Source organism: Momordica charantia (assembly GCF_013281855.1).
Source record: "Momordica charantia cultivar OHB3-1 chromosome 9 unlocalized genomic scaffold, Mcharantia_2.0 BLBB01000009.1, whole genome shotgun sequence".
NCBI classification, from domain to species: Eukaryota; Viridiplantae; Streptophyta; class Magnoliopsida; order Cucurbitales; family Cucurbitaceae; genus Momordica; species Momordica charantia.
In genome coordinates this window covers 3083256-3222564 of record NW_028275167.1, presented here as the reverse complement: position 1 = coordinate 3222564, position 139309 = coordinate 3083256, and the positions used below count along the sequence as shown (strand labels likewise).

General features: G+C 33.7%; 19 protein-coding genes, 2 non-coding genes and 2 pseudogenes across 30 annotated transcripts in view; 8 read left to right on the top strand and 15 right to left on the bottom strand.

Moving 5' to 3' along the window:
* The window catches only part of LOC111018446 (receptor-like protein 56), a 5779-nt gene extending 4003 nt beyond the window's left edge, over positions 1-1776 (bottom strand). Inside the window, exons 1-5 of one of the 2 annotated variants that reach the window (XM_088117274.1) lie at positions 1227-1776; positions 993-1148; positions 747-812; positions 515-655; positions 344-421 (exon numbers count right to left, since the gene is read on the bottom strand). In XM_088117274.1, the coding sequence (XP_087973400.1) occupies positions 344-421; positions 515-655; positions 747-812; positions 993-1148; positions 1227-1614 (829 nt within the window). In that variant the 5' untranslated portion in view covers positions 1615-1776. The remainder of the gene's footprint in view (positions 1-343; positions 422-514; positions 656-746; positions 813-992; positions 1149-1226) is intronic. The other variant, XM_022294540.2, reaches the window with a different exon arrangement.
* A 4000-nt stretch (positions 1777-5776) lies between these two features.
* Positions 5777-13526, bottom strand: LOC111022070 (receptor-like protein 15). The gene is made up of 7 exons (XM_088117275.1): positions 13516-13526; positions 12212-12277; positions 11914-11979; positions 9386-9523; positions 9179-9256; positions 8508-8571; positions 5777-8104 (listed from the first exon to the last, which is right to left on the bottom strand). Exons 3-7 carry the CDS (start codon positions 11918-11920, stop codon positions 6022-6024), a joined length of 2370 nt encoding a protein of 789 aa, XP_087973401.1. The 5' UTR covers positions 11921-11979; positions 12212-12277; positions 13516-13526; the 3' UTR covers positions 5777-6021.
* Positions 13527-24023: 10497 nt separating this feature from the next.
* On the top strand, positions 24024-24839 carry LOC111019427 (VQ motif-containing protein). Its single transcript, XM_022295813.2, has one exon. It carries the CDS (start codon positions 24180-24182, stop codon positions 24612-24614), a length of 435 nt encoding a protein of 144 aa, XP_022151505.1. The 5' UTR covers positions 24024-24179; the 3' UTR covers positions 24615-24839.
* Positions 24840-25346: 507 nt separating this feature from the next.
* Positions 25347-34430, bottom strand: LOC111019886 (Tetratricopeptide repeat (TPR)-like superfamily protein). Its single transcript, XM_022296413.2, has 22 exons — positions 34058-34430; positions 33911-33972; positions 33723-33815; positions 33542-33614; positions 32658-32993; positions 32336-32403; positions 32126-32257; positions 32011-32052; positions 31397-31924; positions 31168-31322; positions 30624-31092; positions 30471-30533; positions 30282-30383; positions 29783-30187; positions 29578-29679; positions 28513-28617; positions 28291-28424; positions 28007-28190; positions 27772-27903; positions 27539-27651; positions 27372-27453; positions 25347-27256 (listed from the first exon to the last, which is right to left on the bottom strand). Exons 1-22 carry the CDS (start codon positions 34125-34127, stop codon positions 25637-25639), a joined length of 5070 nt encoding a protein of 1689 aa, XP_022152105.1. The 5' UTR covers positions 34128-34430; the 3' UTR covers positions 25347-25636.
* Positions 34431-37867: 3437 nt separating this feature from the next.
* Positions 37868-46228, bottom strand: LOC111021828 (alpha/beta-Hydrolases superfamily protein). Of its 4 annotated transcripts, none has more exons than XM_022298921.2 (12): positions 45881-46228; positions 45140-45215; positions 44984-45069; positions 44573-44666; positions 44403-44479; positions 44118-44245; positions 43688-43759; positions 42637-42707; positions 42434-42509; positions 41345-41488; positions 41181-41264; positions 37868-38158 (listed from the first exon to the last, which is right to left on the bottom strand). In XM_022298921.2, the coding sequence occupies exons 1-11, from the start codon at positions 46178-46180 to the stop codon at positions 41225-41227; spliced, it is 1164 nt and encodes a 387-aa protein (XP_022154613.2). In that variant the 5' UTR covers positions 46181-46228; the 3' UTR covers positions 37868-38158; positions 41181-41224. The 4 variants fall into 4 exon arrangements, with proteins under 4 accessions (XP_022154613.2, XP_022154621.2, XP_022154607.2 ...); XM_022298929.2 differs by lacking the exon at positions 37868-38158 and adding an exon at positions 39789-39984; XM_022298915.2 differs by lacking the exon at positions 37868-38158 and having other exon boundaries at positions 41074-41264.
* Positions 46229-47656: 1428 nt separating this feature from the next.
* On the top strand, positions 47657-50943 carry FRS6 (FAR1-related sequence 6). Of its 3 annotated transcripts, none has more exons than XM_088117986.1 (2): positions 47657-47868; positions 48700-50943. In XM_088117986.1, exon 2 carries the CDS (start codon positions 48714-48716, stop codon positions 50715-50717), a length of 2004 nt encoding a protein of 667 aa, XP_087974112.1. In that variant the 5' UTR covers positions 47657-47868; positions 48700-48713; the 3' UTR covers positions 50718-50943. The 3 variants fall into 3 exon arrangements, with proteins under 3 accessions (XP_087974112.1, XP_022149354.2, XP_022149346.2); XM_022293662.2 differs by having other exon boundaries at positions 47657-47873; XM_022293654.2 differs by having other exon boundaries at positions 47657-47873; positions 48690-50943.
* A 2763-nt stretch (positions 50944-53706) lies between these two features.
* LOC111014854 (Hus1-like protein) lies at positions 53707-55385 on the top strand. 2 transcript variants are annotated; one of them, XM_022289708.2, is made up of 2 exons: positions 53707-53866; positions 54223-55385. In XM_022289708.2, exon 2 carries the CDS (start codon positions 54254-54256, stop codon positions 55211-55213), a length of 960 nt encoding a protein of 319 aa, XP_022145400.1. In that variant the 5' UTR covers positions 53707-53866; positions 54223-54253; the 3' UTR covers positions 55214-55385. The 2 variants fall into 2 exon arrangements, with proteins under 2 accessions (XP_022145400.1, XP_022145408.1); XM_022289716.2 differs by having other exon boundaries at positions 53710-53866; positions 54227-55385.
* Positions 55386-55470: 85 nt separating this feature from the next.
* LOC111014845 (Pentatricopeptide repeat (PPR) superfamily protein) lies at positions 55471-57926 on the bottom strand. The gene has a single exon (XM_022289697.2). The coding sequence runs from the start codon at positions 57706-57708 to the stop codon at positions 55471-55473; it is 2238 nt and encodes a 745-aa protein (XP_022145389.1). The 5' UTR covers positions 57709-57926.
* Positions 57756-57828, bottom strand: TRNAF-GAA (transfer RNA phenylalanine (anticodon GAA)). Its single transcript has one exon. It is a non-coding gene; the product is annotated as a tRNA-Phe (tRNA).
* Positions 57927-63251: 5325 nt separating the features above from the next.
* LOC111014819 (receptor-like protein 1) lies at positions 63252-69413 on the top strand. The gene is given in 8 exon segments (XM_088116892.1): positions 63252-63676; positions 64423-64580; positions 65620-65739; positions 65862-65939; positions 66173-66239; positions 66932-67569; positions 67718-68544; positions 68546-69413. Coding segments are annotated over 8 exon segments (2907 nt in total). The 5' UTR covers positions 63252-63287; the 3' UTR covers positions 69176-69413.
* A 3053-nt stretch (positions 69414-72466) lies between these two features.
* On the top strand, positions 72467-78740 carry LOC111018361 (PX domain-containing protein EREX). 2 transcript variants are annotated; one of them, XM_088117908.1, is made up of 9 exons: positions 72468-72889; positions 73887-73997; positions 75022-75120; positions 75312-75398; positions 75587-75695; positions 75862-76154; positions 76944-77186; positions 77875-78096; positions 78216-78740. In XM_088117908.1, exons 1-9 carry the CDS (start codon positions 72626-72628, stop codon positions 78432-78434), a joined length of 1647 nt encoding a protein of 548 aa, XP_087974034.1. In that variant the 5' UTR covers positions 72468-72625; the 3' UTR covers positions 78435-78740. The 2 variants fall into 2 exon arrangements, with proteins under 2 accessions (XP_087974035.1, XP_087974034.1); XM_088117909.1 differs by lacking the exon at positions 73887-73997 and having other exon boundaries at positions 72467-72889.
* Positions 78741-79895: 1155 nt separating this feature from the next.
* On the top strand, positions 79896-79968 carry TRNAF-GAA (transfer RNA phenylalanine (anticodon GAA)). The gene has a single exon. It is a non-coding gene; the product is annotated as a tRNA-Phe (tRNA).
* Positions 79969-80157: 189 nt separating this feature from the next.
* LOC111016227 (pre-mRNA-processing-splicing factor 8A) lies at positions 80158-92207 on the top strand. The gene is made up of 26 exons (XM_022291541.2): positions 80158-80616; positions 81672-81795; positions 81889-81981; positions 82127-82517; positions 83157-83643; positions 83729-84519; positions 84628-84713; positions 84798-84980; positions 85151-85465; positions 85563-85867; positions 85968-86422; positions 86559-86685; positions 86976-87217; positions 87340-87463; positions 87546-87735; positions 87827-87934; positions 88116-88369; positions 88690-89306; positions 89389-89495; positions 89587-89841; positions 89917-90390; positions 90540-90701; positions 90802-90999; positions 91096-91374; positions 91482-91724; positions 91810-92207. The coding sequence occupies exons 1-26, from the start codon at positions 80375-80377 to the stop codon at positions 91999-92001; spliced, it is 7044 nt and encodes a 2347-aa protein (XP_022147233.1). The 5' UTR covers positions 80158-80374; the 3' UTR covers positions 92002-92207.
* A 394-nt stretch (positions 92208-92601) lies between these two features.
* PIFI (post-illumination chlorophyll fluorescence increase) lies at positions 92602-95291 on the bottom strand. Its single transcript, XM_022298893.2, has 8 exons — positions 95046-95291; positions 94264-94390; positions 93970-94054; positions 93798-93876; positions 93511-93624; positions 93314-93426; positions 93114-93224; positions 92602-93021 (listed from the first exon to the last, which is right to left on the bottom strand). The coding sequence occupies exons 1-8, from the start codon at positions 95149-95151 to the stop codon at positions 92902-92904; spliced, it is 855 nt and encodes a 284-aa protein (XP_022154585.1). The 5' UTR covers positions 95152-95291; the 3' UTR covers positions 92602-92901.
* Positions 95292-99695: 4404 nt separating this feature from the next.
* On the top strand, positions 99696-101132 carry LOC111014960 (protein LURP-one-related 12). Its single transcript, XM_022289844.2, has 2 exons — positions 99696-100104; positions 100570-101132. The coding sequence occupies exons 1-2, from the start codon at positions 99880-99882 to the stop codon at positions 100960-100962; spliced, it is 618 nt and encodes a 205-aa protein (XP_022145536.1). The 5' UTR covers positions 99696-99879; the 3' UTR covers positions 100963-101132.
* A 2322-nt stretch (positions 101133-103454) lies between these two features.
* LOC111019552 (cucumber peeling cupredoxin) lies at positions 103455-105222 on the bottom strand. Its single transcript, XM_022295953.2, has 2 exons — positions 104903-105222; positions 103455-104001 (listed from the first exon to the last, which is right to left on the bottom strand). The coding sequence occupies exons 1-2, from the start codon at positions 105078-105080 to the stop codon at positions 103571-103573; spliced, it is 609 nt and encodes a 202-aa protein (XP_022151645.1). The 5' UTR covers positions 105081-105222; the 3' UTR covers positions 103455-103570.
* A 2323-nt stretch (positions 105223-107545) lies between these two features.
* LOC111022076 (umecyanin pseudogene) lies at positions 107546-108920 on the bottom strand (annotated as a pseudogene).
* Positions 108921-112265: 3345 nt separating this feature from the next.
* LOC111019357 (cucumber peeling cupredoxin) lies at positions 112266-114315 on the bottom strand. Its single transcript, XM_022295731.2, has 2 exons — positions 113888-114315; positions 112266-112871 (listed from the first exon to the last, which is right to left on the bottom strand). Exons 1-2 carry the CDS (start codon positions 114066-114068, stop codon positions 112447-112449), a joined length of 606 nt encoding a protein of 201 aa, XP_022151423.1. The 5' UTR covers positions 114069-114315; the 3' UTR covers positions 112266-112446.
* A 2876-nt stretch (positions 114316-117191) lies between these two features.
* On the bottom strand, positions 117192-119168 carry LOC111014575 (uncharacterized). The gene is made up of 4 exons (XM_022289369.2): positions 118849-119168; positions 118359-118742; positions 117914-118282; positions 117192-117728 (listed from the first exon to the last, which is right to left on the bottom strand). Exons 1-4 carry the CDS (start codon positions 119033-119035, stop codon positions 117370-117372), a joined length of 1299 nt encoding a protein of 432 aa, XP_022145061.1. The 5' UTR covers positions 119036-119168; the 3' UTR covers positions 117192-117369.
* A 1706-nt stretch (positions 119169-120874) lies between these two features.
* Positions 120875-123730, bottom strand: LOC111020477 (uncharacterized). Of its 2 annotated transcripts, XM_022297164.2 has the most exons (3): positions 123575-123730; positions 123139-123438; positions 120875-122078 (listed from the first exon to the last, which is right to left on the bottom strand). In XM_022297164.2, the coding sequence occupies exons 2-3, from the start codon at positions 123256-123258 to the stop codon at positions 121170-121172; spliced, it is 1029 nt and encodes a 342-aa protein (XP_022152856.2). In that variant the 5' UTR covers positions 123259-123438; positions 123575-123730; the 3' UTR covers positions 120875-121169. The 2 variants fall into 2 exon arrangements, with proteins under 2 accessions (XP_022152856.2, XP_087974189.1); XM_088118063.1 differs by lacking the exon at positions 123575-123730 and having other exon boundaries at positions 123139-123534.
* Positions 123731-129557: 5827 nt separating this feature from the next.
* LOC111013740 (uncharacterized) lies at positions 129558-131448 on the bottom strand. Its single transcript, XM_022288266.2, has 3 exons — positions 130642-131448; positions 130397-130569; positions 129558-129894 (listed from the first exon to the last, which is right to left on the bottom strand). The coding sequence occupies exons 1-3, from the start codon at positions 131260-131262 to the stop codon at positions 129753-129755; spliced, it is 936 nt and encodes a 311-aa protein (XP_022143958.1). The 5' UTR covers positions 131263-131448; the 3' UTR covers positions 129558-129752.
* A 1249-nt stretch (positions 131449-132697) lies between these two features.
* On the bottom strand, positions 132698-134675 carry LOC111015178 (uncharacterized). Its single transcript, XM_022290129.2, has 2 exons — positions 134412-134675; positions 132698-133062 (listed from the first exon to the last, which is right to left on the bottom strand). The coding sequence occupies exons 1-2, from the start codon at positions 134641-134643 to the stop codon at positions 132923-132925; spliced, it is 372 nt and encodes a 123-aa protein (XP_022145821.1). The 5' UTR covers positions 134644-134675; the 3' UTR covers positions 132698-132922.
* Positions 134676-135640: 965 nt separating this feature from the next.
* Positions 135641-135965, bottom strand: LOC148208844 (EPIDERMAL PATTERNING FACTOR-like protein 2 pseudogene; annotated as a pseudogene).
* Positions 135966-139309: the final 3344 nt, after the last annotated feature.

The following is a 139309-nucleotide window of genomic DNA, read 5'->3' as shown; positions in this document are numbered from 1 at the left end:
TTATCATTTTTCAAAATCAATCCATTTTTTATTTCTTAATTAAAAAATAAACTCCATCTTTTCTAATGGTTTTTTTTTACTTCTACCCCATGTGAGGTGGGGATTCGACGGTCGAAAATATATGTTTGAACTAATTGAACTATGTTTAGTTTGATTTTTCTAAAAAAAAACGTTTTAAGTTCGAATTATATATTCAAATATATTCAATATTCGAGAATGTTACATGATATTTGATAAGATAAAGTTGTTATAATATATAACCAAAAAAAAAGTGAAAAATAATTTTTTTTTTTTTTTTGTTATTGAAACAGAAACTTTTCCAATTGAACCTATATATATGTACCTTGCAAGGGTATTACTCCATCATAATAATAATTGTAGGCAAGATCCAAATATTCCAAGCTTTTTAATTCTGCAATATCTGGCCAATTCAAAAACTCAAATAATTAGAAAAGAAAAAACCTTGCATAAATTACTATTATACGTTTGAATAATCTAATAATAGTAAACTAACCTTGCGTAGGAATGATGCCTCCCAATTCATAATTATTAAAAAGTATCAACGTCTTTAATGATACAAGTTCTCTCAGACATGAAAAAATACTATTGTTGAGCTGATTCGATCCCAAATTTAAAAACTCTAATCTTTCCAATCCTATACAATAAGATCAATAAGTTCACATTAATTTATTTTTTACTTTAAGATTAATAAGGAAGATTAAGTTGTTAAAGTATGGATTAATTACCTTCCATATGTAGCGTGCCGTTCAACTGATTGCCAATTAGATTTAACTCTCTCAAGTTTTTCAAACCTGTCTTTGACAAGAACACAGAGAAGATAAAAAGGAACAAGAAATTACATTATATTATAGAGTTAAAGTAATTTGATTTTGTGTATTTCAAATGGATACAAGCTTAAGATCACATTTTTCTAAGCTTATAATTCATATACTCTCATGATTTACAAGTAAAATAAAGGCTAAGCAATTTACCACGTATAGTGACAGAACCTTCCAAGCCAACGTAACTAAGCACCAACTCCTTCAATGATGTAAGCCCACTCAAAGATGAAAATATTTGATTTCCAAAAAGATTACCAGTAAGATCTAAAGTCTCTAATTTGATCAAATTTGGATATTTGTTGAATCCTGTCAATCAAGAGAAGGAAAATATTTTAATTACTTGACAATATTTAATAAGTCGTAATAGAAAATAAAGATACATACCTTGATTTCCAGTAAAACCAGAGAACATGTTGGAAGACAAGTCAAGAATTTTCAATTCTTTTAAATTTTGAAATAGAGAAACATTCAACTTCAAATCATAATCCAGCGACAACTCGTAGAGCTGGAGTTCAACTACACGGACATCGGAAGTGAGATTATTGCATTGAACTCGATCCCAATTGCAACAATTAGCTCCAACCCATGAATCAAAAGGATTGGAATTTTGGTTGATATTATGGGATAAAAAGAAGGCCTTGATTTGCAACAAACTCAATCTTTCATCTTCAAGGCACCCTCTTGATACCTGCGTATGATCAACAACAATTAATATTATTAGTAACAAAGAGCAATATTTCACCCTAAACTTGTACTCCATTTTCAAACACATCAAATGAGTTTCTTTTCTTTTTCTTTGCTAAATTATCAAATCACTCCTCCCATTTATATACAAGATTTCAAGATTTTCAACCTTCACAGATCTCCATATGAAGGTGAGATTTTTTCCTTTAAAATAATAAAAAGTATTAAAAAAAACAATAAAGAAATACTAGAATTTACAACTTGACTTAGAAAAGTGATCCAATTATCATTTTCTTTTGAGATCATTTGTTTTCAGGGAATGATGACAAAAGAGAACAGCTGTGCCTAAAAGTTTACTATTCTTTTTCCAATAATGCCACTTCATTAAATTTATTCTACAGTTATCAAACACTGCATTTTTATGATTTATGGTGTGTTTGAGAGTGACGATATAATTAGCCATTTTAAAAAAATAGATTTAAATATAATTGAATTTTCAAAATTACCACCCAAATGACACCTTAATCAATTTAAAATTCTAAAATCAATTTTTTAACTTGTCAAACATGATCAAGGAAAAATGAGGTGATTTTGACTATGACAAAAGTAATTTTGATATGACGAAAATTAGTACCAAACACGCCTTTAATATTCAATCACCATCACTCTATTTCTATATTTTATTTTATTTTATTTTATTCGAAAATCACTCATTTATCATGAAAGCGGCCGATAAGACATGCATTTATTGTCAAAAGAAATTATATATTTAAATTTCTACATGTGCATTGTTTAAAGCTTTTATTTAATACAACAACACGAGAGGGATTGTAACATGTGAACTTTTGATGGGAGATTAATATCTTAACCAATTTAAAATTTTTGTAAAACAACTTTTCTTTTGAAAAAAATCTTTATATGCATACGTACTATTTTATTATAAACGTAATAAAAAAAACTATTATATATTATAAAGGATGTGGAAAATATGCAAAGTGAAATGTTTGTTAATATTTTTGAACATTCTAAATATGTACATTTGTTTCAGTCTTGGTGAGTGTGTTCTATATTGAGCTAATAGTTGGTGATCATATTGGATATAAACTATTTAGATCAAATCTAAAAGTTTAGATGGCCTCATTCATTATCTAAAGTTTTATCAACTTATTAACTATTATGTCCCTAAAATTATCATCAATCAATTTTAAGATTCATCAACTTGTGAGAGTAGCCAAAGCGAGCATAGCTCAATGGTAATTGACATATACCTCCAACAAACAAGAGATTGTGAGTTCGGATCCCCTCTCCAACAGTACTTAAAAAAAAAAAAAAAACACTTGTGAGAGTATAATTAAAAAACCAAAAAAAAAATTTTAAAAAGCTTCAAATGTAAGAAATTATATTGAATTTTTTTAAATAAAAAGAACTAAATTAAACAAGTCAAACATTATGGACTAAAAACTTTATATTCAGCGTTAAATAGTATATTGTGGGTTGGTTGTTGGGTTGGTTCTCTTCTTGCCACCTTTTTCAAAGCATTCAAACCACTTTTTGACTTAAAACATTGGTAAAAATGTCCAAATTGGTCCTCCTAGAATTTTTTTTTTAATTTTTAAATCCCTAATGGTTGGCCATCTTCAAAATCATCAACCATGTGATTAAAATGCAAGACGGAGAAAATAAGGCATTGTTTTGGTTTATTTGTGTTGATGTTGTTTTCCATCGAGCTCTTAGGTCGGTCACATGTTAACGAGGACTAGCTAGCTGCCAAGATGCTCACAAGTGTACTTGCACAGGGAACAAACACTCCAACGCCCAAATTAGTTGCAAGCTCGAGGTGTTTAGGTCGTTCTCAAAGGAAATACATACCTAAATGATGGGGCGGAGTGTCCCTTTTATAAGCAAGCGGGGGAGACAAAGATGTTTGGTTGTTACCACCGACGGTTACGGTTGTCAGGGCCCTAAGTCGGTGGTCGGACCTGAGGTCGAATCCCTCACGTCAGTAGCTGTGTATTTCGTTTCATCTTAGCTTGGTATGGATCATGTCGTCGGGTACTAAGTCTGATCTGAAATGAAACTTGTAAACGGGTTTATGCTTACACGTGTCGAGTCTGATTTTGACCACCAACAATTTAAATAGTTTTTTTTAGTATAATATCTTGGGATGAGGATTCGAACTCAAAATCTCTTGATTTATATGTGTCAATTATTACTGAATTATGTTCGCTTTAAGATTTATTTGAATAATTGATTGATATTATTTTCTACCTTTAATTATTATTCTATCACGAACAGCCACCAAATTAGAAAAGAAAAATGAGGTTTTGAAAGACCACCAATCTCACTCAAACGAAAAGTGTTTTGAAGATAAGGACTAATAGGTGCGTTATTTTTTCTCAAGTTCAGTCTAACTACGAGATGTGGAATCCCTTTTTTTTATTAGATCAAGAATGAAGACTTTCTTTTCTATTTTAATAGTCATCCCCAAATTTTGAAGCCCATCAAGAGTTATTCAAAAGAAAAAAGCCATCAAAAGTACTTTCAACAACCAATATGAAAGTTATTCGAGGCCCTTATTTTTGTTTTTTTTTTATTAATAAAGAAAAATATAATTTTATTCCTCCAGCACCCTTAGATTCAAGAATGATTAAATAAAATCTTTATTTGTATTGGAATAAATTGGAAACGAAACCGAAACGCAAAAAACATATTTTTATATTCTCCAAAACTTTTATTTTAGAATGTTTCTAAAAAAAATAAATATGAGTAGCTCTCAAATATTTGGATTTCTTAATAGAACTAGAAACGATAAACAATAAAAATGAGAATGTTACAAAACGAGTTCTTACTCTCTGTATAAAATTCAGTGTAATCTCTATTATATTTCTTTTCTTTTTTTTTTCTTTCTTTCTCTAAGGGAAATTTTAGATCTTGTAAACACTTCACATCTTTGTAGATTTTCCCTTTTTGAGTTTCTTTTTTCTTTTGAGTACAATAATACGTGGATGTCTTGTATTTGAATCTCTGATTATTATACTAAAAAGAAATCCTTTTTGAATCTAACCTTAGAAAATGGAGTTACTATGGGGCCATCTATTTATGGTCTTTGTCAGAGAGGCACTGAAATCTCGATTCTTTTTAAAAGGTCAAACCCCACCATCACGCAATTTGTAGAACTTTAAATGACACTTTCCCACCAGACTCTCTAATATTTTAAACCACGTTAAAAAACACTTTGGATAAAATTTAGTTTCGCCAAAGTTATAATTTAGTTTGTAACTGTCTCTATTTTTTAAATTACTAATAATTTAGTCATTCTAATTCAAAGTGGGTAACAATTTAATTTTTTCTTTGAAATTTTTTTGTTAAGCTCCTTATATATAGATTGATAAATTAAATAGGGACTATATGTTTGTAAATTAGAGTTATATCATAAAATTTAACATTTAATTTTAATAAATTTTTTTATGATAGGGACTAAATCATTATAAGTTAAAATTCACTGACTAAATTGTTACTTTAGTGAAAGTACATAGACTAAATCGTCAAGGACTAACTTGTTACTTTAGTAAAAGTACAGGACCAAATGTGTTTTTAATATTAAAATTATTATTCATCCTTTTTTTTCTTTTTTTTAATTCAATATGTTGAAAGTATAAAAGACGTTTTATTCACTAAGTTATATTTGGATTAAATTAATTAATCAATTTTTAAATCAACGAAATTATGACATCTTAAATTAAGGAGGCAAAATATAAATTATTGATATAAAAGATGAAGATTTTAATGACTTATATTTTTACAACCCTAGCAGTCTAAACTATCACATTAATTAGTTGAGAAACAAAAAGTTTGGAAATGTTTGAATTTTATTTTATATTAGTTGAAGAAAAAAATCAGACACATAAATTAAAAAATAAAGAACAAACTTTTAATTATCACATTGAATTTTCCTTTCAGACATGAACTAATGAAAATTTTGACATACAATGACTAAAAACGTAATTTTAAGAGTGTCAAATTAGTATTGAATTTTCAGACTTATGTCTCCTACTTGAGTCAAAATTATAGTTTATGTTGTCACTAATTATTTTGGAAATACTTTTATAGCAAATTTAAATTTCAAATAAGAAATTTGAAAGAAAAAAAATGCCTTTGGTAAGGTAATGGGACAGAGGTGAAAATTTAGGATGATAAACTCATCCTTTGTTAAGAGTGCAACCAATTTCCATCCTATAGTAGAAGATAAGTTGAGGAAGAAAATTTAATCTAGCAGAATTTTCATATATCGATCAATCATTCATGTTCTTTTTGCATCTAATTTGTCACATTAGAAAACTAAGACAAGTGACAAAAGAAAAGAAATATTACATGAAGTATCCATCTAGCACCTTTAATTTCATCATTCTAGTCAAAATAATAATCAAACACCAACAAAAGCTAGCTTCCCAGTGAGTGATTTATCAAGTTTGACACAAGAGTGGAAGAATATATTTCATATACACTTGCAAAAATAAGAACAACAATCTTCAATGAAATAAAACCATATCTCACGCCATTGAGGGTTGATGTAAAGAACTGCTACAAATCCCAACAATATTATGATATAGGAGGCAACAAAGCTCCAACAGAATGCTTGTAAATCAATGAATGCTCCATGTTCTTCTCCCAATTTTATAGATGGGTTGTTAGGGCTTTGACATTTTTGTTCGATATATGACCCACAAAGATGAGAATTACCATAATAGCTGCTCGCAGGATAATTCGAGAACTGTGGTGCTGGAGGGATCATATCCGACAAATTATTGTATGACACATTGAATGTACCAAGAAAATTGAGTCCAGCTAGTTCCGAAGGGATATTTCCACTCAAAAAGTTATTGGAAAGATCCAAGCTCTCCAATTGCTTTAAATTGGAAATTTCCTTTGGTATATGTCCGACCAACTTATTGTGCGAAAAATTCAAGACATGAATTTGTAGCAAGTCTCCAATTTCGGGTGGAATGTCACCTGTTAGTTGATTTTGTGACAAATCAAGTCCAGACATGAATTCTAGAATATTTCCTTTGTAAGTGTCGAACCTGCTTTTCGTAGTAAAGTCCACTTCCACTTGATCAATGATATCCACGTACTTTTGTATTGAGATGTCATAGGAACGACTTTCAAAATATGTATGTTGATAAGATAAATAAAATGTGGGACTTTCTACTTTGTGAATAGTTGAATACTCACGGCCTTTTATCACCCCAAATGTGATATTATGTAAGCATGAACGTATCGATCCATTGAGTTTATTATTTGAAAAATCTATAATACTTAATTCTCCAACCTGACATAATTGTTGAGGAATTGGACCTTGTAATTGATTCATCTTCAACAAAAGAACTCTTAGGCTCATAAGTTTTTTAATCCAATTAAGAATAGGTCCTGAAAAGTTATTGTAGCTGAGATCAAGTACTTTCAACTTCGAGCAATTGGAAAATGCATGTGGTATAGGCCCTGAGAGAAAATTCTCTCGCATATATAAGTAAGTTAATGATGAAGAGTTGAGGCAGGAGGGCACACTGAGTAATTTATTTTGAGAGACATCCAAGAACGTAAGTCGATGAAGAGAGCAAATTCCAACGGGAAGTTCACCTTCAAATTGATTTTTTGATATACTGACATATTGAAGATATCTCATACTCCCAATCCAAGTTGGAACTTTTCCTGAAATCATATTGTTGGATATGTTCATCGTAACCAAGTTTGTGTTATTTTTCCACTCATAGTCAATGCTTCCACTAAAGTTGTTGTGCGCAAGTAGCAAATATTCTAGATTAGATATACGATTGAGTATAGAAATTTGTAGATTTCCACAAAACTTGTTATGTGATAGATCCAAGATGCATATGTATTTCATTTGCTCCATAGTCGAAGGAAGATTACCTTCAAAGCTATTGCGTGATAAATTGAAGAAATAAACTTCAGAGAGAGAAAACCCAACATTATCCGGTAGTCGACCAGTAAAACTGTTGCCTGAAATAAGCAAATAATTCAACTTTTGTTTCCAAATGGGGAATTGAATATTTCCAGTAAGTGAGTTGTTACTCAAGTCTAAGAAGACCAAATCAATGTTATTGTATAATAACGAAACAGGAAAGGTTCCAACCAATTGGTTATGGGAAAGGTCAATATATGTCAAGTTGTATTGTGATGATAGAAAACTAGGAATGTTGGATGTAGTTTGCTTATTAAGTTGACAATTTCTTAGACTAAGGAGCTCCAATTGAAACGTGGGTATCCAATAAGATTTTTCAGTATCCACTTGTGTTTTCGATAGTTCAAAAACCTTGAGATTCGTGAAGTTAGCTAGGCAAGATAACAAGAATGGGCCTTCGAAGTCATTTTCAACCAGAGACAAGTATTCAATTGATGTAAGGTTGACAATGGTGGTTGGAATCTTTCCAATGAACTGGTTGTAGGAGATATCAAGATATCTAAGTTTAGTAAAGTTTCCAATACACTGTGGTAAATGACCTCTAATATGATTATAACGAATATTCAATCCAACTAAACTGTTTGTTTCACATAATCCTGCACGATAAAATAGGAAAAGTTTCAAACATTTATTCGCACTCCATTAAAATACTCGAGCATAAATTAAACTGGAAATTTTATCTCCTTAATAATATCTTAAAAAATATATATCTACTTGTACTTAATGTACATAAAAAATTAAATTGCGGTGGATAACAACTTATTTAATTACCGTGCTCAAATTTCTAATTTAATAAACTATTTTTTTATATTTGAAAATATTGCATTTTAAATCACCATTAAATATGAGTTAAATCTAATAAAGAGTATTCTTTATAGATTCCACGTATTTACTTGTGATTCGTTTGTTTATAGTTTATTTTGTGGATTTTTAAGTGCAATGTTGAGAAATAAAAGCAACAATAGAAAATATGAGTTGGAATTATTCTCTCCATTCTCAATTGTATTGGCAGTGAACCATTGAATTGATTATTTGATAATTCCAATACCCTTAAATTCTTCAAATCTGTTAAACACAAAATATACAGATGATGTTATCTCCGGTGGATTCTAATATATCTCTTAAAATTTAAGTAGCTTCGAGAAGATTTAAAGAAAAAAAACAAATATACAGTCTCTGATTTTTTTTTTTTTTTTTTACAAACAATTAGATATAACAGTGGTTCAAATATCTCATTCAACTTTTTTTATAATAAATAAATAAATGAAAACATGTTACTGGTCATTAATGTTATAAAAATATAAGAATTTTAAATTTTGACCCACAAAATATTATATGAATTCAAGTTTTGTTCTATTTCATAAAACAATTATGAAATGGATCATACTTGAAAATAATAGGAAATTTTGAAATATTCATTTTTCAAAATCAATCAATTTATGTTTTGTAATTATAAATTAAATTCCGTCTTTTTTTTTTTTGTGTTATGTTCGACTGGACTGAGAATGATATGACATATATAGTCATAAAGTTAAAAATTTTAAATTTTTTATATGATATTTGATAGGATAAAGTGTTCTAATACATAACCAAAAAGAAAGTGAAAATTGATTTTTTTTTTTTTGGTCATGAAATTGAAATCGGGAGACGTACCAAATTTTGAAATATTTACCTTGTAAGGATATTAATCCATCCAAATAATGGTTGTGCGAAAGATCCAAGATCTCCAATCTTTTTAATTTTGCAATATCTGGACACAATCAAATAAATAAATTACAAAGAAAAAAGAAAACGAGAGAGTGTAGAAAATAGAACATGAAGCCGAAGGAGAAGAATTCTTAATATATTTATTACACTCTTTTAAATTTGATAAACTAACCTTGCATAGGAATGATATCTCCCAGATCATTTCTATCGAGTGTCAAAGTCTTTAATGATATAAGTCTCTTTGTAGATGAAAAAATACTATTGTTGAGTTTATTTGATCCCAGATGTAAAATCTCCAATCTTTCCAAACCTATAAGGGAAATTAAATTATTATGCACTAACTCCAAATTATAATAAATTAAACTCATCATGAAAAATTAATACTACAAACCTCTATTTCTTAGTTCTAATTAAATACTTAATATTGAGATATAAGATAAGATATTTGAATTATTTGAATCAAAGAATATTGAATAAAGAAAATAAATATTGAATAAAAGATAATGAATTTATCTAATTTAGAGACTATAAATGCCCAATAATGAAATTAAATCTGACTCGTTAAATAAAATAAAATCATAGGTGTAGTGGAAAATCTATTATTTCACACACATGTAAGAGAATTGATTTTGTATATCCTAAAGTTCGAGTTCATAATAATTTGTTTTCAAATTTAAGTTGTTCGATCTAATCTTTGTTTCAAATAATATGGAGTTGAGTGACAATTTAAATTAATCTGCATTTGTAGCATGTTATTCATTATTTTTTTTAATCTATGTTATGTGGCTTGTGGATTCTTATAATCGAGGCTCGTTGTCTTAGCTGAACAAGATTGTTATTCAATCCTTTATAACTTTGAATCTAAGTTCTTAAAGTTTTTCTTGGACTCCAATAAGAAAATGAATGGGAAATTAACAAATCTGGCCCAAAAAGTTTTGGCGTCTATTTTTACCCATGTTGAATTTTTTGGGTAAAATTTTCTCGGTGTTTTCATCAAGAAACAAGAGTTTTAGCTTCTATTTTTTGCTAGTTGTTTGTAATATATATATTATTCGTTATACCCGTAAACAAAATTCCGGCTTGAGATTACATGAATTCAAACCGAAATTTATGTCTATTTAATTTCAACAAACCCATATATATATAAAGTCGGGCCGAGCTCAGGCAAGATTTATGCCATCTCGATTGAGATTGATGCTCGACATTTATTTGTGCTCATTTAATTTCAACAAACCCATAAATAAAAAATAAGAAAAACAAAAGCTTGAGATGGCATGAATCCCTTGATATACTTCATATAAGTATATCATCGACATACCTTGTTCGAAGCAATTAGATTTCTGTTAATTTAGATTATTGATATATCATTTATTTACTCACACACTCTTGATTTGAGATATATATCAATTACTGCTGAATTATACTTACTTTGACTAATATATCTTATTGATAAACCTTTTATATATCTATGTTGATATACGTTATTGATATACTACTAATATATCTTTGATATGTCTGTGTTGATATATCATTGATATACATAATATGGAGTACATAAAGATATATTTACTAAAATGAAATAAATCAACTTACCTATTGAGATGAAGTATATCACTTAGGTATGAGGTGTATATCTAGTAGTAAAATCTAGGTCAATTATTACTGATATACTTAATATGAATATGAAGTACACATCAAGACATGTTAGTTATGTAGTATATAGCCAATATGCAATACATATGCGCATCTATCTTCGATCAAAAAACCGTGAGTTCAAATCTCCACCTCACATGTTGTATTAAAAAAAGTTTTGAAGTATATCAAGGTGTAAATCTAAGAGTAAAATTGGAATAATAAAAAATTCAAAAATAACAATTTAAATAATTTGTCAGACTTACAAAAACTAAAAAGAGTTAGAGTTATGCTTCGAAATATATGAAAATATATATATAGCTATTCATTACAAAAAAAAAAATTTAAATTGAACCCATTACAAATTATCATAAAAGATACTCTAGAAATATCTTAGCTTTTTCCTCGAGCTCGAGCTAAGATATTTAGAATATTGTACACATAGGGGTCTATAAAAATCTATTTACTTTGGCTCTACGGATTCAATGAAGAGATGTCTCACATATTTAGCAAAGTGAAGAAAGTGAGTTAGAAAGTGGGGAAGAGTTTGTCTCAAAACGTGTTCATGTTTGTTCTTTCTAATAAAAATTTCTTCATTTGAGAGATTGTCTCTTTCCTTTTTGTACTAATTTCTTCTACAAAAGTTCTCTTACGAATTTTTTGTACTTAAAAGTATGATACAAATTTTGAAATCAACGTAATTTGACAAGATTTTTTAAATTGGGAGTAGATCCAAGAATTGCCAATTATCCTGGATAGTGATACTCAACAATTGAATAAAGAAAATAGGTTCCTTAAAAATAAAAATCACTCTGAAAAATCTATTTAAAATATAGACATTAACTTGCTTCCTACCCCGTTCTTTTTTTAAAATCCAATAAAGTTAGGATTCAAAATCACGACTTTTTTATCTTTAACTAGTTAAGTTAGGTTAGTTTAACTTCTAGCGACTAGCTATTAAATATAGATGTATGGGAATATATTTTATATAATCCAATTTTAAATTGTTTCCAACTTTAAGATTAATAATAAATATAAAGTTTCTAGAATAATCAACTATTAATTTACCTTGCATTTGTAGCGTGTCATTCAATTGGTTGCCTGTAAGATATAATTCTCTCAACTCTTCCAAATCTATCATTGATAATAACAGAAAGAACACATAAATGAACAATAAAATACATAGTTAAAAATAATCACTAGATCTTACTTTCCATTAAAAATTAAAAGCAAATTAGCTTTTAATTTTTTAATTTAAAATAAGATCTAGAGATTCCAATTTTCTCGACATTACAATACGAGGAAGAGGCCTAAGACAGTGTTTTAAGCTTCTAACTATTTTTATTTTTTTGTATCAATTAATTACCTTTTATTTGTGGGAGGATATTCAATCCATTAAAACTTAGATCCAAAGCCTTCAAACTCTCCAAACCTGTCTTTGTCAAATATTAAAACAACACAAATAGAAGAAAAATAAAATATTACATTCGAGTTAATTAGTTTAGTTTGTTAAACTCAATTGATTCAAGACACCTATATGGAGGTCGTAAATTTGAATCTTTCTCTACCCATTGTACTAAAAAATTTTAGGTTTTATTTTGTGTATTAAAGTAATCATTTGGACAAAAAAAAAAAGAATAATCTTTAAAAAATTTTAACGTGAAAGTAAGAATTCCACGATAATAATTTCCAAAAAAATCTAAGTAAAACCCGTCTGAATTTTGTATGCACGGAGAAAGAGCCTAATAGTTGGCAGCTAATAAAGATACTTACACTAAATAATGCAGCGAAAATACACCATAGCAATATATCTGATAATATTCCAATTTCGTTGTGCTTCAAAAAAATTAATAATAACAATATTCCAATTTCTCAATATTAAAAATTGAATAAAAAAAAAGCAGTTACAAATATGATAAAAACATTTAGTAAAATTAGCAAAATAGCAATTACATTTAGGTTTTTCAAATATAGCACTTTTGAAAAAATTTGAAGGTCCAATTTTAAAATAACAACTTTACGCAAATAAAGATAGTATATCTGATTACTAATATATGTATGTAATATACATCTGATATATTATCTGATATACATTTGATATGAATAACTGAGATACCATTGATATAAGTAAAAAATTTTGTTATATTTGAAAATTTTAAAAACAAGTGACATATTTGGAAACACATAAAACAATTTTCTTCCCACTGCAATTTTCCTAAAAAAAGAATAGGTTCCTATATAATCCAATAATTCAAATTAATTTGTTTTCGTCCTTAAAGAAGATTAAGTTGTTAAAGTCCCGGTTAATCATAGACGTATTTTAGTTAATAATCGTAGAGTGGATATACAAGTTATCATTGTAAACTCCAACAAATTACTTGCATTGGTAATATGTCGAAGAGAATAAAGAAAACAATCAGCAACAATAAGCAACATTATAAAATTAGGTTTTGATTTTGTGTATTCGAAACTGATACATAAGTTTGAAACCATTGTTGGTCGGAAAACTAATAATCTTTTTTTAAAAAAAAATAAATTGTAAGCAAGATCCACCAATTCCAATTTTCTCAGATACTACAAAATAACTAGGCAATTCAACAAAGAATGATAGGAGGAGGTGATGAATAACTTTAAGCATCTAAATTATATAGATTCGATAGAGAAACTAACCAGTTAAAGATATAGACTCTTTCAAGTCAGTCGAACCCCTACAATATAATTTCCAAAGGTCGGCAGTAGGTAGGGTAGCCTTTTTAATTATAAATAATCATAAAAAAAAAAAAAAAAAAAAAAAGACTAGAAGATTCAACTGATAACAATCTTGCGATGTGACATTAAAATTTCATTTTCTCTTAATTGGGACTGAACTTTTAAAATTGTTATTTCTGTTTTAAAATAATTGAAATGAATAATGTTGAATTAAACATGATATTAAAATCTCAAATTTTTTTAAATGAATAAAATAGTTTTAGAAACCAATATGTTACTTTTAAAATTAACTAAGATTTTAAAAATAACTTCTAAAATAAAAACATAAAATCATTCTCTAATGAAGTCTTAAAGCGTAAGAACAGATATAGGTTTGATCTCACGACCAATTAATTTTAGCTTTTAGGATCCGATACCATATTAACATTCATGGATTCCATCTCAAAACTAATTGACAATGAGAGAAGTAATCCAAGTATATTTTAAACGTTTGTTTGGTCCTTTATCTTTTTAACGTGGGATCTTTAACAAATTAAATGACAAAAAATGGTAGGTTGATAAGTAGAAGAAATACACCTTTTAGACTTTTCAATTCTTTGGACTTTGTAAGGAAGAAAAGTTCAACAAGTAATTTGAATTCATTGCAACCTTAACTTAGCTCGATTGATGATTAAGATATGTATCTCCGAAAGACCGTACCCACCGTCATATGTTGTACTCAAAAGTAATAATAATATTAATAATAATATGAATTGAAAATAACCAAACCCCTAATCATATTCTTGCTCAAGGTACTTTTATCAGTAATTATTAAGCAGTTGATTTGATTCTATTTCTAGATTCCATTTCTTAACACGCCATTTAATTAAACTTTTTTTTTTATGTCTTACCAAATTGCAACCCATTTATATACCATCTTTCAAATTACCTCTACTTAATTTACACTCATGCCATTCAATGTTTCCAATAGTGCATACAAAAGCAATTTTGCAAGTTTTTTAAATAAAGTAATCAAGTCTTCTTTGGAATTACAATTATTTACATTGCATTGAAATAAAAACTAAAAGTTAAATGTTAGATCAGACAATCGAATTAAAATATAAAAAACACAAGATATTGGCTAAAGGATAAAAACATATCAAAAGGATAAAGACTCCAATTCTTGTGAGAAAAAAAAAATGGGAGAATAAGTAAGAAAAAGTTCTTTCTACAGTGGTAGGAAATAAAGAGTTACAAAAAATTTTAAATTCCTTCTTGATTATAATTAAAAATAAGTTATAATTTTTAAAATAAATTCATGAAAACACAGAGACAAAAATATATCTATTCTAACTTTTTATATTCTAACCTTTGATATGATCAATTTGAAAAGGGGAACTTGTCAAGTCGAAGATAAAGTATTTTGAAAGAAAATGAAAAGAAAAAATAAAGGAAGTGGCGTGGGAGTGAGAAACGAGGGATGAGAGAGAAAAATTATGTCTGAATAACAAATTTACCCCTACATAAAAATGAAAATATTTAAGTTAAAGGGATAAGATAGAGAGAAAAAACTAAATAACGTGTGTTAAGGGTTTAATAAGTTGACGGATGTAACATGATGATGAGTTGGCTTGAAAAGTGACATTATATCAATTACTTGGTATAGATGGCACTATATGTTTTTAGAAAATGTTAAAGAAATACATCGTAGCTCAACTAGTTAAAGTATTTAAAAAAAAAAAAAAAAAGAACAACTAGTTAAGGTATTTATCTCCAATCTAAACATTGTAGAGAGTTCTCATGTCCATATCTATGGGCATAAAAAAAAATCAACTAATTAAATATTAAATAATGAACACTACTTATAATGATTAGCATATTATTCAATCACATTATTCATTTCTTTTTTTTAATTCATTATTCATTTCTATTTAGTAGAGCTTGGTTTATCATGAAGTGTAACATGATGAGGTAGGTGAGACATATTCATGGTCAAAATAATCTCTTTGTTTCCTTTTTCTTTTTTTTACAACACGTCAATTGAAACTTGTCAAAAGTTCTTTTCTTTTCATGCTTACTTTATTCCATCTCATTTATTATAACTAAATAATGTAGTAATTAAAGAATCATATTCAATAAGTTTTAAAAATCATTTAAGTGTTAAATAAAATTGTTGTCGTATCTTTTTTATTTTTGGATACAATAACAGATAAGAGTAGAGATTTGAACAATGGTCTTTTGGTTCTCATGATCTTTTAGTTGGAGATAGGTATGAGTTAAGTTCACGTTAGTAATATTATCGTATCTTAGTTTGTTAAAAAGTATATAAGTTATCAGTTTAATAGATATTTCATTTATTAAAATTAAATATATATATATCTAATATATGATTTAATATTGAATATGAATGGATGAGTTTATAAAAATAAAAAATAAAAACAGACAAATTAAAGCACACTAAAAAGACTTCAAGGACTTAGATGACTTTTCCTCAAAAAAGAAAAAAAAAGATTTAGATGACTTGACTTGGAAAATAATATCAATTTTTTTTAATTTGAATATTCAAGAGGACTTGACTTTGGAAAGTGATATGAAAGTTGTGATTCAATATTCAATATAAAACAGTTGAGTAACGTGTGTTAAGGTTTGAACCCAACTATAAGTTACTTTTTGTATAATTCAATCATATAAATTTTATTTTGTTTAAATATTAAATTCATATTTATATGAGGTTGCTGAGTTAGAAAAAATAAGAAAAAGTTTTAATATAGCTAATTTAAACCTAACACAATTGGTTAAAATAATAATATTTTCTTTAAACATTGAAACTTTAAATTCACACCTTGTATTTGAATTATCATGAAAAAAGAATTTTCCAATTCAATCTCATGTAACAAAAATGTAGCCGAGTTGCATCTAGTCATGTTTTCATATTTGTAGAACATGACTTCCGTTAAAAAAAAATGATGTAATAATGCGAACATATTCAAATTATTGCCTTTAACGATATATTAAAAAAATGAAATTACCAATCCAAAACAAAAATTGTATTTTGAAAATGTCGCGTTCGTTGTACTAAAATAAATTTTAAAAAACTGTTGCCATTTAAGACAAAGGACTAGAGCGCATAAAAAGGGGCAAAATATTAATAAATAAAAAGCGCGATCAATGGAAGGTTTGGGCCTCGGCCCATGGATCCAAGGCCGCGGTACCTCTTATCACGGCCCATAAATAAACAAATAATATGTATACAAAACTAAATCAGGCTCTCTCTTGCAAAATTTGAATCTTAATATCTAGAAAATAGTCTTATTGGTATTCTTTATTACTAATTAATTACTGTTGAGCTAGACTTGTTTTGACAACAATCTTATTATTTAATATCATACAAGTCTGTACTCAAATTATATTAATAATTAATTAAATCACCAACCATCAATACTAAAACAATGTTACTACTTTTAAAAAAAATGACTGAATAATGTTTCTTCACAAATTTTAAGAGCTGCAATATAATATTAAATTCTGTTCATCAAAATACAACTTTTTCTTCCTTCGTTGAGATAAATACTAAAACAGAACTAGTACAGAGAGTTGACAGATTAAAATAAAATTTATATCATCTTTAAATTATCAATATATTATCCGTATACTTTTAATAGACAACAGTACGGCTATTCTACTTTTTAAAATAGAAATTGTTTATGTCGATCTTTGGACAGGTATCACATAAGTGTGACGAGTGTGGCAGGTATGTCTCCACCCAACTCTTTTTTTTTTTTTTTAAGAAAACTCTAAGTTATCTACACACATAAACCTAGAACAATGCACTTCAATTCTAAAGTTAGAACTCAAGTTGGGAGCAAGTAGGGTAGAATGGTAATAATCACGAGGTGATATTCTGCTTAAGAGTTGGTGTCGAATTCTCAGATCGACCTACCTTGATTAGAGTTTTCTCCTCCCTTTATATGTGGCAAGGAAAAGCGTCCAGAGAGGAGAAGCAGACACAGAGGGTGGAATGCCTCGCAAAAAGAGTCCAGGGAGACCATTGAAATTCTTTGTCCCCATGTGTACGATAAAGAGAGAGTGTAGCAGCGGCCTGGACAGTCCTCTGAAGCAGAACATTAATCGGTCATATAGTATGCCAGCGCTAGTTGCACTCGGAAACACAACTTGGTGCACTCGAAAATAGGTATGATGTGCTCGACGTTGACCAATTTGTGTTGACCTACTCTACGTGGTCCCACTAGAGCTTTGACATATATGGACTTGGTATTACCATATAATAAAAATATATTAACTACATTAATAAGTTAATGAAAATAGAAAACCATTAGGAATGGAGAATTCCAATTTATCAACTTTTCAAAATCTGTCCTCTTTTTTTCTTCTAATGTTCAACCAGAGCGTTAGAGGGAACGGGTTCTATTGCAAAGGACAGAAGCTTCATCTTCTCAAACTCCCATCCGTTGGCTTCCTCCTCCGGGGTCGGTGTTGAAGGTAAACTCAAATGCAGCTTGTCGTCCGTCATCGACGAGAATAGGCCTGTCCATCAGAGATAGTAGGGGTGATCTGAAAGTAGCAAAATCTGTCCGCGCCAATTTACCCCTCTTCTGGCAGAAATTAAAGGTATTTTAGAGGCTGTGAAGCTTGCTAGATCGAGGAATTATCTTCATCTCATTGTTGAATCGGATTCGCTAGAGGCCATCCCATTGATTCGGGGAGATTCACAGTCAAGGGGATGATTTCATCTAGATTTCAGAAATTCAAACCAAAGCCCTAGATTTCAAGTCAATTTCTTTCTCTCATGTATCCCGTAAGTGTAATTCGTGTGCCCATTTTTTAGCTAAATGAGGAATCTCAACAGAAGCTTCGCAGACATGGATATCCCATTATCCTTCTTGGTTGTTGAAAATTGTACACGGGGAATCCCTTCATCCTTAGCCGTTGTGGCTTAATTTAATGCAATCTTTTCTTTCAAAAAAAAAAAAAATACAGACATTTCCATTTTGTCAATTCTAAATTTTTTTCATCTTTTTTTTTTCCCTTTCGAAACTATCCAAATAATAGTTAAAAACCTTAAATAAAAGCAAAAGGCACCCCGTATACTAGTAGGGTCAAAATTACATTTTGTTTTTAACTTATTTTGGAAATACTTTTATAGAAAAATTTAAATTCAAAAATTGAAAAAAAAAATGTCTTTGATAAATGTAAACGGGCAAAGTGAAAATTAGGGATACACACGTCATTTCCAATCCTTCAAAATATTTTCTCTTCATTCGTGACCCATTTCTTAATTCGGAGAATTGGGATTGAAATTATAAAATTTTTTGAAGTATTCTTTTTGAGAAATTAATCAAATAGTAATAAATATATTGAAAATTACTTTTTTCTATTACAATTAGCATTCATTATTTTTTGGTTTAAATAATTCACTTCTAAAAATATTTAATGTTTTCATTAATAATCTAATTTAAAAAATTATAAATACATATATTAAGAATAAAAAAGAATATAGAATTGGAGTGGAATGACGAGCTTATCCTTACATCTTCATTATTTAAATTACTACTTAATATTAAAATATTATATTATTAGTAAAATAATATCTTGTAATTAAGGACATAACAGTAAATGTTATTTTATTTTTTTTCATTTCTCGTAAACATCCTAACAATAAATTTTAATTTCAATGGTTTAGAAATAATTTGGTTCCAAACACAATTAGAAATTTAAAATCATTTTCATTTTTTAAAATTCTATAATTTGAATCGTTTTTTACCAATTCAAAACGTCTAACCAGGCATTAATGAGTGGGCAAATTTTTAGGGAAAAAAATAGATTAAGAGAGAATTTGTAATTTCTTGTTCAAATTTCTGTCAAGTTAGGAAATGGGCTGTCAGAGAACAATTTCTTCCGCCTTGATGGGCTTTTATGGCCCCAAAGGTTAGTGGACTTCTTGCAATGTTTTCAACCTAAATTTTTTGCCAATAACACTGAAATATATAAAATATAAATTAGAATAAGATTAAATATATTTTTTAGTCTGGGATGTTTGTGTTTATTTCACCTATTTCTTTTTTATTTAAAAGGTTTCAATTTATTTTCTTAGTTTCTAACAATTTTTTTAATTATATCCCATATCAATAGTAAATATTAAAATTTGTTAAATGTTAAACAGTCAGATATTTAGATTAGAAATTAGGCCATTAAAAAATAAAAACTTCTAACTCTTCCCCCAAATTTCTAAAAGTTGGCATAAATTTTGATTTTGCCTCTTAGGTTGATTCATCATCTAAAGTGTTGTCCACTCAAGTAAATTTATCATCAACCAATTTTAATATAGGAAATTGCAGTGGGTAGTAATAATTTTTTATGTATTTCAAAATATATCACCTGTTTTTAAAATTTTTAAATATATCAAAATTATTTATTTATATGAGTAGTATATCAGCTACTCATATTAGTAGTATATCAGACACTCATAATATATTAGATGTATATCATCTACATATTGTACAGACACTCATATCAGTAGTATATCAAATGTATATCACATACATATTGCATGTATACCAGACACTCAAATCAGTAATATATGAAATGTATATAGTATATCACATACATATATTAGTCGTCAGATATATTACATATATTCTATAGGTGTATATCATTTGGGTAAAGTTGTCATTTTAGAATTGGACCTCCGTTTTCTTTTAAAAAAAATGTTTTTGTCATATTTGCAACCATCCCTTTTAATATTAAAACGTACATAGTCAAATTTTTTTTAGTACAAGTGAAAGTGAAGAATATATATGTCAATTATCGTTGAACTATGCTCTTAAAATATCATATCGTGATGGGTTCTCTTCTTCCTACCTTCATTGCTTTTCAAGGCATCCAAACACACCCCACCATGAAACCCACCACTTTTTGACTTAAAAGACAGTTCTTTGGGACTTTGAAAGAACAAAAATCCCCCTGGGTGGGCGATCTTCAATCCTCAACCATCTGATTAAGACGGTGGATGGAGAAGATGATCACCGATGTTCCTTTCGTGAGTCATGGGAAACTTGAAAGTCAATTGGGTTTCCACTTTCTTCAATGGGAAATCAGAATTTTGCGCCTCCCAATCCTTATTTTCCTCTTGTTTTCTATTGCCAAAGTAAATGCAAATAAATGGAGCATTGTATTTTAGGACGTGTTTGGAGGTGACAATAAAATGAGTGATTTTGGAAAAAAAAAGATTTAAAAATAATTGATTTTCCAAAATCGTCGTGAGATGATTATACCTCAAAAATCAATTTTAAGTTATTTTGAATATGTTTGGGAGTGATGTAGAATTAGTGATTTTGAAAAAAAGACATTTAAATATAATTGACTTTCTAACATCATTATCCAAGTAATGACTTAAAAATCAATTTTGAGTGATTTTAAGCTTTACTAAAATCAATTTTTTAATTTGTCAAACATCATTAATGAGAAGGGTAGTGTCAAAATCACTCTCAAACATACTATTTATGTTTTCCTAAAATCATTTTTTTAATTTGTCAAACATGATCAATGGAAATGAATGAAAGTGCAAAATCACTCCCAAACACAGATGTGAATCATTCAATCATTTAATTTATTTTATTTGGAGAGAGTCTCTTATCGCAGTACTAGAAATTTTCACAACGCACCATTGTATCGCTATTGAAATTGGAATGTTACAAATTATAAAGATTCATGGAATTACATCTTAAAACGAATTGTCAAGGAGAAACACAGCTCATATATCATATAAATTTTTATTAGGTCTTTTACCTTTTCAAGGTAGGACGATCCTCAACATTATGTCAAAGTTAACGACAACAACAAGAACTATTTAAAACCAATCAACATAATTTGAACTTTCTAAGATTTGGAGACCAATTAAGATAAAATAGCTTAAATTAGAGAGACTAAACTTAATAAAATACCTAAGTTGACAAGAGTGATTAGACCCTACATGAGAACACATGAAAGACAAAAAGAGAAGCTAAAAGAATAGCAATAGTAGAGAAGGGAAGTTAAAGAGAGAAGCAAAGGCGAGGCAACAGCTGGAATTGAAAAGAAAGAAGTAACAAGTTTCCATTGAAGGAAACATAAATAATGTAAAATGGTTGACAAATTTCAAAGCCAAACAAAGAAAGAGAGTGAAGAAGCAAAGTAAAAGAAAAGGTTGAAAAAGGGAGCCATAGCCATATCAATATCAATATCAATATCAATATGGCTTTTCAATTTGTCAAACCTCAAAACCCCTTCATTATTATTTCTTCACGCAACCACAAACAAAAAGGAAAACGTATTACAACTTACAATTATAGAAAATATTCTTCTTGCTTTTAAGCAAGACACCTTTTTTTTATTATTATTATTGTTAGAATACTATTTTGGTGGTTTTAGTTTTAGTTTTATTTGGGTTGGGTACTTCTACTTTATAAATATTCATTTGGATCTACCTAGTTTTAATTTTTGTCATTTTTGTCTTTACTTGCAAAATTTTAACACACAATCTACACAAACTAAAATCTTTTTAGAATGAAGCTATGGCTACATTTCACGTTGTATTGGGCAGTCCACAAGCCCTTCCACTTTAGGATACAGCAACATTAAGGGCATCTCATGTCATATTAAGCAACCTAATGTGCACAGCCACCTCCACACAATATTGAGCGACTATAGCTGGCTGCAGCCAGTCATGTTGCATAGTTTATAGGTGGACAAAGTCACTCCATGACTTTGAACGTAACCGTTCACACTGCCGTCTCCCTATGAATAGAAAGGATTCCCAACCTTTCAAGGTAAGCAATTCTATCGAGACACCACACTAGTGTTATTCTTCTTATCGCTTCCTCTCTGCAGGTCACTATTATCCTAGCTAGCTAGATCCAACCTCTTCTTGATCACTTAGCGATCAATCCATTCGAATTATATGATTCAGTTGACCTCAACTGTCGGTCCGACCCGTTCCCCAAAAATTACTTCAACAATTCAACAAATCTCTCGTGTAGACACTATTTTCGTTTAATTTCCATCAGGTCAACATCATTTAATAATAATATGAAATTTAACAACATTAAAAGAGAATTATTTAAGAAGAACATTCAGAGTATAAATGGGAAGATTGTAGTATAAATTTCTCTTGTGTCAAAAATTTCAATGCAAAGTCCACCCCAAATTAAATCTCCAAATCCACCAACGCGCAATTAATAGAATTTTTCCAATTTCACTTTCCTCATTATCTCCACTCAAAAACTTTAGAATATTTTTGTCCCCTGGCTCCTCTCTTCTTCAGAAAAATAAAATTTACTAAAAACATCATTTTCTATCCCTAAACTCAGTTGGATCAGTTTTACTGTAAACTTTTTAATTTTATCAATTTCAACCTTCAACTTAGTCTTATGTGAGTGTTATAATTTTTACCCATGTTTAATTTCTATTATTTTACGTACTAATTTTGACAAAAAAGAAAATAATGTAATGAACTAACTAATTGAATGAAAATCAAGTTTTACAGAAAATTAAGTTTGACTAATGTTCAAAATCGACCATTAATAACTCTACTAAAACTTACCAACTTCAATTCAACCAACTAAAAAAATTGATCTGGTGTCATTTTAGTAGGAATCCTATCAAGTACATGTTTTCTAATATTTGACACATTTGAGATTATTTTTCCAACAATTTTTCAAGCAAAGATCTATAAGAATAAAAATTGCAATACTTTTATGGTAAGGATCGTAACGCTTAAACAAATCTAAGATGCAATTTGATAAAATTGAAAGTTTAAAGTAAAAAGTGATATACTTTGTTCAAGTTATGCCCCAGGCTCGATATAGACTTTTGTCTTATTTCGGATTCAACAAACTTGAGAAGTATCTATAACTTTGACATGATAGTTAAAAATTATAATTCCAACTATAATATTTATTTTAGTAGAAAAATATTAACATTATTAGGGTTATATTCCTCATCACATCAAAGTTTCCCTTGGGAAAAAAAAATAATGAAAATTTTGAAAGTAAAACTATACCGAAACCTATAAAGCATTTTTTATTCTCACAAATTTTTTAGAATTGTGTTGGATAAATCCTAAACTTTAAAAAGTATTTAATAAACTTTTAAACTTTTTAAGATAGTATCTAATAAATTTTTTAACTTTAATTAATATCTAATATGTTTCTAAATTTCTAGTTCCTGAATTTTTAAAAATATCTAATAATTAGTAAACCAAACTTGTAGGTATTTTGTTGTTGAGAAAGCCAAATTTTTGTAACAATGATTTTCAATTTGCAAAAGTGCAACTTGCAAGCAAAGGGATTGACAACACAGAGAAACAAAACAACCAAATGTCAATAAGAAAACGGTTTAATTTAATTTAATTAGCTCATTGACTTGTGATAGTGGATGGAAACCTCCTCTCCATTTCCCTTTTGCTTTTTTCTTTGTCCATTTGATTCATAAATAATCACAGTGAAGAAAAAAGAAGGAAAAAAAAAGGTTCAAGATCAGCCCCACACCATCAATATGCTCTTTCTGACAAAAAAAATCAAAAAAAGAACCAATTTTTCAACCTATAAATACCCTCATTCGCCTTCCTTCCTCTCCATTCGATCTTCACCATGGCTTCCAACTCCGCCGCCGCCGCCGCCGCCGTGCAGTCCACCACCACCACGACCTTCGTCCAAGCCGACCCATCGACCTTCAGAGCAATAGTGCAGAGGCTGACCGGAGCTCCGACCGACCCACCAAGGCCGCCGTGTCGGCTCCACGAACGGCGGCGGAGCAGCAAGAAGCTGGAGCTGGAGCTGGAGCGGAAGGGCGGCGACACGGCGGCGAGGGGGATGGGAATCGGAATGGCGTCGCCGGTGTCGACGCTGGAGTTCGTGACACGTGGGAGTCCGTGTGAGGATCAAGAACTGGAAGACAGAGCGATTGCGGAAAAAGGGTTCTATTTTCGCCCGAGCCCGAGAGGATCCGACCCGCCTCAACTTTTGCCCTTATTTCCCATTTCTGTAACACCACAACACAACCATTCTTCTCCTTTTTCTTCTTAATTCAATGTTAATACTCAACAAAATGATCATACAAGAGCTTTCAGAGTAGAGAAGTTTTGGGTTATTTTAGATAGTGATATGAAAATAGAAATCTCAAAACAAGTGATTCGGAGTTGTGTTCACTTGTTTTTCGACCGCATATTTGTAAGTTGAATTTTAGTTGGAAGCAAACTCAAGATGTTTTTGTAATATATTGACAAAATACTTAGCAGCTTGAGGACCAAATCTTGCCTATTTAAATTTACGTTTTTACATTTTTTCCATTTAATAGTGGTGAGGACAAAAATTATTATTATCTTTTATGAGGATAAAATTAGTCAAATATTTTCCATATATTGGTAAGTTATCGATTACCAACTAAATATTTAATTTAATGTAAAATAATATTAATTAATTTATTAACATAACGATTATAAATTTTGTTAAAATTAGTATTTTACAATATTATATAATTTATAATATATTATATTTTACATGTTTTTAAAACGGGGTGAAATGAGTTTATATCATGAAATATGTATTTACGAAAGTGATCATTTTAAATATAACCGTAAATTTTTAAGTTTTGGATTCAAAATCTAACAATACATAAATAAAAATAAAAATTGTTTTCAAAATTTTTACTATTTTGAATTACAAAATTCGAAAACAACTATGTCAAACAAATATTATTAAATTGATTTGATTAAATGAATCTAGAAACAAAAACAGAATCTGAATTCTCCCAAACCATTCCTTTCTAACTTGTTAAGTTTGCCTTTTATTAATTCAAGAAAATTCAATGATAATGAACAAAGACAGGGAGGGAAAAAGCACTTTTACAAAGATTATTAGAGCACAGCACATCATAAGCAGAATCAAAACCCAAGAGAGAGAAAAAAACTTGCTTTTTATGTTCGTTTCTCCAGATTCCCAGTAAATTATTCCCACCCAAAATTGCATCCTTATTCCCACATTTCAACTCAGATTCAGCAACTCTGATCTCAGTGACTTTCAAGTTTCTTTGTTTCTGCCTAATAATCTCAACGAACTGAAGCACAGATTGAATGCTGATTGTACAGACCAGCCACCCCATTTGTGAACTGCTGTCTGTTCCTTCTCTTCTTAACTACTATGAATCCTTCGCTGTCCCCTGTTTTGTTCTTATTTACCTTGCCGCTCTGCTGCAGCTCATCTTCATTCCCATATAGAATTTTGATTATGGCACTGTCGTTGGCTATAGCATCTGATGAGTTTTCTGAAGCTCTGAACTTATGATCTTTAGCTGCAGCCTCATCAGCAGTTGGATCCATGTTGTTCTGAACTGATTTCACAATGAAGCTTAGGAGTATTTGTCTTGCGAGCTCGGACTTCTCGCACTCGGAGATGCTTTTCTTCAAGTTGGCGTCGATTGTAGCAGTCGATTTGTTGGCCAGCTTCTCGTGTTCGTCGACACTTGTTTTCGGCAAGGGATTTGAGTCGGTGTGGAGTTGGCTATTTGCGTCTACCGAGTTTGATTGCCAAGCTCTTTGCGGGACGAATTCGGGGGCATGTGGATTCATCATTGTTGCAGCTCCAAATCCACTTCTTCCCATGACAGGAGCTTGGTATTTCAAAAAACCATGTTTCATTCGAAACGAGCTGTTGGTTCGGTAATATAGAGGCGATCGAGGACCGCAAGGTACTCTTGTAGTTGCGGGAGGAATCAAAGGCTCTAGAGAGCCTTGGCTTGCTGTTACATCATATATGCTAGTGACTGCAGCCGAGTTTAATCCGCTAGTCATGGAAGAAGTTCCAGGATTGAACGGTTCTGCTGCAGCAGAAAGCTTACTAGCATTTGTTTCCACCGGCTTTTCCGAAGGAGATGAACAGGATATCATCTCTTCGCAATCTTGGCTTCGATTTTCGGACTCCGTCGCAGCGTTATGAATCGGTTCCGCTACTTCGTTTTGGATCACTTGATCAGAAACATTGTTGGTTTCTTCATTTTTTGATGTTTCTGAATGACCACAGTTCTGGGGTTCAGCTTCTTTCTCCTCTAACTCATTAACATTTTCCACATCAACCAATTGCCTTAGAACAGTGCCAGGAGGGGCTAAAGCTACTTCTTTGTAAGATATGGATCTTGAAACCGAAACAGGAGACGGCGAGACGACCTTGGAAACCGATATTTTCGCCTGGAGCTTGGCTGAATCATCCCCTGTACTTGACCTTTGAGTAATTGCTTGCTTTAACTGTGAAAACCCACTTTGAATGTTCTTAACAGCTGCTGCTTTCTGCACTGGAGAGACAGTTTCCTGTTTGTAGTTACTCTGTCTGATATTAGAATGTTCAGAATAATGCACATTTAGCTTTGAAAGAACTGGTCGTCTCCGGCCGACCTTCCGCCCAACAACATGCCCCGACCGCCCCTTAGAATGAGCCTCTTGCCACCCATCATCTGAATAAGTTTCTTCCACAGTTTCACTTTTAACTGCTACCTTATTCCCAGTGATGTTTTCAACTACTTCCTTCTGTTCTACTGGTAAAAAATTGCTGACTTTAGCTTCTTTTACACTGTCATCTGATGAATCAGTAACTTGTTTTGGACTATCAATGTGCAACTCATCCTCAGCCATTTCATTTTGATGCCCCTGATGAGTTTTATCACTTCCATTCACTACCTGAAAAAAAAAAACAATAAAAGACCAAAGCTTGAAGAATGAACAGAGGCATTCCGAGGAAAAAAAACGTGTTACTTATCGAAACTAAGGCGACATACGAAACATGGTCGCTTACCTTTGCACGTCTATGTTTCCTCTGCGTATCGTTTCCTTTTGGATCTTGATCGGGACTTATGAAATCCAGGAGATCTGACACACTGCAACAAAAGGTCAAGAGCTTTGGTGTGGGGAAGTTCAAAAAATGGTTTGAAAGAAAGTAATATGGGTATACCATATCAATACCTAAGGTGGCCTTTGCTCGAAATCAGCGCGTCGGGCTTCGGAGTTCCATTACGCGCTGCTTCTTGCTGCTCTAGCGCTTTCGACTCGAAATATTCCAGCCACGCAGCCGCATCCTGCTCAGGAACACATCAAGTTTGCAAATCGTTTGATACCATTCAAAATTCAAGTATAAAAGTCTCATAATCTCATACGAATATGATGATAAGTTGATTGAAGATTATGAATTCTCTCACCTGAGTTCGAAGATCTTCTTCTCCAAGTTTGGATTTGAGTATACTGAGCGTCGTTTGTTCGTGTTGCACGCTCAGCGAATACGCCTCCATCAGAGAAAGAGCTATGGCAATGGCATGGTAGCTTGCAGCAGTCTGCAGAGTGAAAATGCAGTTCATGAGAAAAAATATGAGCACTGTGTTCACATATCGATCGACCGACCGATCAATCAAGCGAGATAGAGAGCGAGAACAAGACCTGTATGTGATCAGCTCCTAATAACCTCTGGTTGCACTTAAGAGCTTCATGTAAATATCTAAGAGCAACATGAACATTCCCCACACCCTCTTCCATCATAGCAACATTAATGTAAGTTGCAGCAGTGTTGGGGTGAGACAGCCCACACGTAAAATGTAGAAGGAACAACGCTCGGTTCACATACCTAAACAAACACCAAACAAGAAACGAGAACGATAATAAAGACTCCGTGTTTATTTAACTCCTAAACTTTCGCACTAAACGAACAGCTTCGATGAACTTACTTGAGAGCCAACTCAATGTGTTGAAGACGATAGTAGAAGACGGAGAGATCCCCATAGCTCTTCATCGTGTCGGGATGATCGAGCCCGAGCTCCCGCTCGTTGATATCCAAAGCCTTCTGTTGATAGATTGTTGCCTGCAGAATCAAGAGAAAGCCATCAGTTTTCAATTGGAATTTTGTTTAGTTATAGTCAAAATATGAGGTGCGTAGAGAATTGAATCACCTGATTAAAATCACCAGTGTGGTAGAGGACTACTGCTAGAAGACTGTAAGCACTAGCAGTGGTTCGATGGTACGGACCGCATACAGCAATCATTTTAGCCAATGCCTTTAGAAAGCAACACAATATAACCTTAATCAGTTTATCTTCCAAAGCTAAACAAAAATTAATTATGTGCTTTATTGTTTGTTAAAGTGTAATTTTTTAATAAGAAATATATTTTTAAGTGAAAAATAATAATATGAAAATGTTATAAATGTATTGTTAATTCTAAATACTCAAGACTGGGTGATCGAACCAATTTGAGCATAACCAATAGTCAAGACATCTCCTACTTTCTTATTAAAAATATTAGTTCCATAAAATATAAATTTCAATTAGATTAATCTCGTCCCTGTGTCCAAAAATTAAAGTTTATTATATTTGTCAACAAAATAAGTTAAATTTAAAAATAACTAATATTAAAATGAAATATCAAAAGGACAAAAAAATAACAATAAACAATAAGTGCCTTTTCCTTGAGCCATTTTATAAATTTAAAGAATAAAAAATAAAACTTTTCAATGTTTGTCTTGCATGTTATCACATTTTTCAGAAATAAAGATACTTAATTAGATATTACGGAGGTGGATGGGGCAATCCATTCTGTCATTGGAGAGGTACTTGGCAGTCTTCCATTGGTGCCACTTCTTATACTCAACTTTCACTTTTACCACTACCCGACTAAACTCATTTGACAATCATTTTGTTTTTATATTTCCTATTTTCTAGAATTCTTCAAACATAACTCTCAAAAATAGAAAACTAAAATGTCAAACAGTTATTTCTCGATACCAAATGTTGTCGGGTTATGAGATTAGTCGAGCTGCACGTGAGAATATAAAAATAATAATAATAAAAATTCAAACGGAGACCATAACACTATTTTAAATTAAAGTTTCTTTTTTATATATAAAAAACATTTATTTAATTTGAGAAAAAAAAAATATATATATATATATATAATTATAAATAAAAATAAAAATGAAAAGAAAAAAAAGAGTGAGAAACAAAATTGAAATAGAATACCTTGGTTCCATAATTGACAGCATCGTCAAGCTTGCCTTTATCCAGAGCAACTTTCGACGATTCCAACAAATTCCGCCCATCCGCCGAACTGCATCCTACATGCTACACTCCAAATCACAATTCATAAATTCAAATTTCAGTGATCAGAGATCAGAGATCATCATTCCACAAATTCAGATTCAGAATTTTCAGATTCGATCTCCACCTTACAAACCGGGACCATGCTCACGATGTCGCTTCTCCTGAACGGATTAGGGCTCTCCAAATCGTAATCTCTCGGCGCCAATTCCAATCCCACCTTGTGGCAGATCCCTCGCAGAATCGACACCTTTCTCAGGTGCTCGAATTCGTTCCTCAATCCCCACCCGAATCTCTTCCCTATGAACGATCGTAGCCATTGCAGCCTCACGCCTCCGTCTTCGTTCTTCTCCTCGTCTTCCGATCCGTGGCTTCCGAGGAGGAAGTTCAGGGCGGCGGCTATGGCGCCGGATAAGTCTCCGGCGGCCTCGACGCCGGCCACGACGGCTTTGATCACGTGCTTCAACGCTCGGATCACCATCTCGTGGATGCATAGGGCTTGTATGTGTGGAAGCTTCTCCGCTAACTCCACCTGATATGAAATTTATTAGATTCTTTCTACGTTCTTAAACAGTGATTTTGAGAAGGATTTGAGGCGGGAGCGGTTTATAGAAGTGTTTTCTCACCACGCGGCCCAATGAGCACATTCGAAGGCCTCTCAAGTGCATGAAGTCTGTTAATGTACGCCCATCCACAGGTGAGAGTTCAAGCGATCCAAAATCTGTCACCTAATAGCAACAAATAATGATTAAATCTTCTTGTAAAACGATCCATAGAATTTCATGATCTTCTGTGACATAGAAACAACTTCTTACCAGCTTTGGCAGTGCAATTTCATCATAATATTTGTGTGCCATCACTATGAGCTCATCTGCTGACTGTTTTTGCCAACACAAGAAATTAAAAGATTAGTTTCAAAGATTAGTTCCAAATGTCCAAAAAACGCTGCGATTGAGTCTCTAGGATACCTTTAGATGGAGACCGGTTCCGCTCTCTTTGAGGCGAGACAATGCTTGTTTGGATATCAGTTTCTCTACAGTCTGTTCGCTGCTTGGCTCGCCGTTGGATTCGGTTTTTGTGTCCGGGCCATCGGGTGTACAGTGGTTTTCTTCGGTTGTCGTCGTCGTCTTCTTTTCCCGCTTCTTCAAAAGCTTGAACTGCTTCCCCAGGCCTTTGACTGCTGGTTCAATCTCCTTGACATCTTCAGAGGATTTAGGCTTTGAGTCTGGTTCATTTTCCTGCTTTTGTAGATGTTGCACCCAGCATGAACCAAGCTCCCATCTAATTGATTTCTTTGAAGCACTGGGCTCTTTCTCGAGCTTTGATAAGCTCTCTTCGAGTACTTTGCGAACCAGAAGACGGGATGATTCTAGATCGTCCGAGGTCGAGCATTCTTCGAGTGGATTAGCACTGGTTTTGTGAAGCTGAATCCTCAAACTGGAATGAGATTTTAGCTAGATTAGTACTTGGGAACTGGGCAGGAATTAAGAATCACCATAGTTAGATTAGGACCTGTTGATGTTAAGAGCATTGGCTCCTCCATCTGGTTGATCATCAATAACAACATCTTGATTCTCGTCCCAACCCGCCTTCACTTTACCGACAACCTTTACCGTTGCGGTGTATCCACAATGTTTTACAATGACAAGACTCAAGGAGGAAGTATCCTGCAAAGGTTTACTCAAAATGACAAGACGAAACCAAAGACCCATGATTTAATCATATTAGCTTGGGATCTTACCTGAACAACTACATTTTCATCTGCAGTCAACCCCTTTAGTAAGTTTCTTTGTGCAACTTCCTCATCAGACACACCGTCTAATCTGTAACCGTCGAGTTTTACGACAGGCTTTGTACTTGCATCGGTCGAATCACGTCTTATCACGATAGACAAGTCTCCAATTCGATCCTCGAAGACAATGCCAGGAGATTTAACTGTAACCTGTCTTTTTGAGTTGGAATCTGCAAGACTAGAAATTGCTGCAACAGCTTTTTGAATAGCAATGTCAACAAATTGGCTGTGGAGTAGAAATGCTTTTCGGTCTCGGACGATCCTCTCCTCCTCAGTTTTGCAAGGAAGCTTTGCAAGTACCGCAAAATCGGTCGCCCACGACCGTAGACTGTGCTTGCCGTTTCTTCCTTGCCCACTGCCGTTTCCGCCCCAATTTTCATCTTCTACTGGCAATGATGGCAAGTCTGATGGAGTCTCAATGACTGATGGAGGAACAAGCCAAGTATTCATCCGAAATCCATATGGGAGATTACCAAACTAAACCCAAAAAATTTATAAACTAATAAGAAAACACATCAATTAACCATTTAGTTCAAACTTAATCAAAAAAAGATACAACTTACCTTGTTATGTTCGAGAAACGCCTTCATCAAGGACTCGTAAGCCTGCGGTTGAGCAATTCGTTAGTTTTACAAACCGAAGCATCGAATCGAAGAGAGCTAGATTCAAAATACTAACATTGGCAAAAGCTCTGCTGAGTTGCTGCAAAAGGTCCACAAGGGAATGGCTCTGTAGAAACTGCTTTCCTGCAGTATAGAATCCCTTTGCTGAGGCAGTCACTTGTATGAGTTTCCCATTGCATATCTTAATCTGCACATTTGAAGGAAAGTTCTTCAACAAAATCATCCTTTTGGAAAATCAAAAGCAAGAATTAGAAAGACACAGCACCTGCATCCCAAAGTAATCCCCATCGTGCTTCTCTTCCGCTGCGCCTTTCGGGTCGGATCTCCTCAGTTCTGAGAAACCATCAAAAACAGAAACTTTTTTCAATAGAAAGCAACAACATATGACATTTTTTCGATCATAGTTCACATTTTGTCGATGTACTGTAATTGAAGTAACGATGGTTTCTTATGTATATCTATCACTCAATCGCTCACAAACAAATGTGTTTTTAAACTATAGGAACTAAACTATTTCATATTAAAGATGGATGCTAGGTATAGTGATTAAATTATAGAGACTAAATTGTTGTTGGAAGAGCACTCACGTAGAATAGGGGGAGGGATGTGAGCCAGCGAGAAGAACTCAAAGAAGTCGGAGAGCTTTGGCGTCGGATGAATAGCTGCCATGCCGAGATTGTCGGAAACAACCGAAACGGATGGCTCCGGATGGGGAGACGGGGACCCGCATCGAGCTTCCGACAATCCATCGGCCGGAGAAGTCGGGCCGGAGGAATTCCCGTGATTGTGGACCCTGCTATTCTTCTTGGCCCTCGACTCCGGCGTCGAGGCTCGCCTCGATTTGCAAAACCTGGTGGTGCAGGCAACAATGTCCAGCAGCCTCCGCACGTGCGCCACTGCTTCAGCTTCATCGGAGTAATCCTCTGTAAACAGTTAAAAAACAGAGAAAACAATCAATCAGATTATGCCTAAGAAACCACTGATCCAAAATCTCGAAATTTTTTCATTATTTTTGACAACCCAATTCTTCTGCACAGTGCACAGTAGATTTTAAGATTTCAAACTGTTCTTTCAGTTCGCCCCTTACATTTTGAAAATTCCAAACTCCTCCCCTGTTTTTCAGGAATTTCCATGGATGATCCTCTGCAAATTTTCTTGCTTATAACATTTACTTTATCGCTGGAGAGTACAATCTTTCCACATTTGGGCATTCACTTACAACACAGAGTTTACCAATTTGGGTAAAAAAAAAAGACAGACACCTTCTGTTTCTCCAAGAATTCAAGTAAACATTCCGACAGCTTTTCCAAAATCCTTAAATTCTGAGTTCATTTGATTCTCCTCAAACAAAATCCAACATTTTTCTTTAGTTTCAAACCCACTTTTACAGATGACCCAAATGGGCAAAAGGGTCACAATCTAAGACACAAAAGGAATGAAGAAACAACAGAGGTTAAAATCACCACCATACCTTCAACCATTTTTAACAAACAGGGTTTCAGATTAGCAATCTCCACCTTATCATTCAACCTCTGCCCCTTGACCTACAAAAGACCAACAACTTCATAAAAATCATTAACAATAATAATAAAAAAAAAAAAACCATACACATTAAACGATCATAAAAAAACAAAAGAGAAAGAAAGAGAAACCTCATGGGACAAGGAATAATTGGTTAGGTGGCATGTCTCTACATTCTGAGCCAGCAGCCTTCTCACATCCAGAATCTTATCAGTAGTGATACCCTGTAACAAAATTTCAAAACTTTAAAAAACCCCAATTCAAATTCCCAAAAACCCTTTTAAAATAAACTTCGGCAGAAGAAGAAGAGGCAGCAAACCTTGAGGACAACTTGGGATTCATAAGGAGTGACAACAGTGATGTCAACAACACTTGGAATCACTGCACATTTGGGAGTTCATGTATAAATTCATGTGGGAATTCAGTAGAGACTTAAACAAGAGAGAAAAATGGGTTAAAAATCCACCTTTTTCTTCCTTCTTCTTCTTCTCGGATTTTGCTCTGTTGGGTTTTCCTCTGGTGGACCTCGGAGCCATTTTTGCTGAGCTTGAGGGGAAGAAAATGGAGAAGTTGAAATGAATGATTAAGAAGAGAAATGACGGAGACCCAGATGAACAAAAACCATGAGCAGTGAATTCAGCAGAGATTGAGGAGAGAAAAGAGAGTGTATTATGGGAATGGAGGATTGAGTGAGAGAGAGAATAGAGAGAGAGAAGTGATTAAAAATGCAAAAGAAGAAGAAGAAGAAGATAGGATAAGGGGATCTTTAGGATTTTGAGAGGAATTGTAGCCTCTCCTTGTTGCTCATGGCCTGATTACATTACACTTCTTTTATTTCTCTCTCTCTGTGGAACACATGTGATGGAGATTTATGGAAGGGAGGGGCAAGAAAGGGAGAAGAAAAGAGACAAAAACAAAAGGGTCGAGAGAGGACCGTTGAGAGGGCGACACGTGGCGGTGGAGAGAGCTCAGCCGTTCATTTTTTGTTTTATGGGATGTTTTTTCAGAACGTCTAGATTTTCTCACCAATTGGGCGGAAGTAATTATGGGCTGCTAAAAAAACTATGCCTTGGCCAATTTTAGGAAAACACAGCAATCTCTTTCTCCTATGTCACTCTTTTATTTAATTCTTCCTAATTGAATTGCTTTTAAGTTTTAACACACTACACAACTTAGCATTTTGAGCGTGACAGAAATTCTTTGTGGGTTTTTTAAATTTTTCATTGAGGTTGTGAGTTGGTTGGTACTTGGGGTTGGTGTTGATCTTTGTTAGGAAAGACATTTAGTCGGTCGTAACGTACGTTTGCGTTTGCGTTTTTAATGTTAGAATTGAATTTTGAGAAATCTTTCGTTTTGGTTTGTATTATTGGAAGGAAGCTGAATTTCATGATAAATTGAATAACGGTATTATTTACGTGCATCATATGAAGTTTTTCTTAAAAAGTAAAGTTTGGAATCAATCCTTGCTTGGGTTGTAGTATGATAAATGGAAGAGTGCTCTTTTTCATAAGCTAATAATGAATTTAAGGAAAAAAAAAACAACTTAGGGCTGTTTAATGACTATTTGGTTTTTTGTTGGGTTTTTATGTATTTCTTTGTTTTGTTACCTACTTTTTAATAACATTATTAAAACCTAAGTCAAATTTTGAAAATTGAAAAAAAAAATCTTTTTTGTTTTTAAAATATAGCTATGAATTCAAAACTTCGAAATTGAAGTTTGAGAATCGTTCTTTTTGACTTGTAGCAATAGGAATCTAATTTCACAAGAAATTGAGTAAACATCGTGAATTGACATATATCTTACGTGTATTACATGAATTTTTTTTTGAAAAAAATGAAGTTTAGAATAAACATTTGCTCAGTCCATTGTAGCATGAGAAATGAAAGAGTAATCTTTTTTACAAGCTATAAAAGAGGAGATGAAGGAAGAGAAAACAGAAAACCCTACAGCTTAGACATGTTTAATAACCCTTTTATTTTATTTTATTTTTTTGAAAATTAAGTTCATAAACATTCCTTCAATACGGTGGTTTGTTTTGTTATCTATTTGTTAAGAATATTTTTAAAATTTAAAATAATAATATTTTTTTTAGTACATGTGGGTGGGGATCGAATTCATAACCTCTTGATTGGAGATATAGGTCTATTACTGCTGAGCTATGCTCGTTTTAGCAATAATAATTTTTTTTAAGAAAAATAATAATAATAATAATAACCTTTTTTAATTCGCCTTGAATTGAAAACTAAATTCGTATTTGAAGATTGAAGTTTGATGAATCATTCCGTTTTACTTGTACTAATTAGGAATCTAATTTCGAGAAATTTAGTAAAAGATTGTCCTCATATGGTTTGTTTTTTCTTGAGAAAAATGAAGTTTAGAATAAAATGTTTGCTTGATTTGTAGCATGAAGAAATGAAAGAGTAGTCTTTTTCACAAGCTAAAAAAAGAAAAAAGAAAAAACCTAGATAGTTAAATAACCCTTTGATTTGTTATTTTGTTTTTAAAAATTTAACTCACAACCATTATTTCCACACATGTGTTTCTTTTTAAAATGGTTTTTTAAATCTAAGTCAAATATTAGAAACAAAAATATTTTTTTTATTATTATTATTATTTTTTAAATTCGACAATAATTTAAATTTAGATGCATCAAAGTATTCTCATTTAAAAAATATATTTTCAAATTTTAGAAAATGTGTATATTAATTACATTCTCATTTCCTAGTAGCTCGATTATTCAATATTATACTTTGCTTGACAAACTAAGTCAAAATATACTTCATGTCTCTACTTAGCTATGAGAGATCTATTCTCACACATCACTTACACTACATTAATTTCATCATTCAAATCTCATCGACAAATAGCATATTAAATGTTAGTAATATATTTTTAAATTTATGTTTAAATACTATTTTGGTATCTTTACTTTCAATTTTAGTCCATTTTGGTTTATGTATTTTCAAAACGTCTATTTTTGATATGAACATCTTCCATTTTTGTTCATTTTAATCCTATGTAATTTTAGCATGACAGTTCCCTCACTAAATTTCTTGAAATGCAATTGATCAATAATTAAAAGTACAACCACCAAAACAAAAGTTGTGAAAATACAATGACTAAAATAAATAAAAATAAAAAATATGGAGATGAAAATAATATTTAAACCTTAAATATATTTGCAAGCTTTGAAAAATAATGAACTTGTGTAAAGAGCTATTTAAAAATATGAATATGGGTCATAAAATTCACACTTTAATTTATCAGCTAGCGAATAGAATAGGGTGACTAGAAATTATTCAATACAAACCTTGGAGTTAGAGTAGACAACATTAAATGCACTTAATTTATTGCCATAAATTTTGAGGCATATATTTTCGATAAAAAAATTGTACATTCGAATCTCTAAATGTGACTTTTTAGAGATTTATTAAATTTGAACTATAACGAGATATTTTTATTTATTTTATTAAAAAAAAAGGTTGTGTTCCTTCTTTTTTAGCCTCTTTGCTTCTAAGAGATGCGTTTGGTGATGTTAATTTTTTTTATTTCCTTGTGTGTGAAACCAAAAATATTGCATTTATTATGAAAATAAATTGTGCTTTTTTCCATTTGTAATCATACTCAATATCTTATAAAATTAAACATATTTCAATTTGCCCTTAAAATTTTGAAAATTTCAACGATCCCTTAATTTGTTTAAAAAATACTCTCTTAGCAATCTTCATTAAAATGTCTACCATAACTAAAATATTAGGGATAGAATTAGTACTTTTAAAATGTGAAATGGTGAGTTTGGTCTGTGACCTGAAAATAAGTGATTCAATAAAAAAAAAAATAGATAAAGATGTATTCTATGTTTTAAGAATTTTTTTTTCCAAAATGTTACGTTTTGTAATATATTTGTCAATTAATGGTAGTCATCAACTAAATATTTAATTTAATCTAAAATATTATTAACTAATTTATTAACATATGTGTTATAAATTTTGTATAATTATTATTTTACAATATTATAGAATATATAGTATATGTATTTTTACATGTTTTAATTAAAAAAAATGAAATGCATTTATAACATGAAATAGTTAAAACAAATTATCTTTTTTTAATGTAATTATTTCAAATTCAAAATCTTAAAAACATTAAATATATATATATATATATATTTAAAAAGACACTGATCTAAAAAATTTCCACTATTTAATATCCAAAAACAATTTTAAAATACAAGTCTACCAAATAGATATTCAGAGTCTGATCAAACAACAAACATAGTACAAAGACCCATAATATGGTTGATTTCAATTTGGGTACTAACATTTTTAGAAGTCTCAATTCTACCTCAATTTTTCTAAGTTTTTAATAAATAAAAAAAATGGTAACAACATGTTTCTTTTTTTCTATTTTTATCTTTAATGTTAATAGTAGAGTTGAAACTTCTGATACATTAAAAGTAAAATTAAAACTAACTAAATAATACTACTTAAGCTCAAGCGAGTATAGCTCAACAATAATTAACATATATATTTCCAATCAAGAGGATGTGAGTTCGATCCCTCGCTCCTATAGTAAAAAAAATACTACTTAAGAATAACTTGAATCAATAAATAAAAAATTGTAATATAGTTTAATAGAGTAGGAAAAAAGCAAAAGAAAATTGAACAAAATTTTCCTTTTTTTCCCTTAGTACGACAAAATTAAAGAGAACTTGTAAAACTTTGTAACAATATTATTAATTGGATGGTGGTAAGAAATTGACACGTTTAAAACCTCCTAAAAGGGTCAGCCAAACCTCTGCATTGGCAGAAGGAAAATCTGAGGAATTTCTGATGAAAAGGAAGGAGACAAGAAAATAGTTCAATCCTAATCAGTTCTTAAAAATAGATGTTCGTAAAAAAAAAATAAAAAAAATATGATGGTTGGATAAAAATGAATGTCTAGGCCACCTCTAATGACATAGGTTTGAGTTTATTTGTTTAATTATTTTGTCGAGATTAAATGAAGATTATACTACGATGCTAACATGAGTATAGCTCGAGGTCGGAGGTTCGATCTCCTATATCCTCGAGTTGTTGTACTAAAAAAATGATATTACACCAGAAGTAGATGGCGTGTTTGGAAGTGCTTATAAAATATGTGTTTTTAGAATCCCGAGAAAAAAAAAAGTTAAAATAGAAGCATTTTTACTACTGATAACAAATCACTTTGATGTTTGGTTTTACAGCATCAAAAGTACTTCCAAATCACGGTAAAATAACTATAAGTGTTTTGATTTTTTCTAGAAGTAATTTTGTGTTACTCGCAACATGACGATTTTAAAGGTAAAGTGCTTTTGAACGTTGTAAATGTGCTCAATCTCAAATAGGTGCACTTAAACTCTTATATAACCATACTCATGTTGTCACGGACAAATATTTAACTTTGTAATATTCCTCATATCTACTCAATGTTTTTCCCCCTTCAGAAAGTAGTAGTTTAGAGCATTTCTAATTTTTTGTAACTGTTAATTTATCTAACTAAACACTATATTATGAGAAAAAAAAAGTTATATATATATTGTTTATTTATTTAATACCCAACCTTAATTCTTACATTATTCAATAATTGTTGAGTTAGAAATCGAACTCAACAATTATGTTTAGATTTACCTTTACCATCTTTGCTTGTGGGTTGAATTCAAAGAAAGAGACCAATTTGCTATTGGTACGTTTCACATTTATTGGACAAAAAGGGAAAAAGTTTTCACAAGGAAAACGTGAACTTTTGATTTGTGTTTTTCTCTTCTAATTAGAGTCTTACTCGTGAGATGTGATTTTGGCCCAATCAATATAAAAATATCCTAATTTCGGTTCTTCACATTTGTTTAAGTTTTTCAAACTAAAATGAGGCAATCTCCAACTCCATAACAAAAACATGACACAACTTTTGTTATCATCAAACCAGAGCTCCCAATTACTACAACTCACATTTGTAAGTCTTCGAAGAGACAAATAGATTTTGATTCCAGTTTTATAATTATTTTATTTTTAGTTTTCTATTTTTAAAACTTATGTCGATTCTTATGATTTTTAAATATTTTTTTATATTTCTTCGACAACCATTTGAATTCTTATTCAAAATTTTAAAAACTACTTTTCCTTTTTGATATTAGTCTTAAATTCTGAAATAATGTTTAAAAAGGTAATAAAGCACATAGGTGGAAGTAGTATTTATAGATTCAATTTTCTTCTCTTAGTACAACAATTTGGGAAGGAATACATGTGAATTACAGTTGATGTTATGCATTTATAGGTTTAATTTTAAAAAACTAAAAACTAAAAATAAAATAATTACGAAATAGAGCCATTTTTTAATTTCTGCAATAATACTTTTCAAACTGATTTTTCCACCTACAAAAAAAGGGCTGCCATTAATGCACTTTCTAAAAGTAATATGCTTTAAAGGATATTGATAAATACATGGTAGTTTTGGTTAGCGTGGAAATAAATCGACACCTATCATTGAGAATTTTGTTTTCCCTAAATGGATCTTACGTATTAAACAACCAAGTGAGGAGACTTGTTCTAATCTAAAGCTACACAACACATGCGTATTGCAACAATCTTCTTCAACTAGGGAATCCAAAAGAAACTCTTTTTTCTCCCTCCATTAATTTTTTCATTTATTGATCTTGAATTGATGTATAAGAAGTACATGCACATGCATGACACCATATTTATATTGTGACATGTTATTTTACGGAAAGTATTTTAATGTTATTTGTTCTCGAAATTTATTATTTGTGTCGTATATTGCTATTTAATCTACTTATTATGCTTAATAAGTGTTTAATACATGCTTAACAAATATTCGACTCGTTTAATTTGTACAACTAGTGTCAAGCACGTGTTTATTGTGCTAACAAGCATCTGACACGTGTCCCTACAAGTGTCGGAGTGTCGAAATATCTAACATGTGTTAGAACACGAACGCATTACCTAAACTAAAGTGTCTGTTTTTCTCAGTGGCTTAACTGAAACCACGTGTAGTAGTAGTACTTGTGTTGGATTTTAAAATGTATTTGAATTTATGTTCAACGATGAATGAAAATTAATGACAAGGACTCGAAGTTTAATAGGATTTTAGGGGAAAAAATAAAATAAACATGAAAAATGAGGGATTAAGACAAAATATATAGAAGTCTAGAGAATGCAAATTTAGGAACCAAAAATGGTTTCAAACCTAAATATTTCACATAGGAGGGGTTGGTTGTAAGGGAAGAATATCCAAAGATCAAAATACCTAAGAATTTAGATGCATGAGAAAATCAAGGATATTAGTAGTTGTAGCCATGCAGGATAGTATTCAATAATTTAGACAAAATTAATTCATTGTACCAGCTAATAATTTAGGCACCTAAGAGCTAAGACTCCCTTGAAATTAACGCCCTATGCTGTATTTTTCTCCTAATATCCCTACTTTTCTGAGTATTCCAGGTGTCAATATTCAATATGCAAAGTCTTTTAATGGAGATATTATGTAAGGTTGAATGAAATATCAATGTAAATTCATACAAAATAACTATGTTTATGAACAATAAAGTTACCGGGAATCTTGAGGAGATGGCAATGCTAATTTCTCTGTAGAATTTCAGAAAAATGACCGCAGAGCTTTGATTACCTTCTCGGGCCTGTTTATGATAATATAAAAGCTTCATGCAGTGAAGAGGAGTTATATGCAAATGAGAAATGTGAAGTGAAGTAATTTTACCAGTCCTCTTGGGGCATATGGCCAGCCCCTTCAATTAACTTGAGCTTGATTGTTGTTGAGTTCTGTTTTTGAAACTCTTCTGCAATGGACTGGGGAAGATACTTATCTGAAATGCCCCAAACAACAAGACTTGGTTTGTCCCATCTGTGAGCCACAGGAAATTTTGTTATGATGAACTTTTTTCATATCAGATTAGTTCTTCAGCCTGATATTAAAGCAAAAAAGAAGTCACCAGCAAACTGTGAACCGTTTTAATTCAGCCTGACATTCATGCATTTCCGGAGATGGTTTCTGAATGTGATTTTTACAATAAATGTATAAAGATCATGTTTTCTCCTATTTCCTCAAATAAGTTCAAGGTTTAAATCCTATTTTGGTCCAATATACAAATCCATAAAATATCTGTTTAGGTATGTTAGGAGTATAATTTGAATGAATATTTGAAATACTATTAAGATACTAAGCCATTTGACAGGGGGTCAACGTTCTTCTTTTTCTCTCTGCCAAAGAACTTCACTGCCACCACTGTGATATGTATGCACCCACCAAAAAACCACCTCACAGCTAGGTTAAAAAAACTTGTATTTTATATGTTAACAGCAGACTTTGTGAAGAATAACAACAAAAAAAGGTTTTGGACCTTTTTAAGTAACTTGGCCCAACAAGCTACCTCATTCCCATTTCTTTTAGTTTTTTTTTTTTTTGGCTCCACTAAATTTCCCAACATTTGGTTAATGAAATGTGGCTATAAATAGGATGGATTACTATGAGTTAGAGGTAAGCAGTTTTCCAGAAACAGCTTGTTGGACAGTTAAGACCTTTCAAAGTGCTTATTGACTTCTTAGTTCTTAATACCAATACTACTATTTATTAATTTTCATTTAGTTTTTATCGAAAGGATTCAAAGGAATACTAAAATTTTATGCTAAAGATTAAAATGGCTTTTTATATGAAGTTCAAGGAAATAAGTATGAACGACATTATGAAAGATCTAACAAGTGGTCTTGTATCTACAGTAACAAATACGTATAAATGCATAATTACACGGAAAATAGCTAAAAACAATTAGGAAACCAGAAAAAAACTGACCTTCCAGAAGCAAAGCCAGCACTTATCCGACTTAAGATATCGTTGAAATTAGCTTTTCTTGATGCTTCAAGTAAAGCTGAAAAGAAAAAAAAAGAAAGTAGAAAAGCATAATATTGTTATTTTGTAGGATCTCTCCAAACCGATAAGGGTAATTTAGATTGATTTTATTTATCGAGTTTAAATTGATAAACTTTACTACTTACCAAAACCAGGTCCTCCACTAGACAAGTATGGAAGTCTATAAACATCGGCCTTTTCCAGCTTCAATACATATCTGAAAATACAGAAAATACGTTCGTCAACGTGCATGTAGAATTGGTTAATATTCCAAAATCAAGAGAAAAACTATTGAATGAATTGAGCATTTCTAGGAAAATAGAGATACATAACGTTATAAACATACACCTCAACTCTTTATCTCAGAAAGAGAACTTCATTGACATACCCAAATATCTATCCCTGTATCTCATAATCTGAGAGTTAAAGAATCTAAATTTTTTTTTCTTTTTTTTAATAATCGAGAGTCGGAGCTCTCCTCTATATCCAAGAGCACCCGCACCCACCCCAGGACCTGAACCCTGGAGACATAAAAGATTTTTGGTATTAAGTTCATCAGAAGGTTCGAGCTTAAGACCTTTTAAACCAGTATGGCTTAGAGACCTCGAGTTCCTTGCCAACCCTTGGGGGTAAAAAACCTAAATTTTGAAAGTGAAAAAAGGCAAAAGCTATTGGAAGTGAATTTGTATGATGGCATGCTTTGTTTAACCAAATATATGATAATTATTTGACCTTATTTTTTGCAGACAGAAGACCCCACGAATTTCTTCTTTTTGTTTTATAACCAAAGTGTCGGATGCCCCACTTATTGCATAATAATGCTCATGGCCCCCTCCCCGCTAATCTTCAGGAAGCTTCACCTACCCAAGGCCAAATCCAACGGATAACAACAAAGAGTTTTAAGTTACTAAGTTCAATCCAGAACTTCAGAAGGTATGTCAAACATCTCAAGCCATCAGGCCACCCAATGTACTTCACAAATATTTTATTATGCTACAGCAAACATATCTTAGTTGTCGCTATATCTTTTATGATCCAGAATGAACTCACAGATGGTCAAAATTTCAGTCTAATCTGTATATTCATCCTTTTTTCTGTGAACTCACAAAGTTTCTAACAACTCTAAAAGTTGGAAAAGCATCACCGGAAGGATTAACAGAAGTTCAATACAGTGTTAAGATGCTCTTAGATACATACGCGCTACCTGCTTCAATAAAACGTTCGGCCATAACTGCATTCTGGCATGTGAATTCACCAAACAGAGGGATTCTGTTTACATAGTAAACAAACTGAGACATATCATTAACAATAATTTGAAGTAAAGAAAAGGTATTCTACAAGCTTAGAAGTGAAACATAAGGTTGATTCTAGTCAGTCTATCGTGGTGTCGTTGCAAATTAAAAAGATTACTCAATTAATAAACATTTGATGGATGCTGTGCTAGTAAATCAGAGCTTGAAGGGCGGTAGAAATTTAGCTGGCTCGATTAGTTATTTCATCATAAGCCTAAATGAAGACTCTGACACTCATGGTCAAGATTTAGTCCTTAAAGTAAAGAAAAGGATCAAACATAAATAGTTGCTGACATTACAAGTTCAATGCATTAGATAGAATCATCATATTGAACCTTAGCTGTTGAAATAACCCAGGAACAGGAGAAGAAACCGTTAGTGGACTGTTTAGAATGGATATCTTTGATATTCTGCTTTGATTTTTCAAGGCCCATGTCAATCCATATGATCCGACCAAAAAACCCTTCAAGAAAAATTGTGTTCAGGTTAAGAAAGCAGTAGGATAAGAACAGATGTAGATTTTTATACAGTCAATTTTATGACACAAGCATGTCAGCTTGGCTATAAATCTAATTTTCAATGAAACACTTGTTAGCTTTCCTGCCAAGTTCAGCTCCAACCTGAATCACTAAGTTAAAGGGAGCGTTGACACCGAGCACATCAAGTAGTTTATCCAGTTCCTCATGGTACTCTTTCTCTGTGTCAATGCAAATATCACAAATTACGCTACAGAGGAGTGTATTGAAACAACCAAAGATTATAGAGCGAATGATTTAAAAATTATAAAAACCTGTATAATTAAATCCGTATCCTGGCTGTGGCTTGTCACTGAAACCGAATCCTATCCAATCAGGAGCAAAGCAGTGGAATCCAAGACCAGACATCTGGTCGATACAAAGTGAAATAAAATTAAAGAGGTAAAGTTTCACCTAGAAAAAATGCAAAGTTGTAACTTAAAAGAAATATGGTCAGATTAAGATTGAGATTCAAGGGCACATGGACGACCTAACTTTTGAAACTCAGTACATACAAGAATTAGTCGTGATAAAATAAAGTAAACAAAACGGGTTGAGGAACTGTAGAAGTCTTTCTAGCTCCACCTATGGTTGACGGGTTTAAGATTTCCATGGTTGTGAGATTTTGGAAACTCGATAGATAATAAGAAAGTTCAATGCAGTTTTAAACATGATTTTAGCAAGACCTCAGACATAACAACTCGATAGCTATAAGATTGTGTTGGAGCGCCGTGAAGGAAGACTATAGTTCCCCGCCGGCTTTTGGCAGACCCTACAAGATCAAAAGATTCTCATTGCTTATCATTGAACAAAAAAACTTGGAAGTATCTGAGGTAACATACCAGTCTCTCTAACAAACCATCTGAATTTCCCAGATTTGACGTAAGAGCCATATTCCTTTCCTTTATCTTCTATTCTCTATTGAAAGATAAACACGTTAGAGGCACTAAATTGCACGCAAATTCAGCCAGCATGAAATCCTTGAAAAAATCTGTTAAGTGAGAATCATCCACCACATGAAAATTAATATGCAACATTGCGATAGATTGTTAAAGTAAACAATTTCCCAGAATAATGACCAACAGATTTTCTCGATAGAAATTGTATACATTTTTTAAACATTATAGGACTGAATTACAGATTTTCTAATTTTTATAATCCGACTATTTCCACGATTTTAAACTCTGTCGAGCAATCAATTGAAGGTGGAAAAAATATTAGCATAACCTTCCAACATAATAAAGTGTCAACAAATGAAATTTGAAGCTCAAATCTCTTATCATATGCTACCACTAATAGTCCACTGTTGAATATAGGAAAAAAGTATCAAAGTCACACGTGAGAGATACACATATGAAATACATTGATCCGGAGAACTGGAAAAATATATCAGATAGCAATAGGTCATGAACTAGTGATGAATTCATAAGTGGCAAGCACGATCAAATCGGTTCCAGCGAAGCTTGAATCAGTAATTTCCCAGAAATTTCATCAATCAATTTACCAATTCGTACGATTACCCGCGCACCGACTTCAAATTAGTTTGCTGCCATGGAAAATGAATCACGAGGGATTGTACTTACATAGAGCATTTGGCCGACATTGCCATCCTCAGCGGGGCTCTCGGGAAGTTGAATTGCACTCCGGCTCGACGGATTGTCGGTGACGAACCCAAAGGGGTTGAAACCGGAACGATCGGCGTCGCCGTCGTCCGTTTCATCTTTGCCCTTGGCACTGGCTGTGATTCTGGCGGCGGTGGTTGATGGTCTGATTCTGGTAGCGGCGGCGGTGAAGTAGCAGTCCGATTTGGTGGAGGCGGGGAGGGAAGAGAGTGGATAAGGCGACGGCAGATTGAGAGGTTGAGAGAGCAGAGCCCTGGCCATTAGCTCTGTGACGGGTTTGAGGTTGAGAACCAACGGTTTTAACTGACTTTTTCATTATGTAATATGTATGCAACTTTATTATATTTACTTCAAAGACGCAATTTTTTTTTGTCGGTGTATTAACCATTTGACATGAAGAATCTAAACCCATAATTTAATTGATGCCATATCGACTTTGGAACTAATTTAATAATTAGTTAATATGTTGGTATTTTTCAACTATTGAGTGGTTTTAATTATGTATATGCTTTTTTGTTTAGTGTTGTGTTTTGTTGAATAAAAAACAATTTATTAATCTTATTAGATTGTCGGTATTTAGTCCAAGTTGCATATTTGAGGAATATCATAAATTGCAATTTCTTGTGGGTTGCGATCAATCTGGTTCGGTTAATTCTAATATCTTTATACATTTTTGTTTTATTTCAGGTTTGTATCAATTGTCTTGATTATTTTTTTAATTGTATGTCCTTATCTTCACGCGTTATAATTCCTTTTTAACTTTTCCGACCATCAATTTAATCTCCACCATATATTTATTGTACTTAATAAGTAAAAATAAATAAACAAATTAGAGATTTGAATCTAAACTCACAAGTGATTCGATTGATTGAGTTGATGCCTCTAGCTTATTGTTTGTTGAAGGTTTTTGGAGTTTTATGCTTTGAGCTTGATGAAGACTTCAACTATGCACGTTGATTAAGCTTGCAGCTTTGATGAAAGTCTCTAGCTTGCAGCTTAAAGAAGTTCTCAGACTATGCATCTTGACGAAGTCTTCAACTTGTTACTTGACAAAGTTTTTTGGTTCGCAGCGTGATAATGTCTTTGACTTGCAGCTTTGACGAAGTTCCATGAAATTATTCGGTTACATAGCTTTATGGAGTATTCAGCTTATTACTGAAGTTCTCTGACTCGTTTCTTTGTTGAAGAATCTTCGGTTTATTGCTTGATGAAGAAAAAATAATCAATTCTTGAAGTCTCATAGTCTTCGATTATTCAAGTCTTCAACTATGGTCGGTTCTAGATGCTCTATTGGATGCTTGTAGGTGATCCTGAATCCACTCTTGGGCAATCATTCTAAGTGAGAGGAGTCTTAGCTGGTCTTATGTAGGCCTTTTCTCCTAAGTTTACGTAGTTTGAGCACAATCTTCTTATAGGATGATTTGATTAATGTTATTGGACCGGCCATAAAAAAGATGCATAATTTAATTCGCCACTTTTTAAATTAATTCGAGGATACATTTAAATTTGTAATGGATCCCAAATATAATTTTGTCATTTTTAAAATAATAAAGTATCTCTTGATAATTTGTCAAAATTATGTCTCATTTTGCTCACATACCATATATCTTTATCTGAAGCAATAACAGCCGTTAGATTTGCTATTTGAAACGCTAAGATCAACCGAGCTTAACAAGATCAGATTAAAATTGGCCGTAGCACATCAGAGCCCTGGAACAACCGAATAAGGGGAAGGTTCCGAAGCTTCCACTGCGGTTGTTGGGCTCGGCATCGGCAAAGTTTGAGAAATCCACTGTACAGAGAAAGAGAAACTCGGATGCTCACCAGAACCCGACCCGCCCGGCCGTGAGTTCTCAGGTCGGCGGCGTAGTTTCTACTTTGAATTCTAGCTTCGGAAACATCCAACGTTTATCTGCAATTACGGCCGAGATCCCACGCACTTCATCAATGTTCTGTAATTCCTTCAATTCGCTATCTGTTCTTTCCTTGAACTGTCTTTCAGGGTTTAATTTTGTGTTGTAATTTTCTATCCGGGATATATTTTGAACTCATTTGCATGTGATTGCCTTGCGGGAAGGGGAAAGTTAATAGACGAGAGGAATAAGTTTTGTTTGCGAGTTCGAATTTGGGTAATTCGGGGATTCGAGCTGTTGGTTTGTTTTTTCTCTCAGCTGAAGTATGAGATTCATGATTGTTATTGAGTTATTGCTTTTCGGTAATCTTTAATGGTGCAGTTGTTTGGAAGTTATGTGATTAGGCAGTAGGAAGTTTAGTCATTGTGGGCAGGAAGGAAATCTCTAAATGCAATGTTTTCAGGAACTTAGGATTCACAGAAACCGATTTGTTACTTGGTGGTGCATTATAGATTCTCATATTGTCTGAATCATTTTACATCCATTCACATAAAAATGTCTTCCTAATTTTCTGGAAGTGAGTTTTTCTTGTTTATTTGATGGCATTGAGACCCGAAAGACAGTGAGGTGACGGAGGCTCGAAATTGAGGAGGGTTGAAAATAATGCTTCTTGATATATTGTCTTAAGAGATTGATTTCATTAATAGAATTGTTAGCATTTGACTCTTCTTACTTGTTCAAGTTCTGCTTGCTGTTTGCTTTTAGTTTTTAGTTTTTACTTAACAGAAAAATTAGAGCATAGTCTGATTAAGACAAGTTTTCTGCTTCGTGTCTGCTGAATCTGTTTCTGCCTAGCCTCAGAATTTTAAGTCTTCTGGTTCTGCTAATTGTTCATATGCTGATTAGGAAACGATTAGTTTGTGTTAGGGGTTGAATGAGTTATGGAAGAAACCTCTCTCACCAATGAGTATTCACCTCACGTGGAACACAGTGAAATTCATAAAGATGGAGATGGAGATGAAGATGCTCCAATTTCAGAGTTAGATGGCCATAATGGAAGAAAAGAATTTGTTCAACCTGCTGTTGGAATGGAATTCGAGTCATATGAGGATGCTTATAATTACTATAATTGCTATGCTAAGGAAGTGGGTTTTCGTGTTAGAGTGAAGAATTCATGGTTTAAGCGGAATAGTAGGGAAAAGTATGGTGCGGTGCTTTGCTGCAGCAGCCAAGGTTTCAAAAGAATTAAAGATGTTAACCGATTAAGAAAGGATACCAGAACTGGTTGTCCTGCAATGTTAAGGATGAGGCTAGTGGACTCACAAAGATGGAGGGTTCTTGAAGTTACACTTGAGCACAACCATTTATTAGGTTCTAAGATATACAAATCGATGAAGAAGGCGAATGGTCCACCTAAAAGGAAGACACAATTGAGTTCTGATGCCGGAGATCGAACTATCAAATTGTATCGAGCACTTGTGATAGATGCAGGTAGTAGTGGGACCGCAGATGTTAATGCTAAAAAAGTCCGAATTTTTCCTGATCATTCAAATCATTTGAACCTTAAAAAAGGTGATTCGCAAGCCATTTATAACTACCTATGTCGTATGCAGTTGACTAACCCAAACTTCTACTACTTGATGGATCTCAACGATGAAGGGCGCCTGCGCAATGTAATTTGGGTCGATGCTCGGTCAAGAGCTGCATGTGCTTTTTTTGGTGATGTTGTTTGCTTTGACAACTCATATTTGTCTAATAAATACGAGATTCCGCTTGTGGCCTTTGTTGGAATAAATCACCATGGTCAGTCAGTGCTGCTTGGTTGTGGCCTCTTGGCTGGTGAGACAACAGAGTCTTATACTTGGTTATTTAAAGCCTGGCTGTCATGTATGTCTGGCCGCTCTCCTCAAACAATTATTACGGATAGGTGCAATCATTTGCTAGCTGCAATTGCAGAGGTATTTCCGAAGTCTCAACATCGCTTTGGTTTGTCGTGCATCATGAAGAAAGTACCTGAAAAATTGGGAGGATTGCGCAATTATGATGCCATCAGGAAGGCATTTAATAAAGCAGTTTATGAAACTCTGAAAGTGATTGAATTTGACTCTGCTTGGGGATTCATGATTCAGCGCTTTGCAATTGGCGATCATGAATGGCTTAGATCTCTGTTTGAAGACCGAGGTCGGTGGGCTCCCGTTTATCTGAAAGACACATTTTTTGCTGGAATTTCTGCCATGCGTCAAGGGGAGAAGCAAAATCCCTTCTTTGATAGGTATGTTCACAAACAAACGCCGTTGAAAGAATTTCTTGACAAGTATGAACTGGCTTTACAAAAGAACCACAAGGAAGAAGCCTTTTCTGATATCGAATCAAGAAACTCTTTTCCCACTTTAAAAACAAAATGTTCTTTTGAGTTGCAGCTCTCCAAAGTATTCACAAGAGAAATATTCACGAGATTCCAATTCGAAGTTGAAGAAATGTATTCATGCTTCAGCACAACACAGTTGCAAGTTGACGGACCATTGATCATATTCTTGGTGAAGGAACGTGTAGTGGTCGAGGGTAACAGGAGGGAGATTCGAGAATACGAGGTCCTTTACAACAGAACAGCGGGTGAAGTTCGTTGTATATGCAGTTGCTTTAACTTCTATGGATATCTATGTCGCCACGCATTGTGTGTTCTTAACTTCAATGGGGTCGAGGAGATCCCTTCTAAGTACATTTTATCGCGATGGAAAAAGGATTATAAGCGATTGTATGTTCCAGATTACGAAACCAACCTTGCAGATGTTCCGGACCGTGTGCAATGGTTCAATCAGTTGTACAAATGTGCTTTACAAGTTGTAGAAGAAGGGGTGATTTCTCTGGACCATTACAAGGCTGCATTGCAAGCTTTTGAGGAATCGTTGAGTAGGGTTCATGAAGTAGAAGACAAGCATGAATAACTGGATAACTGAGAGCCTCGGCTCGGTCTAAATTACGTGCTCTGTTGAGATAGGAGTAGTTTTTGTTAAGCATCGATACAAAAGAATTTACTGTGAATTAGTGTAAAAAGTCTTCTTTTCTCTTTTGTGAATCTGGTGCTTGTTTTAAATCTTCTCCATGAAGTTGAAGATATTAAAAGTTGGAAGAATGGGGGAGACTTGAATAAAGGGGGCTTAATTATTGGAATTTTAGTTTTGAACTAAAAGAAAAGAGGGAACAATTGGAAAGTTCTGTGCCATATATATATATTTTACTACCATAAGTAGGGATGGGCGAATTTGAACTCGTGATCTCCCAATAAAAAATAGTCACAAATTACCGCTAAACTAAACTTATGTTGATTCTGTGGCACAGACGACATGAAAACAGTAAAAATGTATGAAGAAAACAGTAAAAATGTATGAAGATAAAAATTATGATGAAATATTTAGGGATATGTTTTATATAATATGTTTGATATATTAATCTTTTCAAATTGTTTGAGAATATTTGTTTTCTTTCACGTGTTTTATTTATCTGTTTTTATAACCTTGAAATATTAACACATTTAAATTGAATATGTTTAGAAAATAATTAACTGATAACATATAAAAGTATGAAATAACAAGATATTATTTGATTTTTTAGTTTAAATGAAAATTAGAGAATAAATTAATAATATTTTAACAAGTTAAGTTATTGTTTGCATGACAAAATCAATTTATATTTTATTTTGTTAGATGTGTTTTCTCATTTAAGGTAAAACGCAGTTATTGACCACGATTTCAGTTAAAACTTGACCAAAAATCACGTGTTAGGGATTGAAATTGGCATTGACTGCAACTTTGGTTCGATATATATCTTTCCTTCACTATTAAATACAAAACTTATGTTTTAGCATATGGCGGCTAAACCATAGTTAATTCACAATTCTATGTTATATTTCATATAACTAATTAAAAAATTATTTATACAAATATATCACTTAAAAAAAATGCCAGTGAATTATTCAAATTATAATTTTTTAAAATAATTTTCTTTTCTCCAACACAGTACAACTACCCATAACGTTTTTAACCTAAAATATATTTATTGTCTATTTGATCTAATTATTGCCATAAGTATTTTTATAAAAAATTAAAAAATAAAACCAACGGGACAATGACATTTCATTTAACAAATTATACACTATATTTTATTTTACTAATCAAGAGGTGCAGAAATCACTCTACATGGTTCAGAAATCGTCTACATTGTACACGACTTTCGAGGAAATCACATACAATGTTTGTAATTTCTCGTGCTAACTCATCTCATCTCCCAATCCACCTCATATATCACGTGTTGGCACTTAAATCGCATCCTTAATTTTTGATAACATAATTTTATAATTTTTTATTTAAATTACATTTATTTTCTCGTTACTTTTCAATGTACATTATTTTCGTAATTTGTTTTCAAAACTACATTATTCTTAAAATTAAGCATTCTCCCCCTAAAAACTGAATATTTTAGAGGCACTTGCAAATATGGCAAAAAAATTTAGTAGAATAAGTAAAATAGTAACCACATTTAGTTTTTTCAAATATAGCAATTTTTTTTAGAAAAAACGGAGGTCCAGTTGTAAAATTACAAATTCACCCTTTAATATATCTGATATATATCTGTAATATATCTGACTACTGATATATATCTCTGATATACCACTGATATAATAATGATATACAATTGATTTACTTATGATATAACCATGATATCTACTCAACTTCTATCATGTCTTACCACTGATATACGTATGCTAACCATTGATTTACCATGCTAATACAATACATATATATGTGATATATATTTGATATGTCTCTAATTTACCGTTGATATACAAATGATATACCACTGATATAACTATGGTATCAACTGATATAACTTATTATATGATTATATGATTTACCACTAATATAACACTGATATATACTTAATATGCTTCTAATTTACCACTTGTATACCTCCGATATAACCATTATATCTACTAATATAACCATTATATATATGTGTTGATATATATATATATATATATATTTTGATATTGTTGATATCATACTATTATATCCAATATCTTTTTCTTATGAAAACAATGGTGCAAAATTTTTTATTTTTTATTTTTGAAATATAAAGTTATTATATAAAAGGTTTATGTGGACCATGCAGTCCAAAAAGACAAGTTAACATTTTGCTGTACTTTATAAATTTAAACAGTTGATATCCTTTATATTTAGTATCTAATTAATATTAATATTGAATAAATAATAGTGATATAGTAATCAACATTATCGATAATATTAGTATATTAAACAACAAGTTGAAATGAAAAACTATAATTTAAACAGCCGATATACCACTCAAAATTAAACATTTGATATAGTTTATATTTAGTATATCAGTTGCAAGTATATTTAGTATATCAGTTGGAAATATATTTAGTATATCATAAATTAGAAGTACATCAGATATATATATTATATGTATAATACGTACATTTGATGTATATCAGTGGTATATTTGATAATGTATATCATGGTATATTTGATACTTTATATTAGAGGTACATCGAATGTATATCAGAAGTATATCAGAGTTACATCGGATGTACATTAGATATAGATTTGATGTATATCGTATACAAATTTACATAAGATGTATATCAGATATAGATTTGATGTATGATATATTGGATGTATATCAGATATAGATATACATCAGATATATATTAGATATCATAAGGGTAAAATTAGAATAATAAAAAATCCGAAAATAAAAATTCAAATATTTTGCTATATTTGAAATTTTGAAAAGTTGATGACATTTTTTAAAATATATAAAATATTTTTACTGCCCATTACAATTACTCAATATTTTACTTAAAAATATTTAAAAAAAAACACATTTCAAATCCGAAAATAAGAAAGTTGAAAAATTGGGTCTCACTGGGGAAAATAGAACGCGCGCCAAGCAAAGTGAAAACCCGCATTTTCAGTCGCTTTGGCGCAAATTTTCCAAAGGTCTTCCTCCTCGCGCTCGCGTCTCGATTCCTTTCCCAGAGAAGCTACTGAGCGCCATTGCTTCTGCTCTCAAGGTACGTTCTCTCCCCCCGCGTTCTTTAAATTTCTGTTTGGTTTCCAAGAAAAACGATCCATGGAAAGAAAAACACGATGCTGAGAAAAAGGTCTCAACCTCAGCTTTTAAACGAAATATATTGTTTTAATCAATCACTTTAACCGATAAACTTCGAGTATACTATGTTTGATCTTCCGTATGCGTTTAAGCCATTAATTTGTTCATAGCTATGTTCATATCTATTTTGAAATTTTCGAAAATTACGGGCGTTTTTACTACTTATTTGAAATTTGCGTAAATTGATTGATCTTTTTTCAAGCTCAATGAGTTTTGACTCTGTTTCTGGCGATCCTCTCGTTTCCGTTGTTTTTCCAGCCAGGTTGGAAGACGTAAAGTAGATTGAGAAATGAAGTTTAAGGCATTTCTCACTGATAATGGTGTAAATCTCTTGGAGAAGAGGTTTCTGCCGGCTCTAGACAAGATGGGAAAAATATGCCATCTCTACTTGACTAGAGATTATGTCATCTTCTTGCACAATCTCCTTAACGGTGATGGAATCCAATCAATTGCTCAGTTCCGGAAAGAAGCTCTCTTCGACGATTACCGAATCTCCAGCCAGAACGATGATCGCATTGCATTTACCATAGACATTTCCCTTCTTCACCGTGCTGTTCGTAGTAGTGTGAGCATTTGTTCTGAGTTTGGTAATGGTCCAACTGCAAATCGCCTCCAAATTAAATTGGTGAAGAAATTGCCTCTGAATTGCACCCAACCAATGCCTTTCCTTACATTTGAGACTAAAGGTTACAAGTCTGCTGTTATTCAGGACGTACCAATCTCAAAGCCCATGTCAAGAGCTCAAGTTCTTGAACTTCAAACTGCTCTAGATATGGCACAAGATTTGCCTCAGACACTTGTGCAGGTTCCTGATCTTAATGAGTTGCAGAACTTTGTAGATCGAATGAAGCATGTTGGTGATTTGCTGAATGTCTCCATAAGCAAGTATGGAGATTTACATGTGCAGATTTCCACAACGTTGATCACCCTTGGTGCTGAGTATCGAAAATTATTCGTCATAGGGGAACAAGCAAATGCTCCAGCTGAAGACGAAAATCTAAGTGCTCAGACTAGATCTACCAAAGCAATATCGAGGGGAGATGCTCAATCTGTACAGGTGAGTGTGAAGCACTTTGCCAAGAGTCTTCAGTATCACTTGGCTAAGCCAGATTGCACTTTCTATGGCATTGCTCCTCAGGGTGCTTGCTTGACAGTGATATTTCAGTTCTTCATCCCTGGCTCTCGACAGACTGATAAATCAATCAGTCTACATTGTCGGCTTCCCGTTCTTGACCCAGGAACGAGTTGAATTTTGATGGCCTTCTCATGTGGGCTATGGTGTTAAAGAGAAAATGTCAATGGAATTCGTCATTTGACGTTATGAATCTAGGATTGTAGTGACTGTAATACAATCTTAAATTTTCTGTGGTAGAAGATGGAAGAACATTAGTTTTTTCTTCCAACAAATGCATCTTTGTCAATTACTTGTGGATTTAAGTATTTAGGCCCTCACTAAACAGCTAGCGAGGGAGAGGTGGGATCGTTGATTTAAAGAATTCAACCATTTCACCAGTAATCTTTACACGAACATAGACCATGTTTGAAATGGTGGAATCTAGTCCTGTCCCTAACAATTACTTCTCTAGTATACACCTCTGAGACCAACTTTGCCATACTGTGACAATCCATGCACATTCTAAGGTTTTTCACAATTCTAATTGTGAACCCCGGTTGTGAATTAACGAGTCCAAAAGCAATGGCCAACTTCTCACTATGACGAAAAACTGCATTCTCTTTATCCTCTTCTGCAATGTCAAGGAACACTTCTGAGATATCAGGTGAATACCCTGCTAATTTCAGGTCTTGGGTCATTTTTTCTAGCTTAACATAAATTTCCTTTGTTTGAGGGTGTGATCTGTCCCCAGCTACGAACTCGTGAACCGTTCCATTCATCTCTATCAAACTGCAACCAGGTGTTTTCTTGATTCCTTTATCCATCATTGTCTGTCTTAACTCTCGCAAGTCATTCCATCTCTTGCAAGCTGCATATATATTACACAGGAGAACATAGGCAGCACCGTTCTCAGGCTCCAACTGGAGAATCTGGTTTGCAGCCATTTCAGCCATATCAGCTTCCTTATGAACTCTACAACCAGCTAGAAGAGCTCCCCAAACTATTGAATTGGGTTTCATTGGCATATTCTCTACAACTTGATGGGCTTCTTTTAGACGACCAGCTCGGGCAAGAAGATCAACCAGACAACCATAGTGTGCTATATTGGGTTCAATGTTATGTTGGGTTGTCATGCTACGAAAAAACTCTCGTCCTTCATCTACCATGCCGGTGTGAGTACAGGCAGAAAGAACGCCAATGTAAGTAACCTCATCTGGCCAAATTGAAGCTTTTAGCATTTTAGAAAACATATCCAGAGCTTTCTCACCATGCCCATTAACTGCAAGGCCAACTATCATGGCTGTCCATGTAAACTTGTCTCTCTGGTTCATTTCTTTGAATACCCTTTGTGCTTTGTCAACATTTCCACACTTGAAGTACATGTCTATTAAAGCATTTCTAACAAATGCATCGTTGTTGATCTTGTTTCGGTCGATATAAGTCTTTATCCATTCTCCTAACTCAAGGGCTCCCAGATGTGCACAAGCATTCAGAATACTAACCATAGTGAACTCATCAGGCTGCACATTTGTTACTTGCATATTGCGGAATAGCTCCAATGCTTCTTTGAATCTGTTCACGTGGAGGTATCCATTGATCATGGCAGTCCATGAAACGTAATCTTTCTCAGGCATCTTGTCGAAATAATTCCGAGCAACATCAATTTCTCCCAAGTTGGTAAACCCGGCTACGACGCTAGTCCAAGATATGATATCTCTATTACTCATATTCCTGAAAATCCCAAGGGCAGCATCCATTTCCCCACAAGCAGCATACATATCAATCAGAGCATTTTCAAGAATCAAACTGCACTCAACCTGGCAGTTGTTGACATATCTATGAACCAGCTTCCCAGTTTTTAAATCCTTCAATTTGGAGCAAGCTGACAGGATTAATACAAGGGTCACCGTGGTGGGCAGCACTTGCTTTTCCTGCATACCAAGAAAAAGTTTTCTTGATTCCTCAAACTTCCCATCTTTGTTGTAGGCAGAGATCATCATATTCCAAGTGATCACATCAGCTTTAGAGCAAGAATCCAGAACCCCACGAGCCATATCAACAAGGCCACACAAGAGGTACATTTGCACTAAAGCAGTCTGAACAAACACATTGGACTGAAGCCCATGCTTCAGAACGTGGCCATGAAACTCTTTTCCATATTCTAATGCAATGTCTCTTGTAAATCCCTTGAACAGGAACGGGAAGGTGTAACCATCAGGCTTAACATCCCTCCTCAACATTTCCAAATACAGAGAAACTCCGAGCTCGGGAGAATCCAGCCGGGAGTAGCCTCTGATCATGGTGTTCCAGAGAAACACATTCGGTTCAGGAATTTCATCAAACAGGTGATGTGCATATTTCAAGTCACCATGTTCATGCGTACAACAGAAGGTCATAACTCCGTTTTGGAGAACTGGGTTGGCATGGAGACCTGTTTTAATTGCTTGGCAGTGAATTTGCTGAAGCTGGTCCATGGATTTGCAGGTCTGAAGGAGATAGAGTAGACGGCGGGTGGGTGGAGAGAGGGGCATTGAAGCTGTGGAGGGTCGAATTTTGTGAGCTTCGAATTTGAAAAGCTTGCAATGGAGTGATGCAACTGAGTCAAAGGCATCGGCGCTGGCATGCGGCATAATTGGAAAACTACACCCATCACAATGGAAAAAACGAAAAAAATAATTGCGGTGAACGTGGATCGAACACGTGACCTTCAGATCTTCAGTCTGACGCTCTCCCAACTGAGCTATCCCCGCAATCACGTATACATGTAAGTCTGTTTAAATATTATAGTAATCATTTTAAACAACCCAAATTAAAATAAAAAAATATTATATCTTTGACTTTGTTTACTATAAATTCTATGGAATCATACTCATAAATTTGATGTTATCTGTTAAAATGATCAAAAATCAAAATAAAAGACAGACATATAATCGTCACTATAATACTTATTTTTTTTAGTTAATTACAAATACATTTTACCATAAATATATGGAGTAGTTTTGACTAATTTTAACTCTTAACAATTCTTTACTTTGAGTTTTCATCTCCATTTAGCCTCTCAATATGTCTCTTTTCATGATGGAGTATGAACTTTCGAGGTTGAAAGTTTGATCCTCATCCTAATATATGTTGTACTGAAAAATATATATGAATTTGAAGATGAACTTAACAAGAAAAGAGTAATAGAAAAACTAATTGAATCTTGAAAAAGTAATCGTTATAAATTTTTTTAAAATATTGTTAAAAATGAAACTAATTCCAAAAATATTACAATATTCAAACTAATTGCTTCCGTCTACACCATCGAGATCCCTACAGCGCACATCCTCCCCGGAAGTTGGTTGCGATTGATTCCACACCAATTTTATCAAATAAAAATGAAGTATACATAAAATTGACTGCAGGGAACAAATCGCCGCTGGAATTCTCCCAAACTGGAGGGAGAAGTGGGGATCATCGCGCCACTCATCATTGAAAATGAGGGGAGATTTGACGTGGGCGGAAGAGGATGTTCATGGGGCGGTTTCCCGTCCCCATCCCTACCCCACAAAATTTCTCGTGGAAAATTGGTGGGATCAGTTTCCCCGAGAATTTTTTCCCATTTATTTTTTTATTTTTGAAATTATTTTTTAATAAATAAATTTTTATTTAATGACTTAATTTCTAAGATATAATTATCCCAAATATATATTAAGTGGGTGAGTAGGAAGAATATAATTTTTTTAGTACGTGTATGTATAAGGAAGATAACATAATTATTTTAGTATGCATATATAAATATTAAAAAAAAATTACGCCAGGTGGGAAACAGGAACCTGTCCCTGTCCTCATTTAGATGGTGGGAAATTTTTTTCTCCCAATGCGGATCCATATATTATTTGATTGTATTTGAAATTATTGGGTAAAATTATACTCGAGGTGAGACTGTGAAAGCGATGTGAGTTAGGAGACAAAGATGAAAATCTCGACCAAATTCTAGATGGATCACTCGATCAGAGGAGGACTAGACTACTCGACTAGAGGAGACTCGAGTGGAGTCAAACTACCCAGACTGAGCCGATTGGACCTAGTCAAGTTGGTTCACTTGAACAACCCAAAGAAACTCCCTTTACAAAGAAGAGGAGAGACCTTGTATGCGAGATACACCTTCAAAACCCTTATCTTTACTATTCTCAATAAAACTCTCTGCTAACTTAGACTTCAAAGTGTGCTATGTTTACTACTACATCAGTGTGCAGGTGTTTGCTGGATCTATCAATGCAATCAACCAGATGACAACATTTTGACATTTTTTTAATCTATATATATATAATTTTTTTTTTTTTTGCCTTTCAACTCCCTCGTGTTTTGAAATAGTAACTCCAACAAAACTAGGAAAAATAGGGTACATATTTATTCTATTAAAAATATTAATAAAGCAACCTAATTTCCACGCCTTTCCACACCTTTACAATACATTACACTATACAATGTAAACTTTTTCTTTTATAAAAGTTTACTTTAGAAAATTAAACTATGCATTATAGAAGTTTAAATATATTATTTATTTTGTTAGCAATGTCTCAGCGTGTCTTACACTTTATGATAAATTTTAATAGTGGTTAATAGAAAACGAACGATGTTGAATATTAAATCAACAATATTTATTGACCTATGAGAATTTTTGACACCTATAAAAGGGGTACATGAGTGGACTCCCGTTTGTTTTGTGAAATTTTATAGATGGATTTGGGGAGGATATAGAATTTTATTATATATTTCATAAAAGTAAATTAATTTAATATAATAAATTAAATCGATACCTGAAATAGAAATATTAGAATGTTTATTTATTTTCAAGTTTTAAAGAATTGAAAAGAATCGATTTATCTCTTTATAACTCATTGTTTGCTTTTACGGGAAAATAATGATACACATATTTCTATTATTTATCCTTCATTAACTTATCCCTCTCTATTTAATATATTAGTTCAAATTCGATTCAATTTGATAGTTAGAATAATTATTCATTTTCATGTTAAGAAAAACTATGGTGGTTCACTTTAAAGTAGTTATAGAAGTACTCACTTTAAAAATAATTATTGAGGGTAAAAACTGACCACGAAACATGTGAGGTTCAAGTGGTGAAATTTGGCGGTGGAGGCCAAACCCCCCGGAAACGTACAACTAACAGAGGAAGCAACACTGGTTTTAGCATAAACGTACGGAGCGAACGCGACACACTTTGTTGCAGGACCTCTACAGCGGGTCAGGGTGGCAAATGACAAGGGTGCTACGCCACGTGCTATGAATGTCTCCTAACGGTCCGTCAGAACTTGTACGTAAGTAGACCCTACCACGCTGCACGCCAGGCGTCCTCCCTCATGACCACGAAATAAGTGAAAAATTTGTCACTAATATTACTAAGGTGTTTACTATTGGAAATATTATGTAGAGAAATTTAAGGAAACACAAAAATAAACAATCTGAACCCAACGTAGCTTTGTTTCCTTAAGATAATTTTGTTCACTCTATGTTGCTCAAGGTTTCATGAACAAATGTCTCTTAGGATAAGACGGATATACCAACCTGTGAATGCAGCACTTCACGCATAAAGCTCAACAAACTCAAAGTATTTAAGTATTCGTACTTAGGGAAAAAAATAGAGAAGTTTGATGGATGAGTTTTCTATCTTACAAACCTAAAAAGAGCGACATATTTATAGACTATTTATGGTTATTTTTTCATATTTATGGCTTCATTTTTAATAAAAAATAGTTTTATTCAAAAATTTCAACGCTTACCATTTCTTCTCTCTTGCAATTACTAACTTGATCGTCGGAGAACATTAGACGAGATACCGCATCATTTGTCAGGATTCGTTGTTGCACACTCGTTCGTTATTCATTCGATTTTTCATATCAACAATAATAATACCAAGCAACACAAAGAAAATAGGTCGTGCATGTTTATTCTGTTAGAACTTGGAAGATATAAAGCACTTTCCTTTTCTATATTTTTCACACCTCACGATATTATATAAAATAACTTTTTTCTTATTTAAAAATATTTAACTTTGGGAAAGCCTTAAACAATGTAGAAATTTAAAGTACAATGTTATTTCAATAAAATATATGTCCCACCCACCCTATCATGTTATACGTTATGACAAATTTAAATCATATTTAATGAAAAATTAATTATGTGATTCAATATTAGATTATAAAGTAGGTGATGTTTGTTTAGTGTGAATTCTGGAGGCTCATAAAATAGACCAGATTTCGAGTTTTATTTTGACATACTTCATTTTTAAAAATTGTTCATTTTATATAAAATATAAAAAGAAAATTATTAAAATTTTTCGAAAATAGGTGTACATTTAATTCAGATTAATTAACAAAAAATTAGGCAAGGGTCGTTAATGGAAAAAAAAATAGTTGTTCCATACACAAATTTAAATAATAATAATAATAATAATAATAATAAGGGTGTGAGTTTTATAGGATTCTCTATCATCACAATTTTATTTTTAGTTTTTTCTACATAAAAAATTATGCTGGTTTTTCACAATCTATTGTATATTTTATTCATGCCTTCAAAACACATATGAATTCTTAGCCAACTTAAATTAAAAAAAATTGGAAACTATTTTATTTGATTTGCAAATTTTAATTTTGATTTTGAAAACATTTTAAAAATTCAATAACAAGACCGAAGTATACATGCATCAAAGTAAAAGTAGTGATTATAAGTTTAATTTGGTTACAGGTGTGATTCTGGTTGTATTGACCGTATCCTTTGGTGTAATTGGTTATTCCTTACCTCGGGACCAAATTGGTTATTGAGCAGTCAAAATTGTAATAGGTGTACCGAAAGCTGTTCCAATAATAGGGTCACATTTGACAGAATTATTACACGGAAGTGCTAGTGTGAGACAATCTACCTTGACTCGTTTTTATAGTTTAAACACTTTAACTTTTAAATATCCAATCATTTAAATTCTTAGGCACAATTGTTCTTTTTGAGTCGTATCATCCTCTAACAACAAACAATCTCAAAGGAAAATGATAATTTGATTACTTTTCAAGTCAAGTCATCATATTATATATTGATGAACCTAGTAGTTAGGGGTGTTCAAAAAACCCGACAATCTGACGAACCCGATGAACCCAACCCAAACCGTAAGGGTTGAGTTGGGTTAGAGGAAGGTTTGGATTGGGTTGGGTTGAAATTTTCCCAACCCGACCGGGTTGGGTTAGATCTCGGGTTCAACCTTTAAAAATTCGGGTCAACCCAACCCAACATGAATTAATGCATATTATATATATATTTTTAATTATAAATAATATAATAATATCTTTATAAGTATATAATATTTTTTTATCTTTAATCTCAACCCTCCATTATTTTTAATCCTAACCATTCATTTTAGGTTAGAGTTTTTTTTTATCTTTTCAATCTCACTTATCCTCCTTGTTTCTCTCAAGCCTTCTCTCCTCCTCCATTTTCTTCCCTCTCTCAAGCTTCTTTCCTTCATTTTCTTATATCTCTCAAGTTTCTCTCTCCCATTTTATTCCCTTACTCAAGCTTCCCATCGCCATCGTCCTTCGCAGCTCCCGTCGCTGCCCGTCTTTGGAGCTCACGTCACCGTCTCAGCCCATCGTCATCGCCGCCGGCCTTACCCTCTCTGCCATCCGACATTATCACGAAAGGAGCCCCGGTGAATGAGGTTTTGATTCTTCTATGTGAGCCGTTTTGTACCTTTGAGGTTAGAAAAATATATGGAGAAAAAAATAACAACCTGACAACCCAACCCGACAAACCCAAAAATTTTGGGTTGAATTGGGTTGGGTTGGGTTGGCCATCAATTTTAGACCCGTCGGTTCTCATATATGGCCAACCCGAAAATTCGGGTTGGTTCCAAAAATACTCCTAACCCGACCCGACCGAACCCGTGAAGTAGTGGTTGTTAATTTCAAATTTTAGTCTTTCTTTATTATTATTTGTTTCTTTTAAATACTTTTTATTATTTTTTTCCAAAGTGAAAAAAGAAAAAGCAAAAGAAAAAGTTACCCTTTATGTCACCTTTATGTGGACATCTGCCTAAAGTTGCTAATTGCCATGGATGAGTGTTATTAAGGGCAGTTTGGAATCATGTATATAAATAGGCAAGTGAATTTGATAATTTTAGCAAAGAAAAAAAATCATTTGATGTTTCCTAATTTCTAAAATGGAGTCCAAATTTAGAGTTAAATGCTTGTTAGTAACAATAATATTTATTTTTGTGGGTGATGATATGCAGGTATCCAATGGGTGTCTTCAAGATGAAAGATTGGGTTTGTTGCAAATCAAGGCCTTCTTTTTATCGCATAATATCAACCAAAACTCCAATCCTTTTGATTCATGGGTTGGAGCTAATTGTTGCAATTGGACTCGAGTTCGTTGCAATAATCTCACTTCCGATGCCCAGGTGGTGGACCTTTTCCTCCATAACTTGTTGGATTATAACAATTATGATTTCGACCATCGTTTGTTGAATGTGTCCATATTTCAAAATTTAAAGGGATTGAAAGGTCTCGACTTGTCCTTGAATAGATTCTCTGGTTTTACTGGAAACCAAGTTACGTCAATTACTTCTTTTAATTTACCCAAGTTGATTTTATTACATGATTAACATTCCTCCTCTTCAAGATCTCACGAGCAAATTAGAGCTTTGATGATAAGTTTTTTTTTTCCTTCATCTTTGAATGGGCTTCATAGTGTTGAAGAAGTTGGTTCTACCATGATTTCAAACTTGTATCCATTCCAGATATGCAAAATCATATTATCTAAGTCCATGATGTAATTTATTGTTACGTTTTGTTTTCTTTGTGTTCTTGTCCAAGATAGATTTAAAAATTTTGAGAGAATTATATTTACGTGGCAATAAATTTAACGGCACAAAACAATTAAGATAGTAGTTTAACAACTTAATCTAAAATAAATTAAATAGATTTTCCACTTTATTTCATGTGGTTTATTTTTAAAATAACCTATCTTCTTTTTATTAAATTTTCAGGTACTGTAATACTGAGAAATTCGGATATTAGATATATGGCTATTATGTATTTTCGCTGCATTATTTAGTGTAAATAATCCGTTTGTAGCATTAAATATATCCAAACATATATGAAAGAACTCTTATAGAAAATTAGGGATTAATTTTGAAAAATGATATAGTCTATTATGTCTAGACTTTTTTTATTTTTTATTTTTATTTTTTGGGTTTGATCTGATTGTTGTAATTGAAAATGAGTTATAATAATATTAGCACAATAATTTATTTTCAAGTAATGAATTAATTTATTATTATTGTTATTTTTTTCAGGATTTAATGAATTTTCAAGTTTCAACAAATTAGAGGTATTATATCTAGGAGGAAATTGCTTTGGTAATAATATTTCCTCATCTGTAAGTAGACTTACATCTTTGAAGCAATTATCACTTTACTACACCTGTTTGGAAGGATCTATTTCTTTATCCGGTAAGTTTGGTTAATCACTCTTTTTTATTTAATTTACATTAGAAGCTTAAAATTGTTTTAGACTTTCCTAATCCTTTCTTTCAATTTAAAATTATTTCAAAATATTTTTATAATTTTCTCCCATTTGAGAGTTTTAAATCTAAGTGACTATAAATTAAATGACTTAGTAGAAATACAAGGTAATTCATAGCTAGCACTCTTATTAAAAAATAAAAACAAAAAAAAAGGTAGATGGCACTTTAAAAACTTAATATTTATTTATTAATCACATAAAGTTTGAAACAAATTAATTTGAAACAAACTTAATATTTATTCTAAATAGATTTTTTATTTTCCTAAAAAAATAAATAAATAGATTTTTCATTGTACAAGTGGGTTTTTTTAAGGAACCCAATTTCTTCATCCAAGTGTCATTGTAACATCCTAAAAAATTGGAATTCTTAGATCTGACTTTCAATTCATAAAATCATTGAAGATTACTCTTTTAGTCCAAATTGTATTAAAAGAAAAAAAAAAAGACTTCAAGTACACAACTAGTATATTATTCTTTTTCTTCTTTAATTTGAGTAAAAAAAAATGGAAAATTTGGTAGCCTTAGATTTAAGTTATTTATTTGTTATTTTTTTTAGTACAACATGTAGGGTGGAAGATCGAACTCACAATTTCTTTGAGATATATGTCAATTATCGCTGAACTTGCTCGCTTTGACAACCTTAAATTTAAATTACAGTGGATTGAATGTCATACAACAAATGTAAGATAATTTTAATTAAATTGTTACTTAATCTATGTCGTTTGAAACATAAATTAGATGGACTTAAAATTAGAAACAAATTTTGAAACTCTTTGAATTATACAAATCAATCAAATCTCTTACATATATGTGAAATTATTTTTCACTATGTCAAGATTAAGTTCTTGGTTTAACTACAAAGTAGATATTTGTAGTATTGGTTTTATCCTCATGAGTTGAGTTTATTACGATGTGAAAGTTGGTTCAATAATTTTATTGAAACAATTTATTGGACTTCTTGTACAGGATTGGAAAGATTACAGATTTTAAATCTCAAAAGCAATAATCTCAACAATAGTATATTTTCATCTTTGAGGGGACTTGTATCGTTAAAGACTTTGACTCTTCGTAGTAATAATTTGAGAGGTTAGTTTAATTAATGAAATCCTACAAATATGAATAACTTTTGCCCTTCAACTCCATGCTCTGTTTTTTACTTTTTTTTTTTTTTTTTGTTCTTTTAATAACTTGACATTTTTGTTCCCCAGATATTGCAAAATTAAAAAGCTTGGAAATATTTGATCTTTCAAACAATAATTATTACGATGGAGCAATACCCTTGCAAGGTAAGTATGTTCAAATTTGGAGAGTCTCTCAATTACAATTTCATGACAAAAGGGAAAAGAAAAACCATTTTCACTTTATTTTTTGGTTATATATTAAAACTAACTCTATCTTATCTTATCAAAGCCAATTTGAACATGCCAAACCGAATATAGCTCAAGTGGTTAAGACATCTATCTCTGAACCAGAACTAATATTGTCTATGTATTTTATCTTTTGAATTCTTGTCAAACAGATTTGAAGAATTTAAGAGCATTGGATCTATCATATAATACATTCAATGGTTCACTTCCAATACAAGGTAATCTCGCTCTTGCAATTTAGACTGATGGGATTCCAACTCTTATTTTCCGTTGTTGATTTACTTTTCAATATTGCACTTAAAATCCACAAAATAAACCATTCAAGCCCTTAAGTAATATTAATTAGGTGGAATTTATAAAAAAAAAAATCCTCATTAGAACTACAACTGTTAGATTATTTAATTCTTAAATTTTTTACATCAATTAAGCCAACATTTTTATTAAAATATTGATAACACAAAATCAGAATCGAAGGAAATTAAATTAAAAGAGAATAATAAGAACGTAAGATAACTATTTTGTTTGTTTTTTAGAAACATTAGTTCAAGTCTTCCTTTTGTTTCTTATATAGTTTTTATAAATACTTTTAAAACATCCATTTTAATTTTTGAAAGAATAGTAAAAGGTTGTTTATTTCCCTCCATTTGTGTATTGATTGGTTTCATATTTATCTTACTATAAAATTAGTTAAACGTTGCCGTGTCAATGTAAAATGGCACCTCAACTTAGATGAAGATTTTGAATTTGAACGACTAGAAATAAATTTACCGTGTCATTTGTGAGTTGATAATAAAAAGTTGTCAATCTACCACAACTTATGTACATTAGGTAGATAAATTTATTAACTTTTATGAGGTAATATTTTAATCTGTGTTATCTAAGGTGAAAAACGTTTGAATTTTTTTTTTCACTTTTATGGACAGGATTTTGCTGCTTGAGTTGGATATTAATAATAATGATATTAGAGGTAAATTTTCAGACTGTATTGGAAACTTCACTAGACTCCAATATCTTGACATCTCATCCAACCAATTCAATGGAAAAATTCCAAACACCATTGTCAACCTCACATCAATTGAGTACCTGTCTTTGGTTGAAAATAACTTTGAAGGCCCGTTCTTATTTTCCTTCCTGGCTGATCTGACCAACCTCAAGGTTTTTAAGCTATCGGATACACAAGTGGATACCGAAAAATCTTCTTGGAAACCCATGTTTCAATTGGACATCTTTACACTGCGAAACTGTGAAGTTAATAAGCAAAGCACATCAAATATTCCTAGTTTTCTATTATCACAACGCTACTTGAGTGTCATTGACCTTTCTCATAACCAATTGGTTGGAACTTTTCCAGTTTGGTTGTTGCACAATAACTCCGAATTGGTGTTCTTGGATTTGAGAAACAACTCACTTACGGGAACTCTTCAATTGCCCACTTGGAAACAAAAGTTGTCGTACCTGAAGATTTCTCACAACAATTTTAGTGGTCAACTACCCAATAATGTTGGCCTCTTTCTACCTGAAGTTGATTACTTCAATATATCAAGCAATAGCTAGCAATAGCTTCGAAGGTAATCTTCCTCCATATATGGAACAAATGGAATACATGTCCTACTTGGATCTATCAAAGAACAAATTTTCTGGAAATTTACAAATGTCTATGTTCAACAATATGTCTGATCTACAATGTTTGCTGCTTGGCTTCAAAGGTAATCTTCCTCCATATATGGAACAAATGGAATACATGTCCTACTTGGATCTATCAAAGAACAAATTTTCTGGAAATTTACAAATGTCTATGTTCAACAATATGTCTGATCTACAATGTTTGCTGCTTGGAAGCAACAGCTTTAGTGGAAGCATTGAGTATGGGTGGAACAATAGCATGGTAAATATGGTTGTGATGGATATATCAAATAATATGATTTCAGGAAAAGTTCCTAGTTGGATTGGGAGTTTGAGAAGTCTTCAATATCTCGGAATATCAAAAAATCAATTTGAAGGTGAACTTCCTGTTGGAATTTGCTCTCTTCATCAACTTAAGTTCTTGGATGTCTCTCAAAATAAATTATTTGGTATGCCCTCTTGCCTCGACTCTTCGTCATTGATTTACTTATGCATGCGGGAGAATTGCTTCTTAGGGCCTATACCACATGCAATTTCAAATGGCTCGAAGTTGGAAGTTCTTGATCTCAGCTACAACTATCTTTCAGGACCTATTCCTAATTGGATTCACAAACTTACGAGACTACGAGTTCTTTTGTTGAAGATGAATCAATTGCAAGGTTCAATTCCCCAACAATTATGCGAAGTTAGAAAATTAAATATTATAGATTTTTCAAATAATAAACTCAATGGATCAATACCTCCTTGCTTAAATACTATGACATTTGGGGCGATAAAAGGTAGTAAATATTCAACTGTTGAAAAAATGGCTGATTTCGTTCGTGGGACTGATTTTCAACCTAGATATTTTGGAAGTTATTTCGGAAATTTCCTACAACATGAGTCTGTGGAAGTCACACGGACAGATCGAAGTGGAATTTACTACGAAGAGTAGGTTCGACATTTATAAAGGGAATATTCTAGAATATATGTCTGGACTTGATCTATCACATAATCAACTAACAGGTAACATTCCACCGCAAATTGGAGACTTGCTACAAATTCATGCTTTGAATTTTTCGCACAATAAGTTGGTCGGACCTATACCAAATGAAATCTCCAATTTAAAACAATTGGAGAGTTTGGGTCTTTCCAATAACTTTTTGAGTGGAAACATCCCTTCAGAACTAGTCGGACTCAATGCGCTTGCTATCTTCAACGTGTCATTCAATAATTTGTCGGGTATGATCCCTACATCACCACACTTCTCGACATATCCTGCAAGCAGTTATTTTGGTAATTATCATCTCTGTGGATCATATATTGAAGAAAAATGCTCAAGACCTATTTTACCACCAGACAACCAATTTATAAAGTCGAGAGAAGAACATGGATCATTCATTGATTTACAAGCATTCTGGTGGAGCTTTAGTGCTTCCTATGTCACAATATTGTTGGGATTTGTAGTAGTTCTTTACATCAACCCTCAATGGCGTGAAGCATGGTTTTATTTTATTGAAGATTGTTGTTCTTACTTTTGCAAGTGTATTTGAAACATATTCTTCTCGTGTCAAACTTGAAAAATCACTCCGTCTTTGGTTCATGTAATTTCTTAGTCACTTTGTCTTCCTTTTCTGATGTAGCAATTGGATGCAAAAGTTATGTAAATGGGTGTGCTAGATTAAATGGAAAATGACCCGTTTGACCAAAAAAGTTTAAATTTTGCTCAAATGACCTAACTATAAAAAAATTCACTCTTCTAACCTAAATTCATATTTTACTCCTTTGCAAACAACGTGAAATTACAATGAAGCCCCTCAAGACCATTAGAGATCTTTGTTGCCCTATTGAGATTTTTGTTGTAAATCTTCAACATAATTTGATTTCGATTTTTGTTGTAAATCTTCCAGGTAATTTGATTTCGATTTTTGTTGTAAATCTTCAAAATAATTTGATTTCGATTTTTGATGTAAATATTCAAGATAATTTGATTTCGTTGATTCACATATTAATTAAATTATCTTAATCGTGATTTTTTATAGGTAAAAAGATTTGTTTTCTTTGATCGAGTTCGCCAATTCACGCCCGAATTTTCCGATTCACGACGCCCGTGTTCGCCCGATTCGCCCGAGTTCGTCCGATTCACGCCCAAGTTCGCTCTCTCCGATTCACGTCCGAAAAGCTCGTGGTTGGAGATATATGCTAATTACCGCTGAGCTATGCTTGCTTTGGCAGTGAGACTTAATTATTATTGAAACTTATTGCATATAATTCTTTTATACTACTAGATCATATGTATTTTCCAATTTGAACATAGTTCAACTAGTTTAGTGTTACGTACAACATGTGATTGTGGTACAAGTATAAATAAAAAAATTAGCATTCACAAGCAAAGATCCACAACCTCTTAATGTACGTAGCTACTTAATGCCATAACAAAGATGAGGGGTGAAGAAAATACAAAACTCACGGACCAAAGAATACAAAAGAAGAAAGAAAGAATCAGCAAAGTCTCTGCAATTGATGAAGAACAATGTAGGCAAACTTCATTTGGAGCTTTTATATATGTTCTTAAATTTAAGGCAACAATTTCAGGGGTAAAATGAGGCTCATAAGCAGCAATAGAACTTTTTTCGTTTTACAGTAATTTCTCAGGTAAAAGCTATCAGAGATTTTTTCATAATATTCAACAACATACAACACAAAAGAAACTCTTCATTGAATAATCATATAATAGACCTAGAACACTTGTAATTAGAGCTAACTTGTTCATTTTCTTATCTACCCAAGACATTATCCTCCTAAAATAACTCTTTGATAGAGATCTCCACCTCCACATGTTGTACTAAAACAAAAAACTACTAGATTATATATTCTAGTGGAAGCATAAAGTTGAGGCCCCCAAAGGCACGTGTCGTTGGTGAAGCCCTCGTGACGGATGAGTCTCGGGGGCCGCCTTGTAATGTAATTCCCACCGAGCGGCGGGTAGAATCCTTTGCAGACAACTTAAATATGCGACAGGGTATTGTAAGTGGCAGAGTGGCCTTGCTGCCACAATCCACTGAGATTCAGCCCTTCGTCGCTCCGATTCGTCCCTCCCCACATTTCGAGGTTCGTCGCGCACCCCGCGAAGGGTGCCGACAGAAAGGGACCGACCGACGAGACTCGACGCTTCCATCGCACGAGGTAAACAATGCAAGAACCGATGTGCCCCAGTCGGATGTGGAACGGTGACGAGCCGGTCCGCTGATCGACTTGGGGCATGGACCGATGCAGATTGAGACGGGGCAAGTGCCAGGCCCCGATGAGTAGGAGGGCGCGGCGGTCGCTGCAAAACCTTGGGCGCGAGCCCATGTGGGAGAATAAGAGAGATTTAAGAAAGTCTGAGGAGTAATACCTCATACTTTGAGTCCAATGAACTATATCTTATACCCTTACTTAGACTTTCGGTCATAAACAAAATAGAGGTCGAGATATTCATAAATGAAATGCACTCAATCCTTCTCCAACTATTGTTGAAGCATGGATTCTCGTAGTAGTATCTCACTAGCAGTAGTATAAATAAATAAGCATCCTTTATATCCAGGTGCACATTTTTTTTATTGCTCGTCCATAGAACTCATCGAATTGTACTAACTTGAGCATCAAAACTTGTTCCTTCTCTTTAATTTACGAGTCCTGCACTCACTTCAAAAACGTATTTCAACACTTTTTTGGGCGTTCGATTTTCACGCTACAACGTCTTCATTAAAAAATAATAAATTCAAATTTATACAGTTATTTCATAAAATTAAAGAACTTTTAATAATTTTATAAATGGTTAATGAAATTTTATTAGAAAACCATAAAGCATAGTTAAACCACATTGTATAAAGTAAGCATTTTTTTAGAAAGAACTTTTAACTTTTCAAAATTTTTAAATGATGTGCTGTAAAAATTAAAGACGATTATTTTGACACGGAATGTCTCACTTTACACTTTAATAAAAAATGAACGATGAAGGTACTAATGGTCAAAATTGGTATGATATTAGTTTGTTTAGTATAAATATTAAAAAAATTTATAAAACAAATACTAAAAGTTATGATTTTGTATATACTTAATTTTGGTATTAGCTTGATCAAAATACACTAATGGTCAAAATTTGTATGATATTAGTTTGTTTAGTATAAATATTAAAACAAATACTAAAAGTTATGATTTTATATATACTTAATTTTGGTATTAACTTTGATCAAAATAAAATATGATTGAATTATTTATATAAATCTAGAAAAATATAATAAAACTTGAAATATTCCTTTTAATAAATAAAATTTGTTTTGATATTAAATAGTTAAAAGAAGAAATAAAAACAAAAACTATAGGCTAAATTACAAAAAATACCCTATCCTTTAAAAAAATTTCAGGTACTATTCCACATTTCATAAATATTTAAAAAATATAGCACTCTTAATATTTTAAATGAAAAGTTGACATAGAGAACCTGATTCTTAGAGAGAATATATTTCAAGTTAGTGATATATGGCTTAATTAGTTTGTTTAATAATTTTAAATTTGTAATCATGCTGCCTTGTATGTGTGGTAAATCTTAAAATCATGAACGAAGTTGTATGTGTGGTAAATCTTAAAATCATGAACGAAGAATAAAATAAATTCTATGAAAAAAGTTAAATTCTTACAATATGTAATATTTTTGGCTATTTAAAAAAAATCCGTCATTCCTGCCCTTAGCCCAAAAATTGTTATTGGGCCTGAAAAGTGGATCGTTGAAACTCGGCCCAATCGAAGGAGCCCGGCCCAAAAACCACGCTAAGGCCGGCACGACTTAGCAATAGCTCCGGGTCGGCGGAACGATTCCGGAGGCAACCTCGTGTTTATGAAAAACTAGCGCGCATCCGGTGACCGGTTCTCACTTCACTGGAGCCCCTCTTTTGCCGGAATCCCAATTTTCTAGCTTTGGTTCTGCTGCCGAGCGATTCAGTGATTCAAAGCCATAGGAAATGAATCTCTACGCTCACGACCTCTCTGTTTTAGATTTTAATTTTGGCCTCCCCGAACCGTACGGTCAGCCCTTCTCTCGCCTTCGCGCTTCCTCCGCTATTTCTTCGACTGCCTTCCTTGATGACGACGATGACGTTTACCGCCCCAGCTGGGTTGCAAGGAATAAGCGGGAAATGCCCGGCGGCGGCCCCTCCAACCGCCGGCATGACGGTTCATCGCCTTTACCACTGGGAATGGACTGGAGTCCCCCTCCTCAGAAATGGGTATACGATCTTTTGTTGTTCTTTTCATTCTTTGGGTGTTGCATGTTCCAGTCATTGTTCCAATTCTTCTTTTCGTTTTGGCGTTAGCTTTTTGTGTCGTTTTCATATTCAATTTGAAGCATTGGTGAAGTCCTATGTTGCTATTTAGTATCTCCATTAAAATTTTGTGTTGGTTGTGATTGGTTCGATGGTAGTTGAATATTATTAGAGATGATTATGTTTTCCTTAGGGCATATGTTACATTGTGGAAGAAGTGATGAGGCATTTATTTTGTTGTTCATAAATTTTATTCTGGGTTTCCTGCAAAATATCTTCGACATCTAACCGTACTGCTGCTTGCAAGCTAGGATGGCGTTCTTAGGATGTTGATTGGCGCTTCTCTGGTTTCATGCACCATGAGATTGGAGTTGGGGGCCTTTAGGTTTTGAGTTGAGACCCTTAGGGTTTGTGTTGTGGAAGCTTCCTAAAAATGATATATCATGTACGATTCTTATGGTCAGGGCTTTGAGTTTGGTTGTTATGCTCTATTAAAGGTTTTGGGTCAATTCTTCAGATTTACCGTGGTCTTTATCCTTTTTTGAGAGACATAAGCAATAGTTGTAACCATGGAAGATGACGTTGGTTTGACATTATGGGAGTTCTGGCTCAATTGAATATCTGGCTCTCTTTCTCTCTATTGCTGTTTTTCTTCTCTCTCGTAAACGTAGTTTCTCCTGAAAGGAAATTTGTTTGCAGTTTTGTTCTATCATATCATACTATGACCTAGTTTTGGTGGTAAATGAACCAGAGAGTTTCTAATGATAGATGTAGAGATTAGGATTTAGGTTGGGCCCCTGCTAGCACTCGATCGAATTTCTTTTGGATTTACTGTCCTTTTATATTTACTGATTGGAGTGAATTTTTCTGAGCTCCTTCTCTGAGCTGTTTACTTATTATATACTCTTTAGAGTATCATTGAAAAGTTTGTTGTTCCCTTATCAAAAAAAAAAAAAAAAAGGATGGACAGGGCACAGCATGGCCTCATGATCCCCCCACTGGATGGAGTTATTGTGTTACAGTTCCTTCTTGGACTTCTCTTCCCAAATCAAATGGTTCAGATCCTGTGGTGGTAATTTCTTTGTTTATGTTATTTGTTCTTTGAGTGCACAAATAATAGCTATTGTTGATGCGTGTGCATTCATGGGACTTATGAGTGAGTTATTCTTATTTTGATTTGACCTTCGAATCCTATCCATCTATGGTCTTTTTCCTTTTCCTTTTCCTTTTCATTTTCCCTTTTTTTTTTCATAGTGTTTGATAAGATAGATATATATGTAATTTGCTTGAACAAGTTTTAGATGATTTTACTCCCAGCATTTTCTTTATGAAAAATTCATGCTAATTATATTAGGGTATGCAACTTTCTTTTTTTAATATAACAAGTCAAAATTTTGAAGATTTGTCTTTAAAATAAAGTCCTCACTATTTTCCCTTTTTTCTTGGTATCAAGTTTTCTTCCATTTTATTTTGTAGATTTTATTTTAAACATAGTGTATATAGGTTAAATTTTATAAGATATTTATCCAAATCATCGCGTTGTCCCATTTTCTCCTGCTTTTTATCTATCTCACTCTTGAATCTTGAGGATAGAATATGATCTTATTTTTTTAAGCCCACTATTTTGTTCAATAATCTGCAGTATTCTTGTTATTATAAGTTTGTTTATAGAGTGCTTATGTTCCTAGATGTACCCTTATTTGTGTTTGACATGGCTGTAGTGCTCAATATTTTTAAAGATCTTGCCTGCCACCATGCAGTCCCATTGGCTAGGGCTTGAGGTTTTTTGGTCATACAAGTTCAGAGGTCTAAAGTTCAAACCTTTAGGTGGGATTAGGTGGGATTAATACAAAAATCTTGAGGTTTTTTGGTCATACAAGTTCAGAGGTCTAAAGTTCAAACCTTTAGGTGGGATTAGGTGGGATTAATACAAAAATCTTGATGTCTCTCAGGTTTGGGCCTTGGGGTGGGTATGGACTTCCCCGGGTATAGGGGAGCAAAGTTACGACTCCCGTTACCAAAAAAAGAAAAAATATAAAAAATAATAATAAAAATCTTTGTCTTTTTATCTTCTGATTTAACAATTAAATTTACAGTTTTACACGGTTCAAGTTGGATTGCAATCACCAGAAGGTATCACCTCTACAAGAGAAATATTAAGAAGATTTAATGAGTTTCTAGATCTATTATATGAGGTAACAGTTATTCTCTTCTATTTTTTTAATAAAATCTTACCATTGTCTATTCCTCATTATGTACCATTTATATTAATTTTAGGCTTCAATGTAAAATTTCCTTTCATTTATGATCTGGTAGATTGATCTTTAAGCTTTTTTGTTTTCATGCTTTTATCATATTTGTGCTATTTTTTTTTTATCTTTTGTAGCTCAAAAGAGCATTTCCTAAGAAGCATTTGCCTCCAGCTCCTCCAAAGAAGGTTTTGAGAGTGAAAAACAGTACGTTTCACGAAGAAGTAAGTAAAACCTTGTGTTTCATTTCTGTCTTTATTTTTATATCATATCTTCGAAGGTTAAAACGTTTAATCAAGTTTGAATGATGTACAACTTATGACTGACAAACAATCGTGCTTGTTAAATATGATGACACATCAAATCTGGGAACTGAAAATAATCTAAAATGCTACAAATTTTTTCATTGCAGCGGAGGTCTTCCTTAGAGGAATGGATGGAAAAGTTGCTGTCAGACATTGATGTTTCAAGAAGTGTTTCAGTGGCAAGCTTTCTTGAGCTGGAAGCTGCTGTGAGATCTTGTAGGTGTTGATGCTGTTGACAAAATAAGAAATAAAATCAAGAAATAAAATCTTGAGCAACCAAACGTGATTTAAGTGAATATATTAGACAGATTTGGTGAATGATGATTGTCTATTAGTGTTGTATGTTGACTGGTAGCTGATTCTTTGAATTTTAATTTTTCAGTTTTCAGTGATGTTAATCACCCATCAGATGAGGTTTCTTCTAATAATATCATGGTCCAACCAGTTCTGCTGGGAAGCTCAACTGTGTCTATTGATGCTTCTTCTGTTGCCTCCAGTCCACGTGATGATACTTGCTATGGGGAACCTGGACTTGGAGATTCAAGATATAGAGATGATGAGGGTGCAAAACTGGGAGTGCATGAACCTGCATTGGAGAAAGCTGGAGTAGACATGGAAGATATTGTTGTAAGATTGAACCAAGACGTGTCTGTGGGACAATTCCTTGCAACAAAGGTATGGCCAATTTTGATTGCGGATCATTTATATGCTTCAGTTTTAGATACTTGAAATATCTTCATGATGTGTAAGATCAGATGCTTCAATGTATGGGAGTTCACGTTCTTTTTCCCTTTCCATTCTGGAGTTGTTCAATATCAGAACTTCCATTTAGATTGTTCATACAGGAGATTGGCCCAATCCTCGGCCCCGTGGTTTTGTTTCATCGCCTACATCAAACAATTTGCTAACTTTTAGTATTGCATGCTTTAATGTTTTATTTAAGCGGAGAAAACATTCTCAAGAGGGTTTCCCGTTTTCCTGACTATATATCTGTTATTTATAAATTATAAGTATACATCAACATTTTCATATTTGTAGAAGGATCTTTTATCAATTTAGGTCACTGTTTCAATGATTTTGCATTTAGAGTAGCATGTGTTATTTCATTGCCTTTAAATCCTTGTACCCTAAGGTTTTGAATTCATCATCACTTCTGTATTCCATTTCTAGGATGATATCTCAATGCAGGTCAGAGACTTGGAACTACTTGAAACCACCAGCGTGGAGGTTATAAGCAAAACATGCAGCATGCGATCTTGAATAAAAATGAAAACTTTTCCCAAATGCAAGTGGATATAATAGAGCTTAAAAGGAAATGTGTAGAGGAAACAAGAAAAGAGAAATCCCTAAAGATTGGATGTAAAATTAGAATCTGGAGGGGTTGAATTCTCTGCTTTATTACTTGTTTGTTTGATCTCACTAAACTTCAAATAGCTAATAGAATGCCTTGAAAAATTATTCCAGGATGAACAGGTGCCTGCAGAATCAACAATAACGTCAAGTTTAGAGGAGAACAAAATTTTGCTGCAAGAGTTGGATGCTTCAAGAGAGCAGCTCGAGTACCTGCAAAAACAATATGAAGAGTTTGTGGCAAAATCAAAGGCAGATGTTGAGTTGTTTGCCAAAGAAGTTAAATCTCTTCGAGGTACTCAGTTAGACTTGAAGCAGGAGTGTAACCAATTGAAGAATGAGAGATCAGAATTAGAGGTAAATTTCTCTGTTTCTCCCGTGTAGATTTCAATACAGGTTCCTGGTGATGTGCCCTCTTCATTTTGTCAGACACTTATTCGATCATTTGCCATGCTTTTAGCTGGTTAAGATTTACTTTATTGTTTTCTTCTTGGAGATTTGAAGACTCTTGCCGTTTTCAGTTTTCTTTAACTCTATAATTGGAATAACTTATCCCTGGCATTATTATAGACTTCGTATTTCTCTCATGTCCCATTCCGCATCCGTCAACCTATGTTTCTACTTCTTCGACCTTCTAGACTTGTGGTTGTTGCGGCTTAAAGCATTTTGAGCGAGAAATCATTTAAGCTAGGTGCCAGTGCCAGAGTATAATGTTGGGTAGGGCAAATAATCTGCACATCGAGTCGATAAATGACAAAAGAGATACGTTTTCCGATCAATGAAAATCGTTACTCTATAGATTTCGAGAAGGAAACAAAAATTGGTAGAGGAATGGCATGTAAGCCCGGATAAAGGATTTAACTTTTGGTATCAAATGTCAATGAAAATGGTTCTTCTACACTGACGTTGCATCTAATAATCGAGTGCAATACATCCTTTTTATGCAATTTATGCTATTTTGGTAAACTTTTTTCCTTTGTATTTAATGTTTATTGCCTCTCTAATAATCTCTATGACCATGTACTCTTTCTTCTATTTTTCTTAGAGGGTACTTCAAACTGAAAGGCAAAGAATAGAGCATGCTGATGTTGCTAATCAAAAGCTTCTGCATGATTGTGAAATTCTTCACGACCGTCTTCAAGACTCTAGTGTTGACTTTCTCATTGAGGATGAAGATAAATTAATTTTGGAAACTGCTTCAACTGCTGATGATGCTATAGATCTATTGGAATCATCTGATAATCACATTAGCATTCTTTTAGCAGAGGTATCGTGTTTGTTCCTATTAAAATATATTTGCATCTTTCTCTGTTGTTCCCTTCTATTTCTCTCCTCTCTTTATATACCTTGATCCTGAATGATACAAGTTTTCGTACACATGCTCAGGCAAAGCTTCTCGCTCGGGATGCCGAAGATGCTGATGGTGCAGCTGGATCAGCCAATTCAAATGGGGCTGGTGAAGGGGCACCTGACAAAGCATTAAGGAAGATGTTAGCTAGTGTGTTTGTCGACAATGCTCGATTAAGGATGCAGGTGAACTCTGTCATCCGTTGTGCTCTAAATTCAGACGAGACCACTAAGAAAGATGAAGACGAATCTCTCTAGGAAAAACTGTTCTAATGAAGTCTATATAAGAAGACAGTGTATGTCCTTATTCTGTTGTTACAAGAATTGGGGGAGCTGTAGGTTTTAAACAAATGCAGCAGATGTTGCCCATAATATGAAAGGCCTAAGAAAGTAGGTCTGGAAATAGGGAATAGATGTATCATTTTATTATTTGACAAATAAGAACAGTTGTAGGAGACTATAAAGAAGTTCCTATTAGCTTAGCCTTTAGGCATTTGAAGATCGGTCTCACATGTGAAGACTTTACTCTTGGCAAGGCAATAAGAGTGCAAGAGCTTGAATTTATTTTGTTTGGCTTAATTTGTGTTGGCCATTTGATGGGATTTCTCAGAAATTCAAAGATTTCTATGTCATTCTCTTATTTCATTGACACTCTTAAACTCCTCTTGCTCTTGATGCCGAATTGTTTCTAATGTTGGCTTCTACAAAGAGGAACATGTAAGGAAATAGAACGAAATAAAACTCAAAATGGGTCAAATGGGATATTTTTGGGATTCCCTTGGTGTTGGTGGTAAGCTCTGTTCTCTTCCTGTGGAATAATTATTTGAAATGGCTAGAAGAACAATGTGGCTACCGGTTGGAGAGAACCTAAAATTCATAGTTTAACAATGCATTCAAGGATTTAGGCACCTACGAGGTCAAATTGAATCGTTAGTGCAACTTTTCGGTCAAGGTCGGAACTGTTCTCGAAGTATTGGGTTGGGCTAGAGTGTTAGGGAGGAAGGACATGCACAAAAGAAGCAAGTACTCCTATGCTCAAGTCGGTAAAAGTTTGACCTTGGAGACTAGATCGAAATAGAATAGATTATTTGACATCAAAGTGAGGCCTTCTATTTATAGGGTAGTAGTCTAATAGGGCTTCTCGATTGTCCATTATACTGCGGCTTTTCTATTTATAGGTAGCAATTTAATAGGGCTTCTCGATTGTCCATTATACTTGTTGGAGAGTCCATTCCTGAAGGTCAGTGTTGGGCAACACCTTCAGTTGGGTAGAGTCTACAGTTTTATGGTTGAGTATGAAGGTCGGCCACTACCTCTAAATCTAGGGAAGATCTTTCTTACAAGCTTCCATTATTTTCCATGTGCCAAAGTTGTTCTTTGTTTCTTTTATTACTCAGAAGTTGGCGACCCTTTGGCCTTTATGCCCCTATATTTGGGGGTACCTCATACCCATACATATGCAAGGGTCATTGCTCAGTAGAGTTGCGTTCCATGTACGTTGTTTTTCACCTAACAATAATTCTCTTCCATGTGCCGAAGTTGTTTTTTGCCCAATAATAATCCTTTTCCCGTAAGAGTTTAAAATCATTTACTAGCTTGGAAAGATCTGCCGCCATAAAAGCTGTACTAGTATTACTAACGAGTAGAAACTAAAATTGAGTTTGACAAGGAAAAACGTTATTATATGAATAAATTTATATATGTTTCATTAAACAAGTTGCGGGGATAGCTCAGTTGCGACAGCGTCAGACTGAAGATCTGAAGGTCGCGTGTTCGATCCACGCTCACCGCAAAATTTTTTCTCTCATTTTTTCCCTTTTCTGGTCTGGGCTTTTTAGGACTGTAGAGGCCCAACAATGCTATAGCTCTGTAGGCCCATATTAAAAGCAAACATATTAATGGGTCGGTTAAATCACTTACCGAATATAAAGATCCGACCCGATTTCATCCTTTTTACTCGTTTCTCTTCGTCTCCTCTCCCACTACTCGCTGCCAGTGAGCGGGCGAGGGAGCAGCTTAACCCCCAAAAGCCCTAGAAACCGCCATTGAAGAAGCTCTGCTAGCTTCTTCATTTACCAGCGAACACGCTTTCTACGTCTTTTATCTCGCCGTGTAAAGACTTTTCAGCTCAGCAACCGATCGGGAGTTTGGAGATTTTACGTCTTTATTGTTAGCTTAGATTTAAACTTGCTGTCAATATGTGGAACAATGGGCAGATTGCGCCACCAGGAACTGGTGGTTCGTCTATTCCGCCGCCGCCTGCTGCACAGCCTTCGTACACGGTCTTGCCTTCTCCTGCTGAGGCTGAGGCCAAACTCGAAGAGAAAGCTAGGAAATGGCAGCAGCTGAATTCGAAGCGGTACAGTGATAAAAGGAAGTTTGGGTTTGTCGAGACCCAGAAGGAGGACATGCCCCGCGAGCATGTGAGGAAGATCATTAGGTGAGTGAGTTATGTTTATGGAGATTACAGCGAACATTTGAATTCTTATCTTCATTCTTTTATTTATTTTTCTCTTGACCTTTTCTTTTGGCGAGCTGGTGGAATGTTCAAATAAACTTGGGCTTGCCAAAAAATTTGTGAAAATTGTATAAGGCGGTTTGTAGTCTTTTAGTTTCGGCAGTTCGAGTTAATTCTTGCCGTTTTCACAATTCCAATTGTAGATTTTCTCAATTATTGTTTGGTCTTGACATCCACTTCATCGACTAAAATTTTCACATTTTCAATTCAACAAGTTTAGCTCGCACTAAGTTTCATAGTATTCGAATTCTTAAAACTTAAAGAAACTTAAAGAAATTTCAGAGTTGTTCTTTGTGCGTTATCGGCTTCAAGGGACGAACTCTTATGTCTCTAGATGATATATTCATTTCTTTATTGCTTTTTTGCTGTGGTAGTTTTAAGGAGCCGGGTACTTTTTACCATGTTGTAAATGACCTTTTATTGAACTGAATATTATTAAAAACAAGCAATTGAAAGTCTTAAATCTATCGAACTGCTTGTTAGATTAGTTTGACGAACTATAATAAAATTCAGGCCTCATGCCGTCCAACCGCCAAATGAGTCTTGATGATATATAATTCAATTTTCTTTGTTTTAGATATGGAAATATTTGGCATTGGGAGTACAGTAAATGGAAATTTTAGTTTCTTTATGTTTCTGTTGTTATCCTCTAAAGGGAAGAAAAAAAATTATCTGGTGCCGTTGTAGTGATGCTATTTTGGATGTAAGTTTGGTTGGAAGGAATCGGAGAACCCTTCCTAAGTTGAAGTCTCTTGGGGTGATTTATGGGTTTCAGTTATTTCTGTCACGTCCTATGGGGCCTCCTAGATGCTTTACTCTTTTTGTTTTGTATATCCTTCATTAATAAAAATTCCTTTGTTTTGTTTTTTAAAAAGGCTTATGTTATCATCCTGAAATAATTTATCTGTGAATCTGGTTTGGTAGTACACTGGTTAAATTATAGTTATATTGTATTAAAAAAAATTCATCTTTGGCAGAGACCATGGGGACATGTCCTCAAAAAAATACCGCCATGATAAACGTGTTTATCTTGGTGCCCTAAAGTTTGTTCCGCATGCAGTTTACAAGCTTCTTGAAAACATGCCAATGCCCTGGGAGCAGGTAACATTTGCCTTCATATTTTGTGACTGTTTTCAAACCAATACATTTCTTAATATTCTTTTGATTGTTAAACATATTACCTTGAAATTGCAGGTTCGTGATGTAAAGGTTCTATATCATATTACCGGAGCAATTACATTTGTTAACGAAATACCGTGGGTGGTTGAACCAATATATTTGGCTCAGGTACCGTCTCTTTGTTTTTTTTTCCAGATTATTACTGCAGTGGATAATGTTGTATATGAACTACTTGGATCACAATTAGAATGATTATAATTATGTTGCGCCAGTAGCAATGGTATCCTTGATTCACGTTGTGAAAATTTTTCAGTGGGGAACCATGTGGATTATGATGAGAAGAGAGAAGAGAGACCGTCGACATTTCAAGAGGATGCGTTTTCCACCATTTGATGATGAGGAACCTCCACTAGATTATGCTGATAATTTGCTGGATGTTGATCCTTTAGAACCAATTCAATTAGAGATGGATGAAGAGGAAGATTCTGCGGTTTACACCTGGTTCTATGACCATAAGCCTCTTGTTAAAACAAAACTTATTAATGGTCCAAGTTACCGAAAATGGCATCTTTCCCTTCCAATCATGGCAACTCTTCATCGGCTAGCTGGACAGTTACTCTCTGATTTAATTGATCGCAACTATTTCTACTTGTTTGATATGGAGTCATTTTTTACTGCCAAAGCATTGAACATGTGTATACCAGGTATGCCTTTTTGATCTCTGTTTCTTTCTAGTTTTATGTTTGCACATGAAAGTTATTATTATTATTTTGTTAAAAAAGATTGTCCTCACCACACTAGAATGGGCGGGCTGGAGGGGGTTTTATTGGATAACATCACATCATTCGTTGAAGTTTTTGTGGAATCAATAGCTTCGGTTTTTAGTCAGGAAGATAGGGTTCTGTTAGGCTCTTCATTAGCTTCATGTTTTTACAGCCCTTGCAAGTAGATGAGATATAATTTCTGCATAAAATGATTTGATCCTTGGAAGTACCTTCATTATAATGTGCACTGCGTAGTGTCAAATAATTTGTGTTACCTACTTCTTGTGATTTCAAAGCCATGTCAGTTCTTCAAACTACGTTCATTAAAAATGCTTACCTTCATCTTGATCCAGGATGTCCTATTTTTGTTGTCTGATCTTCCTATTTTATATTGCAACTTAGTATAGTTGAAGCCGACATGAGAGATTGCTCCTCTTTCTCTTCCAGCCCTATCATACCCATATTTATCTACTCTATGCAATCTTTAATAACGTTTGCTAGTGGCTTGAATGAGACTACAGATGTATTTGGCTGATTATTGCTAAGCTTTTGTAATTTATGTCTATCATGCTTCTTTAGGTGGCCCTAAGTTTGAGCCATTGTATCGGGACATGGAGAAGGGGGATGAAGACTGGAATGAGTTCAATGACATCAACAAACTCATAATACGGTCACCTCTCAGAACGGAGTATCGAATAGCATTTCCTCATCTTTATAACAACAGGCCAAGGAAAGTGAAGCTTGGTTTATATCACACTCCTATGGTCATGTTCATAAAGACTGAAGATCCTGATTTACCAGCATTTTACTATGATCCTTTAATACATCCAATAGCCAGCACTAACAAAGATCGTCGTGAAAAGAGAACTTACGATGATGAAGATGATGATGATTTTGAGTTGCCAGAGGGGGTTGAACCTTTTTTGAAGGATACTCAACTTTATACAGACACCACAGCTGCTGGCATCTCTCTTCTGTTTGCCCCACGCCCATTTAATATGAGATCTGGTAGGACACGGCGGGCTGAAGATATTCCCTTGGTTTCAGAGTGGTACAAGGAACACTGGTAGGAATGTACTCATTTTGTAAATTTCATTTACTTGTTTTAGTCGTTTCAAGTTTCTGATTTTTTCTCATTGCATTGTGTGCAGTCCTCCATCATATCCTGTTAAGGTAAGGGTTAGCTATCAGAAGTTGTTGAAATGTTTTGTGTTGAATGAGCTGCATCATAGGCCACCCAAAGCTCAGAAGAAGAAGCATTTATTCCGATCACTTCAAGCAACCAAGTTTTTCCAGACAACCGAACTTGATTGGGTTGAAGCAGGTCTACAAGTCTGCAAGCAGGGGTACAACATGCTGAACTTATTGATTCATCGAAAGAATTTGAACTATCTTCATCTTGATTATAACTTCAATCTGAAGCCAGTGAAGACCCTTACCACCAAAGAACGTAAGAAGTCGCGATTTGGAAATGCTTTTCACCTCTGTCGTGAAATATTGAGATTGACAAAGCTTGTTGTTGATGCTAATGTTCAGTTTCGTTTGGGCAATGTCGATGCATTTCAATTGGCTGATGGCCTGCAATATATATTTTCACATGTTGGGCAGCTCACTGGCATGTATAGATACAAGTACAGACTTATGCGTCAAATTAGAATGTGTAAAGATTTGAAGCACTTGATATACTATCGTTTCAATACTGGTCCAGTGGGAAAAGGGCCTGGTTGTGGATTTTGGGCACCAATGTGGAGAGTCTGGTTATTCTTTCTCCGCGGTATAGTCCCTCTTCTCGAACGGTGGCTAGGAAATTTGCTTGCTCGTCAATTTGAAGGAAGACACTCAAAAGGAGTGGCAAAGACAGTCACCAAACAGCGTGTTGAGAGTCATTTTGATTTGGAACTTCGGGCAGCAGTCATGCATGATGTTCTTGATGCTATGCCTGGTACCAACTTAAAATTTCCCTATTTTTGTTTTTTGAGCATGTGTTGCTCTAATATTCTCAATATTTAACTGCTGTTCGCTTTTCCTTCTCTTTATAATGTTCTTGCAGAGGGCATTAAGCAAAATAAAGCTCGAACTATCCTGCAGCACCTAAGTGAGGCATGGCGATGTTGGAAAGCAAATATTCCTTGGAAGGTACACGTCTGCTTCTGAGCTCTTCTGTTTCTTTCCCATGTTTCCCACATCTAGATATTAATTGCATTTCTGGGTTTTGTTCAGGTTCCTGGTTTGCCAGTTCCTATTGAGAATATGATTCTTCGTTATGTCAAGTCAAAAGCTGATTGGTGGACAAATGTTGCTCATTATAATCGGGAACGTATAAGAAGAGGTGCTACAGTTGATAAGACTGTTTGTAGGAAGAATCTTGGGAGGTTGACACGTCTGTGGCTAAAGGCTGAGCAGGTTTGTTTCTCTTATTTATTGTTCTTATTTGTTTCGTTCTTGTTCTATCAGTTAGAGTAGCATCTCAGCTGTGTTACTTTACTTTAACCTCTTAAGACCTTAATTATGGCGTTCTAAGATATTACATTTACCAACTTTCTCAATTCTTAGATTCCTTTCTCATCTTGTAGGAACGGCAGCATAATTATTTGAAAGATGGTCCATATGTCACACCTGAAGAAGCAGTTGCCATTTACACGACCACTGTGCATTGGTTGGAGTCAAGAAAGTTTTCTCCTATTCCTTTCCCTCCATTGTCTTACAAGCATGACACAAAATTACTCATCCTTGCCTTAGAGAGGTTAAAGGAATCCTACAGTGTGGCTGTAAGGTTAAATCAACTTCAGCGAGAAGAACTTGGTCTCATTGAACAAGCTTATGATAACCCACATGAGGCACTTTCACGTATTAAGCGTCACCTGCTCACACAACGTGCCTTCAAAGAGGTAAGTTCTTTTCTTCTCTTCTTTGGCATATACGATCAACTGATTATCAACACTGGTCACCTGCAGACGAACGTGAACTGATATTGCACTTTTGCAGGTTGGCATAGAGTTTATGGATCTGTACAGTTACCTCATACCGGTTTATGAGATTGAGCCTCTTGAAAAAATTACAGATGCATATCTTGACCAGTATCTATGGTATGAAGGTGACAAGCGCCATTTGTTTCCCAACTGGATTAAGCCTGCAGACTCTGAGCCACCACCTCTCTTGGTTTATAAGTGGTGTCAGGGTATTAACAATCTGCAAGGTATATGGGACACAAGTGAAGGGCAGTGTGTGGTGATGCTGCAGACAAAATTTGAGAAGTTCTTTGAGAAGATAGATTTAACAATGTTAAATAGGTAAGTGTTCGATAAGTTGCTGAATTGCAGACTAAACGAGTACAAAGGAAGTTGCAACTTCACGAACTGATACTCATCCTGTTTTCTTGAATATTTGCAGGCTTCTTCGATTGGTTCTGGATCATAATATTGCTGATTATGTTACTGCAAAGAACAATGTAGTCTTGTCTTACAAAGATATGAGCCACACAAATTCATATGGTCTGATACGTGGTCTTCAGTTTGCTTCTTTTGTGGTTCAGTATTATGGACTGGTGCTGGATCTGTTGCTTCTTGGATTGACTCGAGCCAGTGAAATTGCTGGCCCACCTCAGATGCCCAATGAATTCATTACTTATTGGGACACAAAGGTGGAGACACGACATCCAATTCGGTTATATTCCCGGTATATAGACAAAGTACATATTTTATTCCGCTTTACTCATGAAGAGGCTCGAGACCTTATTCAGAGATATCTCACTGAGCACCCCGATCCAAACAATGAAAATATGGTTGGATATAACAACAAGAAGTGCTGGCCAAGAGATGCAAGAATGAGGCTCATGAAGCATGATGGTACTCCCATTTCTTCATGTCTATAGTTTTATGAGGATGTTACTGGTCGTTTATCAATGAGAGACATTTTCTTCCCCCTTCAGATCTCATTTATATATACATTTTGTGATGAATTAGTTGGTTTTCTCTTTTTCAGTCAATCTTGGAAGAAGTGTTTTCTGGGATATGAAGAATCGTCTTCCTCGCAGTATCACAACTTTAGAGTGGGAGAACAGCTTTGTGTCTGTTTATAGCAAAGACAATCCTAACTTGCTTTTCAGCATGTATGCGCCTCTTAATCTATTCTCCCCTCTTTGCATTTACATATCAAAGAATTCTGCAGATTTATTATTTCTGGACTATTTGCTCATATATTTATTTAATAACTACTTGTATAATTGTATTTCAATTTTCTTTCTTTTCTGTTCCCTAATTGAGAAATATCCACCAAGATTAATAATTAAAAGCCTGCAATTTTCAGCATTTCAGATGCATCAGTGAAAATTTTGAATTGCATCTTGTGTTTGCTCCATCAGTGTTCTCTATTCAATGAGGTTTCCCTGTTTGATGGCAGGTGTGGGTTTGAAGTACGGATACTTCCTAAAATTAGAATGTCGCAAGAAGCATTCAGCAACTTGAAAGACGGAGTTTGGAATTTGCAGAATGAGCAAACAAAAGAAAGAACTGCTGTAGCCTTCTTAAGGGTTGATGATGAACACATGAAGGTGTTCGAGAATCGTGTCAGGCAAATTCTTATGTCTTCAGGGTCTACAACATTCACAAAAATTGTCAACAAATGGAATACTGCTCTGATTGGTACAACTTTGTCCATCATTTCCTTTTTGGTTTGGGGGTGGGGAGGGTGGTGGTCTGTAGGCACTTCTTAGTGTAAATTGACTTCCATAACGTTTCTCCTTTCTGGTTTCTCATTGTGATAGGTCTCATGACTTACTTCCGTGAGGCAACTGTACATACGCAAGAGCTACTAGATTTGCTGGTTAAATGTGAGAATAAAATTCAAACTCGTATTAAGATCGGGTTGAATTCAAAGATGCCCAGCAGGTAATATAATTTGCCATTAGCAGTGTTGTTTTATATTGAAGTCAAAGATGGTATCTTTTTATGAACTTTGTTCATGTTTCAGGTTTCCTCCGGTTATTTTCTATACTCCCAAGGAAATTGGAGGTCTCGGCATGTTATCCATGGGGCACATATTGATTCCACAAAGTGATCTCCGGTACAGTCAGCAGACAGATGTTGGTGTAACCCATTTTAGGAGTGGAATGAGCCATGAAGAGGATCAGCTTATTCCAAACCTTTACCGATATATACAGGTGACATTCATTTCCCATGCAACAATAGGCTGTGTTGATAATAATATGCTTCATATCTTGCTTAATGATGAGCTTTTCAATGTTTTTACAGCCTTGGGAAAGTGAGTTCATAGATTCACAACGGGTTTGGGCTGAGTATGCTCTGAAGAGGCAAGAAGCTCAGGCACAAAATAGGCGTCTGACGCTTGAAGATTTGGAAGTAATTTCTGTTTCCTTCTTTCCTTTTTCGTTATGTGTATTTTTTTATTTCTTCACTTTGGGGGGTGTTTGAAATCCTTTGAGATTGTCCGGCATGATTGGGAATGTATTCCAATTATTATTGTTACTTCTGAGGGACAATAAGCATTCTAAATTGTTGTTATGTAAACGCTGTTCTACAGGATTCTTGGGACAGGGGAATACCTCGAATCAATACTTTGTTTCAGAAAGATCGCCACACTTTGGCATATGACAAAGGGTGGAGGGTCCGCACAGATTTCAAACAATATCAGGTCTTGAAGCAAAACCCTTTCTGGTGGACGCACCAAAGACACGATGGAAAGCTGTGGAACTTGAACAACTATAGAACAGATGTCATTCAAGCACTTGGAGGTGTTGAGGGCATTCTTGAGCACACATTATTTAAGGGAACATAGTAAGTTTCATTTTGTGATTCAGAGGATAACTTAAGCTGCAAATGCCAATTTTATTTCTTCAGATTCATTTGTTAACTTGTTTAACTTACCATATATTGGTACTACAACGATATTATTGGTCTTGATGTTAAAGGCTAATGAAAGATTATGACATAAATGTTCCTCTCGACACTATTTTATTTCGTAGGCAGAAGCAAACTTTCGTATGAAGTATGTGTAGTAGTATAACACTCGGATTGTGAACCTATAACCAATGATTAATCATTGGTTTCTTCAATAGAGTTTTATGTGGCTCAGTTCGCTTGTTTTCTCATTTCAGCTTTCCAACTTGGGAGGGTCTCTTTTGGGAGAAGGCATCTGGATTTGAGGAATCTATGAAGTACAAAAAGCTGACTAATGCACAGAGATCAGGTCTTAACCAGATTCCTAACCGTAGGTTTACTCTTTGGTGGTCTCCTACCATAAACAGGGCAAATGTTTATGTGGGATTTCAAGTGCAGTTAGATCTGACTGGAATTTTCATGCATGGAAAGATCCCAACTTTGAAAATCTCTCTCATCCAGATTTTCCGAGCTCATTTGTGGCAGAAGATTCATGAGAGTGTTGTCATGGATCTCTGTCAGGTTTTGGATCAGGAGTTGGATGCTTTGGAAATTGAAACCGTGCAGAAAGAAACTATCCATCCAAGGAAAAGTTACAAAATGAACAGCTCTTGTGCCGATATTCTACTATTTGCTGCCCATAGATGGCCAATGTCAAAGCCTAGTCTTGTGGCTGAGTCAAAGGATGTTTTTGATCAAAAACCAAGTAACAAGTACTGGATTGATGTGCAGCTCCGATGGGGTGATTATGATTCTCATGATATTGAGCGTTACACTCGTGCCAAATTCATGGATTACACCACTGACAACATGTCTATATACCCATCACCCACTGGTAAAATTTATCTTTTTGCTTTGCTGGGGTTTTCGTGTTGAATATTTTATACGTAAATTAAGCATTCATGGTTTGTGTGCAGGGGTGATGATTGGGCTTGATCTTGCATATAACTTGCATTCAGCATTTGGAAACTGGTTTCCAGGGTCAAAACCGCTATTGGCTCAAGCAATGAACAAGATCATGAAGGTACACGACTCTTCTGATAGTATTCTTGGTCTTCAGTTTTCTAGTTAACTTAGGAAAATGTTGATTACTGATTGCTTGATGGGTTATACAGTCAAATCCAGCCTTGTATGTTCTAAGGGAGCGTATACGCAAAGGTCTGCAGTTGTATTCTTCTGAGCCTACAGAACCGTATTTGTCATCCCAAAACTACGGAGAGATCTTCAGCAATCAAATAATATGGTTTGTTGATGATACTAATGTTTATCGTGTCACAATTCACAAGACATTTGAAGGAAATCTTACCACCAAGCCCATCAATGGTGCCATTTTTATTTTCAATCCAAGGACAGGGCAATTGTTTTTAAAGGTTTGTCTTCTTCAGTGGGAACTTCTCTTTCTTTGATTCTAGTCATTTTCATAACTTATTACTTGCAATTTACAGGTTATCCATACAAGTGTATGGGCTGGACAGAAGCGTCTTGGTCAGTTGGCCAAGTGGAAAACTGCAGAAGAAGTTGCTGCTCTTGTACGTTCTTTACCAGTTGAAGAACAACCGAAGCAAATTATTGTGACTCGGAAAGGAATGCTTGATCCATTGGAGGTTCACTTGCTTGATTTTCCCAATATAGTTATCAAAGGAAGTGAGCTGCAACTCCCATTCCAGGCCTGCTTGAAGATTGAGAAATTTGGTGACTTGATTTTGAAGGCTACTGAACCGCAGATGGTTCTATTCAATATTTATGATGATTGGCTGAAGAGTATTTCATCATACACTGCATTCTCCCGTCTAATTCTCATCTTGCGTGCTCTTCATGTGAACAATGAAAAGGCTAAAATGTTGCTAAAGCCAGACAAAACAATTATCACTGAGCCCCACCACATCTGGCCTTCTCTCACAGATGACCAATGGATGAAGGTAATATCCATTTTTACATCCCTAATCAGTTTTGTTTGTCTCTACCTATTATAATCTTAATCGTTCAAATTATTTAATGAATTATGCTTGCATAATGTATCAGACCTTTATGAAACTTCATTGTTTCATCTCTTCTTCGCATTTTATAGGTTGAGGTTGCTTTAAGGGATCTTATATTGTCAGACTATGCTAAGAAGAATAATGTGAACACATCAGCTCTAACACAATCTGAAATTCGTGACATCATACTTGGAGCTGAGATAACTCCACCTTCTCAGCAAAGACAACAGATAGCTGAGATTGAGAAACAGGTATGTTCTATTTACGTAGTTATTGGTTAAGATGATGTATTCTTGTTCTTGCAGTTTCTTACTTCTGAATTTTGTGCCTTGTCCAATCCTTTTTTCTCAGGCCAAAGAAGCAAGTCAACTAACTGCAGTCACGACAAGAACTACGAACGTGCACGGTGATGAACTCATTGTCACAACAACGAGTCCATATGAGCAGGCTGCTTTTGGATCCAAAACTGATTGGCGTGTGAGAGCGATATCAGCCACTAATCTCTATCTTCGTGTGAATCATATTTATGTAAATTCAGAGGATATAAAGGTGAAGACTAACATTGCACTTTCTTGCCTTGTAAACCTATTTTCTTACTTTTACATTTTTGTTTTTGGCTGACTCTTGAATTGCGATGGTTGACAGGAAACTGGATACACTTACATCATGCCAAAGAATATCTTGAAGAAATTCATCTGCATTGCAGATCTACGGACCCAAATAGCTGGATATTTGTATGGAATAAGCCCCCCAGATAATCCTCAGGTTAAGGAAATTCGCTGTATTGTAATGCCACCCCAGTGGGGGACACATCAGCAAGTTAATCTTCCGACAGCTCTTCCTGAGCACGACTTTTTGAATGATTTGGAGCCATTGGGATGGATGCACACGCAGCCAAATGAGCTTCCTCAGTTGTCACCACAGGTTCCATTTTCTTTTTTTCCCTTCTAATGTTAACCAGCCTTCTTTTGGCAGGGAGAGGTAAATTTGATTATTTATTGGGTTTTTTTTTCCTTTCCATCTTCTGGTAGGATCTCACAAATCACGCTAAAGTCTTGGAGAACAACAAGCAATGGGATGGTGAAAAATGCATCATTTTGACTTGCAGTTTCACTCCTGGTTCCTGCTCGTTAACTGCATATAAGCTAACCCCATCAGGTTACGAGTGGGGACGTGTAAACAAGGACACCGGAAGCAATCCACACGGGTACCTCCCGACTCATTATGAGAAGGTGCAGATGCTCCTCAGCGACCGCTTCTTTGGCTTCTACATGGTAAATTTCATCTCCTCTCAGGATAGTTCGATTACTTCTTTCTGCATTGGAGAGCTGACATTGTTACTCGTTTGCTTTCTCTTAGATTCCTGATAATGGCCCCTGGAACTACAACTTCATGGGGGTGAAGCATACAGCAGGCATGAAGTATGGAGTAAAACTCGGAACGCCGCGCGAGTATTACCACGAGGATCATCGGCCTACCCATTTCTTAGAGTTCAGCAACTTAGAGGAGGGAGAGACGGCCGAGGGAGACCGTGAGGATACATTCACTTGAAAATTTGGCATCATCTTTGTAATCATTTAACTGGATCACTATAAAGTTAAGTTTTTTTTTTTGGAAGTTTTGAATGCAATTGCACGCATGAAATAAACCTGTGTGTATGTGGTTGCAAATTCAGGAATAGGAACGCCTGTAGTACTAATACGACTTTGTAATAGAATTGTAGCTTGAGAGGAATATAAAATTCTAGAGGTTGTAAATTCTAGTTTTGTAAATTCTTATTCATTTTTGTACTTTGGAAATGTGGTTTCTTTTAATTTCGCCCTTCCTTCCACACACAACAGAAAAAAAAATGTTACTTTTTTAGATATAAATGGTAATATTGGAAAATTTAAAGTTCCTTTCGTAACTATTTTGTTTAAAGTCTGATAATTATTTTATTTTTAGTTCTGTTCCAAAAAATTAAACTTGCTTTTTACCAATCTATTGGTAAGTTTGAATACGTAGTCAAGCTTAAAAGATATAAATAAATTTTTGAAAATTATTTAACAAAATAATGGGACTCGTGCAATCGAAGAATGTGTAATTTATTTTAAATTTTCTAATATGTATTTATAAATTAGATTTTCAGAGGGTGGGTGGTACGGACAGAACTACAAAAGCCACTAACAATTTTGTAGCTATGTATTGGCAATTTGGCAGTAATAACAATTAATTTATGTAACAATGGAGGTTTTCTTTATAACTATACATAGCTAGAGGGATATTGTATCTACCAAAAGCAGATGCAACAGTGCATCCTGCTTGATGGATGGACTAAGCTTGGCTAAAACAACATAGAAACCGCTATCCAACACGATTCCTTTCACATGCAGAGAAGCCTTTGCAATGCCTCGTATTGACTCGAATAGGACGTAGTATGAGATGCGAGAAAAATGGGCATGTGAAATAGAACTAGCTCTCTGTATCGGTATCAATTGGGCAAGATCCATCATCTACATTGGCGAGCGGGTTGAATAAATGCGAGCTAGGATCCGTGCAGCCTAGTACAAGATTGAGTTCGCAACGGTCACCCTGTTATTTATAGATCAAACTCATTAGTTGCAGCCTAAACTTCAGCAATGATGATCATAACTAAATAAAGTTACAGTAAGGATTTTCCTTACCCCTTCTACAGTAAGATTACCAATCATAGCACATCTCGTGATAACAATGTTGGTGTCTGGAAATATTGCTCTGTCGCAAGCGCCATCTTTGCTCAACTCTTCCGCTAGACCCTACGACGAGACACGAGAATGAGATTCTTAATACATTATGCTAAACATATATTGAAATATACATTACCTACTGTATAGTGTATCATTACCTGATTGAAAAAGTCAATAGGTTTGTTTTGCCAAGGCTTGGGAACCTGAAACTGAAGCCTGTAAGGACCATCCCAGTCGACTCCGTTCGTGAACGAGAAGATCAAGTTTACAGCTACGAAAGGACAGAAAAAATGATGATGTAAGGAAAATTAAATAGTGAAGAGAAAGAAAGATTAGTTCTCCCAACTCAACTGACCATGCTTCGGAACGCATATTTGGATGGTGTATATTGGTCTATCGGCTTTGCCTCGATCTTTCCTGAGCATTGCCCTCGGTTCCCCGCCGCACATTATTGGCTGATTGAAACCTCCTGCAGCACCATGTTGAACAAATCAATGAAGAATCAGCTCAGCTTACAGCTTCAAGGGAAAAAGGGAAAATTGATGCAAGTCCTCTTAGCCTGCTACATACTTCACTCAAAATCATTACAATAGGGCAAGGAGTTGAACTACGATAACATAAAGATTGCACATCAGGCATTACCGTTAAAAGCAATCCCGAAATCTTCATTCGGAACCAGATTTGTCGCAGCTGGATTATAGAAAAGCTTGAGCTTCTCACCCTATCAAAATTTGGGACCAATGTAGCTTTCTCAGATTATAACCAACAAGAACCGATGAACTCATCAAATCATAGTGTGTGCTATTATGCTTACTGAAGCAGGAGGTAGACCATTCACAGTTTTCCAGTACACCGGGGACTTTCCGAGTTCAAACAAAGCCCAAGATGGAAGCTTGATCCTGACAGAGTTTGCAGATAAACCACAGCTTGAACCGATCGGTTCTTAAACGATTGCAATAGCTAAACTAATGTATTTAGTGAAACATGATACTTCTAAACACTATATATGATCATTCTCGTCATTTTTCTCATACAGCAATTTGGGTACAGACATAGAAATCAAAATCCTAGTCTACTTGTATATCAAAGGGGAAATGGTTAGTCATACTCCTTCATTTCCTCTGTTGGAGAGGCTTCAACAGCCACAGCAGCATTCACTTTCCTCATAATCCTAAACTTAACATCCTTATCCTTCCCGAGGCATCTCGGTACCGACAAACCGAAAAAATTAGAACCTGCATCAGAAATAGTAAAGGAACTGATGTAAAATGATTGTGCCATCAGCCTTGGCTTCTTCCTTTCCATATTTGAGTTGATTGAAACCCTTTTTTGAACTTAAAAACATGATGGGCACGTTTGGTAACGTTTCCGTTTCCAAATTTTATCATGAAACTTAACCATTTTGCAACTAATTATGTTTCTTGTTTCACTTTTTTTGAAATATTACAAAAAAAACAAGTTTCTTGTTTCTTGTTTCCATTTCCAATTTTTTACCAAACATATATATAAGTGTTATTTGATCCTCCTTGAATTCTACTAGGTGTTGTGTTATAGCAATGCAATTCTATTTTTCATCGATGAAGAAACAGAAACAAGAAATAGGAACGTTACCAAACGAGCTCTACATTCTTCCTTCTTTCTTTGAATTCAAGTTTCAATGGATTGCAGGGGAAAGAACAACAAAACAAATGCTCATTCATTATTTTGCCCCATTTCCCTTAAATCGCTCATTGAGAAGTCTAACGATGGCTAATCTTTTCATTGTATAATCCAAGTGAGTACAAAGAAACACGAATAACATTCACCAAGTTAGGTTTCAATTCCCCATTTACTCTGCAGTCTATAGATCAAATCAAAGAACAGGAAGTAGCAGATTGGGAATAAAATTACCGTGAGTTCCAGCAGATTGTGGGCACGATTCTCCTCTGCGTTGGGTTCGAATGGCGAGAGAAGTCTTCAAGGAGGATGCAAAGATGGGGGCGTTCGTCGCCGCCATTAATTACAGAGAGGTGGAGAGAGACGAAACTCAATGGGTCATTTGAGGCCAGAATTGGAATTGCAGTGGATAAAAAGCGATGGGAGAGACGAAGAATTGATTTAGAAACACAAAATCAAGCTGAAAATATCTAAACCCCAAATTGGAATAATCTCGGTTCCTTTAAAAATATCTTAAATTGATCCCTTTCTTTTTCTTTGTTCTTTTGTGAAAAATGAATTGATTATCTCTTTCGTCCGATCCCTTGATTTTTGTATGAAAATTGACACGACTCGCGTGTAAAGTTTGAATTTTTACGCACATTCACATTCTTGGAGTTTATTTCTAAAATATCCAGATTTCATTACATTATCGGCCAGTGGTCTCAGATATTTTTTTTTTCCAGTGGTAGACATTGGAGGCTGTGTTTAACTCATATAAGTGCTTGAATCCTCTAAAACTTTCCGTTTCATATTTAACAGGTTTTTAAAAATTTTGAATTTTGAATTCATCGAGTGTTTTTTCCATCAAGCTATTACTTTAACATCAAGTGAATATGGTAACCATGATTTTTCCTTTTTCCAAGTCTACAATTTTTTTTTCTTTTTTTTCTTTTTTTTTTTGTACCAACTCTACCAAACTTAATTGTAGCGATATTATATTATATTACGTCCCTACTAATATGAAGCAAGAATTTGATGGGATTTTTTTTTTCATTCTAATAATGATGATAGTTTAAGATTTGTTTGGTAACCTGTTTCTTGTATTTTGTTTTTCATTTTTTTTTCTTTTTTAACAACACATTTCCTATTTCTTATTTTTTTATTTTTTTAAATTTAAAAAAACATAATTGCCTTGGATAGCAATTTCATGACAAACATGTTTGGTAATCGTTAATTTTTTTTCATTACAACCTTTAATTTAAAAAAAAAAAGTAAAAATTTCATGTGAAAATTACTATTTTTTACTTTTTAAACATTTACATTTTATTTTTTTTTAAATATTAATCATGCATTTTTAAGTAAAAAATAATAAAATAATAATTTTATTTGCATTTCAAAACAAAAAACAAAAAACTGGATTTTGTTGTTTGAAAAAAATTCTACACAAATTTGGAAACGTTCTTAAAATTGAGAAACGAGAAGCTATCACCATTATCAAACGTTTATACTAAAACGAGAAACAGAAAATAAGAAAGAGGACAAAAGTATCCAACAAAGTCAAACCTATACGTTACAAATTTAAACAAAAACGCAACAATCTCATATACAAGTTCCCCACACTCATGTGAGAAAACTAAAGAAAGCGATATGTAATTAGTTGACCTAATTTTACTTACTTTGGTTTAAGTTATTTCAGTGGGTCGTTATGCTTTTGTCAAAATTTTTCTTTCAAATCTTTACAAATATAACATTATAATCAGATATTTTAAATTTTAAAATTAGATAGACACATTATTCAAAATATATTCCCAATATTAAAAAGAGATTATTAATATTTTAACTTATTAAGCTAGGTTAGGTTGACCAAATTAATGTCAACCTAAACCTAGTTGGTTGAGACACATATTTCTGATTAAAAAGTGGCGAGTTTAAATCCTCTATTGTACTAAAAAGAAGAAAAATCGACCAAATCAATGTCAATCTATTCACTAGATAAGATACTTATTAACGTTCTTAAAATTGAATATTTACCGATTACATAATTTTATTGTCTCGTCGGTGTCTTGATCTTGGATAAAAAAAATTTCTTAAAAAATTAATTTATACCTTTAAACTTTTCAATTGATGGAATCAATTAAAACCATAAACTAATAAGTATATCAATTAAAATCTTAAAATTTTTAAAGTGAATTAATTTACATATTGTTAAAAAATCTAATTTTCACAGGTGGGTAGATTTCTCAAAAAGCAAGACTAACAAAATATCAAGAGAAAATGTTAGAATAAGTGGAGGCAGCGGCTTTTATCAATATAAGAAAGAGATTTTCATCCAATCGTCTTCCTATATTTATCTCTAATTATAATTATTTAAGGGTTTTGGTAACAATTTTTCTTACTATTTTGGTAGAATTTTGGGAGAAGAATATTATTTATAGGTAAATTTTGAGTAACGATTTTCGAAAGGAACTTTAATGGAGGGTTAATTGATTCAATCGGCAAAATTCTTACATTGTTTTTTCCCTATAAGATTCTATTGTTCATTTTAGTTATAAATTAAATATTTAAAGCTCAATTTGAAAATTGATATATTTTTTTTGTTCAATCTATCGACTAAAACTTAAATCGGAGGCATCTCTAATTTATTTAAAGGAAAATAGTGGATCCTTTGACTAATAAATATCCATTTTAAGGTTACTCTTAATTAAATAATCTAGTATAGGCTAAATTTGTCCTAATTTGTATACGTGGTAAAGAAATAATTTTCAGATTCTATTCTTTCATTGGTATTTAAATTCGATAATATAAAAACAAAATAGGTCATTCAAGCAATATAATAACTTTATTACTCCACATCTAACAAAATCTAACCGATAATCAAAAATTTCTTTCACGTAGAAGGCTCTGATTTTTTTTTTTTTAAATTGATCTTCTTTCGGGGTGACCTATATTCTACGTGATATAATTTTTTAATACAACAAATGTAGTGAGGAAAACATTTGTCGTACGAGTTGAATTTGAGATAATTTAGCGAAGTTAAACTTATGTTCAGTATGTTGGTCCGTAACTTTAGGGCGGTAAAAAATTTAATTAACTTTTATACATAACTAACAAAATCTATGACCGAGAATAATAATGATCGTTGTGGTTTCTATACTGTCATCGGTCGAAAATATATATATATATATATATATATTTAAATTATTATACTTTTTTAGTTGTTTTATTTTATTTTCTCAAAGATAAATCTTTTTATTTTAAAAATTATTTTTAAAATATAATTTGTTCTTAGAATTTAAAAAATAAAAATAAAGGGTTTTATCAAATATTTATCTTTTTATGTTAGCCTTCTTAAAAAATGATTCTTAGGTTTGTTATAAAAACCCTTAAATTCTATGTTCTATTTTCTTAAACTGCTAGACCTAGTTTTCTTTACATGAGAAAAATAAAAGAAGAAGAAGAATTTTGGTTTTTTTGTAAGATCGGTAAGTTTTTATTCTTCATTGTTTTAATTTTATTTTTCTTGATCTGTAGTTCTTTAAATTCAATTGGGAAAAGTTTTGAGGTCTTTGTTTTTTACATGAAAAATTATATATTTTACCAAGTTTTAAAGGTTTTCTATACAGCTTTTAGATATGATTTTCTATAAAAATTAGTAAATTATTAATTGTTTTATGGAAAATTCTTGGAAGTTTTATTTTATAAAACAGAAAATTTTTCAGATTTAAAATTCCAAATTTTCAATTGTTTAGAAGGTTTTTAAGCTTGTTTTGTTGAGAAATTTTTTGTAAATTTAGTCTGTATGGATTTATACCGATTCTTGTAATTTTAAAGTTGGTTATTGTTGAATTTAGAGGCTTTTTATTTAACGTTTGTCTTGATGGATAATTGGTGGTTGAGGAGTTGGACTAACGCACCCTGCTTGATCTTGTTGAACTAACCAATGCTATTTAATCTTGTTGTTTGTACTAAAAAGAGCCTATAAAAATTTAGACATCTATCGGCCATTTCAAACACAAATGGTACAAACCCAAAGCTTCCTAACCCTAAGCTATATTGCTAACGTGTACAAAGCTCAAGTTGCTAGATATTGACATATCTTTTTTCATGAGTTGTACACTCAAATTCTCCATCCATTTGTGACGACTCAAACTCTCCCACTCGTTAACAAATAAGGCCTCTCAAATCTCAAACATATTTCTCGAAATAGTAGATTTTAGTACATCAAAACCCCCCTTTTTAAAATAGGGAATCACATATTAGTACAAAAGACAATATGAAGTTATATATAACGTTAGGTTTAAAATTTTACAAAATAACATAAATTGCAAATTTATACAATCACGTGAGACCAACCAAAAGTCACATTTACGACTTTTTTGATAAAAAGCAAAAATGATTATATTTTTTATAAAATAATTATAGGTTTTCTTTCCTAAACACGGTTTGATAACCATTTTGTTTTTGTTTTTCTGAAAATTGAACTTAATTACAACCACAACTTTGACGTATATTCATTTATCTTGTTATCAACTTTTAGAAATGTTTTCAAAATTTAAGTCAATTCTTTTTCAAAACTAAAAGAGGTAGATTTGGGTAAAATATGTAAAATATATTAAAATAATTAGGAAAAAAATCAGCATAATTTTTAAATAAAAAATAAAAAACAAAATCGTTATCGGCTATATTTTTTAATTTGTTTTTACATAAATTATAATCTTAAAGTGAAAAAAATTCCCCAAAAAAACGCAATGGAGCAAATACCCTTCTTTGTTTTTTTCTTTCTTTCCGTAATTTTTGAAAATTTTCCGAGACTAATATCTTAGATTTCGTCATTTCGGTGACATTTTTTATTAAATAAAAAAATTCGGATCATACTAAAATAATATTATATGCAGAATTATATTAAATTTCACGAGGGCGAAAACTCACCGCTCAGGATATAAAGTTTTCCATCTTCGTCTCGTCATTCTCATCGATCCGCAGAGAGTCCACTCATTTTCTTCATTCAAAAACCTGCAACAAAACCAAAATCTTCCACATTCTTCTGCGTTTCGGTTGAAGAAATCTCCAAAAGTTGAAGAACAGGATGAAAGAAGGCGTAATCGTGGAAAATGATTTTGTGTATGATGAAGAGAAACATCTTACCGTCATGAAAACCTCTCTGTTCTTTGCTGGCGATGGCTACACCGTCTACGATTGCAAGGGCGAGCTCGTCTTCCGAGTCGATTCGTACGGTCCAGATCCGCGTGAGAAGGATGAAATCGTTCTCATGGACGCGCCGGGGAAGTGCCTCCTCACTGTCCGCCGAAAGGTAATGCCTCTCTGTTTTCTCTTCTATTCTCCTCTCTGTTTAGCCGATTCGAATCTGTAGTCGATTCCGGAGTTTTTCAAAACCGTTTGCTCTGTTTCGCGTTGAGATTGATGTGTTTGGATCTGATCCTCTTTTCCTCTGCGAACTCACGCTGGTAATTTTTCTGGTTTTAATTGCTCCGATTCAACTCCGCGCGTGTTCTTGTCGCTATTCTTTTCAAATTTGTTGATGAGAATATAGAATCGTGAAATCGATTTGGCTCGCAGAAGAGATTTCGGTTTTCTTTTCTGCAATAACCGAGTGTGAGTCACTGAGTCGCGACAGATCGAGTGATCTCGCTCGGGCGCGGTCTTGAATATTCGAATCGAATCGATGTTTAGTTTTTGAGTAATTACTGTACGACGCCATTGTTAAACTTGAAACAGTAGAAAAACCCAATGAATAACCGAAGAAAATGACTAACAGAGGCCGAGTCTGCACCACCGGTGGGAAGGATACCTAGGGGAGAGAACGGAGGGGCAGAAGCCAATCTTCAGCGTGAGGCGTTCGTCGATAATCGGACGGTCGAGCATGACGGTGGAGATGTTGAAGAATTCCGGCGAGGAGTACCAGATCGAGGGCAGTTTCGGTAATCGACACTGCACGATATTCAATGGAGAGAAGGAACCAATGGCTGAGATTAAACGCAAAGTAGATGCTTCCACTAACGTGGTGCTTGGGAAGGACGTCTTCTCTCTCATCCTCAGGCCTGGCTTTGATGGGGCCTTCGCCATGGGATTGGTGCTCGTCCTTGATCAGATCAACGGTGACGATTTCGATAATAACGGTACTGAAATGGAACACCCCGCAGAGGATTAGTCCTTTTTTCCTTTTGGATTTTCTCATTGTAGAAATAATACTGTCCGTTGATGGGAAAACCCACAGGGGCCATGCATATCATATTGTTTTTTCTTTTTCAGTATATCTTGTATCGTTATTATATTATGGAAATTTAGTTAGTAAAAATCCATCCAAAAATAATTTACACTTTTGGTCGAATGCTTTATATATGTTAAAAAGAATGTAGACTGTCTTAATGAGGAGTTAATATTGGTAATAACTATTTAATCTAGAGGGTCATAGGGGTTTGAAACACTTTTAAAAGGTATAAATATTTATTATTTGACTTTGACATTTCCTCGATTGTTTATTATTTAAAATAGGATCTAAGGGGCTATTGAATTATGTGCTCTTGGGAGAAATCAATATCAATGTTAGACTAATTGATTTATTTCATGAAATTAAGGTATAACAGGTTAGGGTTAAAATTCAAGTATTTTGATATGAAAAATATTTATTCTTTTCTATGTTTTTAGAAAACTGAAAGTTGTCAAATTAAGTATCGTTTTTTATATGTATTTGTATTTGTAAGTTTTTTATATTTTTACAAACTTTTCAGACCATTTCAATAGCACACGTAACAATAAAATTAAGAGAACCCAATTTAATCGCACTCTACTTCTTTTGGACCTAGAAATTTTGAGAAGAGTAAAATTTTCTTTCAAACTTTCTATATATAATTTGTTGAATTTATGTTTATATGTTTTTCGGATTTTTTTTAGTATAACATGTGGAGTTAGAAGATCGAACTTATGTCAATTATGCTAGTTTTTTTTTTTTTGCCTTTTTGAAATAAAGGAAAAACTGCCAAACCTAACCTATAATTCAATTTCGCTTATTTCTAAATCGTTAAAGAGACAAAATAATAATAATAATAATAATAAAAGGGTGCTTTCACCCATACGCATAATGAGATGCCCACTTATTTTATGGACCCACTCGTGTTTTGAAAATCACACATATATCTATGGTGGATGAAGGAGGAAAAAGTATCTACTACAATGCCAATCACAAAATGTTACCAACTATAAATGGGTTAAGATATTAACTTTAAAATTCGTAATTTTGAATATCTACTGATCCTTATTTGAATTATAATACTTTAAAAAGAAATTGAATATGTTTATATGTTGAAAATTAGAATATAGGTAATTGATTAGTTCAACCCACCTAAACATAATTTAATTGATTCAGAAGGTCCGAAAATATTGATTAATTAAGATATTAGTAACATAGTTTGAAAGATGTAAATGATTTCTTATTATTATTTTAGGAAATAAGTTTGGATCTCCATTTCTTATTTGAATGGTAGATTTAGGTACTATTTTAGTCTTTCGTACTTTATAGTCCATGTATTTGTAAAAAGTCATCATTTTGGTTATTTTATTTTTATTTTTAGTTTATTTCACTTCTTTCTACCACAATTTTAGCATGACATTTCAGTAATTAAATTTCTTAAAATCTAGCCATTATATCAAAGGTTTTCTTTAACAAAATTTGTGTATAAATTTTTTTTAGTTTAAAATCTACCGTGTATAAAATTTGTGTTAAATTTCTTTAACAAAGGCCAAATTGATCAGATTTAAAAAGAATATGAATTTGAAATGGACTGAAAATTTATAAAAGTTAAAAATAAAAGAAAAGAAATAGATATTTTAAAAAGATTAATGAAATAAATCAAACTAGAAATAAAAATAGTATTTGAACCGAAAGTCTAATGGCATGGAAAAGTATGTTTGTGACTTGTGTTTAAAAATGAACAATAAAAATTTGAGAGGTGTGGCTGAATATTGACCACAAGAAATATTATAAAAGAAAAAGGAAAATAAAAAGTCTAGAAATTGATTTGACTGGGTGTACATTACTAAAGTAAATTATTAAAAATTAATTTATTTTATTTTCCATATAAATAATAGAAATATATAATTAATTTATTTTAGTTCCTATATTTTCAAATTTCTTTAGTCTTTCAACTTTCAAGTCCTCTTAAGCGACATGAAGACATTGATAGCAATATGGGGGAGGTTCCATCAGGCAACAACGGTTCTGCCTGACCCTACTTAAGCATGGCCCGGGGGACTAGGGTAAGCTGAGGGGGGACAGCATAAGTGAGCCCCAGTCAAAGATGACTGTTTTTGGGATTCGCCTCTGACCTCTGGGTAGAACCGCATAAGTTCACAGGGGTGGAGCACGGTCCACCAAAATCGGCATGTATTTTTAAAGGTAATCAATTTGGTATATTTATTTTTATTTTGATCATAAATTTGAATCAAATGCTTTCAATTATATATAAATTTTATGTTAAAATCTTGCAAATAGGTACTAACTTAATAACTAAATTAGACCTTTTAAACAAAAGGCAACTAATCAAGATAGTGTTTAAACTTTTTTTTTTCCGTAAGAAAAAAAGAGCCCAAATTAAGAATTTAAAATACGTGTATTCAAAAGTTGTAAAAGTAACACGAAATAAATAGAAAATTTAACATTTGATTATGACATAGTTAAAAATAATGAAATAATTGTTTGGAATACAACTGATAAATCTTTCATCCATCACTCACCCTCCCTTCATAAATCCAGTTCCAAATTAAAAGAAGCTCATAACAATGGCGGACAAAGTGACAAAAATGCTTGCCATCACTGCAGAGGAGGAGGAAGCTGCTGGTGCCGGAGCCGATTGATCAGATCCGCTGGCGTTAGCTGGCGTCGACGAAGACGACGGCGATTTAGCCAGAGCTGGAGCAGCGGCGGCGCTGTCGTTGGCTGGAGAAGGAGCGATGGCATTTGGAGAAGTTTTTGAAGCACCGCCGGCGCCAACGGTGACGGATAACTTTTGGCCTGCCAGGCAGTGCTTACCGACGGTACACATGAAATAATGATCGCCAGCTTTGGTGAGCTTCACCGTCACCGGACTCGTTGTCATCACTTTGTCAAGCGCGTCGTCTTCGGAACCGCATGCCTCAAACGACTCTTTTGTTATTTCAAGTACGTCGTGCTGGTTTGCGGCAAAGTTAAATGCTGCATTAATCAACAAAAGTTTCAATTTTGTCTAATTAATTGATATGGTTAATTTTCACTAAAACTTGGCTCCTATACAATTATTTCTTCAATTAAATAAAAGAATCTTATCCCATTCGAAAGGATAATCTCATAATTATCCATGACTGTCTCTAGCACGACCACTTGATGAAATGTGGAGAGAAGTGGGACAAATGGTCGAGACTATAGGAAGGATTCCTCTTTCGATAATAGGTACTGTAACTAGTTTAAGGTTTAGTGTTTAGTAAGGGAATGAAAAACAAAGACAAAGTTGTCAAATATTGAATGGGAGTAAGATAATACCAGTTTTATCCGACTAAATTTGGTAGTAGGTTAATTTTACTTGATTTAGCCATTTTACGAGGTAAGCATAAATTGGATAGAGCCTAACATGTGAAGTATCTATCAAATAGGAAAATTAAAAAATCTATTAATCTATTTAAATAGAGATTTAAATAAATGTTGTTTGAGAATTTAATATCCTTCTTAGAAACTTTCCAAACAATTGTTAAACCAACACAATTCTAAAAAGTTGATTTCAAAAAAAAAAACACAATTCTAAAAATTAAAATAACTAAACTTATTAGGCAAATCTACAAGTCTCATTCTAATAATCACAAAAATTTCCTCTGTCATGTATTTAATAAGCACCTGAAGTTATCTCTAATTTCAAAAATGTCTCCTAAACAAGAACAAAAATATCAACATAAAATGGACAAATATGCCTGTAAACTAAAAAAATATATGTATAAAAAAAACTATTAAAATCAATAAATAAATACTTTTTTAAGTTCCTAAATAATTAATAATCTCGTTATTAGCACTCGGGTAATTTTTAAAGTCTGATGAAAATATTATAGGAGAAATAAAATTGTCATACTCAGAGAATCGCCAATGGCAAAGGTGTTCTTGGCAGCCCAGTCGGAGTAGAAAGTTGGGGCGTCCGGAACCTTCCAACCGGTGGCGTCTCCGACGACATGCACCTTCTCGGCGGCGGAATGTTGGACAAAAACCGCCGCAACGAAACACAAAACGAGAGCAACTCCGGCGCCGGCCATATTTCTGTAAATTATTATTACTATGGATAAAAAATCAAAATTTAGTTACCCTATTTATTGATTGAATTCCCCTTCTTCTCCACGCTCTCTCCTAATGTATAGAGAAGAACTTGTGGAAAAGTGAGAAGATAAGGGGGCGAGGAAGCTGCCTTAATACGAAGAATTTGGCTGTGGAAAAATTAAAAACGGTAGCAATTGAAGGGAAATGGCTAAAGATAGAAGAAAAAGAGGGTATTTTTTATTGAATGGCCTGAAAAATCTGCGTAAAAGTTGGCGTTTTTTTACTCCAAAAGTGGAACTTCCATTTTAAGAGAGACTAAATATAAACAGCCTATTAAAATAGAAAATGATAATTTTTTCTTCTTCAAAGAATTAAAATAAATACAAGGTTTGAGTTTCTTTTTCATATGTTTGTTTTATCATTTTTGGTAGGGGAAAATAAGAATCCCATAGCCCCAATAAAAGAAAAGTTTTTCTTGAATTTTTTTAATTATATATTTTCTATATTATAGAATATAGTTATAATAATTATATATAATATCTAAATATAGAAGATCAAAGAGTAAACTGAAATTCTTTATTAAAAATTTAACGTGGCATTGAAACGATGACATTAGTTTATTAAGTTAAAACCTTATTTTAAAATTATATGAACCCTTATTTCTTTTCTAAATCATTATTACTATTATATAATATATTCCCGCCAAATACATAATTAAATTGGTTTGCAAAATCCTAACACAAATTCTATATCTATCAAAAACTCTTTAATCCAAAACTATGATAATATTTCTGTTCTTTTGTTGGGGCTCTTTTGTAATTTTAATTTTGGTTCAGGTTAGTCAATCTACTTTCAAAATGTTCGTTTGAGTCTCATTTTAAAAAGTGACTATATTTTAGTACATTAATTTTATTTTTTTATCTCATTTTTTCTATCACAATTTCAACATCATATTTCAACTCAATATATTTCTTAGGATGTAACCATTACTTAGTTTTCTTTATGTGTATAATTTTGTGATAAAATTTTGCAAATAGGTATTAAAGTAATCACTTTTTAAGAGTACATGGACTAAAATGAACATTTTGAAAGTATAGAGACTAAAACGAACTAAGATCAGAAGAACATCGACCAAAATAGTATTTTAACCCTCCATTTTATTAAATCAAAACTTTAGGCTCGAATTAGATGGTGTAATTTTTCGCCCGATGTGAGATGACAAAAATTTTCAATCATAAGTATTTTTAACAGATAAAAAATTAAAACTGTTAAAGGAAAAGAATACTACCACAAATATAGCTTTGTCATAAGCATTATAAAAAAATGCTATTGTAGGCTTTCCAAACAACTATGATATGCAATCACATGACATATAGTAAAATATATATTAAAACATTCATAATTAATCATCAACCAAGCTCAAGAAATTTAAAACTATATTGTTAAATTTAATGCAATCTTTTTATTTTTTCTAAGCAAGTTTTTATCATGATATATCTTTCGCTTGATGGCTACAAACTTGCTCTTATTCTAGCATAATTTACTCAACTTTTTAAAAGGCAATGTCAAAAACTTCATGGAGGCTAAGTGAAATATGCATGGTTACCTCTAAATTGAATTCTAATGTTTGTTCCCTACTTAACAAAATTTGTGCTTAAAAAATAAGAATCTAGTATTGATTGTAAAAACCTGACTTGAGAAATTAGTTGTTGATGTCAAGATAGAGCCCCAATGGGTCTACAAACTATTAGTATTAATTGATTGATTGATATTATGTTGCATAAAAAACGTTAATGGTTCACTAATTAATCAACATTAACAAATGTGACAACCCAAGCATAATTCAATTGATTAAGACATAAATTTTCGACAAAAAAAAATTCGTGAATTCAAATCCCCACCTCCACACATGTTGTACTAAAAAACAAATGCAAGACCCGTGAAAACATCATCTTATAAATTATACTAAAAATCAATTTTTTTTCTAACAAATCAAATAAAAATCATATTTCACAATTTCAATTATTTTAGGGAAATAATTTAATCAATGTACTATATAACTAGGCTCGTTGTTTGAGTTGAACAACATTGTGATCAGTGCATAACTCGAATACATTATCTTAGGTTATACCACCATAAGACCCTATGTCTTTGTCATTGTACCATCCGGAAGACTACAAATATTTTAATATAATCTTCGAAATTGAGAGACATCAACAAAACATTGAAAATTTTAAGAAGCCGAATAAATATAACTATTGGGGATATAAAATGTTAACCCAAAACACATTAGGGACAAAAGGGAATAAATTTAGTCGGCCAATAATGGCATGTTAATTATTACAATATAGTTTCATAAAAAAAATTAAATTGTTCTACGGAAAAAAAACCATATCGAGTAGTAAACAAACTTATTCCTTCTAGTTATTGCAAATATCAAGCTAAAATTAAAAAGTTCATTGAACTAAAAATTGAGATGTATATATAATGCAAGAAGAAGTTGAGGAACAAAGCCCAAAAAGGTGGCCGGTGCTGCGCCGGAGGACTTCGCCGGCCGAGATCCTCCGGCGGCAGAGACGGTGATGGCTAGCTTTTGACCTTTTTCACAGTGGTTGCCTTTCGTGCAAATATAGTAATGCTCGCCGGCGGAGGTGATGTCAACCTTCACCGGACCCTCGGTGATTACATCTCCGATCACGTTGTCGCTGCTGCATTTCTCGAACGATTCCTTAGACACTTCCACCACTCTATGCTTCTTCTTTTCAAATTTGAAGACTACGATATATAAACGACAGCGAAGTCAGAAATTTTCACAGGGAAGGTTAAAATTTGACCATCTAACTTTTTATATACGGTTGAATTATTAAAATTTAAGAGATGGATTATAGAGAAAATTTTATAATTTATTAATCGTTAAAATTCACTAAATATACACTGTGATGTCTATCTTTTTTAGTAATTTTAATTTCATTTTTTTAATCTTTTAAAAGGTTTTAGTTTTACCTTAATGTATCCGAACTTCTTAAATTAGATCGTTTGTTAAAAATTTGTTTAAAAAAAAAAAAGAGAATATAACAATAACAATTTTGTTCTTTTATTTTTTTTAAAAATTATGTTCTTAATCTCCTCACAATTTTTTTACTTTTAAGTTTTACCTTTCTTAAACAAACATTTTGCACTCTTTAGTTAGATTTAAAAATATAAAAATACAAAATTTCAAACTCTACTAAATTTCAACATTTGGCTTAGATTTAAAAAACAAATTTAAATAGTAGATAAAAAAACGCATAGATGAAAATTTTATGTATAATTTTAATTTTCAAAAACTAAAATAGTTATCCAACCAATCATATATTATTGTTTAAACTACTCTAATAATATATCAAACCTATTATGCATGCCATCACGAAAATTTAATTTTGTCTGCTTATCAACCAAATTCATTTCTTTATAATTTACATGCCACATGTCTAAGTATTAATAAAATTTAATTTAATGACACATTAAAATTAGTTAATAACTTTTAATACATTGCCATTTAAATTGAATATTTCAAAAATAAAAAAAAATAATAATAAAGAAGAAGTTGAGAATTTTCTAAAAATTATAGACATTTATAACATATATTTATGTTGCAAAATTTCATAAGAGAAATTCTTACGGAGAGAATCGCCGACTTTGAACTGGTTTCTGGATGCCCAGTCGGAATAGAAACTTGCGCCGCCTTGTGGAACCTTCCAACCGATTAAATCTCCGACGACGTGGACTTCGTCTGCGGCGGCGTGGTGCAGAAACACCGCCAGAAGAAATCCAGTGATTAAGGCAGCTCTGCCGGCCATTGTTGGTTTCTCCGATTCGGTGCCTAAAACTTAATTTAATACTCTCATTTTTCCACATTCTCTATTTATAGTATTTTAAAATTGAAATGTTGAAGAAAAATTTGAAGATGCGAAAGCAAATGCTAATGCCTTGATGACAATGGATCTTTGTAATAAAATTAAAATATATTTTCAATAAATATTCATAATTTAGATTAAATGTGTGCGTTATTTATCTTCCTGCATGTGCTCAAAACTTTTTTTGATTCCTTATTTTCTTATCTATAACTAATACGTAATAAATGGAAGAGGGAGAAGTTTGAATCTTTGTTGAAATACTTTTCTCTTCTTGTTTAATACAGAGTCACATAATCTATGTATACAATCAAGTTCGTAACAAACTGTAACAAAGTGAACCGTTTAACTCCAACCTAGATTAATTAAACCACATATAACAAACTATAGTTAAATTTAAATCTAATACTCCCCTTCAAGATGGAGTGTAAATATTATAAACACCCATCTTAGACATTAGAAACTTGAGAGTAGGAGATCCCAAAGCCTTTGTAAACATGTCAGCCAACTGGGAGCTAGAACGAATAGGCAAGAGTTTCAAAAATCCATCAGATATCTTGTCACGTACAAAATGGCAATCGATCTCGATATGTTTGGTGCGCTCGTGAAAAGTCGGATTGGAAGCAATTGACACAGCTGCCTGGTTATCACAATAAACCACCGCGGGTGCAGAAAAGGGAACAAACAAGTTAGAAAGTAGCTGATGAATCCAGACCAACTCACTAGTGACACTGGCCAAAGCACGATATTCAGCTTCAGTAGAAGACCGAGAAACAGTTGGCTGCTTCTTACAGCGCCAAGAGATCAAGGATTCTCCAAGAAACACACAGAAACCGGTGATAGAACGACGCGTGTCTAAGCAAGAACCCCAATCAGCATCAACAAAAACTCGAAGATTAAAAGAAGTAGACTTCCGTAATAAGATACCCTGACCGGGAGAGCCTTTAAGATATCATAACAGATGACAGACAACATCTAGGTGGCCAGAACAAGGTTGGTGTAAAAATTGGCTGAGCTTATGAACGGAAAACGAAATATACGGACGAGAAATCTGCAAATAGAGCAACCGACCAAGGAGACGACGATATGAAGTAGCCTCTTTATCAGAAAGAGGTTCACCAACAGATTTGGCAAGCATAAGATTTGGATCCATAGGAGAAACAGTAGGACGAGCCCCAAAAAATCAGTGTCTTCAAGAATCTGAAGACAATATTTTCGTTGAGATAGAGAGATACCACGAGAAGAGCGAGATATTTCCAAACCAAGAAAATATCGAACAGAACCCAAATCCTTAAGCTGGAAATATGACCGCAGAACAGACTTAACAGAATCAAGTTCAACAGAAGATGGTCCAGTCAAAATAATGTCATCAACATATACTAATAAAGCAACAAAAGAAGATCCATGACCACGAGTAAACAAAGAGTAATCAGAACGAGATTGAATCAAGCCATTTGAAATTAAGGCATGAGAGAACTTGGTAAACCACTGACGAGATGCCTGTTTTAAACCATAAATAGACTTATTTAGTTTGCAAACAAGAGACTCCCCCTTACTGATAGAAGAGGGTGTGTAACCAGGAGGTAAAGACATGTACACTTCCTCAAATAAATCCCCATTGAGAAATGCATTGTTAACGTCCATTTGAGCTAAAGGCCAATCATATGAAGCTGACAAAGTTAACAGAACTTTTACCGTCACAATCTTGGCAACAGGGGAAAAGGTGTCAATAAAATCAATACCTTCTTGTTGACTATATCCCTTGGCGACAAGACGAGCCTTGTAACGATCCACGGTGTCATCAGCCTGATATTTTACACGATACACCCATTTGCAACCAATAGCATGCTGACCGTGAGGAAGGGGAACAACGGACCAAGTGTTAGTGCGTTCCATGGCAGCAAGCTCATTATCCATAGCCTTACACCATTGTGGAAACTGAACGGCCTGATAAAAATAAACGGGCTCAAACTCCGTGGAAATATTAAGAATAAATTTACGATGATCAATCGAACGGGCTCAAACTCAATTTGGTTGGTTAAAGTATGGAGATGATTCGTTGACCACTTGACAGCCTCTAATGAGATAACAACGATGACATAGCATATGAACTAATGCAGGGAAGAGATTTTTGCCTCGAGTCTCATCTTTGGGACCTGAGTCGACCTCCATCTCACCTCGACTATTTAGGATTCAAGCTGAGCTGAACCATCACCCTATTACTTCGGCAACCTAATAATCAGCTGCACCGATCAAAGGACACTTCTTCATGAATCAATCTCCGACATCTTCTACGAAAACACGCCATGATCTCCAGAACCTTAAAGAGCCGTTGGAGGCTTGTCGAACGCCCTGCCGGAAGCTCCGTCTATAAATAGATATCTCCCGCCTCATTCTCAAGGTATACGAAATTATATTCTCTCTCGGGTATAGTTCGGTGATTCACTAACTTGGACGTGAGAGTGTATTTTTTCTTTTGCAGGTCTCCTACTTGCCAACCTCTCAACTCATCAGTTGAACCAATATCTGTCCGAGTCGAGGTTCGCAAACATGGTGAAAATCTTGATCAAACACTTACTTCGTTAAGGATTGAAAGTAGAATTTTTTTAAGCCTTTCTTAGACTTTTGATGACATATTTTTCCCTTAACTTGATTGTCAATTTCCACTACATAAATATTTATTTTAATTTATACTGTAAATTAAATAAAAAAAATTTAAATTGAACGTATATTAAAGTTCAACTATATAATGTCAAAAAAACAAAATCTCAACTATATGAAAATAAACAAAATATATTTTTATAACAAAATTTCCGAAGAAAACGTGTAATAAAATTCTTGGTCTAAATCTTATTTTTCTTCAAAAATTTTATGCTTGTTTTATTATTTTGTTCACAACCTTCTGAATATTTTGGTTTTAGACTCAAGTATGGGACAAAATAGTTATTTGTTTTTTTGTCATGAATTTTTATTAAAATATTTAACAAAAGCTTGACATAAACACATCTTTTATTTATCGTTTCTGGTTTTTATTTTATTTTATTTCCGTTGTTGGTTAATAAATATACATAGGAATAACTAATGAGCATTTGAAGTCAAATAGATTTTAAATTAGATTTAGAATTTTGTTAAAATAATTCAATAATATATAATTGTTTCTAAGTTCACGGGCTGCTGCCTTGACTCCTTTAAATCATCGAGTCAATTTATTTACTCCCTTATTTTGTCTTGCGTTAATTTTTTCGCCCCAAGGAAAAGTGCAAAGAAAATTTAAAAAATATTAAAAAGTCGTAAAAATAAAGCGAAAATTAGTTATGAAAAAAACTAATAAAATTTATTGGAATACAACTGAAATCTCATCATGAATCTCAACCCTCAAAAAACTAAATAGCACTCAACAAATGAACAACCTCTCACCATTATGAATAATCTGAAAAAACGAGTCAAATCAAACGCAAAATCCAGATCTAAATTAACAGAAGCTCATAACAATGGCGGACAGAGTGACAAAAATGCTTGCCATCACTGCAGAAGAGGAGGAAGGCGGCGGAGCCGATTGAGATCCGCCGCCGTTAGGTGGTGAAGAAGACGGCGATCCAGCCGGAGCACAGGCGTCGTCGTTGGCGTGGGAAGGAGTTGTTGCCGGCGGCGGGCGAGGAGTGTTTGGAGAAGGACCGGCGCCGCCGGGAGTGGCGGAGACGGTGATGGATAACTTTTGGCCTCCAAGGCAGTGTCTACCGACGGTACAGATGTAATAATGAACGCCGGCGGCGTTGAGCTTCACCGTCGCCGGACCCGTCGTGATGACGTTTCCGATGGCGTTGTCGGAACTGCACGCGTCAAAGGACTCTTTCGTAACTTCGAGTACATCGTGCGCGTTCGTTCCGAAGGTAAACGCTGCAATAACAGAAAAACGGTTACGAAAACTAATTATTAACAAATCATCATTTTCAATTAAATTCAGCTTAATTTATAAGTTCCAAGTTTCTTTTGAAGCCTGCCTGAAAATAATTTTAGAATGAATGATTCTAGCCAACAATAGGTTTGATAATTGATTTTTGTTGAGATTGGTTTTTATATAATTATTCAAATGTTTGATTTATACATTTTTTTTAAGTGATTTTTAATATTTAAAATTTAAAGATGGAATTTGGTAAAAATTTTGAAAAGAGAAAAGTTAGAGAGTAACAAACTCCTGGAGGTGGAAATTTTAGAGGTGGAAGACAAAAAGTTTGGATATGAAATAAAGTTTTGAAAGAGATGGGAGATAAAGAATTTAGGGTGAGTTTACCACAAAGTTTTTAGAGAAAAAGATTAATTAAAATAAATAAAATTGGGGAATGACAAAAATTTTTAAAATGATAAAATGAAAAGGTGAAAATAGGTGAGATAGAAATAAAATTTTGAAATTTAAAACAATAACCCTTCCAAAAATTAATTTCCTGTCATTCATTTTTATAAAAAAAATCATATGGAAATCACGTCTGGAGTGATTGTCTGAGAATCACTTAGACAACTATCAAGAATCACTCAAATGATTTTGGATCATTCGAGAATTATGGTCAAACGTGTCATTTTAAAATAATAGTGATTTTTACCTTAATTATTTATGTATTTATATTGGCCACTAATTGATGATATTATTTTTTGAAAAATACTTACTTTTCATCTAAGGGAATAAATCTTGTCTTTACAACCCTTTCATGTTTGAAAATTAAGCGCCGCGAGGGAGGTAAAAAGAGAGATTTTTTCAAAAAAGATAATGAGTTGACAAGGTGGGGACAAAGCCAAATATTTCTTTTTGTTTAATATTCATTAAACAAGATATGGGAAATATTTATTAATCCTTGATATCATTCCCGAGGATGTATTAGACATAATTTAAGAAGAAAAAGGGTTGAGAAAGCTGTTACTGAGTGAATCGCCAGCGACAAAGTTCCTTCTAGCAGCCCAGTCGGAGTAGAAAGTAGCGCCGCCCTGCGGGACCGTCCAGCCGGTGGCGTCTCCGACAACGTGCACCGTTTGAGCGGCGGCCTGTTGAGCTAAAACCGCCGCAACAAAACCCAAAACCAAAGCAATGACTCCGCCGGCCATATCTGCAGATTTTTCTCACACTAAAATAATGGAATTAAGCTCTGAAGAACAATTAATTAGGTACTCTGTTTCCTCCTTCGGAACTTGTGTGTGATTGTTGAGTGAAATGGGATGTACAATTTATAGAGAATTTTGGCAATGGAGATTAGGAAATTGAAGAGGGCATGCAATGGAAGGTGCCATGTAGCAGACAAAATCAAAGGCAAAGCATAAAATTGCGTACAAGTTGGGGCTTTGAGACTCCAAAAGTGGAAAGAAGAGACTAAATCAACCGAGGGCGAGAGAGGGTCGTACCCAAATTAATAATTCTCACCTACTCTCTTTCAATTTTTCCAAGTCTCCTCTCAACCTTTTTTTTTCTTCATTCTTCTTTTCCCATTTGTCCGAGTGGCCTAGAAAATTTATTCTTCTGCTTCCTAGATTTTTCGAGATATTTTCTTTTTTACGATCATGAATTGATTTTTACAAAAGAAATAATTTTTAGTGAGGGTGAATTTACCAAAGCAAGCACGAACCTAAATAAGACACATTTCAAACGTGGGCAATCGAGGTAAAATTCGAGCAACAAATGACCCTTTAGGCTGTCAAAACCAGCGCTTGCCTAGTGTGCACATTGCGCGGCCAAAGACTCTGCAGCTGCACATTGAGCGGCCATGGGTGGTTCTTGTGTAACCTGCAATCCGTTTGTGGGAGTGGCTGAGAAAACTTATTCTTTTAAGTAGCTTCATAGGTTTTTCGAGATATTTTCTTGCGAACATAAATCCATTTTTACATGAATTTTAATTTTTTTTTTATCAAATTCAACTTCTATGCTCAAATAAATGTTGTAGTTTTTCCCTTTCATTACGTAAATTTTGGTTAATAAAAAATTGTCGTGTAAACAGATCAAAATTCAACAAAGTGTCCTCAAACCATAAATTAAAAGAAATTTAAAAATGGACTAATTAAGTAATGTTTTTATTTTGGCCATTTGAGTTGTAGCAATCAAAATTACGCCATGGTCATGTGACAAATCTTGGTCACATTTGACATAGGTTGGCCCAATCAATGTCATGTGTTATTGGACTTGAAATCAAATAGGTCCAAACCCACTGGAAGCCTATAAAAAATTCTACTGGTTATTCACCATTTAACTCATCCAAAAAAGGAATCAAAATGCATAGCTTGGATCAAGATCCATACAATGGATAAAAAACTGGAGAAAATTTAGAGCAGGGTTTAGAAGATCAACAAGTTAATTATAAAGTCATTCTGAAGAGTCATGAGGGCGATTATGTAACAAAAATTCTCCAGATAAATCAATTTAAACTTTTAGAAATGATTTTGTTTAATCATAAGTAAATTTTAAAGGGAAAAAAAGACATGAAAAAGTCACAAAGAGTTTGAGACAAATTTAATTGATAAAATGATGAAAAAGTTAAGAGAGAAAAAGCGGTTAAGGGTGATAAAAATGAAAGTAAAAAAAAAAAAAAAAAAAAATTAGAAAGAAAGGGGAAAATATATAGAGAAAAAAGAAAAAGTCCGAGTGAGCAAGAGGAAAAAAAAATTGAGCGGACAAAAATGGATTAAAATTATTTATGGTAAATTTAATTATTTACCTTCTAAGTTCTTTAGAGCGGATACCCGCTCTAGTACCTTTTAAAACTGATAAATTATCATTCAATCCAAAAACTTTAAGTTGATGAATTCAAATTAATTTAATCACTGGGGAGATCCTTTTTTAGTCCCTCACTCGATTGTAAAATGTTTATTCTTTTTTATCGTAGATCGATCGTAGTAGAGTTTTTGTTATTCGTATTAATAGCAACTAATAGAGGAGGACGTCTGGATATGTTGTCGAAAGGGAGGACTACTTTGAATAGCTTCCTCACACCACTCGAAAATGGACATATATTCGATCTTTATTTGATAAAATAAAATAATAATAAGGGAAAAACTTTTAACTGGTCAAAGTTAGAAAGGCAAAAGCGTACAAATTGGGCTTTTGAGACTCCAAATTAAAGTGAAAAAGTTCCATTGCTCTTGAATTTTCCCAAGTCTCCTCTCTTATATCTATATTTTTTCTTCCCGGTGTAGTAGAGGAAATTCAATTTTTACACTGAATTAATCAATCTTTTACTTTAAAACTTTCAATTTCATTCCAATTATAAGTGTTACAATTTTTTGTTTGTTTGATTTTCGTTACAATAAAGAAATCTATGAAAACCCACTATTTCAGTGAAAATCAATTCAAAATTCTATTAAGTTAGAGTAAAAGATTGATAATTAAATAAATATATGATCTCTAATTAACTATTCTCCAAGTCTCTTTAGTTTTGTACTAAACCTCTATACTTTGAGATTAATTCGATTAGTTTAGCTTCTAAATTTTCAAGATGTCTATAAATTAGAGTTTTGTTATACACTATTAGAGAATGGGCTTAATGACTTCTATGACATAACTTTGTACCATAGATAATGAAAAAAACGAGCTATAAGAAATATTTTTTTAAAGTACAACATGTAGGGATGGAAGATCGTACTCACACCTTCTCAAATGGAGGTATATGTCAATTACCGTTAAAATCACAAATATTACCATATTAAATAATTTGCAGACCTACTGAAATTATTTCAAACATTATTAATTAATTGATTATATTTTTTTTATTAAAAAAATTGGATTAATTCAATTTTTTTTAATTATTATATCAAAAAGTTATTCACTCATTAAATCATATTAATAAATGTGGGACCCACATAAAAACATCTCACAAAAGATACCCAAAAAGTCACGTACTTTTTCGTACAGTATATTTTATATAAATCTTTGAATTTCCACGACAGCCATGATTCATTGAAGATAAGAAAAATAAATTAAAACTTTTGACTTACAGAAGTCAGTCTTAAATGCTTAAAAAAAACACACACACACACGTAAAAGTCAAGTCTTAAATTAAAGCTGTCAACGTGTTGAAAGATAAAAGGATAAGAAAATGAAGACATAATTCAAAGATTATTCTACTCAAATATTCTTTTTTAATTACAAAATATTAGAAATTTTAACCCGAAATGGTAAGGTATTAACGTAATCCAATCAGATAAAAAAAAACGAGAATAAAATAATGAATAATACACAAATACTAGTAATAAGTAAAGTAATGTCATTTATTTATATATATGAAAATAATGAAATGACAAAATACAAGATGACAGGTGGACACACAACAGTGGCTGCGACAGCCAAATAATCAAAAAGCAACAAAAGAGAAAAATAAAAAATAAAAAAGAAATCAGCTACGCTACAGAAGTCGCAGTGTTTCTAGAATAGGCTCATAACGACGCCGAGCAATGTGACGGAGAGAGCGGCGGCGACGGCGTTCGCGGAGGAGCCCGGTGGAGAAGCGGTTTGTGGGCCTCCGGCGCCGGTGGACGGTGAGCCGCCGGGGGAGTTAGCGGCGGAGGTGGACCTTGTGGCGGTGACATTGATTGCTAATTTCTGGCCTCCCAGGCAGTGCCCATCCTTAGTGCAGATGAAGTAATACTCGCCGGGAGTCGAGAGGAACACCGTCGCCGGCCCGATTTCGAGGCTCTCGCCGATCTCGTTGTCATCGCTACATACATCGAAGGATGCTTTTGGTACTCTTTCCACGTCGTGCACATCGGTTCTGAAATTGAACACTGCAACAACCGAAATTGAAATCAGATTCAACTCACTCGATTCAAAAGCGTAAGTAGATGGTTTGGGTAGATCGAAAATAACTATTAATCGGACGAAATAATAAGGCAGAATTCGAACACTCGAACTCCAGCCAATGAATAACGACTAGTCAAACCCAAAATTAAAACTGGGTTCTTGTTCTTACCCAGAGAATCCCCGACGGCGAATGTCTTTCCGGCGGCCCACTTGGCGTAGAAAGCTGGATCGCCTTGTGGGACGGACCAACCTGTGGCGTCACCGACGATATGGCTCACCGGTGGTGCTGGACGAGTGGTGGTAGGGGGAGCCGCCGGCCCAGATGCGGCGGCGCCGGTGACATTGATAGCTAATTTCATCCCTTGCTGGCACTGCCCATCCTTGGAGCTGATGAAGTAATACTCGCCGGGGATGGAGAGGAGGACGGTTGCAGGGCTGATTTCAATGTCTCTGCCGATCTCGTCGTCGTCGCTACACGCATCGAACGATGCTTTTGGTACCCTCACGACATCGTGTGCGTTGGTTGCGAAGTTGAACACTGAAACAACAACAAATTCTTCAAAATTTTTGAAACAGAAATTTAAAAAAAAAATCGAATTAGAACCCATTCTTACCGAGAGAATCGCCAACGGTAAAGGTCTTTCCAGCAGCCCAGGTGGCGTAGAAAGCGGCACCGCCCTTTGGAATAGCCCAGCCTGCAGCATCTCCGACGACATGGGTCACCGGGGTTTTCCCGGGAACCGGCGTAGCAGAGGGCGGACCGGCGGGTTTAGGGGCGGCGGGTCCGGAGGCGGCGGAGACATTGATCGCCATTTTCTGGCCGAGGACGCAACGCCGATCGTTAGTACAAATAAAGTAATGCTCGCCGGGAGACTTGAGAACAATAGTTGCAGGGCTGTGGTCAAAGTCGTCCCCAATCTCATCATCATCACTACACGAATCGAACGAAACTTTCGTTACTTGCGCAACATCGTTGTCATCACCCGTAAAATTGAACACTGCAACAAACAAAAACACCAAAAGAATTAGAAAGCAGAGGAAAAACAGGGGGAGGGCAAGAACAAGAAACAGAGGAGTTCATAAAAATTGGGTTTTTTTCCGTACCAAGAGAATCACCGACAACGAACTTTTTTCCAGCGGCCCACTTGGCGTAGAAATCGGCGCCGTTTTGGGGGGCGGCCCAGCCGGTGGCGTCGCCGACGATGTGAACCGTCTGAGCGGCGGCGTTTTGAAGAAGAAACACGAAAAGGGCGAAGCCCAGAACAAGAGCGATCTTCCCGGCGGCGGCCATCCCTGTGTTTCCTCTTTTTCTTCCGCTGTAAACTGAAAGGAGTCGATGATGGGAATCGATGGGAGATCGTAGGAGAATTTATAATGCCAAAAAATGGGTAGGAAAAGTAAAGAGAAGAAAGTTCTTAATTTAGACGCGGCTTTGGGACGAAGTTTGCCCGCCTTTGATGGACGCCGGTCAAACCAGAGGCTCCAACCACAAGTACTTTTTGTTTGTCACGGATTAGAAAAATCAAAGCTTTAGAATGATCAACGATGGGGTGCTGCCAACTGGAAACATGACAAAACAAAACACACACACAGACGGATTTTCGTTTACGAGCTTCAAATTTCAAATTGAAATCGTGGAATTTGGTGCCTAATCTAAATTTAGTCTTAATTCTTGTGGATTTTTTTAATTCAGATTTTGGAGACTTGTTTTGTTTGTGGATGCTTTTTTCAAATGTGAGAGTGTTCAAACTTCAAACATTGATTTGGTTTCATTTCAGACCAAATAGTGATTGTACATTTTGCTGTGGGCAAATTAAACTAAACTAAGCTTCTTTCCAGGAAAAAAAAAAAAGTTTGAGTGTTCATATGGTTTGGTTTCAAGGGTGGTGAACAAAACTAAATTAAATGAATTTGAAATGGATTTTGAAAGGTCCGAAACGATAATTAAAAGATTACAAATTTAGTTTATAAATTTCTAATGTTGCTAATAGATGTTGAACTTTAAAAAAATACCTAATACAGCTTTCAATTTTTAGTTTCGTATTTATTAGATCTCTGAATGCTTAAAAACATGTATGTGAATCTTTTATCTTGTGTCTTACGAGTTTCTGACATATTCGATATTATTTATAAATTTATAGACACAAAATTGAAATTGTTTGACCATCGTTGAAATTTTATGAAACAAATTATATACTTTTTAAATGATTTATTAGACATGACTGAAAGTTCAATTGAACTTATAACTAATTAAAATAAAAATATTTTATAGGGAGTAAGTGCTTTTAAATTTAAATTAGGGATTCTTTGAAAAAAATATTGCATAGAAAGAAACTCTAACTATAAATTAACAATTTTTTCAAATTTTGATATGGTTTATTGAAGACCACAATTGATGTCCGACAAGATTTTTTTATAACTGAAAAATTAGGTATTTTGGATTTCGATTTCATGCACGACCCCCTATAACCAATTGTTTACAAGTCTGCACATTTATCATAAGATCTGTTATTGGCTATTTCAAAAGCAACTAATACTTTTTTTTTCATAGCATGTGAATTGTGGCATGCAAATAAGAATAAAAAATGTAGCAACTTTATCGAAGAAATTTCTGGGTCCATTACAAAAATTCTTGAGGTGTGCTTCCAAGAAACTTCCTAAACATGATTTTGGACTGCCTGTTTTCCCATTTCATCTTTGGTTTTCTTTTCCAACTTTGCTATTTTCTCTCTCTGAACTCTGTTGCTGCCCTCTTTTTCTTTGATTCTGAATGTTCCAAGTCCTTGAGATTGGCTTTTCGGGAAGTCGCTAAATTTCCAAAACCATGGCGAGGACTATCGCTTACCAACTCAAGACTTGCTGCTTTCAGACATCGCGCACGTTAGGTGAAGGAAATGAGTCTCTCGATATTTTCATAATGGTACGATATGGTCGCTCCTGATTACTTGACTGTTCCTCACAAAGAAAAATCAATTAATTCGGTGCCATGATAAGGACCACTCATTAAATTCACTGGCTAAGAATACCAAGTCAGCAGCAGCCATTCTTCCCCCATCTTGTCCAAGCCAAAGCTAGGCTTGGAGGGCAAGGCTACAAAACTTTCAACATTGAGAAATCAAGAGAGGCAGAGTATTGGGAAACTTCTTCTACTTCATTTATTATGATCTAACTGATACAAATGCCTGATGTCAGCCAAAAAAACGAAAAACAGAGAGAGAAGAAGAAAAAACTACATCTTATCTACCATTAGAATAGGTTAAATTTTCTTTTTGCAGCCAAGTCTAGCCTTAACAACATTAAAATTACAGTCATTGCAGCAATTTCAAAGTTACAAAAGGAGAAAGCCAGCAACTGACAAAAGGGTGGTGGCAAGTCCATGTGGCTGTGCAAGTTGTGATGGGGGTATTGGAGATATCTGACTTGGTTTACTTACCGTTTTCAGTCACCTCGTTTTCGTTTATATTCCCTCTGTTCTTGGCCTGTACGTCGTGTTTTCCCTCGTGCTTTTGTGCGTCTTCGTGTTCCGTGATTGCTCCCTCGGATGCTGGTGTTATTCCAGTTCCATTTTCCTTAATATTACCAACGTCTGGTTTGTCCTGTTTCATACAGCAGGAATCAATATCCTTTTCAGCTTCAGTTTGTGATATGTTTTCCCCTTTCTCTTGACCAACCTCCAATGCCACATTTTCGCAAACTGTGGCAACCTCTCGAATTTGAACATGCCCATGACTTTGATCTTCCGCTTCTTTTCCATCTTCAGCATCTAACTGACCGTTCTTGGTTTTTGTTTTGTCGCTAGGCACGTTTTCAATGCAAGTGTCCTCTTTCCTATTTTGGAAGGTTTCCACCTCTGTGGTGTTTCTCTGTTCAGTTTCTTTTGTTTCTTCATCTTCCTTCTTGGCCTCTTCATCCTTGGCAGTTTCAATTTCCTTTTCTTTTGTTTCATCTTCATTTTTAGGCTCTTCATCCTTGGAGTCTTCCTTTTCTTTCTCAGTTTCAGCATGAACCTTCTCCGACATTTCAGCATCTTTAATATCAGTTTCCTCTGCACCCTTCTCCATTTCATTGTGTTCCTTCTTCTTTGAACCTGGCGATCTTCTAGCTCGTTTCCTTGAGGGCTCTTCCTGTGGTGGAGTTGCCTTGGCCTTCTCACTAATCCTGGCAGATCTCCTAGGTGTCTCACCAGTACTCCAATCGAAATCCGATATTGCAACATGTCCAGGGTGCGATTTTAAGTACTGCTCGAGCTGTTTTCTAGTACTGATCTCCTCACCAGTTGGTGCTACAAATACGATCTCATTCTTTTTTGGTGCACCTCCCTTCCTGGGTACAAACTGCAAAAGAATGTATTTAATATAATATGAAGCATTTTGACTGTCATCTTAAAAGTGGAAAACGAGAAAGAAAAAAAAGAGAAGAAAATTATCGAAGCTCTTTACATAGATGGTTTTGTATCCCAGTTTGTAGATTAAGAACATAAGAAACAAAAATATCAAATAAGGCTCTAAAAGACAGGGCACGATTGGAGTTCAAAACAGTATCGTTATTGCTATGCACAACTGCGAAAGCTTAAAGTTTATCTCCTGATTAAAGCTTAAGTTCGAGACTACCAATTCCTCATCTTCATTGTCTAGTTCATAATCGGATTTCTTTCTCGACATACATCTGAAACTTGTACCTGAAATCACGGCTTCAAACACGATTGCCATGACTCCTCCATTGGAGGGTGCAGAGGAATGGCAGTGGAACCAGAGACATTAACAGAAAACACTCCACGGCGTCTCAGGATACCGAAGTATACTTTACAGTTTCAAGTTTACAGCATCGTTTACACAATCCTCCTCCTCCTCTCTCTCTCTCTCTCTCTCTCTCTCTCTCTCTCTCTCTCTCTCTCTCTCTCTCTCTCTCAATGACAATTGCAAAAGAAATGCATTTCTTTGGGGAACTAGCAAATCGTTCATATTTTTCACAACCCTTATTCTCAGTCAAGGGAATATGGATTTTAGGTTTAAAAAAACACCCAAATCTTTAATTTCCCGTCTCTTCCCCCTCAATTTCATCTGTCCTAAAGCAGAATAGTTCCTCAGGCCATAAATAGTATGAGAAAGGCAGAAACCATAGCTACATCTACCAAATTTCTAAACTGAATGCGTCTTAAATTGGGGAAAAACCCTAAGAGTAAGCGTAAAGGCAAAGAGCGATTAAATCGACAAACCCTAGAACTAAAACTCAGCAGCAAGCAATCCCAGAGCACAATTCACAAAGAAAGAGTGATGCAACGAGAAAAAATCTGAAAATTGAGCAAGAATTAGAGAGACCCAGAAACAAAACTAACTCAAACAAGAGAGAGAAACAATCAAAAAGAACGAGAAAGCTCAAGAGAGTGAGAAAAACCAGTTTCTTCCAAGCGGGTGGAGCTGGAAGTTCCACAGAAGCAACGGCAGCTTCATCTGGAGCTCCTTCAACTGGATTTTGAAGCGGTTCTTTGCTCTCCACCGCCACTTCGTTTTCCATCTTCGAGTGCTCTCCAAAATCGCTTGTCTTCGATACGCTTCCTTTGGGAGTACAAATTCTTCAATGAACTTTTTTTTTTTGTCTCTCTCTCTCTCTCTTCAGAGTAGACGCATTTAGTTAAATCACGAGGGACAGAAACTTCATGAAGCAAAGAGTTCCACCAATCCGTGATGGGTATCTCTGTATTCACAAGTTCCCCAGAAATTTTGTTAACAAATAAATCGTAGAAAAATAAAATAACCCGATTTCTCTCTTACAAGTTACATCCAATGAATGAAATAAATAAAAAAAGTAATCAGATAAAAGAAAATTTTACCAAAATTTCAGCCTGCAATCGTATTTTCCAATTTTCTCGGGCCTTAACCGACGAACAACGTGTTAGAAACCATTAGCCGCGTTTAGCTCTCAAAATCATCTCTTTTTGCGAATAAAATAGTTAGAACACGCGCCCGACGTTTGCCGTGGAACTCACGACCCTGTATTATTTTCTTAAGCAACAGCTAAATTTCTCTACTGGACTAAAATAAATGCTAAATATATTTTTTCATTGTTACTGCGGGTTTTGTGGCTTTTATGGTACGTTAGAGGTAAAAAAAATCTTTACCACGTGTAGAACGGAGGAAGGTCGAAAGATCGTGTCTTTCCCTGAAAAAGTTGGAGGAATTGACGGCCTTTGTATTTGGTCCTAGAATAACCATCTAGGTAAAATCTCACTCGATTGGAGAGATTTTGTTCCATCTCCAAACTTGCGCACTCGACAGGCCGACTTTCAGTAGCAAACTATCCAACAGTTGAAATTGTCTATGACACCCGACCTATAAATAAATAGCCTCGCTGTAGTATTATGTATCATATTCTAACTCGGTCTTAATATTTAAGTTGAACTTAAACTGATTTGAACATCAAAAGTGTCTATTGCTTCTTTTATACAAGTCTTCTTTATCAAGTGATACTAAAGCTGGATTAGGTACCTAATTAAGCCATGTTCTAACAGAGATCTAAAGCTGCACAAATAAGTTAGGTTAATAGAATTAATCCGTATTAAATTAAATGTGTTTAATATTTTTTAATTATACAGTTTTTGTTTGATGAACGTCGAAATTGGTTAATATTAACTTTATATTGCATGATGTTTAGTAATATTGAAAAAACATTTTAATGAGAAATTAGGCCATCTAGTAGTAGGATAATTGAGCTTTTTTTTTCATTTTTAAAAATTTAAAAGAGGTACTAATTTTTCTTTTAATAATTGTATTATTATTATTATTTTGACAATAACTTTCATCAATTAGGTTATCTAAATTTCTGTAAACTTATATAATATTCATGCGATTGAAATACATCATCAACTAATTTTAACATTCATCAATGATATAAAAAAAAATATTAAGAGGCAAGAAATTAAATTGAAAATTTTTAAAATAATAAAGAGTAAAATATATACTAAGGCTAAAATAAATGGTTTGATTTTTTTGTATTAAATATAAGATGGTAAATGGTAAATCACGCGGTGGAGGGGAGCGTGGGAGTTAAAAGTGTGGGGGCACACCGCACATGTGGAGTTAATGGGGATTTTGGATAACGTGGGTTCATCAACTGAATTGGAATCTGACTTTCACGTCCGCGCGTGATTCTCATTTCTCTTTCCTTCTCCAATGCTGGTCCACTCTTCTACCGCCACGTGTCATTCAGGTTTGCTATATTCGCGTATTATACGCAATAATTATTACTCTCTTATTATTAGTTAGTGGGTCCTATCTAAAACTTTGAGTTTCCTCATGCAAAATGTGATCATATAGATTTCTTTTTTTTTTTTGTTTTATTTATAATTGTTTTTTAATACTATTTTGGTAATGTTTTATCTGAATTTAAAGACACCCATTATAAGAAAAAAAAAATTATATTTAGTGTGTATGGTTTATTTACATCATACATATACTCACAAAACTTAATTTTTAAAGTTACATTCTAAATTTTACAAAAGAAATCAACAGACTAAAATACATATCACCTATCACCTAGACTTTTGTGACTTATTCCAAAATTTTAATCTGCAAGTGTATCATCACTATGAGCCAAACATTAAACATTTTCTCCATATATTTTATTTGTTTTATTTTAGTCTCTATCTCTAAAAATTAAATAAACATTTTTTTATTAGTACGATTACCTAAATTAATTGTAAATTTCAGGGAAGAAATTATGAATATAGACATTAGCAGGGTTTTGCTAGTTTAGCTATGTCATTAAATTGCATCTATGCTCAAATCATAGGTTAAATTATTGAAGTTTTGATATATGTCAGAGTAGACGATGTGCATATAAGCTGGTTCGAACATTCATGAATATATAAAAGAATAATTATTTAAAATTTAATCTACTAATAGAAATCGTTGACATATGAGAAGGAACCCAATGTTGCACACAATTTCGGCCTCACTAAACTTTCATTATCTAAGCCCATTTGTTAGATTACAAGACCTAGCTATAGTTACACTTATAAAAGGTCTTATCCAAATTTCCAAGGTGAAGTTGGAATTATATCAGTAGTAATTAAGATCAATAATTTTCTCTTTTATTCTCTTTTAGTGAAAACAATTTCAATTTAATATTTTCTTAACTTAGTCAAAGAAGTTCATCAATCAATTTATATTAACTACGACTTGAAAGTAATAAATTTAGTTAGATGATGATATTCTAAAGAATGAAAGTGCAGGATTAAAGAAATTGGGAAATTTTTGTAGAAATAATTAAAAACACTCTAAGCAACATATTTAACTCATTGTCAAAATCATTTTTAGAAAAATATATTTAGTTTAAGTGTGGATGTTATTATATTTCAGTGATGATTTGACTAAATGAATCAAGGAGATGTTATTTTTTCTCATTATTGTTTTAAGTTTATCGTCAATATAAACCACTACTTATAGATAGAAAAGTAAGTAGCAACTTTCTCAACATTCAAAAATAATAATAATAATAATAATAATTACATAGGTAGTAGATATGGATGAACTTTGGGAATTGATTTAGATGCAAAATTTGACTTACAACCAACCTAATTGCAATAATAGAAGAAAAACAAGTAAAAAGAATGGACCATTCAAATTAAAGAGAGGGTTTTCAATATTTACATATATATTATAATTCTATTCTAATCTAATCCTAGTTCGAATCTAATCCAATAAAAAGAATGGACCATTCAAATTTGTATGTGTGTAATGAGTCGAATATTGAATCAAGGGACAGGTGGCCTGCAATAGACTTTTATCAAGTAGGGTAGCTTCGAACCCACCTCCATAGGGCCGTTGGAGGGTTTTGCCGGAGTTCTCGACAGGTGGCTGAGAACTGGTCGGTCGAACTTGATCGATTGGGACCTGGTCATGCCCTAGATTTGGTCCTGTCCTAGATCTAATCATGTCTTAGACTTGTGATGTAAAAGCATGTGATGTTGTTGCCTGTCGGGTCTAGCTTTATACAACTTTGTCTATATATATATAGTTCGCTTAGTCTTCTATACATATATATAATTACTCTCAACTTCGTTTGTGTTTCGACTAACACATTATATTCTGATATTATTGTAAATGTTATGTTTTATTATTCCCATAAGTTTGAATTCAATCATAATTGAACTTTAAAAAAACTTCTCATCCCCCATAAAATTAAAAGGTTTCAAAAATGCCCCTCCAAAAGTTTTAAATGACAAAAGCTTTTCCTTTCCTCTGTCCTAAGTAAACCCTAGAATGGTTGAAGGCCCTGAATGTCAATTCGAATTTATCATTCTTCACTACCTAATGGGACTAATTTCTTTTCCAAAAAAAATAATAATAATAGGATTTTGTGTTTTGGAATAGTAGTCTTTCCTTTCTGGCATTAGTTTGATTTTTCAAACTAAATATCCGAATCAGCTGCTAATTTAGTGCAGTTTAATTTTTGGATTTACTTGGGATTAAAGAGAAGAAAATTAAATTGTGCACTGAATGATCGATCGTCTTTCCCTCAATTAATCAGATTGATGAGACAATTTTTTTTATACAACATGTGAGGGTGGAGGATTGAATTTATAGTCTTTTAGTTGGAGATATATGTCAATTATCACTGAGCTATACTCACTTCACCAATGAGATAGTTGATTCATCATTTAAGTTTATAATTCGTAATATATAGAAACTGAGTTTATATTTATATGCAAATTTGTTTCTCTCAAACTTAAAATTTTGCTAATCTCACACGTTAATAGCTATATCATCCCATCTTAGGTTTACATTAACTCAAATTTATGAAACCTATGTTTTTTTAACTTTAAAACCCAAATATTGGTTATATACAATCTCAAGTTTCTATAAGTTATTCCTTTGCATAATCTAAATACATATATAATGCAAATTCATATTTTTAACTATTGGCTTAATTAACTCAAACTTATTTAAGTTGTGAAGCTTAAACATCTCTAGCTAAAATTTATCAAATCAAAGGTTAATATAATAATCGTTGAGTATATTGAGATTTTTCGTGTTAGGATGTTAAAATTTTTGTTTTTTTTTTTTCACATGGTTGGAAACATATATATATTTTTAACACAATAAGAGATTTGTTTTAGCGGTAATTTTTTTAATTAAGTTACCTTAGACATAGCTTTTAATTTAAGAACAATCTCAAGTTCAAGTGTTCTTAAAAAAAAACAAAAGGTACGAAAAAGAAGAGTAGAAGCAAGAATACTAACAACTCCATGTACAATGTAGAAATTTCTAACACACGATATAGAGATGACAGACAATTTTATCTGATTTGATTAAATTTATTAGTCTTGGAATCAGTCTTTCAACTTCCATGTATTTATAATGATTCAAATAAATGGTAGATAACATAAAATAAAAAGACTTAAAAAAGAAATCTTCCTTTTGATATCACTCAAATTTATGAATCATTTAAGAGCATAGTTTACTATTGAACTTAATTAAGTAGCAAGCAAAAGTACAAAATAATTAATTAAAAAAAGAGGCCTCTGGAAAATCATTGACATTTTCCATTATTATTATTATTATTATAGACATTTTCTATGCTTGTCTGTATCGTTAAACATTTTTAAATGTCCTATTATTAACTAATCTGAGCATAATTCAACTCGCATATATTTCGATAAAAGGATCATAGACTCGAACTCTCATCTCATATTTATTGTGTGTATATATATATATATAAATAATTTTTTTTTAATTTTTGGCAGAAATAGACACCAAAGTGGGTCATATTATATTAGATAATCCACTTGCCATTTTATACATCTTAATTAACTGTCTTTTCTTATCTTTTATTATTTTTTTCCCATTTAAATTTAAAATTCTCAAGTAGGGTTAAGAATTTTGAACACACCCACCAATTAATATGTTGAAATAAGCAAGTGGAGACCAGTTTTGCAGATGCTGGAAGTGGAAGCTCCTGCTTGATTAGAAGATTACAATGGGCTAGAACCCAAAATTCTTTATTCAATTATTAAAATAATGCCTGCGGGACTACTTTTTTTAGTGATAATGTTTTATAATTTATAAATGAATTCCGCCACCTAATATCAACTCTACCACCCCACCATTTTTAGAAAGTTGGCGTAAGTAAATATATATCCTAACCAAATGAGCTATGTTCAGAGCCATTTTAATCGACCCCTCCATATATTCTACAATGATATGATATTTGTCCACTTTGAACATGTACCTGTAAAAGATCTCGTACTTATAGAGATGTTATCGATTATTGTATATTGATGATATTCTCCTCATCTATCTCGCCAATGTGGGACGAATCACATTTCAACAAAAGTGGTGATAAAGCATGAAAGCTAAAATTAAATTTAGCTTAGTTTGATAGCACAAGATTAAAATATTTAAAAGCATGCTTTGGAACAGCTTAGCTGATACATGAAAGAAAATGACATCAAAAGTGACCCACATTTGGTTGTAGCCATCCACCAGCCACAAATATAGAATATCTGCAAATCACCACATAGAAGAAAAAGATATCCTATTGCAATTGAAAGCTAATCTAACTCCTTTGACTCTTCCATTATTCCAACCAACTTAGGAATTAAACACAAAGCAACTTCACTTTTTCATCCCTCCGATCGGGATCGGGATCGAGATCTTGTATACCGACGTCCAATCTCAACCATTCAACTATTAACAGCCATTAACAAATAAAGCTTGACCCTTCAGATTGGAAATTCTCATAAGGAAAGAAAAATAGTGCTAAAAGAGAAAGTAATGTTGAATCTTCCTCTATAGAACATAGTGGCAAAAGGGTTTCAAAAGTGGCTTTATTTATTACCTTTTTACATTGGATAAGTTATAGAAAGGGTTACCAGTTAGAGAATCATATCCATTCCGCAAAAATTACATATATACTAAGAACAAAAGGGGCTCTTAAGATGTGTATGAGCTGATACTTTATTGAAGTTATCTTACAGTGGAAAGTAGTGTGTTGCATATTTGGTGAGATTAGGAAGCTGCTGCCAAAGGAGAGTGGTGAGGAGTTCCATGTGCGAAACCGGGCGGAGATGAGCAGCTTTCCTCTGCCTTATCGTCTTCTTCGTCAACATCGGTATCCCAGAGAAACCGTGCATATGAAGCTAGGAGATAGCTGTAGATCACAGAGAGATTTTGCACTAATAAGATCAACTTTGAACCAATATCACAATCAGAGAAGCAAAGACCAACGAAATATTCTCTTTTTTTCTTAACACTTGATCAAAAGCATAACCAGAAAAGGCTAACTGAAGGATTTCAATTATGAGATGTATTTGGCTGAATTTGATGACAACTATACCATATGGTCCATGATCCACTTACTAACAAAGACAACTTTCGCATCTCTAGGAGAAAATACACAAATCACAATCAAATTGGACTATTCACAACCACTGAATGTTTAGGATTTGAATTGATATTGAAACTGAACTCAGAATTTCTTCAAGTTCTTGTGTTCATGGAGAAATTAATTAAGTTGGCCATCATTAGAGGTAAACGAATGAATCACCAGTCAACATAATCTCTTTCTAGCAAATCAAACAAGAATCAATCAATTCATAGAAATAAGAAGCAGCCCATCAAGAATAAATTGAATATATTCATATTATTCTCACCAATCATCTGGGGAAGTTTTAATTGCTTGATCAAAATAGGTTTCGGCTCGTTGAGCATCCTTCTGAGTACACCAAATTAGATCAGCATAAAGTGATAGAACATTTGCATCATTTGGATCAGCCAGAATCGCTCTTCCACAAAACTCCTCTGCCTTGGCAAAATCTCCATGGACCTAATGGCAGAGCATAATCAGAAGGGCAGCCATTGATGAGTTTGACAAGAGATTGCAAGAAAGTTAAAGTACCTCTTTCAGGAATTTGGCGTAATTTCCAAGTAGAAGGGCATTGTTAGGGTTTGCTTCAATCATCCTCTGGTAATAAGCATCCGTGCTCTTACTACCATGGTGATTGTTAAATCCCGACCTATCGTTGTCCCCTCCCCCACCGCCATCGGAACCTCTTCCGCCACCTCCGCCGCCACACACCCGGCCGCCGTCGCTTCCCATTCCGCCGCCGACAACCATCGTCTGCAGAACACATTCATCCCTCCTCTCATCACGCGCCTCATAATTTGGCACATTCACACCCAACCCAGAGCTCGAAAACAGTCTATGAATGGAAGACGAAGACGAATCCGAAGCGGGACTGAGCTCTCGATCTCGCACTGCTGCTCCATTCTCCTTGGATTTCACTTTCTTCGGTACCCGATTCTTCCTCCTTGGATCTGCGGCATCCGATTGTAGCAAGTTTTGGGTTGATTTCTTGGCCGAGTCATCCGAAGGAGGCGGAGGAGGGTGAAAAGAAGCGGCTAAGGAGAGCGATTTAGCTCTCTGAAGCTGGTGACATTGGTCCGATTCAGAAGGGGGGGATTTGGTTTGATGAAGCCAAGAATTGAGAATTGGGGTTGAAGAAGTTCTCAACAGCATGCTTATGCGGTGCGAAACCAGTGAATTGAAGGAAAAGGGTATGATCAGATCAGAGAATCGGGTGAGAGTTGATTGTGAGAAGTGAAGAAGGAGTAGGAAATTGTTGATGGAAGTTTATGGAACCAAAACTGGTGAAGACAGAAGGGTTCTGGTACTCCTCCATTCTTAGAAACCAAGTGGTGGCAACTGGGTTTTTATAGATGCCATGGAATGCCCAAGTGATATCAATTTTTGTTTTCTTCTTCAAATACAAAGTTTTTTTTTTTCTTTTAAATTGTTGTTTGAATTTTTTTTCTTTAACACGATAAAAGGTCGGAGATTCAAATTCATGATTTTGTACGGTGGATGCTTGGTAGAAACTCTTATAATTCCCGACTTAAATTTAATCTAAGGTGATTATTGAAGACCAACATGAGAATAGCTCAACAGTAATTAGTGTCTATTCCTTTATTTGAACATTTGATTTCTATATTTGTTGCAAATATTTTTTTTTTTTATCTTCTTCAAAACTCGATCGGAGAAAAGTTTTAAAATAATTGATCGATTCCAGTTCTTATCTGACGAGTGCACGTTGAGAAAAGTGTTTGGGTTAACTTTCAAAGCAATGGTTTCTTCCACAACACAATGATTATATCTTTTTATTCATGTTATGATGTTAAATGAAATCTAGATGGCGAATGTTAAAGAGGGTTATGAACACCAAAAATAAAGGATAAAAAGAAAACACTCACGAATAGAAGCTTGAATCGAATAGATCAACACCTCCTCACAGGACAACTCAAATGTTTGATCGATGAATTCAATCTTTCTGCCAAAACTTTTTCTAACTCTTCATCTTTCTGAGGCCTTCTATTAAGATATAATGATACACATAGATAATTTCAAAAGTTAAATGGACGACATATTTCTTCAGTGGATTTCGATAACTTAAATTGTCATGGTAGGTGACAAAGACATAATTGTCACTGCATTCTATTCTCAAGTCATTAGAGAAATTTACGAAACTCTATATTGACATCATTTGTATACTAATGATACTTTATTATTGTTCCAGGTTTTAAACCTCATAACAATAAGCACCTATAAGTTTCTAAATTAAATGTAAACTTTAATCCAATACTCCTTTTAATAATATAAATATTTGATTGCTTTAATTTTGATCACAGGATAACAACAAAAACACCCTTAGATGTTATGATCAAAAGTGGAAGAATTTAGGGCTGATTGTTTCATTGGAATCTCATGGGACTCGGATGAGCGTTTGCTTTATAGGAATATATGATACCCGACGTTTTAAAATACCTAAATATCCTAGGATGCTATTCAAATATTCTCATATATTATTATAAATTTTCCTACCAAGCAAATTCGGTTATCTAAAGATGTCGGACATTTGAATTTCTAGACATCTAAAATCCCTAAAACAAAACGTCCCTTAACGAAATTCATGAAACTTGATTAGAGTACAAAACAGAATACAGCTTTCCATGTCGGTTTACTTCCAATTGTTTCTTAGACCACTCAGTATGCAGCTACACAATATACAGGGTATATAGCCTTCCATGTTTGGTATCATCATCTAAAATATACTAAAGTAGCCTAACACTATTATGTATTAACCTACAATCCTTTACAAAATAATGCTTGCTTGTTTACAAAGCTATCGTCTAAATCGAGAGCCCTTATTGGGTCTATTTTTTCCATCCAATACTGAAGTCCAGAAGAAGAGGGACATCCAGAATAACACAGCAAAGAAAATCTGTACTCTGTCCTGAAATTTTGAGAAAAATGCTGGGAAACCTGTTCAAATAATGATATTAAGAGAAATAAGGGAACATGCTTTTATCTTTATTCACATCAGAGAGTTAAGCATGATGCCAAAGCAATTCAAATACATGCAACAAATTACAACATGAATTATCAAGAAAAACAGAATTAAGTTAGAACATTAAAATTCATATAATAACATGGCAGGATTCCTGAGTATTATTACAGTTACAGTCTAATACCTAGACCAATCGACATCTTCACTCCAAAATGACTTTCTCTAAAAATATGACAACTTATGACAGGCACTTCGAGAAACAAAATTCATTAATAAGAGAAAAGTAGAAAACACGAAGGTAAGCAATCTTCCAGAATGCAAAAAAATTGAGAAAAGCACTCCAATTGGCTATAATCAAGCAGCTAGTTACCCAAAAAAAAAAAAAGTTTGGAAAGGGTACTCCAATTCAAGGCAGGAAACTCTGACAACTCTGAAATCACTGCAACGTCAATTCCATTCACTTTCATATTAATAGACCACGTGTTCGGAATCAAGAACCAAAACTAATATTTGGCCAATGCGAACAAGGAAGTGTAAAAGAATGAATTGAAGAAAATTCAAGTTATCCTAGCCTAACAGCTTAACACCATCAACGACCAAAAATCTCCCTCACAGCAACCATATGATAGTGGCTGGAAAAGAACACACGCTTCCTTCATCTTCCGTTTGAAAGTTGCATCCTAAAAACTGACGTCACTCTTCCAGGAAAGCTAAAATATAACTGTCATGGAAGGGGGATGTATGGCTTTCTACTTGCAGGTAACACGAATACTAAGGTGATGCAAAAGAAAAAAAAAACATTGACATTTGAACTTTACTGACGCGGTTTATGAAAATTTTTATGGATCAGTAGTTTTTCTTTTTCTTTTTTTAATGAATATTTGTGTCGTTGCACCTAGTGAATCCTCCAAGTGCCATTACTTTTTTCCCGGTAAGATTTTCGACATATTTAGAAGGCATTGCACAAAATCTCCTACATAACGAACTCCCAAAACAAATCACAAGAAAATTAACTATTATGCCTAATCACATATGCATCCGCAGACCTACTAAATTTCCGAATGACAAAATACACGAACAAAATATTAGGGACGATCAACTTCCAAGCAACCAGAAATTCAAATGGATAATTAACGTTCTTATCAATTGTATTGTGAGTGAAAGGACCACTAGCACGAGCTGAGCTAAACGCAGGAGCTAATATAATTTTCATTTTAGGACATGAAGGCCATTCCATAGAGATAAAGATAAAGCAAAAACGAATCTGATCACAAGCAATCCAGTACATCAAACGAATTAAGCGCAGAAAGGAAATAATATGAACCTTTTGCACGAATCGGATCCTTGTCGGGAGGCGGACCGGAGTCCGGTGGCGGACGTACTGCTGCGCTGCAAGCGGCGGAGCTAGCATAAGGATTGGAGGAGAGCAAGAGAGATGAACGGCGGCGATGATGCGAAGAGAAGCAGATTTCCGGCGGAACACGGAAGCGCGAGCAGAGAGGAACGGCGATTGTAGAGGCGGTGAGGGAGTGCGTAGAATGATAGAAAATCGACATCCGGAGGAGCTACAAAATCAACGAACATGAACATTCCATTTCATCTTCCTCTTGTTATTCCTTTACATACACGACTTCAGCCATATGGGCCGACCCAAATCCAATCAGTCATCTTGAAGTCGTATATGGGCTAACTCGGCCCAAATCGACCCAAATATGGCAGATTTTTTTAAGCAAAAAAATTATTGCAGATTTAAATATGTAAAAAATAAAGAAATACATGTAGACTTTATTATAGCATGAAGTTTGAGAAGATTACATACAGTAGACATGGTCAATCGAGCATAGTTCAACTGATATATTATCGACCAAAAAATTGAAGGTTCAAATTCCTATTCCATATATGTTTTGTTGAACTATAAAAATAGGCATTTTCTACTAGAGGGACCTGCAACACTACCTCTAACCACGTATACAAATTAGTTTAACTAGTTAAAATATGGAAAGATAAAATACACTTTTGGTTTTTGAGTTGGAAGACAAGTGTCTATTTGGTTCATAAGTTTCAAAAAATGGCATCTTGATACCTGACGTTTAAAAAATAATTCTATATTGCTTGTATCTTATATGTATTTTATTTTCTCTTCCTCTCTCTTCCTCTTTCTTCTTCTTCCATTTTTGGAGTTCCATTAGTATAATTTAATGGGTTAAAACATAAAATCTAATCAGAGTCGAGAGTTGGAAGTTGGAATATGCTTTTAGAAAACATACTTCGGGACAACCATACAACTAATTCAGGTACATCATTGTCCAACCAAAATCACCCAATTAACAACGGCACTACAAATTCATTTATTGAAAATGAAGGCCGCCATTTGACACCATTCATATGGCTCAAAAACGGTGTGGTAGAATTCCACACCTCTTCATCACGTTTATACATGTTTATTACAACAATTAGCAAATAATTCCACACATTGGAACACAAAACTAGAGAGAAAGATCAAAAGAGATATGAAAATGAAAAATATATAATATATATATATACGTACTCGTCAAAAAAACATACTAATTTATGAAGTTGATGCTAACTACAAATACAATAGCTAGGGTTGATAGATGTTATTCCCACATCTACATTTCCATGACAGCAAATAATAGCTATCCTCTTCCTCACCGCGAGAGGAGGAGTACATAGCCTTAAAACCCTTTACCCGGTGCACCGGCACCACCACCGCTGCCATGCACGGCCTGCAACTCATGCACTTGTTCTCGCACCCGGGCGGCCTCGAACCCACCACCATTTTCCTCCCACCCACATAACTCCTACTTAGCTCCCCTCCGCCGTCCCCACCCTTCGACAAAACCGACCCATCTGAACAAAAGAAAAATACTTAACTCCTTACTAGTCAGAACCTGTCTCTATCAAATTTGATCGTGTTTGTCGTACCTGTAAAGGAGATGAAGATGAAAGCCAGAGCGAGAGCGAGTTTGAGGGAAGGTGGATGAGATGTGGAGGTAGCCAAAGCCATGAGTGATTGGTGAGGGTGAAGGATTGAAGTTTGAAGGTTGTGATTTTGGAGAAGGGTTGACAGATGTTTCCTGTGGAAGAGACATAAATAAGAGTGTTTTTGATGTGTTTGGGAAACTGGCTAGGCTGCTACTTGTGTTCTGAGTTGTAAGCTGTTAGTGAGTGACTGAAGTGACCAGTAGTTGATTGTTTTATTGTTTTTTCTTTTTGTTCTGTGGGTTAGGGCTACAATGACTTGTCTATTGGAAGGTGACACTGACAATGTATTTGTGCCTAGTTTCTCGAGCTGGGTTTCATATTTCATGTGGGACTATCTTTTCTCTTTATATTAAAGAAAAATGGTAGTTGTTGTTTGACATGGTTGGAAATTAATGTAACTGTTTTCTTCTGATCTTGGGAACTTGTGTGTTTCTGTACAATTTAAGAAATTGGGCAACTTTTTTTTTTTACTATTTTAATTACTTCTTGTGTTTGTGTTTGATTTTAGATTAGGATATGTAGTTTTGTAGTTTAAGGAATAGGGACATCGTTAGGGATCTGTTTAATAACTTTTTTGTTTTTAGTTTTTTATTTTGAAAAATTAAGCTTATAGTCATTACTTATACGTTACATGTATTCATTTATCTAGTTATCAGCCTTTTAAAAACATTTTTCAAAATTCAAGTCAAATTTTGAAAAAAAAATGTATTTTTACAAGACTTGAACTAGGTGTCTATTCATTCTCTAAAGTTTCAAAATGAACATTTTTAGTTTTTTAAAATTTATTTTTTAGAAAAGTGAGTACAATTTATTTTCATGAAAATTTTGATAACATCATGCACAACTAAATACAATTATCTTTTATTTCCGGATATTTATTATTTGTGACTACCTTTGGTCTCTCGCCAAAGATTGAAGAGGGATTAAGGGAAAAGAGCATTGGCAATGAGTGTAGTTCAAGTAGATATCTGTGAGTTGCTAAGCTTCTCCCCATAACAGCACTGCCACACAACAGTCCCAAATGAAGTTCCATTTCTTTTCCTCTTTCCCTTTTTCTCCTTCAACACTTTTCCTTTTGGGAATCTGCCATGCCCTTCTCCTTATATCCAGTACCCCTTTTCAAAACCCAAGCTCAAAAGTTATTTAGGATGATATCTCAATCTTCTGTGTACACTGCACAAATGTCAAAACTTCATCAACAAAAGTGATCAATTTGAAAAGAGTCGCGATGAGGTGTGTGTCAATTTTAATCTTAAACTTTCGTTTTCGTCCCTTTCAACCAATTTAACCATGTACTTGAATAAGGGGTGCAATTATCCTCAAGTCAAGGGCCTCTTTTGCAATGTTTTTATTTATTGTTTCTGTTAATTAGTTTTTAGTGAAGCAAAATGGATTGCATGGCTCAACATCAATGAATTCAAGTAAGATAAAATAATTTCTTTATTTATGTTTTAGAACAAATTGAAAATGAGAACAATAAAGAAAAAACTTGTTTGGGATGTTTCCACGAAACAAATGGCCCGTTTGGTAACATTCTTGTTTCTTGTTTCTGTTTCTTTATTTTTAATGAAGAAAAATGTATTGCATGGTTCCAATCTCTAAAAATTGAAGTATGATAAAACAATCTTTTTATTTATGTTTTGGAACAAATTGGAAATGAAAACAAGAAAAGAGAAACTTGCTTTGGTTGTTTCCAAAATTTGTATACAATTGTGAGAATGTTCCCTAAAAATGAGAAACAATAAACAAAATTAGTTGTAAAGTGTTTAGATTTCTTAAGAAAATTAGAAATGAGAAACCAAGAACGTTAGCAAACTAGCCCAAAGTTAGTTGAAAAATGTTTAGATTTCTTAAGAACATTGGAAACCAGAAACAATAAATGGGAACATTATCAAGCGGGCCCTACATTTCTATTTAAAATTTTTTTTGACTAGTCATGAGGTTCTTATAACTAGACGAGACTATTTTTGTAGATAGTAGCTCTAATTCTAATTATGGTTAGATGACGTTAATTATTTGCTAAGTATGAACCTTTTTCATTTTCTCAATTTTGTGGCTAGGTTAGATGGAGTATTTCTTAATTGAGTTTGCTAGTATTAGTTGAATTTTGTCTAGTTCATGTATAACTTTAAAAGTTTGTGAAAAAATTGACTCACCCACTCAAATTATGGAGTAAGAATTTGAAAGTAAATTTCAATTACTACGGAACTATACTCTTTCTCCGGTAAAAACTTTATCCATGGTGAGAGGGCAATAAATTATTGTTGTGGGGCAGGGGTAAACAGTGTCCATAAATGAAAAGTAGTGGAGGATTCCAAATGTAATGAATGGGCAAACTTTTTTTGAGTGAAAAAAGGAGGAAGAGAGAGGCAGTTTGAGTGGAACTTCACTCATCTGATGTAACAGTAATTATATATGTCTGTTTCATGTTTCCAAAGAGCCTAAATCTTTGAAGATTTTTGCCCAATCACTTACTTTCCATTAATTCCTTTTCCAGTTCTCAAAATATTTGCCTTATTCACTGTCTACCATTGCATGAGCTTCTGTGTATGTGAATATAGATGCAAAATGGAGGGTTTTCTCTCTTTGTTTATTGGAACTGCTGCATATAAATTTATTACTTCATCTACAAACAGACAGACATGTGTATCTTTATGCTTTTACTTTTACAGAAACTTTATTCACTTTCACCTTTCATTTCAAAATGTTCAATATTAATGAAGACACCTAGCTTCTCTTTTGCTTTTAAAAACAACAACAGAAAATGTTTAGATGCTATTTGTATGGAAAATACTTGGGCTCCTCAATATTGAGGTGGCCTTATCCTCTTTATCCACTTCATGTTTGATAATTAAAATGGAGAAATACAAAAATAAAAATTTGTTTAAAAAAATAATAATGATTTAATATCTCAAACGGTGAGCAGAACGAGGTTTCTCCTCATTGTTGAGGTTTAAGTATTTTTCATTTCTGTCTCCATGATTTTGACTTTAATTTATTTTGGTCCATTTAATTTTAAAATATTCAATTTGGTTTTGTACTTTCAAAACATTTGTTTTTGTTGTTATACTCTGGTCTCAAAGTTTTAACATAAAATATAAATATAATGAAAATTATTTAATATAAATTTATGGTTTACCTATAAAGAAATTCAGTGAATGAAGTGTTATCTGATTAGAAAACTGAGATAAAAATAAAAATAAATAGACAAATTAT

Excerpts from the sequence above, each read along its gene's own strand:
- FRS6 (XM_088117986.1), top strand. The coding sequence starts at position 48,714 with ATGGAAGAAACCTCTCTCACCAATGAGTATTCACCTCACGTGGAACAC.
- LOC111014960 (XM_022289844.2), top strand. The coding sequence starts at position 99,880 with ATGAAAGAAGGCGTAATCGTGGAAAATGATTTTGTGTATGATGAAGAG. Across the intron at positions 100,105-100,569 it reads TCCTCACTGTCCGCCGAAAG|AGGCCGAGTCTGCACCACCG; the intron begins GTAATGCCTCTC and ends AATGACTAACAG.
- LOC111019427 (XM_022295813.2), top strand. The coding sequence starts at position 24,180 with ATGGCTTCCAACTCCGCCGCCGCCGCCGCCGCCGTGCAGTCCACCACC.
- LOC111014845 (XM_022289697.2), bottom strand. The coding sequence starts at position 57,708 with ATGCCGCATGCCAGCGCCGATGCCTTTGACTCAGTTGCATCACTCCAT.
- LOC111013740 (XM_022288266.2), bottom strand. The coding sequence starts at position 131,262 with ATGCTGTTGAGAACTTCTTCAACCCCAATTCTCAATTCTTGGCTTCAT. Across the intron at positions 130,570-130,641 it reads ACGCCAAATTCCTGAAAGAG|GTCCATGGAGATTTTGCCAA; the intron begins GTACTTTAACTT and ends CTCTGCCATTAG. Across the intron at positions 129,895-130,396 it reads AAAACTTCCCCAGATGATTG|CTATCTCCTAGCTTCATATG; the intron begins GTGAGAATAATA and ends TGTGATCTACAG.
- LOC111018361 (XM_088117908.1), top strand. The coding sequence starts at position 72,626 with ATGAATCTCTACGCTCACGACCTCTCTGTTTTAGATTTTAATTTTGGC. Across the intron at positions 76,155-76,943 it reads GACAATTCCTTGCAACAAAG|GATGAACAGGTGCCTGCAGA; the intron begins GTATGGCCAATT and ends AAATTATTCCAG. Across the intron at positions 78,097-78,215 it reads TTAGCATTCTTTTAGCAGAG|GCAAAGCTTCTCGCTCGGGA; the intron begins GTATCGTGTTTG and ends ACACATGCTCAG.
- LOC111019886 (XM_022296413.2), bottom strand. The coding sequence starts at position 34,127 with ATGGCTCCGAGGTCCACCAGAGGAAAACCCAACAGAGCAAAATCCGAG. Across the intron at positions 28,618-29,577 it reads CTGTCAATTATGGAACCAAG|GCATTGGCTAAAATGATTGC; the intron begins GTATTCTATTTC and ends TGCTTTCTAAAG. Across the intron at positions 28,425-28,512 it reads ACACTGGTGATTTTAATCAG|GCAACAATCTATCAACAGAA; the intron begins GTGATTCAATTC and ends TTGATTCTGCAG.
- LOC111022070 (XM_088117275.1), bottom strand. Across the intron at positions 9,257-9,385 it reads AGATATCATTCCTATGCAAG|ATATTGCAAAATTAAAAAGA; the intron begins GTTAGTTTATCA and ends GATTGTGTCCAG. Across the intron at positions 8,105-8,507 it reads AATGGTTCACTGCCAATACA|AGGATTATGTGAAACAAACA; the intron begins ATTGAGAATGGA and ends ATTTTATCGTGC.
- LOC111015178 (XM_022290129.2), bottom strand. The coding sequence starts at position 134,643 with ATGTCGATTTTCTATCATTCTACGCACTCCCTCACCGCCTCTACAATC. Across the intron at positions 133,063-134,411 it reads GGATCCGATTCGTGCAAAAG|GTTTCCCAGCATTTTTCTCA; the intron begins GTTCATATTATT and ends TTATTTGAACAG.
- LOC111016227 (XM_022291541.2), top strand. The coding sequence starts at position 80,375 with ATGTGGAACAATGGGCAGATTGCGCCACCAGGAACTGGTGGTTCGTCT. Across the intron at positions 84,981-85,150 it reads TGTGGCTAAAGGCTGAGCAG|GAACGGCAGCATAATTATTT; the intron begins GTTTGTTTCTCT and ends CTCATCTTGTAG. Across the intron at positions 88,370-88,689 it reads ACATTATTTAAGGGAACATA|CTTTCCAACTTGGGAGGGTC; the intron begins GTAAGTTTCATT and ends TTCTCATTTCAG.
- LOC111019357 (XM_022295731.2), bottom strand. The coding sequence starts at position 114,068 with ATGGCCGGCGGAGTCATTGCTTTGGTTTTGGGTTTTGTTGCGGCGGTT. Across the intron at positions 112,872-113,887 it reads TGTCGCTGGCGATTCACTCA|CGTTTACCTTCGGAACGAAC; the intron begins GTAACAGCTTTC and ends CTGTTATTGCAG.
- PIFI (XM_022298893.2), bottom strand. The coding sequence starts at position 95,151 with ATGGCGGCGACGAACGCCCCCATCTTTGCATCCTCCTTGAAGACTTCT. Across the intron at positions 93,877-93,969 it reads ATGGTCTACCTCCTGCTTCA|GGTGAGAAGCTCAAGCTTTT; the intron begins GTAAGCATAATA and ends AAATTTTGATAG. Across the intron at positions 93,625-93,797 it reads TTTCGGGATTGCTTTTAACG|GAGGTTTCAATCAGCCAATA; the intron begins GTAATGCCTGAT and ends ATGGTGCTGCAG.
- LOC111014575 (XM_022289369.2), bottom strand. The coding sequence starts at position 119,035 with ATGGCCGCCGCCGGGAAGATCGCTCTTGTTCTGGGCTTCGCCCTTTTC. Across the intron at positions 118,283-118,358 it reads TACCGTTGGCGATTCTCTCG|TGTTCAACTTCGCAACCAAC; the intron begins GTAAGAATGGGT and ends TTGTTGTTTCAG. Across the intron at positions 117,729-117,913 it reads CGCCGTCGGGGATTCTCTGG|TGTTCAATTTCAGAACCGAT; the intron begins GTAAGAACAAGA and ends CGGTTGTTGCAG.
- LOC111014854 (XM_022289708.2), top strand. The coding sequence starts at position 54,254 with ATGAAGTTTAAGGCATTTCTCACTGATAATGGTGTAAATCTCTTGGAG.
- LOC111019552 (XM_022295953.2), bottom strand. The coding sequence starts at position 105,080 with ATGGCCGGCGCCGGAGTTGCTCTCGTTTTGTGTTTCGTTGCGGCGGTT. Across the intron at positions 104,002-104,902 it reads TGCCATTGGCGATTCTCTGA|CATTTAACTTTGCCGCAAAC; the intron begins GTATGACAATTT and ends TGATTAATGCAG.
- LOC111021828 (XM_022298921.2), bottom strand. The coding sequence starts at position 46,180 with ATGGCCAGGGCTCTGCTCTCTCAACCTCTCAATCTGCCGTCGCCTTAT. Across the intron at positions 45,216-45,880 it reads ATGTCGGCCAAATGCTCTAT|AGAATAGAAGATAAAGGAAA; the intron begins GTAAGTACAATC and ends ATCTTTCAATAG. Across the intron at positions 41,489-42,433 it reads GCTGGCTTTGCTTCTGGAAG|ATGGGACAAACCAAGTCTTG; the intron begins GTCAGTTTTTTT and ends TGTGGCTCACAG.
- LOC111020477 (XM_022297164.2), bottom strand. The coding sequence starts at position 123,258 with ATGGAAAACGAAGTGGCGGTGGAGAGCAAAGAACCGCTTCAAAATCCA. Across the intron at positions 122,079-123,138 it reads CACCCGCTTGGAAGAAACTG|TTTGTACCCAGGAAGGGAGG; the intron begins GTTTTTCTCACT and ends ATTCTTTTGCAG.